A 120,804-nucleotide genomic window follows, 5' to 3' on the forward strand; every position below is an offset into this window, starting at 1 on the left:
TTTAAGAAAAGTTTACAGTGATCTAGAGGTATAAGACAATGGCCGATAAATTGATGTACATTCCAAATGATGACACACAAAATTACCCCTTCTGTAGATTTAAATTAGTGGCTCAAGCGTTTGAACACTCAACTTGATAAACCAACCAATCAAATAATCCCCAAAGTTGTTAAGCCAGCGAAAAAGAAAACTTAATTGTAAAACAGTGGTGACTAGTGTAATAAACAGACCATCTTCCCCTCTCTCCCTCTGTGAAGTTTGTCCTGTTGCTAAAAAATTTCTTAAAGGTGTGAGGTTTAGCCCCGTAATTTAATATTTCTTAAATTTCTGTAATAAATATAAAAATGCAAAGCAGAGGGAGATATGGTTTTTCCATTAATTAGTTTTTTATTTCCCCCAGCACCACAAATTTGAAATTTTAATTTTATTCTTACTATTAGCTGATCTTATTTTGCTAATCCTATTATATAAAGTAGTAAGCTTTTTTCTGTCTGTAGCGAAGGATCTCGCTAACCAATGAAATGATATGGTTCTCCTTTTCAGTGAAGCTTCTTAAATGTCCTAAATTGGTTTTAGGCTATTTTTTGCCTTTCAATATCCCTTTGATTATAGAACTCCTAGATGCTAGGATAGCAGCCACTAGTATAAATGATGTACATCCCAAATGATGACACACAAAACTGTCTCTTCTGTAGATTACTATTAGGGGTTGAAACATTCGGACACTCAATTGAATATACCAAACAAACAATCAAAATCAAAATGTCCCCTCCCTCCCTAAATAATAGTTGGTTTAACAATTTTAGTGCTTCTTATATACTGTTGATCTTAAATTATATTTTGACGGAGGATACCCCAGATCTAGGGACAGAGCCACAAGTAAACATTGCGTTAAAGCAATAAAAAAAAATATTTACGTTCATGTCGTAAATCATAAAGATATTATACTTACGTAAAAGTGAAACATACATGTCAATGTATTTCACAGAAAGTAAAAAATATTTTCTCCTGTAAAACAAAACATAATCAGTACATTAGTTTCTAACCCTGAGACCCTAACTCAAGTGCTAACGTATTATGATTTATAAGATTTGATCCAATATCAAATGCGCTTCTCAGAGTGAAGAACTTTGCATGTAAATGAAATAATTACTTGATGTAAATATAATATTTATATGTGTATATGATGATGATGGTTTGTCAATGTTTACATTCCATTTATAACACAAGTTTACTCTTCTAATTGCCCTTAATTACAATACGATGATAACAACACCAATTATCAGACAGGGAGAGGGCAGTGGACTAAATTATACTAAAGCTATCTTATTTATTAATTGGAGAGTATTAATTGGTTTGTACAAAATAGCAGGTCCAAACTTCTTTGCTAGCAATATTTCTAACATTCAAACGTAGGCTGTCTGGTCGGTACTTTTTCTAAGCAGGGGGATCTTAATGGATAAGAAAATGATCCATAAATTGATTTATATTATGTATCTCAAACAAAATGAACCAATTCCGTAAAAAGATATTATTGGAAATGTTTGGACACTGCTAATTTGTATGACCCAATCAAGATTGAAGTATCGTCCTAAAGGTATTTAACACACCATTGAGAGAACATGATTATAAAATTTTTGTGAACAGTATAATCCTTAGTTATTAGATTGCTATTATAAACCAGCGGATAAATTTTAACAAGGGTCTTATACTTTTCAATGGCTTAAATAGGCATTTACAGAAAAAAGTTTAATTTAAAATGCAACAAATACTGCAGGAAAGTCAAAGATTATCCTTCGATTAGTCCACAGAAGTAAAGAAATAATGTTAAGTTTGAGATTTCACCAATGGAGACTTGACGGAAATTAAAATTTACTAAAAACCAAATCACTTTCTTACATGATTCTGGTGTTTTACCTCAAAGTGCATATCGAGCACTGAAACTCCCACCCCCTTTATTTATAAAATAAATTTTAAAAAGAATAGTATATGAAGGGGGAGTTATGCCTAACCCCTATATGTTCAGTGCTCTAACCCTGCGGGGCTAACCTGAACTAACAATGACCCGATCAACAGTAATTTAATAAACAAATCTACCTCCAAACTTTATTTTTAGTTAAAAAATAAAAATGGAGAATTCTTTGCTCTACAGGACACTTTCAGGGAAAACGTCTCTAAAAAAAGTGTACAAAACTATAATAATAACAAGGAAGACAGTGTGCGTTTATTGCAGCGTCACTAAACAAAAACACCCACACACAACAACATACAGACTAGAGTATTTCAGTTGGATAGCCAAAGTCAAATAAAAAAAAAATAATATTTAATAATGAATGCAGATTATACGTGGATATTAAAACAGGTAAAAATAGTCGTTAATTTAGCTTACTATCATGGAGCTCATTTATTGGTCAGTTTGTTCATCATGTGGAAGGGGAGGGAATGAGGTATATAAGGTGGAATGGTGGTATCGTTATTTTAGCCTGCTTATTAGAGAACACGAAAATCTGATGCAATAAGTAATAATGATGTAATAAGTATATATCCATTTATTTAATCATTTTATAAAGTAAGTAATAATTTATTTGGTAACCTTTTCCATACAATTTTAGTTTTTTTTCTTCTTTTTTATGTATTTGTTTGCGCACATAAATTAAAATACTTTAGGATGGGAGATCTTCTGTTCTTTAAAATCTCAAAAATAACAAAACTTTATTTAATGGGCAGGTTATAGGTTATTATTTCAAATATGGGCGAGGCTTTTTAAAAATCATAGTCTAGAAAAAAAATGAATAATAACAGCATTCACAAGGGAAGCTCAACAAATGTAAATTGAAATTCGAAACAAATATTTCCAAAAATCATGGCAAAAGGAATTATCCAAATTATGTACTAGTTATCCGTAACAGACAAACGGAAGCACAGACCAAACCTAATCATGGAAAAACTGTTTAAAAAAATTGTTACATTCTTCAGTGGAAAAAAATAATGATTTCCTAAGTAACTTTACAAAGTGACCTAAAAGTCAGCCATGTGACATCATAAAAATGAGGGATTATCCATCTCTTTTTTAGGGATTTTCTTTCCCACTTCTCCTCTCATCTCCCTCATTTTTATGAGGTCACATGGCTGATTTTTTAGACACTTTGTAAAGTTAAATTACCTAATATTAATTTTCTCGAGAGGTTTCGTGATTTTCCTTCCAACATTTTTGGGATTAGTGCTTCTCCAAATTGCCATTAAAATTTTTTTACCGTGCATAGTTTAACATCTCAGCAAAGATATGAGACGTGAGAAAATATTTTTTACCTTAATTTTTTTACTCAACTTGGTTGGGAGCTTTCTTAAAGTATTAAAATAATATTTTTGTATTTATTACAATTACAGTATATAGCTTACTAGAATTTAAAACAGTACTTTTTTTCAAGGATCTTGGTTTCCGTTTATCTTGGATAGCTAAATCATTATTAAACTTTAAACAATTTTTTATAAAATCTCATATTTCCAAAGTTAAACGTCTATAGTCAATATAGAATTTCAAATGTTGCGCCGCTAATAAAAAAATCTAATGCAATCATTTTTAAACTAAAAGTATGCTAATTTTTTGTTAATTTGTATGCTTTTAGCAATTGGGATTATTGTCATCCTTGTTTTATTAGAAAGAGGTCACGGAACGAGTCAATTAAAATTAAAACACTATTCTTTCTGTTATCTATGACGATTATTAATTCATTGAAATATTTCTTTTTAAAAAAATATTGATTTATTAGAAAAAAATGAATAATGATTTTCAACATGTATTTGAATGTATTTATTAGAAGCAATCCACAAGGTTTTCTTGAGAATTGGAATATCATATTTGAATTGAAATATTTGTACGAAGCTACTCCTCAACTAAATTCCAACATAAAAAATTGTCCATATGGTATTCAGTACTTTTTTGATTAAAAGACCTAATTTATGATCAGATTTCAATGAGTTAACGCATAGTTTTAAATTAGATTGACATCAAATACATGTATAACAAAGTAGCTACTCCATAATTCATATGAACATTGTTAGAGAAAAAAAACTATAGGTTAAATAACTGTATATCCCCATCCCAAGGACATTGTGCCGACTCTCAATTGGGTCTTTGAATAACAACCAATAGTGTCGAAAATATTAACAAGTAGCAGAAAACAATTTGCTAGCAGACGAAAAAGGTCCTTGGAAAAGGGGGCAGGTAGTTATATGTATATACATCTATACTATAGATCTGTTTGTCCATAATTGATTTGTTAATTTTTGTAGTTCTATTTATTTGATATTATAATAGTGATGGATTACGCATATTTTTATAAGCTCGGCAGCCTTTAGCTGCCCGGCTGACGATTCATTCAATAATAAGGTTTTGGCTGGGGATGGCTCGGACTGTCAGCAGTCGAGGGTAATTATGGTTGGCTACGGCTGAGGGTGGCTGATTCTTCCTCCAAGCGGCGTCGCCAAGCGTTCTCGAATCCGCTCAGTTAGTTGCGGCTGCTACTTTAGTTTAGTCTAAGCTGATTTGAATGAGTATTACAGCGGATGAAGCTGAGTGAGGCTTCGGGTGGCTGTGGCTGAAGCTATTTAGGTGGCCAAGTAAGCCGCATTGCTGGCAGTGAAGCAAATAGGTTGGCATACGCAGCAGCCATGCTGAGTGGAAGGCTTATTATTTGTCTTACGAAACTACGTGAGGCTTCTGTGGTGAGACTGTGGTTTGGGCTGACGAGCCCTGATATTTTTCTTCATAATCCTACCATCCATTAATATTTGACTAAAAATAAAACTATTCTACTCCATACATCCTGGTTTCGTTAAAATGAAAGATAAGACTTTTACTTGACGATGACAGGCAATCAGTAGACTAAAAATATGTGTAGGTTTATAAGTTTAAGGGTATAAACTTCAGAAATACTGCTTCTAAAGCTTAATCAATATTTATGTAGTACATATAAGTAAAAAAATTCATTTGTACAAAATATGCACTGTACAAAACCTAGTCGTGAACTAACCCACCATCTTACTTGCCGTCATTAGTCACTCATTTTCACACTAATTTACGTCTGTAGCTTGGGTTAATAATGAAGAGGGCTTCCGGATTAGAGATTATAGGTATATAAAGGTGTTAATGTTTATCACTGGGTACAGTTACAAATTGATATACTTTTTAATCACAACAAACAATAGTAGACATGATAGTTACAAAGGCTATATTAGCTTTACAGGTAATGATTTGTTTAAAACATGGATGACAACGAATAAGTAGCAGAGTATGAAATATTAATAAAAGTAACTAGATAGCTACTACATGGAGTCTATAATATCGTTGACTTTCTATAATACAACAAAAAAGCATTTATCTTATTAAATACTAAAATTAAATTAAATTTCTTTCAGGTCATTGTGATCATTCAATCTCAACAATCCCACTCCTTCAAGCTTCATTATAGAGGTATGTGTTAGTTAGGTTTTAAAACAAGAAAAAAAAATTTTTAATGCCAAAAGTCATATTTTTAAAACTTAGACTTCAGTGATATACAAAATAATCTTACATAATTAATAAATTTTAATTTCTTATATGGCACTAATTTTAATTTAATATTTTTCGATATTCTAGGTCATGGAAACCTAGACACTTTGGGAAGTGGAAACATATTGAGAAGTCTAGACACAAGAGGTTATGGAAACCTAGACACTCTAGGAAGTGGAAATATATTAAGGAGTCTAGACACAAGAGGTCATGGAAACCTAGACACTCTGGGAGGAGGAAATATATTGAGAAGTCTAGACACAAGAGGTCATGGAAACCTTGACACTCTAGGAGGTGGAAATATATTGAGAAGTCTTGACACAAGAGGTCATGGAAACTTGGACACTTTGGGAGGAGGAAATATATTGAGAAATTTAGACACAAGAGGTCATGGAAACCTAGACACTCTTGGAGGAGGAAATATATTGAGGAGTCTAGACACAAGAGGTCATGGAAACTTAGACACTCTGGGAGGAGGAAATATATTTAGAAGTCTTGACACAAGAGGTCATGGAAACCTTGACACTCTAGGAGGTGGAAATATATTGAGAAGTCTAGACACAAGAGGTCATGGAAACCTAGACACTCTGGGAGGAGGAAATATATTGAGGAGTCTTGACACAAGAGGTCATGGAAACCTAGACACTCTGGGAGGAGGAAATATATTAAGAAGTCTAGACACAAGAGGTCATGGAAACCTAGACACTCTAGGAGGTGGAAATATATTAAGGAGTCTAGACACAAGAGGTCATGGAAACCTAGACACTCTGGGAGGAGGAAATATATTGAGAAGTCTAGACACAAGAGGTCATGGAAACCTAGACACTCTGGGAGGAGGAAATATATTGAGAAGTCTTGACACAAGAGGTCATGGAAACCTAGACACTCTGGGAGGAGGAAATATATTGAGAAGTCTTGACACAAGAGGTCATGGAAACCTAGACACTCTGGGAGGAGGAAACATATTGAGAAGTCTTGACACAAGAGGTCATGGAAACCTAGACACTCTGGGAGGAGGAAATATTTTGAGAAGCCTGTGAAATGATAGAACAGACATTCCTTAAAGATTTGGTCAAGTTTTGGCGTCGTAGTTAATTTAATTTAAAAGAGGCTGTGATCTTTTTTTTAATTTTAGAAATATATATATTTTTAAATCACAATTGGTTTATATTATATGTAAAACTAGGAGGGACACATCCTTAAAAGCAAAGCTCAAATCAGAAAATAAACTGTGAATTGATAAACTAATTAATTGTAAAGGGACTTTTAATGATGATTAAAAATGCATTTACTAGAGTTGGGCCGGAAATCCGGTGTGGCCGGATATTCGGCCATTTTCAAAATCCGGCCGGATACCGGATATTGAAACTATCCGGCCGGATATCCGGCTCTATATTTTTTTATACTTTACACCAAAATCTCAGCTTTTTAAAATCTTAAATGGCTATAATTTTCTTATTATTGAAGCTAGAAGAACATTTTTTCTGAATAAGTTTAACTTTATGTAAATTTATATAAGATATCTGAAGAAATTTTTTTTTACTACTTTAATATCTGGTAATTTGGCCGGTTATCCGGCCGGATATCCGGTAATTTGGCCGGATAACCGGATATTTGCCGGATATCCGGCGTTGGCCTGATATTCGGCCTGTTACCGGATATCCGGCATTTGAAATCAGCCGGATATCCGGTATCCGGTATCCGGCCCAACCCTAGCATTTACTTTAAGGCACAACTCGTATTATTGCAGAAAAGATCCACGATTAAAAATATTTACTTTTATTAGAAACTTTTTTTATTGTTTGCTGAACTTGATTAATTTTGACAGCAGAAAATTTTGAAAAGATTTTCTTAATCAGCTAATGTGCTTTATATCATTACAAAATGTAATTCAAAGTTTGATGTAATAAAAATAAGTTTTAAGCATTTAATATAAGTTTTTTGTACAATTTTATAGTATAAAAAAGTATGCATAATGAGATTTAAAAACATAATTAGATTGTTATCGTTGCAGTACTAATAGGGAATGGTTCATAGAGCACGAAAGAAGTTAACGGCTGATATTCAACTGCTGCCATCCAAATAATGTTTATTCAAAAAGACAGCTGCTGTCAGTTAGCAACAATAGCAACCGTACAATAATATATCTAAACAACGTGCAAATATAGGAGGAGCAAATAAGTACACAGAAGCAGACGCTGCCCTTACCTTTTATTTAAATATTTTTATTGCTTTGCTGACTTAAACTAGCGATGCGAACCTGATTTCAAATATCTATAGTAACAGCCGAGCAGCTTTAGGATATTCCGTATTCGAGCCTTTATTTTAACAGCTTTTTACACCGTAATAGGGAAAATTGGAAGAAAAATAACGGATGTTAAGTTTACATGCTGAAATCATAATGGATATTATTGTTATGAGAGGAACTAGAAAGTTTGAAAGTTTGCTCTGAGTTATCTGACATTTTGTCAAGTTTATACATTTTTAATTAATAATAAATTATAAAGTAGTAAGTTGTGTGTATGTGTGTGTGTATATGTTTGTGTATGTCCGTTAAAATATCGTAAACGGCTAAACCGATTGTCCAACACTTTTACGGAAAGTAGGTTTTTGTTCTTCAGAGAAGGCGAAAGTAGGTAAAATTTGATGTTAATATAACAACTCCAAAAAACAAAACAAACAAATAATTGTTGGGGATAAATGGAATTTTTTCTTTGGGAAAATTCCCTGGAGGCTTTGGGGGAAGTTATGCATATGAAAGAAAGACTTCTGCTCCATTCACTGGAAAACTGAATAAAACAACTATATTTTGGCATAATTACAAATTTTTACTTGAAACTTATATTTTTCATTACATTAAATAAGTAAAAACATTTTCGCATTAAAAAGAAACAGTAAAGTATAAAGTAGTAACAATAAATAAAACTATTAAAAAGTAAAATAAATGACAACCTTGCAGATTTTGAAATTATTAGTTTGACATGCCACATTTATAGAGTAGCTGCTATACTAAATATAATCATTATATAAAAAGCAATGGAATGTATTATCTAAAATGAGCCATTATGAAAAATTACCATTTCTAAGTTATTTAAATTATGCCATTTTCTAGATGCTACTTTTGGCTACTAACAGGGAAATCCAAATATTTTTGTGAAAAAAAAACCAAAAAATTTTGTTACTTATTAAATTAAATGTAAAACATTACAAATTGAATAAAATAAATGAAATTTAAATTTAATTTTCTAATGTATATTGTTCATTTTTCAAATTTTTAAACCATCCTAAGTAACGAGCTGACATTTTAGTAAAAACCATTTGAAGTCCAGAATTATCCACCACCTCCGTAGGACGTCCAACTTTTTTTTTTATTTTTTGGCGAAATAAAAATCTTTGCCCCCCCCACCAAATCTTTTTTACGAGAGTTAAGATTTACCTGGTGCGAAGCTCCGGAAAAATATCTTTTTTTTTTTGGATGGGGAAGGGAAGGGTTGTTGCCCTTTTTCTACTTTCCCCTTCAGGAGTCCTTGGCCTTCCTCTTTTTTTTATTTTGAAAATCTTGTGTATAGCCTTTGAGGGATCACATACCCTCCGAGGTCTTAATATTCAAAAGATCTCAATCTTACAAAACTTTCATGAATTAACCAAACCAAACATATAAAAAAACAAATGTTTTCCTCAAGAGAACTTCAGGAGGGGGGTTATTTTGGTGTATTACTTATAATTAGTGGGATATTCCTGACATTTGTAATGTTATCTATTGGATATATCAGTGTGCTGCCTACATCCTTCCTTTCTTTCTTTCTATTTATCAATGCATGCTCAGTGCACCTCACTTTATACAATTGTACACAGTTATTATGAATTATTATGGCCAGATGGATCAAAATTTGAACATCTTTCTTTGCATCAAACAGTTTTGTTCTTAATTAGGTGCTAAAATATTCTATTTGCTGTAGGCTAATTTTTATCGTTTATAAAGTTTTTCAATAGGCATTCTATGATCAAGATCAAAACATTGGTAACGCATTTTCCAGTAATGGTCCGAATCAGTTTAATTTTCGCTGAATTAAAACCATTTTAGAGTCATGTAATTTCAATTATCACAAATTATTAGGTAAAATCGGGAAATGAATCCTTATTTTTTTTATAGCCTTAACCGTTAGCCCCTCAGGGCCAACAGAACAATTAATTTTTTGATTTTGTCAATTTAATATCCGCAGAAAACTTTTATGTAACTATTTGATAGATAGTTAATCTTATCCTAACAATCTGCCGAAAAAAACATCAAATGCTTTGTTTATTTCAAACCTACTTATTTAACTAAATTTTTTTTATAAAATTACCAATGTCATTTCTGTACTGCAATTGATTTCAAAAAAGATTTCGGTGTTTTATTACCTGTAAAAGCCCACTTTTGAGTTATTTTAATAAGTTAATATCCATATTTTTTGTTTGTTTAGTTATAACTTTTATTTTAATATTCATGCTTTCTAAAATTTATATTTCAACATAGTTGTATATTTTTATTGGAAACTAATTGATTTTTTTCTTCAGAATTTTATAACATTTCAAAATGTAAATCTAATTCTTTTTAAATACATCAAAATTAATCTGGATGTAATGACGCAACAGAAAAGCTTGTCCCCAGCCTACAACAAGATACAGCGACGGCACGGCGGCAGCCTGTCAAGTGCACACAGTCTCTCCAGTTCTCACAGCCTCAAGCTGCCGACCATCACAGAGGTCAGGGCTAACGGGCACATCCATGACAGGCACCTGTTGAAGCCTGATCACAGTGCTAGGTCCCTGGCGCTCAGATATTCACGGAATAGTTTGTCTCCACTGTTGTCTTCTCACTCCAGCTTTTCAGCCAACTATAAAGGGTTGAACGGAAGGTAAATATGTTTGGATAACCTAAAATTGTCTTAGCAATTATCAAAATCAAGCATATTCTACAGTGCTTCATAAGTTCTTATTCTTCAGTCTGTCAGTGTCTGTAACGTTGTTTTGAGAAGAAGAGAAATTTGGGGCATCGCCACATTGGGGTTCAGGGTTTATTTCCCTTTTTTAGATACGGGGTAGGACATTTTTTCAGGTGTGTTGGTGTTTTAACTCAGGAAACTAGCTTAAACAATTACATGACCAGAAGATATATTCCCTTTAAAAAAAAACAGAGTTCAATTGGTCCGGAGAGATGACGTACAGACAGACGGACAAACATTTTTATTTACTTTGTATAATAGATAGATAAACGTATAAATTCCTAAAAAAACAGTTCTTCAGATATGCTTTGTATTAGCAAAAGTCAATGATTTTTAAATCAAATTTAACTTTTCTATTTTTGGATAATTATTGTGTATTGATTTAGGTTTTTGACCAAATCCCAGTCGAAAACAGCAGATCTCTTGCGGATAAAATCTCCAGACTTCAACAATATTTCTCCGAGGATAGACAACCGCTGGTCAAGAAGTGCAAGGTCTTTTTCCTCTTCACCAAATGACAATCATCAGAATGATATTATTGGGATACACAAGCATAAATCATACCCTGTCCTGGATCCAATAAGATCATCCTTGTCAAATGATTATTCCAATCCTGCAGGAACCAAAACATTTGTATTGGACCGAAAGCCAGTGTCAATAGCACACAAGAACAGCATGGAAAGGTCGTCATCCCTGTACAGTTTAAGCCCCTACAGACCTTACAACGATGATGGTAGTATTGCAACAATTGATAGAAAAGAAACTTATGATAATTTGGAGAAAAATAAGGTAACTTGTTTTAACAAATAAATCACAGGGGAAAAAAGTATTAAGATTTTTTGTCTGAAGCTAAATGAAGTATCATGTTTGTTATGGTGAGTTACAAGGTTTGTTTGTAGTTAAGTTTCATAAGGGGGGAGGGAGTTGGCTTTTATCCATTTGAAAGTTAAAAACCTTTCGGGTCGCAGTACTAGTTATCTGTAAGGAACTAAAAGGTCTTAATTGAAGTAAAAGAATCATTAAGCTAATTGCTCATTAACTTAAGGCAACATATTAAGAGAACCGATTATTGGACTATAAAACCAATTTTATGAGGTCCTAATTTTCATCTTTAGCAGCTATATCTTAGGTAGATATTGAGTTGAAGCCTATAGCTAAGATTTTTTTTTATGAATGGTAGGGTTATGAGTAGTTACAATTTTAAAAGGTACACAAGGAAATGCCAATAAACGACCTTTTCTAAGTCTTATCTTCGACATTTCTATTTGGTAGCTGATAAATAATAGTTTAAGATTCTTAATGAACAATGTGTTGAGATTCTGTGTTTTGGCTTCTCACGTATTTGCATTTACATATACTTCTTTGTGCTTCCCAATATTTGTGTACATATTGATTCTATATCCAATACTCATGTACAATATGTGTAGAGTGTAATTTTAGGCAAATTCTACCATATTTACACCCCTCAAACAAACCCAAACCCATATTAGCACTATTTCATGTTATTTATATCTTGAAGGGAAGGTAAGAAAACTCTCCCAAGTCAAATAGTCCCAAGATGAGGTAATAATGCGCGTTTTGAGCATAAAATATGTTCGGGATCGATTATGGATATTTTATTTTTATATTGCAGTCTTTTGATTGTTTTAGGCTATTTTTCAGCCATATTTAAACCCTATATGCAAGGGGTGTAACCGCTTGTGTATTATATAGGCTTTAATGAAAAGCACAGAAATGTAAAACTGAATGACATGAGTGGGAAACTGGCATCCAAAGATAATTTATTGGTGTATTGTTTAGTTGCAGTAATATGCATAAAGGGCGATTTCCTTCAAAGAGCTTATCGAGCACTGAAATCCCCCTCCTTATTTTTAACATAAATTGAAAATGAGGGGTTGGCAGATTTTTTTCCTTAGTCAAACATTCGGGGCTACCAAGTACCCAATATATATTAACCTTATTTTAGATTTATTTTAAAATAAACAGGAGGGTTTACTGTGCTCGATAAGGCTTTTAGGGAAATAGCCGAATAAACAAAGACCAGACACAAATATAAATAATAAGATTGATATGAGTTATATTTTATACTTTTGGCTTCGTTCATAGTCTCAAGGAGATAATACCCATATTGGTTAAACATCTCCATTTTCAAAAAGAATAAATTTAAATTTATTTCTTCAGGGTCTTTTCACAAGGCGGTTTTCTTACCTAAAAATCCTAACCAACACTAAGATTTTTTCAAAATTTTAATGTATCGGTCTAGATGTTTACTAGATTTTATTGGACACACTCCAAGCCACTAATAGACTTGAAGATTTAGAATTACTACAAAACTAAACACGTTTGAATGTATTTCTTACTTATATATTTGTGTTTCTTAAAAAATATAAAACGCCTAGAAAAACAAATCAAAGCATTTATTTTTGAATTTAAAGGAAATTAAACCTTTTTTCATTCCGTTCTTATTTCAGTTAGGCTATTTTAGAAAAGGAGAACACACAGACACTTTTAAATTTACTAAAAATCATAAATATTTAGGAATGTGGACAAGATGAAAATGCAGACAGAGTCAGCCTTTCAACAACATTGTCATTTGTTCAACTTTGGAATGAAATCAAGTTTATCCTTCGTAAGTCAGCTATTCAACAAACACAGAATAATAATAATGACACTGCAACCAACCATGACAAGAAGGATGATAAAGAAGGTATAACAGAGACAGAAATACCAAATGACATTGAGGTAGACAAGCAGATTGATAACCCAGACGAAGACATAAATAATGAGACTTCGGCTGATGGAAATTCAAATGAAGAAACAATAACACCTGAAGCTGATGAAGCGGATGAAACCACAGATGCTACTACAGATAACACTGGTGATCATAAGTCTTCTGAAACAGAAATAGATGAAGAAAAATTACAAGAAAACCAAAAAGACATTAATGAATCTAGACAGACTAAACAATTCAACCTAGAGAAAAATCAAGAAATTGAATCTAATGGTGATCAAGAAAATGACACAATAACAAATCAAACTGTAAATAACACGACAGGATCCATGAAGGGTGAATTTGATAGTTGGGAAGATGACCTACAGAAAGATGGAGAAGCGGAAAAATATCCACATCCTATTTTTGTCATTGAGGACAGCATAGACTCATCTGTTGTAATAACAGAGCAGCCAAACTCCTTGTCAACATTATCCCCAAAAAAATCCGTCTCCATTGACCCTGACCTGGACACCGACCTGTCGCTGGAGATGGACTCTCTGGCCTCTCTGTCCACAATGTCGTTGAGTCCAAACAAGTGGAGCTGGAGAGGGGAGGATTTGAGAGCACATTATGTCAACTATCCCGATGATACCAGGCCCTCTTTCAAATTACCAAGACGAGCTACAAGCAGAAAGTCGACATTGGTTCCAATCAAACTTGAAAGGATGTCGCTGACGTGTTGCTAAAAGTACAAATATAAGTTTGAAATTCTTAGGTAGATTCCAATATTTGATAGTTGGATACCCTTCTTCTCCCTTTTACTTCTTGAATTTTACTCAAATGTGGCCAGGGGTACCTATGACCTGCGTCGCCATAAAGAACATACTTAACTTAACCTAACACAAAAAGAAGAATAGTAAGAAAGAAATTAAGAACAGAGGTGAGGAGAATATAAGTTTTAAGCAATCAACTTTATAAATAAGGGATTAATATAAATAAGGGATAAGCAACGTTTATATTTAAATGGTCATAGAAAAAATACAATCTAAATTAATGATATGATAATGTATAATACAAAGTAGTTTTTTTTTTGTAGCGAAGGATCTCGCTAACTGCTAAACTGATCGGGAAGGTTTACAACTATTTTCTTGGGGGGTGGGACCCAAAAAAAAATAAAAATGTTTCTTTTTAAAACTAAAATTAAAATAGTGGGGTCGATAACCCCCCCCCCCCAAAAAAAAAAAAATTTCTCCCCCCCCCAAATTTAAAAAAAAATTCTTTAAATCTAAAATACGAAAAATTGGTTTGATCAAACCTCTTGGGGCAAAGCCCCTAGAGGCTAGGGGCGAAGCCGCTAGTTCTATTTTATAAAGTAATGAGCGTTTTTTGTCTGTAGCGAAGGATCTCTCTAGCAGCTAAACCAGTTAAGCTTCTTATTGGTCCAGGAAAGTTTCATTACTATTTTTGGATAGGTATCCACCACCCTTCGAAGAGAAGTCATCCCTACTTTTCTTTTTAAAACTAGAATTGAGAATGGAAGGTCAACTTATCCCCACCCTACTCTAGTGCCCTAGAGGCCTCAAGGGAGGTAGCCTCTAGTTATATATAAGAGGATTATTGGATTATTATTTTAGACACACAAAGATAACATATTATGTTGCTATACAACCCTTAATCCCCAAATGCATGCTTTTTTTTATTCAGTAACTTTTTCACCAGTTTAAATTGATTAAATAATAATAATTTTACTTATTACATATAATTTTTGAGTTTGAAGCAAAATATATTTCTAGTTGGAAATGTCATTCACTGACATATTAGAAATTGTAATTTCTATAACTTCAAATGTCATTTCATATGTTTCTTCAATGTTTTTTTTTTTTAATGGAAAGGATCAATTCAAAGCATTTTTATTTCAGTTCTAGACGCCTATTATCAAATATTATGAAATTTTGTTCAATATTTAACAAAAACTCCACAATCGCGCTATTAGGCCGACACAAAAGCCTTTTTGTTGGGTTAAAAAACTGTTTAGATAGAGGTTTATAGGTTTATATAATCAATTCTTTGTCGAAGCAAAATAATGTACTTTTTAAGAAAATTTTCTTTCATTACATTTAAAATACATTTATTTCCCTAGAACAGTTATCACTCTTCATAACTTAATATAAAAATTCTCGATTTTTATACCAAATAAGACACATTTCAAGTTGCCTATATCACAATAAAAATTTCTTTAAAAAAAACTGTTTTTTAGCCTCGGGGGGACCTATTCTATACACGATTTTTCAGCATGACTGAGAACCGGTCTTAATCCAGTGGATATTTGTTGGTTTCGAAGCCACACTAGAAAAAACATTTAATTTTTTTAAAAAAAAGTTTCAATTTATAAAACAGGATGCAGCAATTGAAATAGAATTATTGTTTTGTTCACAATTTATTATCAAAAATATAAAGTTTATAATTGAAATTTTAAGTTGTAATCTTTTTCATTTATCTTATCTCTAAGATCCTACAATTTATTTCTCAAGAGAAATTTATTACTCTTCAAGAATTTAAGATAAACATTCTATTTAAAAATATTTATTCTTTTTCTACAGGGTTTGGACAATGAAAAACAACTGCCTATCCCTGGAATCCCTGTTAAACAAACAAATACGTAATGAAAAGAAATATAACGTTTTGTAATAATCTTATTTAAATTAATATTGTATTTTTGATGTCTATACATATTATAGTTTATATCAAAATATATTTATCTAAAACAATATACTTATTTATCTATATATTGTATGTTTAAAACTATAGAGAAAAAAGCCTTTGTTTAATATTCTTTATTTGATTGTTAAGATAACATGAATTTTATGATTGAAATATATATTATTATCACAGAACATTCATGACAAAATGATTATCTATACATATGTTTTTGGAAAGCGTACTCAATGAAACTGGCAAGAAATATATATCAGCCATGTATTAGTAAAATTAAGCTTGGTATCCTTGTATATAGGAAGATACATCTTATCTGAAGAAAAACTATTTTGCACCGGTCAAACATATAAGTGATTGTCTTTAATTAGAATTACATCCATTCATATATTTAAGAATATATTTTTTTTCTTCAAATTAAACATATCATTCTCAAATGAACGTTTATAAAGTTTAAGATTATCTTTTTCCTTCATAAATATATCAACATATTTTGAAAAGAAACTTCTTTAATATTTTTGCATTGATTATATATTGTAAAACTTCTTGAATTATAATAGAGATTAAATATTAAAAATGGAAGAAATATAAAAAATGCATATAATGTACAGTAATAATAAGATTAATAGTTGTAAAAAAAAAATTTTCTGTAATAAACAACTAAAATTAGGGCGCGACAGCCACTACTAAAATGTAATATTGTCAATAAAAACATAAGTTTAGAAACATTGAAAAAAGATCCTAAGCTGCGAGTGGGAAAAGGTTGACTTTTGTTTAGGCTATAATAAAGAATTTTTTTTGAAATAGACTAAATCGCTTCTTCTGAAAAATTTGAGCTTAAGTTGTTAATTTACTTTAATTAAAAAAAAATTGATCTTTCCTGATATGAGCAAAGCATTTGATAACATCTTCTTTTAAAATTCATTTTCAAATAAGAGCTAAATGGTTAATTTAGAGAAACTGGGTTTAAATCTTAAAGAAACAATAAAAGATATAGTAAATTATCGTAGTGACTTGGTGGGAGCTAGGCCTTAACAGACCTTGACTATAGATAGAATAGATGTGCTATAATTTACAAGAACGTCAGCCAAAAAAGAATGAGATCAATTTTGAATTTTTATGTGTAAATATTACTACTTTATGATCTAATAAAACTTTTTTTTTATTATTAGGTAATAGGTATTTCAGTTTAATTTTGATTATATTTATTAACTTTTATATTTATAAATTTGGACGTAAATTGGCTCTCAATTCACAAATAAGGAACTTTGCTTTCACAGTATAAAAAACTATAATGGTACATAATTTAACTAAATTTGAAAATTAATATTAAAATCACTGTCTAAGTAATAGGGAACTCATAGAACGATAATAGTAAAATCATCAAAATTAACAATTAATATTAGCATTGAGCAGTAATAAAAATCCAATTTTGAAAAACAAAGAAAAACTATTTTTACTGAGCAATGAGCATACAAAAAATTAAGCTAAATAAAAAACCTTTTTTTTTAGGTATTTATGGTGAAGCTACTCTATAAACAGTTACAAATATTTGGCCAAATCCTATAAAAATTTTTAGGTTAGTCTAGAAGTTAGGGTTTATAAATTCCTTTTATCTATGAAAGGATAAGTAAACCCTAACTTCTAGTCTAGACTATCAACTCTTTTATGATTTGGTCCACTATTTGTTTTGCAATAAACAAATTTGAATAAAAGATAATTAATTAAACTTTTATACAGAATACATATGGATGGAGTAAATTATTTTGTTTTTAATATATATAGTTGTATACATATAATATTAACTTCTTTGTTAAGTGTTATAACCAATATACATATTTATGATTTATTATGCATTATGCCCTTGATTATTGAGTTGAAACAGATCTTCTTGGTGAATTTTGATTATAATTGCATGGAAGACTAAGTGGCAGGTTTTCACCATCTAGAAGTGTTTCTGGCATAGCCTCGCCCAAAGTCTCAGGTAGCAGCAGAGCGGTCAAACCTGGGTAAAGATAATCATTAGAATTGGTTCTATCCTAAAAAAATTGCCAAGTTAGCATAGAACAAACACCTTGAATATATAGAAAGGGGGGGGAGGAGGGGGCGGTTGTAAATAGCAAAAGATTTGTTGTATCAATATCCTCTTTACTTGGTATTAAATTGACTTCTTCCCAATTTTATTGACAAAAAATTCTGTTTTAGTGAATATAGGAGTAAGGAGGGTGAACCAAACAAAAAATGATTCTAAGTAGATCCTCCACTTTTAAATAATAATATGATTCGAATATTTCGTAGTTGGGGGAATTTTTCAAAGGGTGGTAGGGTTGCGATAGATACTCTATACCTTCCCTAAAGCTTTACTGTAAAGGAAAGAACATATGGTTCAATGGTAGGCGAGATTCTTTGCTACAGACAGAAACAGTGATCCTATTATTTTTGTATGAGAATAACATACATCCTTTAATTTTCTCTATCCATGTATGTATAGCAAACGTTTATAGGCTACACTGTTAAAGGTGAACATACTTAATATTTGATATACTCAATTCTATGTATTTTATGTATGTATACATATGTATTTGTGTGCCTAAGTATGTGTAATAATGGTATAAATAATCAATAAACCGGAACTTAATTTATTCCCTATAAGAGATAGGTATACTTATACACAAAAAAATAATATTTTTAATCAATCTTTGCCAAATAACAGAAAAGGCAAAACAAGGATTGTTTTATTCTATCTAAAGGTGAACCTTATTAGTTCAGCGGTTACCGAGATCCTTTGCTACAGGCAGCCACAGAGACATACGAACTTCCTGTTACTTATGGGGATATTATAGTAAGTTTAGTTTGTTTGAAGCAAATGATCTCTGAAATTATATGATTGGTTAAGTTGTGATTTGCAGGAAATCTTAGTATAAGCTAGTAGATAATATATTTTTGCTCATGGATTATCCCAACTATTACTGATGACTATACTACTTAAATAAACAATGTTAACTAACACTATTACAAACACACATACTAAACCAAGGACGATCATGTACATAAGTGCAGAAACAAAAAAATATCACTGCTATTTACAAAAAGTTGTTATATTCAAAAATGATAAAATCGTAGACGATTTTAAAATCGGATGAAAAAAATATTCAAGAATAAAACATTAAGCCTTTTGTTAGGGAACTCGGCACAAATTTCGGACGACTATTTTAAATAGCAGATGAGAAAATTTTATTCTCAATCGGTATTATTCGGTAGGACAATCCAAATATGTCTAAATTAACGAAAAAGGCTATCTGTTCCGGACGGACGGACCCTAATTATATAAAAGCTTCGCCTTTAAAATTTTTTTTATATCTAATGGATAAAGTAAGTTAGCGAGGAGTTGTGCAATTATATATATTAATGTTTTACATCCGCTTTTATTCAGTAAGGAGAAATTAATAGAGTTGCGTCATTTTACTGTTTGGTTTGTGTATAATGTTTGTTTATCAGTTCGGAGGTTGAGACAGGATTTAATTTTTATTTAATAGGACGAGAGGGAGGACATAAACAAAACCTTAACAAAACTTTCTTGAAAGTAATTAACGATCGGTCCAGCTTGGTCATTGTGGATACATACATGAAATTATAAATGGTGTTCTCTAGGGGCACCTCAGGAATTGCGGCGGAGAGAAGGGGGGGGGGGGGGTGAAGGAAGTCGACAATCCAAATTTAATTTTAGTTTAAAAAGAAGATGTCAAAAAAATGGAGCGTTGCATTTTCACTTGGGATGGTTGAGCTATACTACTCTTAAATAATTATAAACCTACTGGACCTGAGAGAAGCTTTAAAAGTGAACCACCCACTTACTATAATATAAGTATACCTGAGAGTAGAGCAGAAATACCAAAAAGACATGGAGAATACTGGCCAAGAAGGAGCAGATAGGGAGCCAACATTGTTCCTGGTTTGTATCATACATCTCAATCATTTTGAAAGACAAAGGTTTAGATTTAAAGAAAAGGTGTGTTCTATAAAAAAAACCTCATCCTACGCTTTCTGTCTAATTGGATATTACACCCTTTTTAATTTTTCTATATGTACACCCCTTTACATACCCCTTCGGCATGCTACAGGTTTCTATGCATGTTTTAGTTACGTTTCTCGATCCCCTAAACTATAAATTAAAAAATATAAAAAAACTAAAATTTTGAAATGTATGATGAGCTCCTTTCCTATTCTGCTGACAACAACACACATGCCCATGCCCACCCCCCTCACCACTGTGGGAAATTGTTCAGCAGAAAACAGGTTCAGGATGGTGTACGAGCAGTTCGCGGCAAATCTACCTGAAAAAATCATCTCATATATTAAGAAAGACGGAGGTATGAGTAAGTGTTTTTATGTCCCTTAAGATCCGATTACGAATAGACTGAGCTGTGTAGAGTGAAAGGAAAGGTATCGCTCTTGTTAACATTCTTCAACCCTGTTCCTATGGATTGCTGGCTTAGCTGGGCACTCCTAAACTTTACCTAACCTAGCCCTACCACCCCCCCCCCCAAAAAAAAAAATCTAGAAAGCTGATTAAAAAAGATCAACAATTTTTGATAGAGTTAAATTCGAAAAAAAAGTAATTACCTATTAGAGAAATGGCAAACTTTGTTTTAGAATATTGATGAGGTATAAGAGGGTGAGTGAAGAGCGCTACCCCCGCCATGATCAGAAACATGGACATGGAGTTCTTCCTGCCGAAAGCTGGGCGCTCCAGAGTACAGATGACATACACATAGCCAGGAAGCTGTACCAGAGAGGTTAGAAAGAAACCAGTGTATTTGTCCTTAATAAAAATTTACATTCAATAAAATTATTTTGTATTAATGTGTTTTTTCTTAATAACGAATCTTTTATATATTTAGGGTCGATCTTTAAATTAATCAAGATTTAATATACTTCTATAAATTACTAAAACAGCAATAAATTCGCCCTTTTCCAAAAATACCCAGTAAAAACGTGTTTTGAGGTTAGCCCAACTAAGTGGTTAGATTTTAACAGTTTTTAGTATAGGTTTATGACTTCATTCGTGATGATAGAATCCTAGGATTTATAAAAATATAAAATTTTGGTGTAAAAAAAAACATTTTTCCTAACAAAATTCTGTAAAAAAAGAGTAATTGTTTTCATATGAAGTGTGACCTCAATTGTGGTTCACAATATAAATTGTTCTCATTCTAGGATATTCAGGGAGGGAGAAGTCACTGACAATTAATTAATAGTTATTTCTCGCATCGTATTATAAACGGCTTTCCGCGGATATAAAATGTACAATTTTAAGATTAAAACCAGTTTTTTAAGCCCCGAGATGCCGAAGGCACGGGCTAAAAAAATTGGTTTTATCCTATATGATTGTACATTTTTATATTCGTAAAAAACTGGTTATAATACAGTGCTAGACATAGTTTTTTTCGTATTGATGAGAACCAATTCCTATTCACCGGATTCGAATGAATACGAGAAATTAAAATTCCTTACCAATTTTTAAATGGAGATTTTTATGTTAGATTGTCCTGTCCCCCATATCCCTGATGATAATGTATATTGGTTGTTTTTACAATAATTACTCCTATGATGTAAGCTTAATCATATTTTTTCAGTCACAACAAAGCTTTTCTACAAGTATTGACGTACCGGCTGGATAAATTTAGTTTCAATGATAAAACTATCATATTCGTTTTAAATTTTGCATGATGATGTTCCCTTAAACAGTATAATAGATAAACTTATTAATATGTCGTATTATTTCTAGAAAGTTATTTGTTTGTTGTAAATATTAAATAATTTTTGGAATAATGATTCATATGTAAATTTTTAAAACAATTGTGTGACAGATTTTAATACTTTTTGTTCCGACTTCTATATTATGTTCAGTTTCCTAAATATTAAAGCATTATTATTGCTCAATTATTAATGATGTTCACTTGCATGTACGGCAATATGATTTGCTTCGCTTCTTTGGATGTTTTCATCATTATTCTGAGCAATTTTGCGATCAATAGCTGCCACTATAAATCTTAAATAAATAAAATTACCATCTGCTCCTCTTAATAATCAATCAATATTTAAGAATTTCAATTTACCAGTTAAGATTTTTTTTCTTTTCTTTTTTTCACATTGAAATCCTTATTACGAGCTTTATTGAACATACATTTGGGGAAAAGGCCCTAGGCACTACAACTTTGTATTGTATGTATACTTACATAATATGTACACTATTATAACTTATTAAGAAGTAAAGACGAAACTTATGTACTTGTCAAATAATGATATTATGATAATGTTTGAGTTAGATATGTGAATGAATCGAAGCTGTTAAAATGGCTATAAGAAAATTAGGTCATACAATACAAATTACCAATGATAGGCCAATACACAGACTAAATTACCAATTTCAGGCCAGCATACATATTAATTAACCAATGGTAGGCCTTCATGGCATTTTTTATAGGCTTTATATAATATATAAATCCCTTTATATTACATGGGAACATCTATATTTATAGATTAAGCAACATTATTAATTCCATAGAATTAAAATTGAGTCATTTCATTTGTGTATCAATTTAAAAAGGTGAAGCTTGTTGATTAAATGAATAGAGTTAACATAGAGTCATACTTTCTAAATCAGCAAATAGAAAAAAAGTGTAGGTACTATCCGACTATATTATCGGTTAGAAAGTGTACAGATTTTATTATGAAAATAAATAAAGGTGTTTGTCTGCTAGAATTTCTGGTTTCGTCGTATTATTATAGTAGATTTTGAAAGGTTATTTTAGATTAGGTTAGGTTAGGTAAGGTAAATATTAATGATTAATCATTGCCCCACTGGATTAGAAAATTGACCCCGCAGGGTTAGAAGTCGGAGAAAAGCTGCTGCTAAAATACTTCGTATCCCGCTACTTCGTTTTCTTTCAATGATATGAAATTCTTTTTTTAGTTTGACGTATTTTGAGGCCATTTTGAATATCTATATTTGATATATCTATTAATAAATGATCAATTACTGATATTATATTCCGAAAACACAATACTCCATATCTGTATCTAACTATATATATTACCTCTGATAACTCTGATTGATCTAATAGAAGAACATAATAAAGGCTAGCGCATGTCACCCAACACAACCACAGAATTAGAGTTTTCCATCTCAACCATGGATATCTATATAGAAAAGGGATAGAGAGATTTATTGAGATCTACTCAAAAAATAATAAAAAATCATATCTTATTGTATTTTAAAATATTTTCGATGACATGAAGATTCAGAGTCTGCTTTTGTACAGTAAACATTTTGAACGCGTGTTTTTTTCTAGAGGTTTACAAATATTTTTTAACAAGGATTATATACTAAATTGTACATAAAAAATTTAAACCAACCTTTTATTTATTTTTACACATTAAATATAAATACATATATAAATCCTATAACATATAATTATAGAGTTACTATGCTGCTTTACCCAGGGATCTAAAGGGATAAGACAATATCCAATATATATTGGTTTAAATCCCCAATAATGATACACAAAACTACCCCTTATGTAGATTACAATTAATAGTAAAAAACCTTTAGACACCCAACTTAATAACCAACAATTTAAAATTCAACAGAAGTCCCCAAAGTTGTCAAGCCAACAAATAAGACAACGTTATTTTAAAACTTTGGGGACTAGGGAAATAAATAAACAGACACATGTCCCCTCCCTCCCCGTGCTTCACCTGAAAAGATCTATAACTGTGTATGTTTTCTGTGTATCATGTTCGTAGGATTCCATCTTTATTGTCTGCTCCATTCCTTTTATCAGGTCCTCAGATATCTCAACCTAAAATATTTCATTTGAGTTTTAAATAAATCTATGAAGTTAATGAGATCCTAATGGACAAACAAAAAAAACTTTCTACCCCTCACAACAGTATAGAAAAATGATAAGAAAAATAATCTTCTGTATTATTTTTTCTATGGTAAAATTTCCTTGGTTAAAGACAACCCCTGAAAAACATGATATATACCTTATTTCGTTTGCAGGCTCGTTTGATTAATAATCTTGCTTCAGCATTACGACCTCTTGCCACTAACCATCGTACTAAAATAAATTTATAGGTATTCATACTCATAGTTTAATTTAGATATTTAGCTTATATTCCTACTTTTTGTTGAAACTTAATCCGATAGTATTTTATCGAACAAGGAAATAAAAGAAAATTATCTGTATAGTTCTTCTAAACCCAATAAAAATAAATATTCGATTATATTACAAAACAATAAAAATTACTAAACAGGAAAATCTGATTCATAATTCATTTTGTACTTTAGTAGCAATGTAATGTGTTGGTAAACAAGGATGACAATATCAAGAAGTAGCGAATCTGCAAAGCTCTTAAATGTCAAAGTAAGAACAGCCAAACGAAATTTAATGAAACTTGACTATCCACCAGTATGCCAGGAATACATTGGGAGGAGCTGTGTAAACAAACTTGTACCTGACTCAGGAGCTATCCACCAGTATGCCAGGAATACATTGGGAGGAGCTGTGTAAACAAACTTGTACCTGACTTAGGAGCTATCCACCAGTATGCCAGGAATACAATGGGAGGTGCTGATTAATCAACTTTGTACCTGACTCAGGAGCTATCCACCAGTATACAATGGGAGGAGCTGAGTAAACAAACTTGTATCTGACTCAGGAGCTATCCACAAGTATGCAGGAATACAATGGGAGGAGCTGAGTAAACAAACTAGTACCTGACTCAGGAGCTATCCACCAGTAAGCCAGGAATACAATGGGAGGAGCTGAGTAAACAAACTTGTACCTGACTCAGGAGCTATCCACCAGTATGCCAGGAATACAATGGGAGGTGCTGATTAATCAACTTTGTACCTGACTCAGGAGCTATCCACCAGTATACAATGGGAGGAGCTGAGTAAACAAACTTGTACCTGACTCAGGAGCTATCCACAAGTATGCAGGAATACAATGGGAGGAGCTAAGTAAACAAACTAGTAACTGACTCAAGAGCTATCTACCAGTAAGCCAGGAATACAATGGGAGGAGCTGAGTAAACAAACTTGTACCTGACTCAGGAGCTATCCACCAGTATGCCAGAAATACTATGGCAGGAGCTAAGTAAACAAACTTGTACCTGACTCAGGAGCTAACCACCAGTATGCCAGTAATACAATGGGAGGAGCTGAGTAAACAAACTTGTACCTGACTCAGGAGCTATCCACCAGTATGCCAGGAATACAATGGGAGGAGCTGAGTAAACAAACCTGTACCTGACTCAGGAGCTATCCACCAGTATGACAGGAATACAATGGGAGGAGCGGAGTAAACAAACCTGTACCTGACTCAGGAGCTATCCACCAGTATGACAGGAATACAATGGGAGGAGCTGAGTAAACAAACTTGTACCTGACTCAGGAGCTATCCACCAGTATGCCAGGAATACAATGGGAGGAGCTGAGTAAACAAACTTGTACCTGACTCAGGAGCTATCCACAAGTATGCAGGAATACAATGGGAGGAGCTGAGTAAACAAACTAGTACCTGACTCAGGAGCTATCCACAAGTATGCAGGAATACAATGGGAGGAGCTGAGTAAACAAACCTGTACCTGACTCAGGAGCTATCCACCAGTATGCCAGGAATACAATAGGAGGAGCAAAGTAAACAAACTTGTACCTGACTCAGGAGCTATCCACCAGTATACAATGGGAGGAGCTGAGTAAACAAACTTGTACCTGACTCAGGAGCTATCCACCAGTATGCCAGGAATACTATGGCAGGAGCTGAGTAAACAAACTTGTACCTGACTCAGGAGCTATCCACCAGTATGCCAGAAATACTATGGCAGGAGCTGAGTAAACAAACTGCAGAATTCGCCAATTATTTTGAATCAAATACGCCAATGTAACACAGCATAATAGACCTAAAATTAAATATTGTTTTTTAATATCTGTGCCCAGTAAGATCTTGTAAACAGAAGAACTGAAAAAATTTTCAGAAAAGCTTTTTGACCCAGGGATGATTTTAGGTTATTTAGCTTATTTGATAAATACTCTTAAACAGTAACATGAAGAAAACGAGTGTAAGGGGTGTCAACATACCCCTTTAATTGAAATTCATCCTGAATGGCTTTACACCCCCCCCCCCCTTCTGGTGAATTGCTGTGCACGCCACTGCTTTATAAGTATTTGGATCCTTTTTAAAATAGAGGATATGATTTCTATTATCAATTTAGTTTTAAGTACAATAAATTTACTTATATTTGATACTAGAGTTGGCTCGATATAATTATCTCCCTATTGGCTAGTTTTCTATATGCATATCTATTTCTCAATAAATCTATTTTCCTCACCCGGCATTACTATCTAAAAGAAAGTAAATATTTAATAATTTAAATGATTTTAAAAAGATTTTTTAAATTATATTTTTTTCTTTACATTACCATCACCAAAGGGTTAATAATGATGATTACAATTTTAGTTTAATATTTGAACACACAAAATGTCGCCACAATCGAATTCTTTTAAAACAGAGTTTTCTTAAATTTATTATATTATAAGTTAAAATTTTCTTTTTTATTATTAGAAATTAAATACATCAATATAAGGTAAATAGCAACATGAAATTAAAAAAAGGAATTTATTTTTAATAAAGTAAAATAATGGGTCTTATCGTTCTGGGCAATGAGAGTTTATTATGGATTATTGGAGCACTATGAGTTTTAAACAAATATTCCTTGGAAAATTTGAGCTCGTTTATAGACATTTATTTCCTATACAGATCTAACATGGATCTTGAAGCAAATAAGCAGGCCGTTTTGTACATGTTAAAAATTGGAAGATTTCATTAAATAAAAGTTATCGCAAATATACTTAGTAAATAATAGCAAATGAAAATAATTATATTTTTACTTTGAATATACTTGGTAAATATGCTTAAACAAACATAACATGTTAAAACAAATAATTCTTTAACCAAAAGCAATATAAAATAAAAGAAAAGTTTTGATATTATTTTGAATAAAGGGTAATTTTGCAGTAAATGGTTGTTCGCTGTTCTTTCATTATTATTGCAGGTGTTTATAGTACAGGAGTGGTGTGGCAACAACATAACCATTGATTTTCTTTGTAGGAATATTTGGTTACAGGGATACAGTAATAAGGAAATGTACGCAACTTCAAATAGAACAATGTTACCACTTAAATATAGCTTCTTAAAGTTTATTGAATATTTGGATAAAATTATCAACTTTTGAAAAGAAAATAAGGGTGTTTCTCCTGTGCCTTTTTGTCAAATGCTTAGTTTATATCACAAATTTTAGAATCCATATTATCCAGTTTGTAGTAGTTTCTCTAGAAATCATATTTGGTCAAAAACTAATTTAAAACATAAATTATGCAAAAGGTTTTTTCTTAGAGATTCTTTTACTCCACCCCCCTGGCAATTTTTTTACTTTTGGGGTAAAATTTATAAGGGTAAGGAGAGAAAACATTATAATTGATAATTCTTAATTTTACTTTTTCTTCCTTGCTATGTAAATTTTGTTTTTTTGTTGCCACTGCCAGCAACTTATTTGAGGTGCAAAACGCTTACAAAATTCTCTTTTATTTCACGCAAAAATGGAGAGCAAATAAATCAAGTGAGAAGATTTATTTTTGCTGTTCATGTATTTTTACTAAACTCTAACTTTATGTAATTGTATCCAATTCTAAATAACACATGTTATACAATATCTGACCCAAAATAAAACAAACATAAATCAGATATTAGCCCAAACATAGGGAAGCTATGAATAAAAGACGCAAACTGAAAATATCAACCCAATCATACCAAACATAACCAAAAACTAAAAAACCAGTAAATTGCATAACATCATAATAAATCTAGACATGTTAGGATTGTTCTCTAGATTTTAACTTCTGCATTAAGATTATTCTAATAATGAGAAACAATCATAAAAAGAATGAGGGATTCTTTGTACGACTAGGCATTATTTTATAAGAGTAAAATTTAAAGAGTAAGTTTTTGGGGACATTTCGTATTTTAAAAATGATGTAACACATTACATTAAATAAATACGTTTGATTTTACTCAACGAAAAAGTTCGTTCCCAGTCCTTTTATAAAAGACATTATTAATGCAAAGACAAAAAGTTTTTGCAAATTTAGAAATTAGAAATTTATAATTTTCTAGATTGTACTTCTTAGTATCTTACTCATTACTTTCAACAAGAAATAAAATTGTTCAAGAAAAATTATAAAAAAAGTGCGTAAAAAAGTTTTTTTTTTGTCAGATGGTATAAATTGGGTATTAAACTTAAGTTTGCCTTTTTTGCTTCTCCAAGCGAATTTTTTTTTGTTCATTTAGAGGAATGTTAGTCATTGGCAATACAATCAATTAAAAGCAGTAATTCAAGCAAGAGGCTCTCTTATGTATCTTATTCTATAGGTTATGTCTATAATATATCTATATAAAGATATGAACCTATTTTATGTTTAAAAGTGACCTTCATATATTTGAAATTTAGATGCTCTTTACCTGTAGTTTCAAAGAACCAACAGAGAATGCCAGCCAGGGTGCGTTTACTTGGACCTACAAGCTCCATGCCCATAACAAAACATGATGCCTCAATACCAGCTATAGAGAAGCCGGTCAGGGTACGTGCGCTTACAAAACTAAAAATTAAAAAGTTTTCGTAAATTTAACTATTTTAGAATGAAAACTACTCAGATATTCTCGTCTGTTGGTCAACACACATTGAGATAGTAAACAAGAAAAATGGCAGCTGAAAAGTGTCATAAATTAGATTTAGATTAGATTGAATGGTGAACCCAAACTCAGAAGTTTAAACCAAAGATGCATACCAAACTTTGTCAAATACTTTGTTTATATCAATAAATGTTTAAATCATAACATTTTATTTAGAGCACTTATATATTTTTTAAATAATGCAAACTTGTAGAGAATCTATCAATTGACGGTCAACTGGCATTACCTGACAAATTCTGGAGACAGTGCAGCTAAAACCCCGCCACCAGCCATCAACAAGTTTGCAAAGAAGAATGTCGGCTTCCTTCCAAATTTATCTGTCAGAGTACCAAACAGTAATCCTCCTATAATAAACAAGGAAGTTATGTCTTTGAATATTATATGCTTTACTTGAAATATTTGAAACTTGCAATAAATGTTAAACAATAAATAGTTAGTAAAGAGCGATATATTATTACTTGGAGGTGTAATCAAATGTTCATATACTCTGATAAAGTGATGATCTCAGCTTAATTGACAACAATTTTCCCCTGTCAATATATCCATATATATCCTACGTCTATTTTAATTCTGGCAGCCTAAATAGCCAAGTTTATGGTGCAGGTTGTGAACTTGCCAAGTTATAATATTTTATTATCAACAGTTTGAATCAAGATTACCTACAAGATACCCAGCCATGGGGGCAGCTCCTACTGTTGCTTTCATTCCCTCTCTCTCACATACAAGACTCCAGTCTCTGCTCACTGAATCACCTTTCTAAACATTTTTATGATAAGTTTTTAAAAGCGAACTTTTCTATATATGGTTACAATGTATTTGGTGCATTATTTGCCAAATGTACCACTTTTCTGCACTACCTCTCCGATTTTGTTACTACTCTATATTTTGGTCCGTTGGGTCATTCAAGGATGCTGGATGGCCAAAAAAAAGTTTCAGAGTCCCTGGATGTCTAGATATCTAGCTATCTATGAAGGTAGGTAACAAAAATGTAAAAAACACCCATTTTTTCACAATTTTAAAAATTATTTTTTTCATCAATCTTACATCCAATCTACACATTTTATACACCGAAATGATCGTTTATTCATGTAAAAAGCGCACATAATGCTATTTTGGCCAAAACTCTAATTTTACAGGGTGTCCAACAAAAAGTGTATTTTGGATATCTAGCGTAATACCCAAAATACCTGTCCGAAAAAAATCATTTTTTTTGGCTTAAATCCTGTGTTTTATCTGTGTGCATATGTGGTATATAACGGTTTGGACCACCCGGGACTATAAGGTTGTCAAATTTCACTTTGGGACACCCTGTAAATGTGATTTTTGCGTCTGTAGAGCTAAAACTTGGTCCAAATTGGCTATTTTTTTCAAATTACTCTAATATGTGTCTTAGTATGTTTGGCCATAGTGTTTTCTGACCAGATCAATAATTTCATATTTTTGGACACCCTGTATTTTCAAAAAAGAGAGAAAATTTTTTTTTGTTTTTTTTAAATTTTTTTTTCTTTTTTTAAGTTACTTAAAACTGTCATATAGATACAGATTTTGACTAATAACATTAATATTTGCCTATTTTACAAATTTTTACACTTTTGGGACACCCTGTGCATGTTTTTGAAAAATGATGGTTTTTGCCCATTTTTTGGGGGAAGGAGTCGTTTTAGGGCCATAGACTATTTCTTTATTTTTGTAGAACTTTTTAAGACACATCATTAGTTATTTATGCAAAAACCGCAAAAACCGAACCGTTTTGCGGTTTTCTCCGCCAAAGGCAGAATTTTTTACGTTTTTTGCCGTTCCCGAGGTTCTAATGGACATTTGTGGTAAGAAGACGTTGATTTAACTGTGAAATACTTTTATTTAGGCATTTTAATTTACTAAATTTCATATGAAGAAAATTTTTTTGTATATCCAACCGATTTTTGTCAAAAGGAATTTCAAATGCACATGATTTATGTTTCTTTTATCACTTATGTTATAGCAATTATTTATGTTACATTCACTTCATTTTCTTGCTTTAACAATTGAAATCCATCTCGACGAAAAACGGTTAGCTGCACAAAAAATTTTACTTTATATGTAATTTAGTAAATTAAATTACCTAAATAAAAGTATTTTAGAGGGATCTTGATAAATCAACGTTTTCTTACCACAAATGCCCATTACAACCTCCGGAACGGCAAAAACGTAAAAAAATTCTGCCTTTGGCGGTGAATAACGGCAAAACGGTTCGGTTTTTGCGGTTTTTGCATAACTACTAATGATGTGTCTTGAAAAGTTCTAACAAAATGAAGAAATAGTCTATGGCCCTAAAACGACTCCTTCCCCCCAAAAATGGGCAAAACCATCATTTTTTAAAAACATGCACAGGGTGTCCCAAAAGTGTAAAAATTTGTAAATTAGGCAAATATTATTGTTATTAGTCAAAATCTGTATCTATATGACAGTTTTAAGTAACTTAAAAATAGAAAAAAAATTTTAAAAAAACAAAAAAAATTTTCTCTTTTTTTGAAAATACAGGGTGTCCAAAAAATCTGAAAATATTGATCTGGTCAGAAAACACTATGGCCAAACATACTAAGACACATATTAGAGTAATTTGAAAAAAATAGCCAATTTGGACCAAGTTTTAGCTCTACAGACGCAAAAATCACATTTACAGGGTGTCCCAAAGTGAAATTTGACAACCTTATAGTCCCGGGTGGTCCAAACCGTTATATACCACATATGCACACAGATAAAACACAGGATTTAAGCCAAAAAAAATGATTTTTTTCGGACAGGTATTTTGGGTATTACGCTAGATATCCAAAATACACTTTTTGTTGGACACCCTGTAAAATTAGAGTTTTGGCCAAAATAGCATTATGTGCGCTTTTTACATGAATAAACGATCATTTCGGTGTATAAAATGTGTAGATTGGATGTAAGATTGATGAAAAAAATAATTTTTAAAATTGTGAAAAAATGGGTGTTTTTTACATTTTTGTTACCTACCTTCATAGATAGCTAGATATCTAGACATCCAGGGACTCTGAAACTTTTTTTTGGCCATCCAGCATCCTTGAATGACCCAACGGACCAAAATATAGAGTAGTAACAAAATCGGAGAGGAAGTGCAGAAAAGTGGTACATTTGGCAAATAATGCACCATTTCCATACGTCTGATCTTAAGATATAACTCTTGAGCCTGTTGAAATCATCGTATCTACTATAATTCAACCATTAGGGCTCCTGTGAGGTAAAAGGTATAATTTAGCAATCGAAGAGACATATCAAACATTTCCATCTCTTAGATAATTAGAATGTTGACATCAAATTTGTCAAAATACGATAGAATAATTTTTTTGATCTTAGATCAATTAGAAAAAAAGTTGGAATGTAATTATAAAATAAATTCTTAAAATTTTATTACGTCCACTTTAAATTTTTGTTTAGAAATTTGGACTAAATTTTTATTTATCTACACACCTTACCACTTTAGTGGAATGAGTAAAAATAGATCCTGTATTTTATGTTTATGTAATAAACTTTACCTCTAAATAAATATATCCATCTACACAAGATTCAGTTACATTTGTGTCCAAATTCATACGGGTACAACCCTCCACTCTCCAGCTGGTATCATCATAACTCTTCAGTGTAGAAATATTGAAAGCTGCCAGATATTCATGGGGCGGGTCAGGGGGGTCTCCAGGCACTCGACACCTGTGATCTGGAGTAAAGCCCACAAAGACCCAACCCATCAACTGCATAGAGGTTAGAATATAGGGTAGAGAGAAGAGAACGTAATTAATCTTCTGCTCAAGCCCAAATTCACCTAATTCCACTAGAATATCGTCAAATATGACTCGTTTTATGATTGTATTTTTAGCACAGGCTGTTGTTTGGCCATCATCGTCGCCCCCTCCCCCCTCATCCTCCCCGAGAGTCAGGGATTCAGTTTCTGAGAGTAAATCTGGTTCTGGGGTGGCCAAGAGGGGGCTGTCTATCACATAGTCGGATGATTTGGCTTCGTCTTGTTCTTGTTGGTCTGAGTCAGATTTGCGTAGGTTCTCTATCATTTTGCTATCATCCAGTGACATGCTAGAAACAATAATAGCATTAATGCAAAACCAAGAGGTTTGTTTCTTTACCTATTGTATATCTTGTATATTTGAAATTGTATTTACATCAGACGCCTGACTTTAGGATTATTATAAAGGATATTTGGTATTACTGAGAAAAGAGGGATTTCACATCAGAGACGTCCAAGGAGGGGTATATACCTCAACCAACCAATTTTGGGAAATAAATTGGTTTAACCCCAACCCCCTAAGACTTCTGAAACCTCTAATTCAACCCCTACCCCCTCCCCAACTTAAAACCCTAAAAAAGCTTTTATGGCCTTGTTTAGAAATATTCTTTTTGATTTGAAAAGTAAAAAATTTGCTAGATTCTAGATATGACGAAGAGATTAAACGCTTAAACGCTAATTATTCCATAACTGTACATACAATTTATTTGGAACACAACAATTATTTGATAAATACCTTAAGCAATAATAATATTTTTAAAAAGATAAAGCCTGTATTTATATAATTGTATAAACCACCCTGTTAAAACTGTTGGGATTATGCATATATGCTATTTAAATGAAAGCAGTCATTGCTGACATAAAATAGAAATAACGGTATTCTAATACCCTAGAAATACTTTTTGCGGTCATGTAAAATTTAGTATACATTTGTAATTGATTTTCAAATTAACACCCTTCAACCATACAAAAGGAAAAAATGTCCTTAATATTAGTTAGCTTTCCAATAATACAAGAAAACAAATTAATTCTTATAACCTGACTGCAATTATATTAATGTTATTGAACTTACTCAAAATAAGGATGACAAAATACATGAAAGCAAAGCTCTTAAAATCAGACTAACTAATGATCAATGCTTTTAAATTGTATAATCTTTAATAAAAAAATTTGTGCACGTTTATTCTAAAACGGCTTAAAAACAGGATTAATAATATAGGCATACTTATATTTTAAGACTTTATCATAGAGATGCTTCGCTAATAAGATTTGGCTTTCGACCTAGGAATCAATATTACAGTAAGGCTTCGAAAACGATTATTATCCATTGGATTAGCACCGGTTGTCAGCAATATTGAAAAATTATTACAGACAATTTTCCACGAATATTAAAAAAAAATATCATAAAGTAAATGACAGTTTTGTTAGTCCAGGCCTTTTAAACTTATAATTTTTATTTTAATATACGCGAAAAGCTGTCTAAAATACGATGCTGGAAATAAATGTCCTAAAATAATAGATAATAGTATGAGTTTAGGTCTAGGGTAATCCCATTTGGGTGAAATTACAATCAGTACATAAATTATGTTTTTAGTGTGGAAATATCAATATTATGTAATAAGAGAAGTTTAATATTTTCAATCTTCTAACTTGAAATAATTTTGCTGATTCAATGCATTGTTGTTTTTAACTCTGTTGTTTTAAATAGAAGCTACTCTATAGGCCTTGTTCGAGAAAGATTGTATGACTAAACACGCACACGCTAAAATGTATATTAGATCTTTTCATGAAAATACACTTTTTCGAATTTTAGTCTTCTGCTAACCTAAAAAGTTACTTTAGGAGCCTAGAAATACATGTACAAAATTTCAGCTCTCTATCTCTACTGGCGACCTAGCGCCAGGCATGTAAAATATCAACAGATAACGGTAGCACGGCGGTTTTAACAATATCTCAGCAATGTGCAGGTTTTAAGCTCTTCTGCATATTTCAATTTAAACACATAAGGGCAAAGATATATTATCCCAAAAATCTTTTGTCAAAGTCTACTCTACACCTAGCGCCAGTCAGTTTTCTAAAATCATGCATTTTATACCTGTGAAAATAGAAATCGCCAGCGCTAGGTGTAGAGTAGACTTTGACAAAAGATTTTTGGGATATTATATCTTTGGCCTTATGTGTTTAAATTGAAATATGCAGAACACCTAAATTCATCTTCCAAGCCATTCTCTAGGCATTTTATTTTTTTTTATGAAATAACGGGATTTTAAAACTGCCCTTTGAAAAGGCCTAAAAAATATCTTTTTTTGTCACTTTTTTCACTGCTCATAGTTACAACTTATTAAGATATTATGCCCAGTTAAAAAAAATCGGCGCCTCCAGCACCAAAACCGGCAAAAACTGGCAGTTAAACTTCTGTGCCCCTACTTGCCCCCCTCTTCGGTAAACAGTAGTTATCTCAAGAAGTAAAAGAGATTTCAACACACAGAAAGAAAGCTTTTTAAAAAAAACTGAACTAAGTAACTATTACACATTTAATTTTGGGACTTTCCTTCTAGGGACTTGTGGAGCAAAAGACCCACCAAAACACTAATAATATTAATTCTGAGCTTATTTTTTAAAGATATCAACCGGATTTTTTTTTGAAATCTTTTGATCCCATAATTGAACTCAGTAACATTTACAGATTTCATTTTGGGAATTTCCTTCTAGGGTCTTGTTTGGCAAAAGACCCCCAAAAACTAAAAATATGAGTTCTGGACTTATTTTTAAAGATATCAACCTAATTTTTTTTGGGAAAACTTTTTTCACATAACCAAACTCAGCAACCTATACAGATTTCATTTTGGGACTTTCCTTCCAGGTGCTAGTGGAGCAAAAGACCCCCCAAAACACAAAAAATATGAGTTCTGAGCTTATTTTTAAAGATATCAACCTGATTTTTTTAAAGAAAATTTTTTAAATAAAACTGAACTCAGTAATGATTACACATTTCATTTTGGGACTTTTCTTTGAGGGGATTGTGGAGCAAAAGACCCCCCAAAACACAAAAAATATGAGTTCTGAGCTGATATTTAAAGATATCAAACTGATTTTTTTAAAGAAAACTTTTTTAACATAACCAAATTCAGCAGGGGCGTCCAAGCTTTTTTTTTACCCCCCCCTGAAATCTGTTGGTAAACAAAATTTGCCCCCAGGGTAAAGTTTTTTTTGGGGGGGTAATTTAAATTTTATTAAATATTGATATTTTTTTTGTTAGAGATTTTTTATTTTGGGGGGGTATTCAAAATTTTTTTTCCAAACAAGCCTCTAGAAGGAAAATCCCAAAATGAAATCTGTAAATGTTACTGAGTTCAATTATGGGAACAAAAGATTTCAAAAAAAAATCAGGTTGATATCTTTAAAAATAAGCTCAGAACTCATATTTTTAGTTTTGGGGGTCTTTTGCCCAACTAGCCCCTAGAAGGAAAGTCCTAAAATGAAATCTGTAAACATTACTGAGTTTCATAGACGTCCAAGAGGGGGGGTAAAGTGGGGCTTACCCCCCCCCCAAACGAATTTGGGGGTACTGCACCCCCCCCCCCCCCCCCCAAAAAAAAAAAGCTTGGACGCCCCTGCTGAGTTCGGTTATGTTAAAAAAGTTTTCTTTAAAAAAATCAGTTTGATATCTTTAAATATCAGCTCAGAACTCCTTAACTTAAAGTTTCCTATAAAAAAATCAGATTGATATCTTTAAATATCAGCTCAGAACTCATACTTTTTGTGTTTTGGGGGGTCTTTTGCTCCACAAGCCCCTCAAAGGAAAGTCCCAAAATGAAATGTGTAATCATTACTGAGTTCAGTTTTATTTTAAAAATTTGGGGGTAAATTTTGGGAAGGTATACAAAATTTGCCCTGGCCAACAGGTTTCAGGGGGGGGAATTATCCCCACCCCCCAAGCAAATTTTACCCCCCCCCCAAAAAAAAAAAAGCTTGGACGCCCCTGCTGAGTTTGGTTATGTTAAAAAAGTTTTCTTTAAAAAAATCAGTTTGATATCTTTAAATATCAGCTCAGAACTCATATTTTTTGTGTTTTAGGGGGTTATTTGCTCCATAAGCCCCTCAAAAAAAAGTCCCAAAATGAAATGTGTAATCATTACTGAGTTCAGTTTTATTTAAAAAATTTTCTTTAAAAAAATCAGGTTGATATCTTTAAAAATAAGCTCAGAACTCATATTTTTTGTGTTTTGGGGGGTCTTTTGCTCCACTAGCACCTGGAAGGAAAGTCCCAAAATGAAATCTGTATAGGTTGCTGAGTTTGGTTATGTAAAAAAAGTTTTCTCAAAAATAATTAGGTTGATATCTTTAAAAATAAGTCCAGAACTCACAATTTTATTTTTGGGGGTCTTTTGCCAAACAAGCCCCTAGAAGGAAATTCCCAAAATGAAATCTGTAAATGTTACTGAGTTCAATTTTGGTAACAAAAGATTTCAAAAAAAAATCAGGTTGATATCTTTAAAAAAAAGCTCAGAACTCATATTATTAGTGTTTTGGTGGGTCTTTTGCTCCACAAGCGCCTAGAAGGAAAGTCCCAAAATTAAATGTGTAATGGTAAAGCTTTCTTTCTCTGTGTTGATATCTCTTTTACTTCTTGAGATAACTTCTGTTTACCGAAGAGGGGGGCAAGTAGGGGCACAGAAGTTTAACTGCCAGTTTTTGCCGGTTTTGGTGCTGGAGGCGCCGATTTTTTTTTAATGGGCATAATATCTTAATAAGTTGTAACTATAAGCAGTGAAAAAAGTGACAAAAAAAGATATTTTTTAGGCCTTTTCAAAGGGCAGTTTTGAAATACCGTTATTTCATAAAAAAAATTAAAATGCCTAGAGAATGGCTTGGAAGATGAATTTAGGTGTTCTGCATATTTCAATTTAAACACATAAGGCCAAAGATATAATATCCCAAAAATCTTTTGTCAAAGTCTACTCTACACCTAGCGCTGGCGATTTCTATTTTCACAGGTATAAAATGCATGATTTTAGAAAACTGACTGGCGCTAGGTGTAGAGAAGACTTTGACAAAAGATTTTTGGGATAATATATCTTTGCCCTTATGTGTTTAAATTGAAATATGCAGAAGAGCTTAAAACCTGCACATTGCTGAGATATTGTTAAAACCGCCGTGCTACCGTTATCTGTTGATATTTTACATGCCTGGCGCTAGGTCGCCAGTAGAGATAGAGAGCTGAAATTTTGTACATGTATTTCTAGGCTCCTAAAGTAAATTTTTAGGTTAGCAGAAGACTAAAATTCGAAAAAGAGTATTTTCATGAAAAGATCTAATGTATATAATTAAGCTTACGAATTATATTATTCACTAATAGTATTCTTCTTTACATGTTTAGGCTAAGAAAACTGGCATTTATTGGTAATGAGATCGAATGATCTCTATAACTAAATCAATTGTCCAATTGTTCAAAATTGACCATGACTTCTTAGAAATTAAAAAAAGATTTTTAACAATATATGTAGCTCTTCAAAGTTATTCATTAATATAGTAAGAATAGTAAGGGTCATATTTTATGGCTTGATATAGACTATAATAAGTATACATCTTAACAAGGAAGACAACATCTTTTACAGCGAAGCTGTAAAACGTAAAGGCAAATGAACGTTAAAACTTGTAAAACATATTAAATTTAAAAAACAGAATCTAAATTTATGAGTAAAAAAATGTATGTAAATTTGTGGCAAAATTGTTTCAATTCAGGATACTGTTCAAGGACATACATATTTAGGACTTTTTACAGAGATGCTTTCATTGTAACAATATCTTTTTATGTAAAATAAATAATTATTACAAAAATCAAATAAACATAGTTATAATATATATTTAAAAATTGTTGTCAAAAATGTTATAATCAACATATTTTATACAGACTTTCTGGTACCATACTCTAAGAGTTATTTAGAGACGTTACAGTAAAGCTGTATATTATAAAGTATGGCCAAAAAACATACAATTTGACATATAATCATGTTCTCTGTAATATTAATAAATTTCATTTGTTTAAGATTATTATAAAAAAATATAATAATTACCTGGAGTACTACAAATATTGAAATAACAACATTAAAAAGTTGGAATGAGTTGACTGAAACTGAATTCAGTGCTTACACTAACATCATACTACAGATTAAAAATGTGCAGTTTTCTATTCATATACTTTTTTTTATGTCATATCAATTTTGCTTATTTCATGTAAAATATCGTCAAATCAATTTCATGAATAATCCGGATTTTTGGAAATTAGTAATATTTGCGTTTTTCTTTTCTTTTGTAAAAATAGATTTTTTTATTATTAAAAATAATATTTTTTTGTTTAAAATTTGGTCAACTGTGGTTAGTGTAAGGAAAGCTAGCAGAAGAAAGTTATTTTTCCCGAGTATAGTGCAATGTACTTTACTTTCATTAATACAGTGTTTTACACATTAGATATTTGATAGAGTAATCAAATACTGGTTTTTATATTTAAACTCTCGGCTACGCTGTAAGTCATTAAAGGAGTATAAAATTTCAGAGGAAAAATAGCCATGAACCTGGCCAGAACTCTGAAATTATGTAATCAATCGATGCAGTCATCATCGAAATTTTAATGGACAAAAAAAATCGCGCTATTTCCTATTACAGGATAAACGAAGATTTTTTTACCATTAAAGTTGCACATCTGATATTATAAGCAATATTATGTACTATTTCTAACGTCTTTATTTTGCCGCGGTAAAAGGCTCGACCTAACACAGAAAACTTTATATGATTTTGTCTGTTATACGTACTTTTTATTTTGTCTGCTTGATTTAAAATCTCGCGGTAAAGCACTGGTAAATGTAATCTTAGACTCTCTCTTATCTTAAATGTGGTTCTTTTATTTTATTTATCACAAAACTAATTTGTAAGATTAGAATATTTTTCTGTATAAAATTCTATTAATTGTATGTGTATTGTGTATAATGTATATGTGCTAAACTACCGGATAATATGTGTTTTCCAGCATCGGGGTAACGTTTGATGGCTTCTTTATTTAAGACTTATGCATATTGGGACGTATATATGTAATGTTTTAATAAGCTCTGTTACTTTTTAATTACTTTGTATGTCAGTGCGTAACGCTATTGAAAAAATATAATTTTCTTGTCTGCTAATTAAGATTTTTTTTGTGAAGATATCCCTTTCACAAGAGCATACAGTATACAAATTACTTGGCCTGTTAGGCCTTAGGTCATTGTTAATATTTTTTTTACACTTCGTTACTTATGGAAGTTGTTATTCTTGTCCATACACTAATTATTTTTATCCTTATATAAATAGTCTTAATTTTTAAATTTGCTTATAATAACTTATTTACCAGTTTTATATAGTTTTTCTTATGCGTAATTAACCCTTAACGGTCGGGAGGGGGGGGGGGGGGCGTTGAACGCCCCCCCATCCGGTTTTTTCTATCTCATTTTCTGTGTGTGAAAGATAAAGAGCCCAAACTGCTTGACTTTTTAAGTATAGGTATGACACATAACTGAGAGTTGGAATTTTTTGAATATCTCCATCCTGGCGGGCACAGGATGCCAGCAAACCTGGCAGGGTCATCCAGGTAAAGAGCAAAAATATTTTTTTGACTAAAACAAAGCATTTTATCATACCAAAATACTAAAAAATCCCCTAGTAGTACATCCTTATATGAAATACAGGTGTTCAAGTCACTTTCATGTTCCAGGTATGATCCTGCAGGTCCTGATTCTCCAGGTCTCCAGATATCTTTAAAAGGCTGCTGTGGCCGCAATTTTTGACTTAGATACTTCAAATTTTAAACTTAAGCTTTTCTTACATGTCTACATAACGTATTAAAATTTCATGAAGATCCGCCGTTTTCCCGCCGACCGCCGACTGCGGCGGCTGGCAGCTGCCAAGTACAGCTGCGGCCGCTGAAATTTATATTTTGATATTTCTAATGTAAAATTTACATAAAAATAACATTTTCTGGGAAAATTTTTTTTTTCTAGCTTCAAAAATAAGAAAATTTCAGCCGTTTGAAATTTTAAATAAAAAAAGACCTAAAAACAAAGGTTGTTAAATAAAAGGGTGAAGGAAGCGAAAATTGACTTAGACATATAAAAGGTCGGAAATTCATTATCAAACAAGGGACTTGCACAAAAAAATTTAGCCCTCTAGCTCTAATAGGAACTGAGATAATTAGGGGGGGCGTTGAACGCCCCCCCCCCCCCCGACCGATTAAGGTGCGGCAAGGGGCCCGACTGTAAAGGGTTAAACAAAGATGACAATATCCATAAGTTCAAAAGTATCATGGATGGAAATACAAAAAAAGAGATTTAAAGAGCAGATATTAAGGGTTCATTAAACAATAATATATTAATAGGAATAACGAAGCCGTTGACATTTGTATTTATATATTTTTGTAGAATGAATGACAGACCGGCGGACTAAGTTAATTACACACTAGATGCTTATTGTGATATCATAAAAAAAGTGCAGCCGTCTATCATAGACGAGAAAGTAACATTTTACCCATACATACTGGCTTACTGACGGGCATACTGACGGACGGAAATAGGTACAAAAAATTATAGAGTAGCTTTGCCACTTCAAACATATTTATAATGTTAAAATGAGTCTGGAATCAACAATTACGAAATTTCCTAAAACAAGTTACATCTTTAAAGATTATAAACTATTATACATTTATATTTATTTTATTAATGTAAGCATTTTAAGCAGCGGGGCTACTTTAGAGCTTAACATGTCTGACCTTTAGTTTGTCATAAATTCTACGGATAAATATAAGATTTATTCAGCTGCTATTTAAGATAGACGGCAAATATTTTTTGTTAAGATTCGTCTGGACTCTTATGTTCTTCGGTTTGTCCATAACGCTTTAAAGATTGTTTTTTAATGTACTAAGACTAAAAAAAATTGTTTCTAATTTTATTTGATTAACAATGATTTTACATTTTGTCTTTTTAAATAATGACACATATAAAACTTGCAAAATAAAATATATAAAATAAGATTCGATAATAAACAAATCAGTCCAAAAATATACATTTTGAATTTGTATTATAACGTTATTTAACTTCTCTTACTTTTATTTTATTTTAAAAGATATACTTACAGAATATTTTTTTATGAATTAGATCAAACTAATTGTTTGTGATATGTAAAGACAATGTTCAATAATAAAAAAAAATCAAATATTAGATATAAAATAAAAACTACATAGTAGAAAATGATAATTATTGAAATATATAAAAAAAACAATCATTATATGAAAGACTTTTATAATTAGAATATTTTTAAAAAATTAAAAGGTTGGGAAGTTGGAACATTGAGCAGTTTATTACACTAGCCCCCAAAGTTTTATAATGACATTTTCTTGTTAGTCGAAATAACTATGGAGACTTTAATTGAATTTTTGATTGGTTAGTTCATTAAGTTCAGTGTCCAAACGTTACAACAACTAATTTTAATCTACAAAAGGGATAATTTTGTATATAATCTTTGGGAATGTACATCAATTTATCGGCCAATGTCTTATCCCTTTAGATCCCTGAGTAGAACTATAGCGTGCATCGAAATTTTATTACAAAACTCTCACACAGTGCCTTCGAAGGTGCTTTGACTTTAGTGTCAGAACCTAAATTACAGCGGTTTTTGAGAAAATTAGATTTAAAAATTATAAGTTAAATTTTCACCCACTAGGAGTTACCGCATAATCATGACAAGAAAAGCAAAGATTATTTATTTAAAATTTGGAACAACTTTGCTTTTATAAAGTCAGTCATGAAACCTCTCTATATATGATTTATTTAAGGCTGAATTTCCGTGACCTTAGCAAAGCAATTAATAAAATGGCCAACAATTAACTCACTTCAAACTTTTATGAAGAATTTTATAAAAGCAAAGTTGTTCAATAAATTTAATAATAATTTTAAATAAATAATCTTTGCTTTTCTTGACATGATTATGCGTTAACTCCTAGTGGGTGAATATTGAACTTGAAATTTTCAAATCTAATTTCTCAAAAACCGCTGCATTTTAGATTTTATTGAAAAGTGAAATGAAGTTACCTAACCTAGGGTAATGAAATGCACTATGTCCCAATTTAGGTTCTGACACAAAAGTCAAAGCACCTTCATTTGCACTGTGCTTAAATATATCTAGCTGCAAAGCTACTCTACAACTCACTCCTGTGCGTATTGCAGCCTGTCCTGCTATTATCAATAGTTAATCAGGATCTGATTTGAACGCCTGTGTTAAACATTAACCATCCTACCCATTTATACTAGGAGGCGTTAGGGGAGTGTAAAGGGGTGTCAATAAGTACCATTACATTAAAATAAACGCCTTCCTTCTAATTTTTTTCACCCTTAAGGTTAACACTCCTCATCAAAACCACTACATATATATCTGTTAAATTTTAAGTTGATAAAATAAATACTTATAACGTTATAGTATTAAAACATTTTTTGGAATTATAGATTGCTGTCCTTTATTACCACCAACGTTAGGGAATTTCTTCTCTCATATAACTTATATTGGACATAATTATCCTTGTATAAATGCAAATCAATCACAGATTTAGTTTAACTAACGCAATCAACAACAAAAAAATATAAGGAGGTATTGTGGTGGGTTTCTTTTATTCATCTACTTCATTTAATTATCAATAAAATTACCTCTCTATAATTCTAAAAAACTTGATCTTTTGATTAAGCCAAATAACCTTTAAAATCAAAAAAATGTCTATTTCTAAAAAATCAAAATAAAACCAATTAAATCATTTTTAAATAATCTCCTTTTTTAATTGTTTGATAATTACAATGTTACTACTACTAATCTAAATAAGATAGCTACTATAACAAGAGAATTTACAAAATACAGAGAACTTCAAAAAGTTAAAAAAAATCCACCAAACCTCCTTCAGCTTATATCTAATTAAATACCCTGCTTTTTTGTATACTTTATATTTTTCGTCTAGCAGACTTGTACTTGATTATGAGGATTCTCAATGGCTGTGGGTAGGGGATTGATGTGTTCATTTGTATGATATGTTCGTCTAGGTTGACTATTTGGAATTTTAGACTTGATTTTTTCTGTGTACAGGCTGATGGTGTTCATAACTGGCTCTGGCACATGCTTCTCCTAAAAAGAAATGGAATATCTCTAAAAACAAGGATGTCAACATCAACAAAAGCAGAGGTTTAAAATCAGACTGTGGGAAAAACGAAAATTAACACTTGTAGGGTGTCAGAAATAAATTCATATGCAATGTACATTTGTTTACAGTATACTGTTTAAGCACATACTTATTTAATAATTAATCATAGCGATGCTTTTCCTACCTTGTTGTTCTAAGAATCATTTTTCCAAAAATCAAATGTTTAAGAGAATTATATCATACGGAAATTGTTGTCAGAAAAGTTTAAAAAAACAGCATGTTTTAAATGGATGTACGGATTTTTTGGTGACGTTTATAAAGTTGCTACACTTTCAGATTTTTTATCATACCCAACTGTCATAGGAATCATAATGTTAAGATTGAAATCGAAAGGACAATCCTAACTTTTGCAAAGCTAAGCTTTTAAAATCAATGGTGTGGTGTAAACCTAAGATGTATTACTAAGTGTATCCTTCCTTATTCCAATCATAGAATAAGGAGGAATAGAAATGAAAACCTCAAATATTTTAGGGAATATTGAAGAAAAGTTGCGCTTGCGCAATAAAAACATAATATGAAACTTGAATGGTACACATGTCAAGTTGGGACAAAACTGAAATAATATCTTTTTAATGAAAATATATCGAAAAGTATTAGATTTTTCCTCTAACTTTATGTCTCTATTGCATAGAAATTAAATTTATGTTTATCTAATATTGTTTACATTTCACCACTGTCAATGTACTTTATGACTCGATTACGAAATGTAAACGTAACTTGCGTATAACTCAACAATTAATAAAATAATTTATGATAATAATTGAAATTAAAATACTTAAAAATATATAATTGGATATAAACATCTTTTACTCTCAGACCTTGAAAGAATTAAAAATCAGCTGCTAAGGATTTTTTGTAAACAAATTCATGCGCAACCCTAATACAAATGCCGTGATCATTATTTCTTAACCAAATATTTTTAAAGTCATTTTTTTTACTAAATTCATGTTGAAATGAATTTTTGTTTAAAGTTTTGCTCATACTATAAGGTTTTAATCCATTGTGAATAGGACAAATATGGCTGGACGATTGGCTGTATGGCTTTTAGTATACTATTAAAAAAGGCATTTATTTTTCATATCATTTCTCGATAATATCTGAAATCATGTGATTTTACTACAAGCCTTGTAGCCATTTAGGGCTTTCAAAAGTTCCAATTTTATTTCAGGCTAGCCAGGCAGAATCTTCTACCTGGATTCTATTTTATACTTTATCTTCTTTGATTCCAATACAGTTTTAAATTAACAAAATATTTACTTTTGTAGGCATTGTTAAGCTTTAAGATACACTCTAGAATAATCATTATTTAATTTATTTTTAAGCCTTATAGGAACAAACTATTTGGTTGACTTGTATAGAAGCTGAGTTTATCATCCTTCAACTAAAAATTCACCTGAAACAGAACGAAGATGGGAACAAAGAGAAACCAGAACTGGTGAATAAGATGTGTAAACCATCTAAAATATTACATAAAAATATAAAAAAAAGTCTGTACGTCCATTAAGACAAGGAAACCCGCGTTCTTATTAGAGGTTAACCTCACCCCCCTCCCCTCCAGTTTTGAATGAAATTTACATTAGGTAATTACCCCACATAGAAAATATTTAATTGTAAATTTGTTCTGGAGGAAACCCTTGATCTTCAGATGATAAGAGTTAATCCATTCTTTTAATTTTAATTATTGTTAGTAAACTATTAAATAAACCTACACTACACTATGTAGGGAGTGGGCCTGATTAACATATTTATAGATTAAAAAGTTAAACTTACTGAAGATTACAAATGACTTTGGATGAATGTTTGCCGTGGTCACATCCATACAAAGCACAATAATAGTTTGACATTATCACAAGGCTGTACGGACTAAAATATACAAAATTAATAATAAAAATGAAATATCTCTGAAAAGGCAATTGCTTGTCAGCTATTTATAGTTGACTTTTCATATGGATTAATAAATAAGAAAATAAAACAAAAACACGTACACTTTTTAACCAATGATTTGATCAAATTGTTACACTGTGTTCCTATTGGTTAAATTAAAGGTTTGATCATCTAGACTCTTTATATTCATTCTTCATTATCTGTATGAATTATATAATTTGACGCTAAAATAAACTGGCCACTTTGTCAAAAGATATTCAGTAATATTCTAGTAATTTGATAAAAGGCGGCGATTGGTTAATTTTAAGGGCGATGTAAAAATCTGCAATTTAAAGTTGTAATAAAACAGACATTCTATAAAATATGTTAGGTGTCAACACTTACACGTGCACTATCGATTAACCAACCAAAAGCATATGCAGCCAAGAAACTACTTACACATTCATTGCAAAGTAAGAAATAGCCAGGTACAGAGCTATAGTCATTCTTGACTTCCTGTTGGGTTCAGTGACACCCGCCCGGAGTTGCATCAGCGAGGCAGAGAACAGGTACATGACAGCCTCGTAGGCGGCCAGACCAATGACGGGGATCAAGTAGGGTGTCCATGCTCTTTCAACTAGCTCCATAGGCAACAACTGAAATAATTATTTGGTTGTAATTCTAAATTAATGTATAGAAGAAATTAAGTGGAAAATTGCAAGTGGATAACCTGCAAAAACAGCCTTCAACGATTAGCTGCTCTATACCTTGCCTTCTCAGTATGTCTGTGTCGATTATATAGACCCAGTACCCCCTATCCATTCATCCTAGCTGCCACATAAAAAATCAAGAAAAATCCAGGTATATTTTGAGAGCTAAAATAACGGTGACATGGTGGTAAACTTGATTTTAATCTTCCTAATTTTTAATTTCTAGCAACTGTGCTATTTAGTTTGTTTTGATATATATTATGGTGTTCGATACACGAGGGTGCCAGGGGAGGGGGGGGGGGGCTCATCCCCCCTCCCTACTCTGAATAGCGTTAAAATTCTAAACAAATCTAGAGCCTTGATATTTCTGAATGAAATTGTACCTGTGTAATATTCAGGGTTGTTGTCCAAACACACAGATCACGAGTTGCCTCAATTTTTTTACCATACGCTGGGTCAAATTTTGAAAATAATTTTGACAACGGCAAGTGTACTGGATACACGTCCACGAAACTGAAAAAAATTCTTATGTCAGGTTTTATGGGGTTATGAGAGGCCCCGCAAGGTTAGACATTTAAACTAATTCCACTCTCCTAATTTTTAAATTATTTTAAAATAAGGAAAGGGTTAGGTTTGTCAAGGCTCTAAACGCACTTTTTGTGAATATATTTAAAACAGATGCTTGGGTTTTTACCGTTTTTCTATTTGTTTTAAGTTTTATAATAAGTGTCTTATTCTTTGGCTTAACAACTTTGGGGACTTTTATTAAATTTTAATTGATTTGTTCATTAAGTTGCGTGTCCCAACGCTTCAACCACTGATTGTAATCTAAAGAAGGGGTAATTTTGTTTCATTGGGGATGTATATTAATTTATTAGCCATTGTCTTATTTATCTTTTTAGATCCCAGCGTTTTACAGCTTTCATGCTTTCCCTGCAACTGTGTGAAAGCCTATTTCTTAGTCACGCATAAAAAGCGGCACATTTTATTTGTTTAACAATAAAAATGTAAATAATATTTTTAAAAATAAAAAAAAACTCACAGAGCTGGTCCAAACCCAAAGACACATTCGACGGCCAGAAGCAGAACAACCAACCATCCGGTGTGATCTTTTATCTTTCTATCCACACTCTCAAATCCGTGACGGATACCAAGGTGAGCGTACACATGTGTGAGAATAACAAGCAACGTGATTGTGTGACGGGTGCCGTACTCAGTGTAGAACATCAGCTTGCAACCAGTCTAGAAAAAGGCGCGTCAACTGCATGTAAGGATGTGAGCCTCAGGTAAATCAACCTTTTAAGTTTTACAGTTTTTAAAGTCCCCAAATGGGTTTAAAATTGAGGCTTAGACATGGCTGATGTGCGGCTCCCATGACCTGCTTTTAATAATATTACAAATCATGCCAATTAGTTAAATAATAGAGCTCAAAAATACAATGTGATGGAAAATACATGTACCGTATTGATTCATAAAATTTATCCCCGAAAAATAAAATTTTTCAATCCGTAGAAGAAAATATAGTACATAAAATTTTGCAATCCTTCAAAATATATTTGTTAGAACCAAATAAAACTGCTTTATGTACTATGTCAAGAATTTTTAAAAATCCTATTTAAATTGTTGAGGAACTAGGCGGAAGTGCCTATTTATATTTTGCTCATTAAATACCAGATTTAACTGACATATACAAATAATATTCACAGATAAATCAGTAAGTTAGCAGGATGTCTGTGTGTCTGTCTGTAACGAAGTTTCTTGCCAACCGCTGAACCGATATGTTTCTCCTTACCAATGTATCTTCTCATAGGTCCTGGAAAATTTTATATCTATTTTCAGGGTATCACCACCCTATAATATAAGATATATTGCCCCTAAGAAAATTGGCCCCCCTAAAAACATTTTTAAAACTTTTTTTTCTGTAAGTCGATTCCAGGAACATTTCACCAGGAACTGCACCAGATATTTAAATAACAGATGCTTATTCCATAGCATATAGCTATGTATTTGAAAGTAGAGGAAAGTGCAGAAACAATTAAACTTAAAGTGCTCAACAAGGTAATTAAAAGAAAAAAATAACAGCAGCCTTTGCTGAGTGAATAGCATGTGCCAGCGGGACCAAACTATTGTATACCTGTGTATATTTATAAGCTCCATGTGCTGAGTGAATAGCATGTGCCAGCATGGGACCAAACTATTGTATACCTGTGTATATTTATAAGCTCCATGTGCTGAGTGAATAGCATGTGCCAGCATGGGACCAAACTGTTGTATACCTGTGTATATTTATAAGCTCCATGTGCTGAGTGGATAGCATGTGCCAGCATGGGACCAAACTATTGTATACCTGTGTATATTTATATGCTCCATGTGCTGTGTGAATAGCATGTGCCAGCATGGGACCAAACTATTGTATACCTGTGTATATTTATAGGCTCCATGTGCTGAGTGAATAGCATGTGCCAGCATGGGACCAAACTATTGTATACCTGTGTATATTTATAAGCTCCATGTGCTGAGTGAATAGCTTGTGCCAGCATGGGACCAAACTATTGTATACCTGTGTATATTTATAAGTACCATGTGCTGAGTGAATAGCATGTGCCAACATGGGACCAAACTGGACGACAGTACATATCCCCAGGAGGAATAACAGGATCTCAACACCATTCACGTTCTTCCGTTTCTTACTCAATATCTAAAGAAGTAGATAAAAAACTTTAAATTTAGTAGCTTATAGTTGTTGAATTAGAGTAAAACAAAATAGGGAAAAGGAGTTAAATAACTGTATGTCATCCACCCCGAGGACCCTGTACCGACTTTCAAATCAACCAATAGCGTCGGAGATATTAAAACAGCAAAGTCACTACAAACGAGCAGAAATCAATTTGCCAGCAGATGAAAAAGTCCCTAACAGGTGGATCTAAGTAATTGTCTAGGTATACATGTCTTTATTTATAGATTTATTGTTATAGAAGAGCTTTGCATAAAATAATTGTAATTTTTAATTTGCGTTTTAATACCATTCAATTTACTTTTTACAAACATAACGTGAATTGTAATCTGATTTTTTAACTAGTCTAAATAGTAATTGATGGCACTTTAAGATAATTTATTTTCGGTGGGAGTTTAATGTAAATTTTTGGTATTCCCCAAACAGGATTTATGAAAAAGATCCCGCGCGGCATTGCGCATTAATATTTGTATAAGATTCAGGTATATCTACCAGAAAAATATCTCAAGAACAATCTCTCACTAAATTTACACTTTTTATACATAATAGAAAAGTCTAACTTTTTATACTTCATAAAAATTTTCATTAATGTACAAGATCCAACTCCCTCCCCCCTAGTCAACTGAAAATATCATAGAATAATTGATTATCTCAACTCAGAGACATTTTTACTGCGATCCTGTCGCACTATTATTATATTCCACTGTTACATACAATCACCCTTTGATTGCAAAACCTTTTCCTCAATTTCCGAATTATATATTTTTATTTTATTTTTGCTCTTCTTCTATTCCAGACATATTGGAATCTTTAAATCATTGCGTCTAAAACTCTGATAAAACCCAATTTATAAAATTGTATTTTATCACGTGTTAAATAAACAAGTGTTTGTTAGTTCATAAAAAAAAATAAATAGAGGATAATAAAAAATACAAACAGAAGTTAAAAAGACAGATTTTTTTGTGTTTATATTATTTAGATAAATCTATAATACAAAGTAGAACGATGTCTGTCTGTGCCGAAGGATTTCGCTAACCGCTGAACCGATTGGGTTCTCCTTAACAGGATAGCTTCCCATAGGTCCCGGAAAGGTATATAACTATTTTGAAGGGGGGGTTACCACCACCCTCCCAAGAGAAATCACAAAAATCGAATTTTAAAAAATATTTTTCTCGAGACTTCAACGCAACATAGAAAAAACCTGACAAAATTTGTTACCATGTATAATATCGTTTGAAATAAAAAAACATTTAAAGTGCCACTAGAGGCCTCTAGGGGCGTATCCGCTAGTTCTAAATAAAGTTACATTTTCTTTGCTTCTTTTCAAGATACACGGCTGAAATTTCATGTCCATATTTCCATTATTATAGAGCGTATTTCCACATATCTTTTGTGTTTAAGGTCCGATTGATTGATTAAAATTTGTGAGCTCGACTTATTTAATTGTTCAAATTCCTCTTATAGATAAAAATTTTGATATTTACCTGTATAAAAAGTAGGACCCAAAAAATAATAGCAACCGCCATAATCAGACAGAAAACGACAAAATATTGTTTTGAATAGCAGGGGTCATCTGGTTCACTTGGGTCTTCTTGACTTGTAATATTCTACAAGGTTTATATTTTAGTTTTACATATTAACAAGAATAACAGCATCCATAAAAAGCACAAAAATCATGGAAAGAACATTGGGACAATATATCGGTCTGTCGATAATGCTCTTCTTTATACAGATATACTTATAGATTTTGTGTAAAGATTCGCATGGCCACTAAGCATCATTACTTATTATGACCATCTTTCTGCTATGTACCCTTTTTAGCAAATATAATATGCTTTGTTGTTCTACTTTATACATTCATGAGCTTCGCTACTTATGGATGTTGTAATCATTTTTCTTATTCCTTTTGAAACAAGTAGCGGCTACGCCCATAGAGGCCTCTAGGGGCACTTAAGGTTGGAGGGGACGTTAGTGGACTCTGCTTCTTAATTTCAATCTTAAAAAGAAAAAGTAAAATAAAATTCTTGGATTATTTTCAAGGGCCGATTTCTCTTTAGAATGTGGTGTTACCCTCCCACTGTAAAGGAGACCCATATCCATTCAGCAGTTTACGAGATCCTTCGCCACAGACAATAAAAAAACTTTGTATAATAGGATATTTCTGGCGCTGATGATAAGCTTCTTATTGTTTTCAAGACTAAAATTTCCTTAATAGGATCTTCTTTATATTCATCTTTAATGTCGTCAGTTAACTTCTCTTTCTCATTTATTTCATCTGTTAAACCTAAATTTGACATTTTATCTAAAATTATAAAAGATGTTAAAATAAAATTCTAGCATCTAGGGTATCTTTGTTCGTAGGGGGAGGAGGGTGCGGAAATCAACCATCCCGAGTATTATATTTCAAAATTAAAGTTGCGTTAAGCTTTTTTAAAATGAAGAAATCAATCGGTTCAGTGAGAGCAAAATCTTAACGAACAAACAAAAACCATACTACTTTCGGAGACTATTGGCACTGTCAACTGATAAATTTTTTAGTTATTCATCGAATTACACAATCTAAACTTTGATTGAAATATACTTATTTACTTTTAAATTCGGCGCCAATTTGATGTGACAAAATTAATGGGATCATTAAAAAATTATTCTGCAGAAATGGATTTATAATTACTTGGATCTTACACCAAATTGTCATTTGTCATGAAACTTGTGGCTGGATAAAATAACGATACTCCCTATCCACCCCCTTTACACCATGCCCTTTCCTTTAACTATGAAACAATGGGCATCAACAAAGGAACTTTAACACTGTTTGTTTGTTTTAATTTAACTACCGTTTGAGATTATTTTGAGAATATTATATAATATTGTTAGTTTTCTTAAATATTTAATCATTAAACTTAAATTATTTGCTATGTAAGCAGCAACACTGTTGCTTTATAACTGAGATGTATAATTGAAAATACAATAATATACTGAAGCTATAAAGTATTGCATATAAAAATTTTAAAAAACCAGCCACACCTCATTTTCTTTAGATCTAGATATACATACAACATACACAATTATATAATGTTTATGTATTTATTGTAGGGAGTTCTTTTTCTTATTTATTACCGCATTTAATCACAAGGCTTCGATTATTTTTTTTTATAAACTAGATGCTATTGCTTCTCCAATAGCATCTAGGGATTCACAATACATTCTACAAAATAGCAAAAAACTAATCCAAGACTTAGATTTAGAAATAAAATATCCTAAAACCAACCCAGAAGTTCCCTAATTGGTTCTTGATCTTGATTGGATCTTGATTACTGTTAAAAAGGACGAGGATTTTTTACGTTACCGAAACGTACATCAAAACAAGGATGACAACAGCAATAATATCGAAGCTCTAAATTTAAAGGGTAGGCAAAACGTACACTAATACATGTAGAGTGTCAGAACTTAATAAGCAGAATTTTAATTCCTAACTCTAAGTCTAAACAAAATTGTATCTAAATATGATGAAAATTACTTAAATACAGGATACTTTTTAAGGACTTTCTTCCTTAACAGTTAGGGAGTTGAATCTATTTTTATAGAAGCAGAAATATAATCTATGATTATGGTTTGGACCCTCTAAAACTGTAATCTACCTTTCCACTTTCCCCTCTCTTGGTGAAGATATCTTCAACGCCGATACGATTTTTGAAATGTAAGATTCTACTTTCCCCTCTCTTGGTGAAGATATCTTCAACGCCGATACGATTTTTGAAATGTAAGATTCCACTTTCTCCTCTCTTGGTGAAGATATCTTCAACGCCGATACGATTTTTGAAATTTAAGATTCCACTTTTGCCTCTCTTGGTGAAGATATCTTTAACAAGAGAGAAAAAAGTGGAATCTTATATTTCAAAAATCGTATCGGCGTTGAAGATATCTTCACCAAGAGAGGGGAAAGTGGAAGGGTAGATTACAGTTTTAGAGGGTCCAAACCATAATCATAGATTATATTTCTGCATAAAAATGGATTCAACTCCCTAACTGCTTAATGACTTGAATATGAGATGCATCGCATATAATCTTGTTGTTCTAGAAATCAAAAGTCAAAACAAATGGATAATTTTATCATTAAAAAATTTGTTGTCAAAAAAATGGACTTTCTGGTAACGATCATAGAGTTGCTACGCTTCATAAATTGTACCTAACCGTTGTAGGAATCGTCATGCAAAGTTTAAAATCGATACGACAATTTCAACATGTCTTAATTAATGGGAAAAAGCTAACCGTTACCTACCCTTATTATAGAAAGGCTTCGTTTTTGACAATAGACATAATCAATCCTAATTTTGTTCAACTGCGTATGAAAAACACTTTCGATTTGCTCCGATTTAAAGTTACTTTTGTAATTCCAATTTTCAAAACTGATATAAAATTTCAATGGTTAATGTCAACTACATGGCTTTAAATAAAAGTTCTCATGGGTAACAATAAAATGACATAATTTTTTTCAAATCACATAATTATCAATTATCTATGGTATTAGATAAATAAAAGTGGCCATGGTTGACATATAATCCACACACGAAAATATGAATACATACTTGTGGTGGTAGTATAATTACTACGCATGAACTAATCGGCAGTTTGACATGACTTTCTTTCATTTTGGATTTTACACTCTTATAAATTTCTAAATATGTGATTCACGCAACAAACGCGAAAATAACTTGTATATACTACGTTTTAATACTGACAGCAAAGCTACTTCATATTTTGATAATTTACGCCCGTACGTTTGAATATCTGTGTCATTTTTATTTATAAAATAATATGCATAACGCCACCATAAAATAGTTCTGATCTAGGACACACTAGGACGTGCAAAAAATATTGTTCGTTTAAATAGATTTTTTTATTTTGGATTGGTGGCCGTGGGATTGTAAGAGTGTTCTGTCCTTTACTCATAAAAGGTCAATAAAATGTCATATTAAATAGAAAGTTTTCCTGAAAAGCAAAACAAAATTATAAAAACATATTATAAAGGCATTTTATTGGGCAATTTCAATTTTTGATAATATGTTAGTTAGTTCATTTTTAACATTTTGATTTAAAGGATTTTATTGCATACTTACTTACGGGATGTGGTTGTCTTATTGTTATGATATTCTAAATGGTGATTACTAGGTCAATTAGGCATCTCTATAATCCTGTATTAAAGTTTTTTTTTCTGTTTAGCGACATATTTACATACTAGCAACTAAAATTTTTTTTGTGGGGGTGGGTTCATCTTTTAATGGGCGATTTCTCTTGGAAGGTTGGGAGTACCATACCCCAAAATAGTTATAAACCTTCTCAAGACCGGTGAGAAGCTTTAAAGGAAAACCTTATCAGTTCAGTGGTTAGCGAGATCCTTCAGTAACACACACAAACAAACAGAATCAGATCCAGTTACTTTATTAGAAGGATTATGTTTTTTAATATTAAAAGTGATGTCACTGGTCGTTTATCTGTCTTAAATGATATACTTCGCTTTTATGAATGTTGTCATCCTTGTTTTGAATCTTAAAAGTCACATCCTGTCACTCTGATACAAATATCGTAACTACAAAATCTTATCTAAACCATTATAGTGCAGTGCTTTCTTTTTAATTTAAGGGATTTTATATAAAATATATGTATATAGAATACTGAAATGTATTTTAAATTTAAATCTGAAATATAATTTAAAGGTTTTTATTAATCAGAGTTTTTACTTATTATATGAATTTGCCCTGAAAAGTAAAATCAACAAGACTTAGGGGTTTTAAACATATTTTTAAATTTTTTTCAATCTTGCTTTACTACATTAGTTATTTTTGAACGAGCCTTATATCGTCTATGGCATTAAGTAGTACAAATTTTTTGTCCAATATGCTTTGAACTAATGTAGTTCTTCATTTAGGTAAGTTTACATTAATCCGGGAAAGGTTTTATGCTTTAATAAAAATTTAGAAAGATGCTCTACATGCTAGTGGTACAACCTCAATTACATCAATATTTGCTAACCCTCTACCCCCTAAATGTACAATAAATATAACAGACAGTCACACATCCTTACGCCATTTAAAATATAATATTTAAAAACTGAGCCTTCCGAAAATTAGTCGTATAATTTTTGCGCTTCCTTTTTTGCACACCGGTTCATTTTTTTGCCATGTCCTTTTTTCTCCTCCTTTCTCGTCTTGAACAATTAGATCTCTCTCCACCTCTCTGTCTCTCTCTTTCTCTGTCTCTTATTGTCTCTCTCTGTCTCTCTCTGTCTCTCTCTCTCTATCTCTCTCTGTCTCTCTATCTCTATCTCTCTCTGTCTCTCTCTCTCTCATTGTTATACAAGAGTTACGTAATAAAAGATCAATGTTGAAGATGGTACATAAGGGTACTGGGCGAAACAAGATTAAAAAACCAAGCATCGTTGAATGGACCATGATAGCCAGATCACAAAAAATATTTTGTACAAATTTATCTATAAAACTGAATAAAAGTTTTCTAAATTCAAAGAAGGGTTATTAACAAAAGATTTTATTTAAGTTTTAGATTTTTTTACATGATTTTGGAGGATTTTTTACAAAAACAATTTTGGTCAACTGACTACCATCGATACTTTTTTTTTAAAGAATCCACCTCTGATTCTAATCAATTTCAATTATGTAATATTTGGGTATGTTATTTTTGATTTCGGGATGTCAGTGCCCCAAAAAATGTTTCCTCTATTTAAACAAGACCTACAAGTTTTAAAATATTTGGGATAGTAATGGGGGAAGATTAATTTGTCTTAAATTCATTTATTTCTGAGATATCTTGAAATACCGGCTTTCCAAGGCAACTTTTACACAAATTAATTGCATTAAAATATTCTATGTTCCAGTGCACTATCCCTATATTTTCTGGCTTGATGAGAAGATGGGCTGTAATGCAATTAGAAAATGGAGGGAAGATTTTTTTTGAGAGTGGGGGAGGGGTGTGTGTTACAGATGAGAATTGTCAGGGATATAGGGATAGGGCAATACAATTTATCTCTTAGCCCGCTCAAGCTAAGAGGGAAAAAACTCTTTTATAATTAACTAAAATAATTTTGCTTTGAATTCTGCTCATTTTGAAATTTATTGTCTGCTAATGTTTGTGTTGATTATTTGAATAGTGTAATATATGTATGCTAGAAATTCAACTATATCGCGGCATTCTGTGATAGTACCTAAAGTCAAACAAATAGCCAAAATAAGAAATGTTTCCGTTGGTTCTAGTAAACAAAGTCCAAGTCATCTCAAAGAATTAATTTTTGATCCATTTTGTCCCATCAATATATCTCTGGAATTTCACAGTTTCTTTAAAATCTGCAAATACTTTTTGCACAAATGCGCGTATGAAAAAATTGTAAAAACTATAAAAATTGAAAATCTATTTGGAATTTAATAGAATATTTTTGATCATTTAAATATACATAAATTTTTATTACTCTGAATGATAGTAATGTAAATGTATTTGCGAGTTTGATTGCGCACCCGCTACAACCATTCTTGTTTTTCATCTTTTTAATTATATTGTGTTTGGCTTTCTGTGAACCATTACTTCCTCATAAATATTGTTTTTTATATTAACATTGCATCTACAAATACTTATAATTTTACTGTAAAAGGTAAAAAAAGCTTTACTACTTTAATTTCACATTTAAACTGTTATTCGGCTCGTTGATGGTTCGCTATTCTTAGAATAAGAGGTGTGCAGAAGGGGGTAAAATAACATCTTGTTGTTATTTTACCCCTCTTGCAAAACCTGTGTAATTGTACGCCACTGCTTGGATCTAATTCTTAATTCTTTTTAATTTACTTATTTATTAATTAAAACCTATTAGCACTAAATCTATATTTAAACTAATTAAAATGTTCGACAAACTTTATGATTACTAAACTAGAAAAGACAAACAAATATTTCCTAACTTCATAATAGAATTATTGAAATTATGAATAAGGAAAATAATAAATCAAAAATATATTCATCTTTCAAAACCCTAGGAAAGAGATCCTATAACAAGACTCATTTCATAAAAATTATTTGTCAATCCTCTTACATGATACAATGGGAGTTTTACTATTTAATATTACGTGGATCTTTCACAAGATTATTATGTAAGCTCTAATAAAGTGAAAATCGTATCTAGTCAAAATAAAATTTCATCCCATTTACCCCATCCCCTTTTCCGCCTACTGGATAAATGAACTGACCAATAAATTATATCCGTATAATTAGCAACTTAAATTGACGACAATTTTTCCCCTGTCTTAATATCCACGAATATTGAGCATCAATTGTTTCACTTCAAATTAATCAAGATTGTCCATAAAGCTAAAAAAAATTTGATTTATTTTTATTTTAGATGAAAACTTTAGAAATACCTGTTCAATTTTTAGTGGGCATTTTACATCTATCTTATCAGAGGGGTGTCAACGTTGTCGTTTCATTCAGCGCACCCTTTGGATAAATCCTATTCACGGTCCAGCTTGAAAGTAAGATTTTTAAATATTTAAAAAAACAAATTCTGAACTCAATTTACAATAGATAATAAATATGTACTACAATTTAAAAACAGAACCAAAGTTCCAAATAAGGTAACTTTATATTACAAATTCTAATATTTAGTAAATTACAAAAAGTTTTGTTAATATTTTTTGTTTATATCTGGATTGGCTGTAATGATTGTTCTGGAGTCCATGCTAGATTTGTACAACCCTAAAAATAAAAAAAATATATATGAATAAACAAGACCCAGAACGGTCATAAGACATATAATTGCAATATCTCAGAGACAATGTGGGAAATTTGGGGATAATTTTAAAAAAGTGATGTTATGATATAAAGCGGAGATTTTTGCCCGACCCCTGAGGTGAAAAAAAAAACAATAAAGAAAATTAAAGAAGTTATCTGACATATGTACTAAGAAACTTTGATAGCCTTGACTCCAATAGCGATTCATGTGTAACGCATTACAGACAGACCTACAGTGTGAGGGAACCGTAGCTTTATAGAGCACATTTTGCGTATTGAGTACTGCATATTTTGTATGTTCAATAAGATCTTTATAACGATTGTACTAAAGTTATTGTGGAAAGCTTATACTTGGAATTTGATTTATCCTACAAAAAGGAAATACAAAGTCTTCAGGGACGTTGAGCTTGAAGTATCAAGCTTAAAACTGCCAATTTAAATTTATTTAGCTTTGTTGTTCAAATCAAATGGACATTGTTATCCTTGTGTTAAGAATGACCTGTGGCATACTACGTCTACTAGAGGAGCTTCTACAAAATTTAAAACTCTTCTTAATCTCTCCGCTCAGATTTGTCTCGGAGGAACTCTTCTTGGAGTAAGATCTCTTTGGTCTCATCTTCTTCGTGTTCTTACACCCGGAGGAGGGGGGCTTACATTTCAGATGGAGGGTAGGGATTGAATCTGTAGATACTTTGCTTAGATTATCTTTGGCATGGAAAGTTGGATTAATTGATAAATTTTTATTTCCTAAACAAAAAAAACAATGTATTAAGAAGGGAGTGAGGGGGCATTGTACTGTAAATTATGTTGGTATCCAAAGTTTTAAAATGCAGTTGAAATCTTATTCGTTGACTTTAAACTTTGGGTACTGTTTCAAATTTTGATTGGTTGGTTCAAACTAGTTGTGACCAAACTTTTAATCAATAATATAATCTTCTGAAGGGCTAAATATAGTTATCATCATTGGGGATGTACATCAGTTTATAGAACTTTGTCTTAGTTAGTTCCTTTTCAACAACACCATGCACAGTAAGAAATACTGTTGGTCAAAGATCGTGCAATCTAAAGGGATGTTTGTACCTTTTAGTACGAGAGCAAGAGGCTATTCGTTATAAATGTATGTACGAATAGTAAAAAAAAAAAAAAATAAGCTACCTGTATATTTTGAAATATTATGTCTAATTTGAACTGATGGAACACATTCATTATCATCTGGAGGATCATCATAATCATGCTCCAGGCTCTCACTCCCACCTTCAACTACTCCTGTAGTAGAAACAGAATCTGTAATGAAAGTAGGTTTATCAATCGTAGAAAAGAGGTTTACATTATCTACAGCAATTTAGAAGATTAGTTAGGACATTTATATACAAATAAGGTTTGAAATTGTTTTTTAGCTGTGTTTAGTGCCCTAGGAAAAAAGATGTCACACCTTTTGGCCTATCTATTCTATTGACGTCATAATAGAGGAAAAGAGAAAGAGAAGGGGGAAATGAACCCCCCTAGAAAAGGGGTGGGGTATAGGGTATTTCTTGACGTCCATAGAAGAGGTAAGCCAAAATCAGTGACACCTATCCCCATTTGCTAGAAAACATTAAGCAGCTATATTGTTTTAATTTAGAATTTACAAAAGTTAAAAATAAGAGGATGGGTTTTTTTTAGTCCAATCATCGGTTTAATTAACTATATAAGTTTCTATACGTTATATTGTAAGTTTTTATTTTGAGGCATTTTGAGGCATTTAGAAAAAGGCGAGCATACTTTCTTGCTATTTCATTCAATATAGTTCAAATATCTACTGTCTTTTTTTACTGATTCTGTTCCTGTGATAGTTTCAACAGCTGTGACAGTCTCAACACTTGCTGTCTCGTCTACAGTTTCATGCATGCCTCTCTCATCAACATTCATAATACTTTCTCTAAAAATTAAAATAATGGATACAGATAAAACAACTATTATTATATTATACAGAGTGAGGGAACCTAAGGTAAAGAATACCTGGTATAAATATAATTAACAGCTGGTATAGATACAGATACTATCAACTATTATTATATTATACAGAGTGAGGAAACCTAAGGTAAAGAATACCTGGTATAAATATAATTAACAGCTGGTATAGATACAGATACTATCAGCTGTCCATGCACAATTGTCCAAACTCGGATTCTAAAAAAGAAAATGTTTTTCTATATTTGGGTCGTACCGTCCGTCATACAATAAGGAAATGATCTTCTCTTAATTTAAACATGTTAGAATCATTGTATCGATTTAAAACTAAACCTACCTTGCTTGTGAAGCTCTTAAGAATTCTTCATTGTATGTTGAAGTAAACTCGTGGTGATAAACAATATCCTAAATACAGCTTTTTTATACGATTGTGCTACAAAATCTCAAGAACAGCCAGATTAATAATTTTGCTTTAAAGAACACAGTAATAGTGTAGTGTCTGACTAATTATGACGTAACAAAAAATAATTAGCCAATGAGAGGCCGTTATTGACCAATGGTAAAATTTATAGTGGCCTCTCATTGGCTAATTTTTTTTGTTACGTCATAATCAGTCAGACACTATTACTGTGTTCTTTATCATTACTTGCGACTTTCCCCTAGCCTTAAAGATGTATATTATTGCCTAATCTCATTTAATTTATCTGAGTCTTGTTCTCTCCATATATAAAATTATTTGTATTTTATATTGAACCTGATCTGATTTAAGTTTGATATTGTCTGGGTCTTTTTTACTCCAAGTTTGTTTCATATAAATTATTTCTTCTTTGGTGATTACTGAAAATAACACACTATCATTATATTATTTGTTTACTAGCGGCAAACCCCTAGATTCCTTTAGGGGCACTTGAGGGAGGAGAGATGAGGATAATGTAAAACGGATCAGCTTATCCAAAGTTAGGATAAAAGTATTCTAATTTTGGTATTATATCATTTGATGATAGAATTTACTTTAAGGTGATTTTGCATTAAAAAGAAAGATAAAACTAAGTATTAAATTAACTAGGCGCAAAATTACTATCCCTTTAAGAGATCTTTGGAAACAGATATATTTTTCCACCATATCAATGTCAATGTTATTTCATAATCAACGAAGAAACCAGCGATAACAATTTTGCATATTTTGTTGCAAAATAGGTACGGACAAACAAAACCATATCCTAGTCTGTGTTGCTGCGCTTATAATTGATGACTCTAACCTGAGGATAAAGTAATTTCTCCAGGTATTTCCAGCTCTATTCCATAACAGACATTAAGAGTGGCTGGTGGCATATATCCTGAAATATATATAAAAAAAAATAAAAGAATCCTTCAGGCTTTAGGCACGGAAGAACAGCCTTTTCCCTTAAAGTGCCTAGCCTCCCTTTAAAAAAAAAATTATTCAAATTGGGGGAGGGGTACTACTTTCTTTTCCGGGACCATACTCCTCCGGGGCCTAAACCTTCGATCCCTGAAACCTGATATCATGTAACCAATATAACCTAACCAAGGTGAAAAAATTTCTATTTATTTGTTTAAAAATTAGAGGGTGGGGGGGGGGGGCGGTTCTGTGTTCGGAAGCCAGAAGAACATGATTATAAAACTAAGGTTTCAGGTTCACAAATTATCTGTTTACCCAAAACAAGTGGATCCTTCCAGAATACATGCAGACTGTTGGCCACTGGACAAGATGGTCCTTGTTGACTATGATCAATAGTGACCCCTGTAACCTCCCAGCTCATGGCTATATCTGGTTCCAGTACTGCAAGCACCCGCAGGGATGGGCCTGGTCCCTTTCAATAAAAAATATGAAAGTAAATTAATATTCAAAATGCCAATTTAGAGTAATGTAATATTATATTTACTTAAATTAAAAAGTCAATTGAATAATTAGCTTTTATTTTAATTTCTTGTACAAATTCTGGTTATTTTAAATTCATTGTATTCTACCTGTAAAGAAGCAAGTAGATCAAAGAGCAGCTTAGCATCCCTGGAAGCAGTGTATGGGTTGAGAGCAGGGAGTAAGGGGTGCACATCTTTGTGGTTGGGGGGCACAGGAACTGCTCGACCTCGTGTTATATCAGTCTATATATTTTTTTTTTATAAATTACACATTTTTTGAGACAGTTATTTGGTTGATAATTACACTCAGACCCAAACTTTTATAATATTTCATTGAGGGATTAAAATGATGGGTACTATTAACAAATCTTGCTTTGCTTACACAAAACTTCCGAGATCAAATTTTTTCACTACTAATTTTAATTTACAAGAGGGTTAATTTTATTTAAAGTAATTTAGGATGCACATCCATTTATAGCCAATTGTCTTATCCCTGACAATCAACTCTTTGGTTACGTTATGATGTTCAATGTGAGTTTTGGTTCACGTGCTCTATAAAGCAGCCTTATCAACTCGCTAAAACCAGAAATCACATAACAAAGTATCTAAAAGATCAATAATGTTTTCGTATACTATAATTGAATTTAAGGTTTTTAAACAAAGCAATTCATAAGTTTTACAAACCTTTGTCGTGTTTAATGCGCAAAAGACTAGCTTAGCAATTTTTAAAAGACCCCCTGTGAGTTATTTTACCCAAAGGGATAATGAGATAAATTAAACTTTAAATTAATTTTCTTTTAATTTGCAATATACTCAAGTCAGAATTTTCCATGAACAAATCATTGGGGAAACAAAATATGATTAAAATTCTATCATACTAATAATTTTTGTCTTTCTAAGGGATTTTGGTGTCTAAAGATGAAAGAACAAGTAGTTTATTTTTTTTATTTCTAGTTGTTTTTTATTTGTAGATGAAGACGCAGGTAGCTGTATTGAAGAATCAAAATTGCTTTTGAAATTATTAAGGACGATTCCCCTGATTTATGCGCGTTTTCTTTGTATATTTATAAAACTGTTTTCTTGATAACTTTGATTTTTTGTGTTTGGCTATTTATGGATGTCAGCATCCTTGTTTAAAACTGATTAACCTGTTTTAGATAACTGGAGTATCTACTCATTAATCTTGTAAACTGGACACTACGACGGATAAACGTCCAATAAATTCCCATTGTGGCACAACCAAACTTGATAAAATATTTAGTATTAGCATTGAAAGCGAAGCTTTAGACTCTTTATTTTCTGAAGAATAATAGTCTAATTAACAGAGATTCAAAAAAAATTCAGATTCAATACACTTCTTGTATAATAGAATTACCAGAAAATGGCAAAAAAAAATCACGGGCCATTTGATGACGCGTTGAAGCTGTTTATAGTGCCTATATGTATAAAAATGACGTAATATAATACAAATGATCAATAATAGGCCAATAAACAGACTAAATTACCAATGGAAGGCCAGTATACATTTTTTATTCAACAATGGTAGGCCGTCATTTTTAATAGGCACTATAAAAGGCTTTGAAGGCACGCAAAACTATTCTTTAAGTTAGTTACCTGTATTAGGATTAATATAAAAGCTAACACTTTAGAAAATATAACAACGCTGGTTCCCGCGCCATTTTCTGAAAACAAAATTAACAATGTTTTATCTTTAAATCCTTTTAATTAACTTTAACTATAAATAATGTTTAAAACACCAAATGATTGTCAAACTTTTATGTGTAAGGTCTCTGTAATCATAATCAAAGCTATACCTAGCATTTATGACATTTTAAAAATATCTGATAAACTGTAGCAGCAAATTAGTATTATCTAAACAGACGTCGACGTTATCAGACGTAAGGAAATGTTATAGCGTCCTTACTTAAATATTAGTTTTAATTCACTATCAATTATTATCAAGGCTCGACAGCTCCAGCCTCCGTCACCATCATGCGTTGCGGTTTCATAATTCTCACTATTAGTTGCGCTGCTTTCTTAGGCAATAATTGCAAGTAAAGTTCAAATCGACCACCCTCAGCCGCAACCTGTAATAGCCATCAGCCACCTAAAGCTACCCTCAGCTTAAGTATATTCTGCCGCGGCAGCGCGGCTGTCGACCCCTTATTACTATACCTGCCAAAGAAGAAATGGATAACCCAATCAGAATGACTGCTATCGTTATTCGTTGTAACTAAAATAATACCAAAGTTTTTAAGTATATGTATACGTTTTTTTATGGGCTTAATCCAGACTTTTTGTTCGATATACTATTGTTAATGAATCATTTAATGGATGAGTTATGTCTATTACTATAGCCTAAAACCTCTCACCCCCTTCTTAAAACTATAGGTGACTATAAAATTCAAGTACAAACATGGGAAAAGTTAGATAATTCCAAATGTTCCGTTGTCGCCGTTGTTCTTATATTATTGTAAAGTTACCAGTTTTATGAATCAAATGCTTTGTTAATATCTAGAAAATTACAGAGAAGTTAAAGAGAACATTTATAAAATTGATTGTTTAATTTTTAAAGAAAGGTGGTGTCATAAATCCTTTAATTTATACGGATGGTTTTTATCCCACAAATATATATATATCTTAATATCATATGACAAAATCATGTTTTAAATGTTACAAATGAAAGATAAAAATAATACCTGAAAATAACAGTAAACGGTGAATAGGATGATTGTTGGTTTTATTCGATGACATGCATTACAGAATATTAAATATCCATCCATTTCACATAATCTAAGCAGTATATATAAAATAAGGATAAAAACATCAATCAAAGTAAAGCTCAGCAAAGAGACTGACAGACGTACACTACAGTGTGAAGCACTTTTTTTTCTTCAAAACCTGTACAAAATTCGGGTATAGTCCTTTTCGTTGCAGCGCCTTGATATTTAACAATATTTAATTTAGTTCTGTGGAATATTAACATCGAATTTTGGGGTATAGTTCCTTTTGTGGCAACGCCTCTTAAGGGGCGTTACGTCGTATTTTCACAGTACCTTTTCCCCTATTTCTAGCCCCTGTGGGGGCTCTAACCGTGCGGGACAATCGCCTAACCTTAGATAACCTATTAAAAGCTGCTGTGAAAATATACGACGAAACGCCTCTTAAGAGGCGTTGCCACAAAAGGGACTATACCCAAAAATTCGATGTAAATATTCCACCGACCTAAATTAGATTTTCTAGTTGTTAAATATCGACATACCTCTTCTTTAAAAACTTATAACATAAAAAAATTATTACATACCTCGTGATATCTGTAATATATTCATGGATATGTTTAATTCTACTCGCAAAAGCATTCTCTTTAAAAATCCTAAGAATAATAGGTATAATATTTGGATTTGCTTCAAAATGCAACATCAAATTTAATAGTGGCTAGTGTCTTGACAGCTTGATATATATCATTGAAATTATTACCCATACAGAATACAGTCTAGAATCGAACCTGAAAATCCTACTATTTAAAGTAGTGTGAGGTATTTTGTTCGTCAGTTATGATCCCGCTAAAAATTGAACCGATCTATTATCCATTTATGGAAGCTACATATTGCATAATTTTAAGCTATTTTCAGGTGGGGATAGGACACATCCCCTCACGTAAAAAGTGCACCCCTTCCCCCCAACAACAACTTTCATTAATATTATTTACATTATTTGAAATTTTTCTTTAAAATTTCTTTTACTTTTTTTTAAATTTTCCTGTATAGGCGACGCACTAATACATATTATTTTACCTGGCTGTTAATAAATGAGTTGATATTGAGATTAAACAACACATTATCAGCACAACGCACACTATTCTATAAACATATGTTTGATAATCATCTATATTTGAAATTCATTTGATTTAATTTTTATCAATTTAAATATTTTTATGTTTCATGTTAATAGAACAAAATATAGTAATATAGTAATATTTCAATAGAACAATGAAAGATACATAATACATAAAGAAAGTCACTTATTTTACAACAAAATATATTCTAAATACTTAGAAGGCTGAATGGCGTATTTTTTTAATAGAGGGATTGGTTCGGTACAACAAGCAATTGAGGGAATTGCATTTGCTAACACAATAAAAAGTAGAGAAGCTATGCTAGTTATTTATGATTATCAAACTTCCTTGAAATGTTATTTGAACTCGAGATCGCCTCATGGATTGATAACTCTTTGGCTAGTAAGAAATCTTCTATCTTCTAAAAAGTTATTCTAAAAATTATTTTTGCAAGGAAATTTGAATTTATTTTTATTGCCTAATTAATTGTAATCCACGTAGAGGTCGCAGGTTTATTCCTTTGGGTGGCTATGATTAAATCTTTTAAAAAAAACATAATTGAAAAATTAAAGGAAATATCCTTAAAATAAAGAAAATGTTTAAATTTCAGTCTTGCTTTTACACAGATAAAAAAGAAAAGAAAAAAACGGTCTATATATTATTTTTTCCCCCATTCTCTATAAACTTGACCTGTTAATGTTTTGCATGAATTGTTGGAAAGTTTTAATCAGAAATATAAGTCCAACAATTTTAGTCTCCTAATGCAACGGAGTAATTTAAAAAGTAGCAGAGCTTCTAAGAAATCTTAAAAAGAAATAATTTTACCTTCTTATCTTGAAAAAGCTGATTAACTAAATAATTTTCTGAAAAATTAAAACTCTCACTAGTGCTTAATTCCTGTTCACTATTAAAACTTTGTTCAGAAGAGCTTTTCACTTGAAGATTTGAACCCGTGTCCTCCGGGACTGTGTTGGAATCAAGCCTTATGCCAGGATTAGCTCCGCTGTCATCTTGAAGAATGTTATTCAGAGCATTGTTGTCATCAGTAGAGGGATTGTTGAAATGTGGATTGCTTGAGAAATTTCTTTGAAGGTGCGATGAAGGTGACTTGTTTACATATTCTAAAGCTATCAGCCAAATTATACCTACAAACATTTTTGTTTTAAATCATTTTGAATTAGCTTCATAAGAAATCAAATAGTGCAGCTACTCTATAACAAGGGTCAGGCTCTACGTCCTTAATTCGTTAAGAAAATTGTTCATTGAAGTTTCTTTTACACTTTTATAATATTTTCCTTGTCCTAGTAGGGTTTAACTTATGTATGAGGCCTCAGTTGAATATGCTCTGAACACTTATAAGTAATCAATGAAATATTGGCCTCAAAGTTTAGAAACCTACATAAAAATGACCAAAAACTAAAGTAAACCAAACTGGCAATTCAAACAATAGATTTATATTAAGTCTTACTGTTAGCTGTAAGAAGATATGTAGTAGAAAGATGTGCATAGTCCCACCACTGTCCAACCCAACCAAAATCACCAACCATTTTTCTCTTGATTCTAATCAAAAACAAGAAAGATAATGAATGTGTGCTTGTCGATATGGGCTATGTCAGAGAACAGATACCTGACCAGGAAATAGAAAAATGAAAGACACATAGATGCACTTTTCTTCATATACTAAGTTTCATTACTCGAAAATGACCAAATTATGAGACCTTAGACTTTATGTAATATGATGTTAAAAAAAGTATTATATGGTATAAGGAAGGAAAAAAGGGTGTTTTTTATATCAAAGTAGTACAGACCTACAGAAAGAAAAAAAATAATGACAAGTAAAGGCTCCACAAAAAATACGGACAATCAAACATTGACAAACATGTTAATAAGAAAGCAACAGAATATCATTTTGAAATCTGATCAAAACTTTGTTGTCAATTTATGTCGATAAATATAACTTAAAAATACATGTTTTTGAATCAAATCGACATACTAATATTTTCCGGTAAAAAATTTTTTAAAACGTCTTTAAAACAGCATACCAAATATTTTTAGTAAAGATTATAGAATTACATTGCTTTTAAAATTTTAAATATAATAATTATAACACATCCTAATTGCGCCCGTGCAGACGGACGCACCCTATATGTATTAGAAAAGCTTTGCTTTAATGACGGATTGTTTGACTTTGAAATATGTTCGATACTACATATTTGATACATGCAACTGATTTGACAGAAATAAAACGGACATTTATTTTCATTTGTTGCCCAATAATAAAAAGCTTTTACAATGAATTAGAAAATAACAATTAATATTTCAAAAAAATAGGTTTATTAGAATTGTGAATTCTTTACTGAGGAAAACAGTAGAACTATTTTCATAGCTGGAACAAAATAAAATACTTTTAGCATTTTTTCATATTTTGCACTTTTCTAAAATAGGATGAAACTTAATATCACAAAATGAGAAAATTATGCTTGAGCATTTTTTGTTAATATTTGTAGTAAGATGATTTAATTAAAACTGTGGGGCAACATTGGCACCTAGAGCATCGTAGTGTATGTGTGTGTGTGAACAAGAGCTAGAGTGAATGCAAACCCATATTGTATATCATATTGGTGTAAACTGATATACTCATAAATTGCACAATCAAATTTTGCGTGTTTATTTTGACTTATTATTTTATTAGTCATTCTGCTTTGCTATACACGGTTGGCTTTTTATTAAATGAATAAGTTAGGGTACAATGTTTGGCACTTTCGATATAAGTAAATGATAATAAAAACCAATAGAATGCGATAATAACTTCAGAAAAATCGAAGAAAATAGTTTTCATACTTAATTAACGTTTTTAAGTTTTTCTTCAAAAAGTTTAGATAAGATGTCTTTAAAAGTCGTCTATGATTTTGTCAGGGATAAAAATGTAACTTTAAAATAAGAATTACAACATATTTTTTCAATTAGTACAAAGTAAAATTTTGAACATTTTATTGATCAGTATATTTTTTAAAATGTGAAGTAGAAACCTGAATATTTTATCATGAAAATTGTGTTATGATTTGATTGTCTGCTAGATTACAAGAAAAAAGATACTGACAGTACTTGTTGGTTCTTTAAAAAAAATTAGGTAGATTACTTTCAGAACCCCTCTTTTTGCAACATTATTTCAATAGAACAGAGCCGTAGTCTTAGTGTACTCAATATCTAGACAGCCAACCATTGTTTTAGAATTGTTCAATTTTTTTAACTTCTGATAAAAACAGAATTAATGGTATTTTTGTAAATATTATACCTCCAAGAAATGGCTATACTTCCCAATCATATGTTGTGTGATATTTAAGAGGAATTATTTTGATATAATGTCATTAAAATATTCGTTGAAAAAAGTGCTATTCTAGCTTATACTTTACATTTTAATGTGTATGATAATTCAAATAAAAGATAATGAAGATTTATATTATATTTAATTGTTATAATTATAAAGAAAAACCTGGAAACAGTAAAAAACTGACTTTATTTTATTGACGTAGGGAAAATTTTGTCAAATATTTTAATAAAAAAACAATATAAAACAAAATAAATTATTTTTAATATAGTCACAAAAAGGCTTAATGAGTTTAGGAAATATTTCATTCACTAATCATGTCATTTAAACTCTATTACACAGAATACAGTGTAAAAAGATGTTCTTGTTTTAATTTTAAGTAATTTCAAATGCATTTTAATACCTTTTAATGATTTATTTTTTGAAACATCTTTTTATAAAATGTTATTGATTTTTGAACTTATATGTTAAAATGTTTTTAAATTTTGTTAACATTTTGTTTTAAATGTAGAAAATTGGTAATTCTAAACATTCAAAAAATGATTTTATTAAATTTTCATCACTTAAATTGCATGTTTGATGAAATTTTCAACTGATAATTCAAGAAAAATCGTTTAAGTTTTATTATATTTTACTTTGAAATGTTAAAAAAATATAATTATTGTCAAAAATGTGGAAGTTATACTTTCCTCAAAAAAAGACCTAAAACATGCAAATTAACACGTGTAATGAGATTTTTTTTCTTTCAGGTTTAATTTTAAGTAATTATTGATATTTTTTGTAAAAAGGATTTTATATAAAAAGTTTTAAAACTCGAGTTATGAGGTGGTTCTAAAAAAGGTTGCGAATTTATGCAATTTTCTTGCAAAAAAAATTTTCTAGGATTTTAAAAATAGCAAAGGGTGTTATTAGACGTACTTACAGATACAATTGCTAAGTCATTTTGGCCAAACACTAAAATAAAGTTTTTACATCTGAGGGTCCAACCGTGTATAATATGGCGTAATGTTGAACCTACATGGTATTTCAAATTAGCTCAGTGTCGAAAAGTGTGACGTCATAAAAATATGTTTACAATAAAGAGTGAGAGGAGAAGTGGGAAAAGAAACCATTAAAAGAGAGATGGTTATAAACATATTTTTATGACGTCACATATAATACTTTCCGCATTTCCATTAACTCACAAAATTTGAATTGAAAGTTTAGCCAGTAAAAATAATTTTCTTTTTTGCTCTTTATATATTTAATTTAAAATTAGCAAACAGCATAGGAAAGATGAAGAATTTACTCACAAGTAAACTGTATCATGATCGGCAACAAATGTTATGATAAGTATGTAATGTAGCACAAATATACAGGGTGAGTCAGAAAAAACTGAGTTTTCCGATTTTCTGATACAACCAGTAGGAATATGAAAAAAACAATTATAGGTTCTTGTTCTCTATAAAAATATAAATTAAACTTAGAAAAGTTGTTTTTGAATATCTCCGAAAACAACGGCGCTTTTTAGAGCATAAAGATTTCAAAAAGTGTGTGTGATGACTTTTTCGGCCATTATTTTGTACTTTTTAGGTAGATTTATAAATAATAAAAAATGTTTACCATTCTAAAAAGATAAACAAACATATTTTTAGATTAATAAAATTTGTATTCAACAGATTGTAAATATTTAACATCTTAAGATTCCAATTTATTTAAATTAAATTATCATATTATAAATCAAACGTTTTGTTGCAATCTATTGTTAAGATTTAATACTCCATGACCAGAAAACCAGCTCATGACCGGAAATATTTCATCTTGTTACCTAAATTCTTACCCCCTCCCCCTGAATTTCCTCAATATTTGGTGCAAGACTGGATTTAATCTCCAAAATCTCCGCCCCCTTTTGACAAATTATACTTGTGTGTTTTAATCCATCATAATAACTTCATTTAAATAGGGTAGGGTTTCTAAAAGGCATTTTCATTTTAAAAATTCAAACCTTTATAACTTTTTTATCTTAAGAGATTTTTTTGTCAAATAAAAAGGTTTTTTTTCTTTTTACTATAAGCTACGTTATTATAGAAGATTCTTTTAAACCACATGCATCACAATCAAGAAATATGAAAAAAGGACAAATTGAAGTATTCTAAAAATTCTTTTGTGAGGAGCCAAAAAGCATTTCACCTTTAAAACTCATTAAAGTACTTTTCTTAGACATTTTTCTATATAAATATTGAAATTTTAAGATTTTTTTATACAAAATAGATGAGTTATTTTAATTTTTCTTGATCAACATTTTTCACACAAGGCATTATTTGACACCATACACCTATCATAGAGGCCACATTTTTAGAGATAATGAAAAACACCTTTTACAAGTTTGATGTGCTTTTGTACAGAGAACAAGGATATATAATTGTTTTTTCTGTATTCCTTCTGGTTGTTTATGAAAATCGAAAAACTCAGTTTTTTCTGACTCACCCTGTAGAGTAGCGAAATTTGAGATTGTCCCTATATAGAAAACATGTATTTTAGCTGAAAGTATCAGTTTTACAAATCCTTATCAAGCATAACAGGGCTGGTATCAGATTTTACACAGGAGAATATCATGAGTAGCGCAGCTACACTATAATAAGGACATGTCCAAACGTTCGTCAACCTATGACATTATTCAGTTAGGGAGTTGAATCCATTTTTATAGAAACAGAAATATAATCTATGATTATGGTTTGGACCCTCTAAAACTGTAATCTACCTTTCCACTTTCCCCTCTCTTGGTGAAGATATCTTCAACGCCGATACGATTTTTGAAATGTAATATTCTACTTTCCCTTCTCTTGGTGAAGATATCTTCAACGCCGATACGTTTTTTGAAATATAAGATTCCACTTTCCCCTCTCTTGGTGAAGATATAAGGGTAGATTACAGTTTTAGAGGGTCCAAACCATAATCATAGAAATTATATTTCTGCTTCAATAAAAATGGATTCAACTCCCTAACTGTTATTCAAATTAAGCTAAACTTATTGCAAACCATACGTATTTAGTATTTACACATACTCTAAGAAACTTGGCACAACAGTATCTCTTTCTGTCTCTCCAATTTTTGTATTCCCTTCTATCCTCTACAGGTTTAATTATCATACATATATACATTTGGTAACGCAGTTGCTCTCTCTCTCTCCTTTTATCTCGTAATCATAAAAACAACTTTGTAATTATTATTCCATCAAAAACATTGAATTTTTAAAATAAACTTGCGACTGCGGTCCTAGCATATATGAGCTTAGTATTCGAAGGAGTAAGAACAGTAGGAAAAAAAAACAAAAATAAATAAAGACAAATCAAATGGCCAAAAACTATCCAGAGACCTATAAGAAGCTTCCATGAAATGAAATCGGATCAAAATCTTAATCTTCAGACAAAGAAATATAGGATACCTCGACGATACTTATGGAATAATTATCCTGGAATATATGGATAATACAAGACAAATAAATTGGGGAAATACGAAAAATATTAGAAAAAACACTTTATTCTATTAACGTATTATTTAAAAATTTAGGTGTGCCTGAAAATTTAATTATCTTCCAATATCTTAACCTTTTTATCCATGGAGTTTTACCCCTTTTATATTACAAATTAAAAATCTTTTAAAGGGCCTTCTTAGATTAAAATATGTATCATAAAGACAGAGCAAATCAACTTTTGTAAAATACAGGAATAAATATAATATACGTGGATATTATCACATGGAAAAATTGTCGTCTATTTAGGTTTCTAACATCGAACTCATTTATTGGTAAGTTAGCTCAAGCAGTAGAAGGAGAAGGGATTTGGGAAAAGGGGGGATAGGGGTTATCGTTATTTTAGCCCGCTGTGGGTTTCACTTTATTAGACAATTTTGTGTAACATTCAAGTAATAATATATCCATTGATACTGGTTATGATATTTTGCAATAAAAAAGTGATTTGTTTTTCAATTTTATGTCTTTTTAATTATTCTACTTATTCTTTAAAAAAAAACTTCAGCGATCCTATAAAGAATGCATACCAAACGACAGACCAACAAATGGTTTTTATATTCTTAAAAATCGTTGTTTCGTGGATTTTAATAATCATTTTGATTTAATTTAATTAAATTTCTGAGAGATTTCTTAGAAAAAGAATAGTACATTTTAACGTTAAAATTTCTCACTAATGATTAATTTTAAATCATTAGGTATTACTTTTGAGAATTAATACAGAATATCTATAATACAAAGTAGAACGATGTCTGTCTGTCCGTCTGTCTGTCTGTCTGTCCCTTAAGATCTCGGTAACCACTGAACCGATCGGATTCTACTCTTCAGGGTATCTACCTATTGGTCCTGTGGTGGTTTTAAGCTATTTTCTTGGGGGGTGGAACACCCCCCAACCCCCCCCAAAAACCAAAAAATCCCCCCCCATTTTTTTTTTTTTTTTTTTTTTTTTTTTTTTTTTTTTTTTTGAAGGAGATTACCAAGGTCCTTTCGATTTTCGCCATAATTTTTTTTATCACCTCTTGGGGCAAAGCCCCTAGAGGCTAGGGGCGAAGCCGCTAGTGTATCTATAATACAAAGTAGCTTGATTTCTGTCCGTCTGTCTGTCCCTTAAGATCTCGGTAACCACTGAACCGATTGGATTCTACTCTTCAGGGTATATACCTTTTGGTCCTGTGGTGGTTTTAAGCTATTTTCTAGGGGGTGGGACACCCCCAACCCCCCAAAAAACAATAAAAATCCCCCCCATTTTTTTTGTAAGAAATATCCTTGGTCCTTTGTAGAAGATTTCCTTTGTGGAATATATTTTTGTACAAATTTCACCTTACACTTTTTTTACCATCTCTTGGGGCACAGCCCCTAGAGGCTAGGGGCGAAGCCGCTAGTTTATCAAATAGTAATAGTCAGTTGTTCGCAGATAGTAAATAACTTTAAGCTACATTATTAATTCATGTTTTGTTGGCCCCGACTGGCCAAAGGTCTTAGAAGTAAAACAAGAATCAAACCCATCACCTCCATTAAAAAGAGTAGATGCTTTAATGTAAACGTTACTGACAGAACAACAAAAATTAAAGAGCAGCTTCGCACCAAAAACTTGAAAATAATTTGAAATTACTTTATTTCACTTTGCATCAACATTATAAACATTTTAAACAACATTTCTCACAACTTTTAAAACAAATTTCAAGAAGTTTAAATATTTAATCAATTAATTAGCGTAAAAGTATTTTACATAAAAGACTTAAAAACTTTGAATGAGTTTATAAATTAGATATAAATAATATATAATATAATCATTTAAAACAAAAACTTTTGACTACGGAAAAAATTCACAAAGATTCTCTTATTAACTTTTGATAGTACTTTTTATTTTGTTTCAAATGAATTTTAAAATGAATCATTGAATTTGGTTGGAATTTCATTAAAATCAGAAAATTAAATTCTATTTAGGGATTAAAACGTGAACAGTTAAAAAAGGGAAATAATTTAGTTTAAAACAAAAAAATAAGAGCTTTATTGTGATTTGTGGAGACTTTAATAAATAAAAGTATAATACACTCTTCAAGTACTAAGTTCTATGTTAGGTAACTATAGACTATCAAGAATGTGAAAAAAAACATCAATTCTATGATGTTACATCTTTACAAGCAAATACATATTATATTATCAACAAGAGGTAAATAAATAACTTTACATAATGTGTTTTTTTTATACAAAATGCAACAAATATATAAAATTATTAATAGTTTAAATAAATAAAAATCCTGACTTGAATGCCATCTGCTAGAAAATATTGGCGATAAAAATAAAAAATAAAACTATTTTTACAATATACTGATTGATTTCATATTGGCGGGTAACAGTTTATGTGATGGTTAGATTTAGGCTTCTCTTATTAATTAATTAAGCTTATGTATAGTTATTATTCATTTAGGCTTTATCTCTTTCTCAAAAAATACAAAATACAGCGTTTAATTTAGCAAAAAAAATTGCCCATAATTTGTTATTTTATTCTGTATGGTGTGTTAATAATTACCAGCCAAAGCTTAGCATCCGTAAAATTAAAATAAAAACTAACTCAGTCTGAACTCACACACACACAGAGACACACACACACACATAATCCACTTCTATCCAGCACTTTCAAAGAGAAAAAGAAAACAATAAGTGTTGCAGGTTCGGAGCCCGGGCTTAGAAGTGTTCATCCCATCCTGAGACATCATCTGGTGGAGGTCCCTCTGAGTCCATGGGGTACTCGTCAAAGTTGCTGGTATCCAGGTGTGACTGGATGCTGGGCATGATGGGAGGGGACAAGGTTCTCTGGCGCAAACCTGCAAAAAAAAAATTTTCCATAAAATTAGAATAAAAATAAACCAGCTGTAAAGTAACAAAGGAATAAATTTTTTTTTATTTGATTTCATTACAGACAATTTACATAGATATAAAATAAATCAAATTACACTCCCTCCCAAAATAACATTAAGAAAAATTAGGTGCCATCAACTCAGGTTAACAGAGTTTCCACCACAAGTTCTGTATGTAAGGGAAAGGTATAGTCACACGTTAAAAATCAATGGTAAGCAAATCCTATTTAGTTTTATGTTTATAAAACTACAAAATAGTAATCAGTAAAAAATTGTATTTTTCTTATTTATAATCCTATTAATTTCTTTATGTATCACTAAAAATAGTTCTCACCTTCCCAGTTGAATCCTTCGAACCATCTGTGCTTCTGAATATCTCTAATACCTCCCTTCTGGTAACCCAGTCTCTCAGCGCTGTTATCTCTGAAAATATAAGAAATAGATTTGACAACTGCATACTAAAATACTAGTACTTTAAAATATTAAGTTTTAAAAACTAAAAAGTAGTTTTCCTTTGCCAACGCCGTTCAGTTCCTCGTAATCCTAGAATAGTTATCGCATGACAATATAAACAACTTTCCGCGCATTAATTCCAAAGTTTTGTGATTTTTATTTCATTACTAGTAAAAATTGTCTACAAAACGATACAATCATTGATATATCATAATGACTCAATTTAGATCTAATCCAGTGGATACTAATAGGTTTCAAAGCCATACTTTAGCCAATTCACAAAAATATTACATGTAATGAAAATGGAGTTTTAAATGCTTCCTTGACATATCATAACATAATATCGAAGATGAAAAATGACCCTTTAATATTTCTGATCCCTTTTTAGCAAAATCTGAAGAACAGGCACCTGTTTTAGACCATAGCATTCCAACTTATCCAAGCAAAAGGTATAAAAACTAGTCAAGTAAAAGGTGGTAGGGAGGGAGGAGACATTAGGCTGTTTATTACACTAGTTCTCAAAGTTTTATAATAACATTTTCTCATTCCTTTGCTTATCAACTTTGGGGACTAATCAAATTTGGTTGATTGGTTCATCAATTTATCGGCCATTGTTTGTCTTATCCTTTGAGATCTTTGAAAAGTTGGTTATACCTGCAGAGTTTCTTGATGAGTTCCTTAGCTCTGCTTGTGATGTTACGAGGGAAGTCTATGGCATCAATACCCTAAAACAAGAAAAATATTAAAATTTTAAAACTGCATCACCTAATTACGTCCTAATTGCGTCCCTAGTATCTAGGGGCTATCATTTGAAGAGCTAGGAAAGGACTAAAATAGTCTAAAACCATCAAGACTTTAATCTGGAAATAACATAGCCTAAAACCATCTCGGGACATATTTGAAGCTTCCCTTAAATAGTACTCAATTGGTACAGTAGTTATCGAAATCTTAAGCTATAGACAAAAAAAACCTTACTACTTTTTATAATAGGATATGAGACAATCACTAAGAATATCAAACAAATAATCCTTATTAGAATTAGAAATAACATAATAGTAACTATTTTGTAAAACATATCCTTATTATTTTCAACAAACCAACTGATATCAATATTTTTTTACTTCTGCTAAACAACAGCATCAATTTACATAAAATAAGACTATTCAATATTCTATAAATTTTTGTTTTTAATTAACTCTTAGTATGAATCTACACAATAGAAAAATGAAGGATTTTATAAAAAGATTAAAGTTATGATTCTATAAGTTATGATTCTATAATACAGTGTGTTTTTTTTATGAGCACTTTTTTGAAAGCAATTTTACCCCACTTATAGTTATCAGAATTTAATGATTAATGGCTTATTTTCTTCGTTTTTTAAGGGAAATTATGAAACAACAAAAAAAATTACAGTTTTTGTTGAAAAAGTACAGTAAAGTTGAAAATTAAGAACTTAGGTGTCAACATCTAAAAATGGTTTTAGCGCATTTTTCTTATGCTCAAATAATCAACCTTTTGCAAGAATGGCTGCTAAACACTTCAAAGTTGAGATATACAGCTAAAATGTATACAGATACTATTAGGGACATTTACTAGAACATATCAAAGTTTGAAGGTCATATCTCAACCAGGGAGGGAGTACTGTCCCCCCAAAGTCGACTACAGAAAATCCATTTTTTTAAGAAAAATGCGCTAAAACCATTTTTATATGTTGACACCTAAGTTTTTAATTTTCAACTTTACTGTACTTTTTCAACAAAAACTGTAATTTTTTTTTGTTGTTTCATAATTTCCCTTAAAAAACGAAGAAAATAAGCCATTAATCATTAAATTCTGATAACTATAAGTGGGGTAAAATTGCTTACAAAAAAGTGCTCATAAAAAAAAACACACTGTATAAGGTAAATATTAAGTTTTTTTATCTAAACTATAAGCTAGGGGCTAAGAAACTAGTTATTTCAATTGATTTTATTCATTATTTAATTTCTTTGTTTCTACTTGTAAAGATTATCATTACATTTCATCCTTTATTTTCTTTATGGCTCTTTCTCTCAAACACATTTCTTAATTAGCAAACCCCCTCATTTTCAATTCTTGAAAATACTTATTTTGAGCTTTTAGCCCCTTGTAACTTTTACTTAATCTCACATAACCTAAAATAAGCATCAAAAAGTTCGTATAGGTGCAATATTTTTCAAAATAAAAATTACCTTAAGAATAATATTATAAGTTTTCATGGGGTCGGTGCCGGTGAATGGGGGTGTGCCAGTGAGAAGTTCAAACATGAGGACTCCGAGAGACCAGTAGTCAGCAGAGATGTCGTGACCCTTGTTCAGGATAACCTCTGGAGCTACGTACTCAGGGGTACCACAGAAGGTCCAGGTCTTGCGTCCAACCTAAATAGTTTTAGAATTATTATTTCATTCTTAAATAGATTATTGTTATAATAGAAATGATAAAACAAGGACATAAATTGCAAATTGGATAACAAATAATGTTATGTAGTTTATAATTGTAATGGTATGTATCAAAAAACATCATCGTCAAAAATGCCCTTGTTAAAAACATCATCGGTAAAAACGCCCTTGTTAAAAAATTCATCGTCAAAACGCCATCAGGAAAGACACGGTGAGACAGGTTGAGATAAAAGACGGCCTTACAGAAATCATCTGACCTATATAAAGATATCTTGTAAATACAGAAGTATGGCTAATGGCTATGTAAAATTAGCAAATAAGTGTGATGACATCTAACTGATATAGCAACTGAGAAAATTATTTATTTTGTGAACTTTTAATCTAAATTTAATTGTTTTCAATTTAAAAAAAAATTTAATTGCTCTTTGAATTGTATTCAATGTTATAGCATTTCCAAGAAATTATTGTTCAACAAAAATAATTTTGAAATAAATTGAACAGAAAAAAATGATTAATCTTTAGTCTTTAAGTAATGTTTTAGACTATTCTTCTGATTAATAAGTTTTATGAATTATATTTTTGTGTACAGAGACAGCCTCATTCCAATTATCTATAACGCGCATCTGGTGAATTAAAAACTGTTTAGTTATGTGTTATTCTCGCCAGGAATCACCAACTATAAAAGTTCAAGAATAAGTAGAAGAATTGAATTTTACACTAGAAAAGTGATCAAAAAAATATTTTAGAAGTACTGATTTATTTTCATTGAAATATCCTTGTAACCATTCTAATCTTAAAACAACAAATATTTTGTACCAACCTGAAGTTTCTTAGCAAATCCAAAGTCTACAAGCTTGACATATCCCTGAGCGTCCAGAAGCAAGTTCTCTGGCTTCAGGTCTCTGTAGATGATACCTCTGCTGTGCAGATAGTCGAATGCCTCGACTACGCAGCTAGTGTAGAATCTGCTGGTAGAGTCGTCAAAGTTTCCGCGATCCCTACAAAACGATGAATTATTTATAAAAAGAATTAAGTGGTTAAAAAAATTAAATAGTTCTCAGAATCTAAATGTTTCTGAGAATATATTCTTATTATCATGAGGTATATTTGTTTAGGTTTCTAATACAAAGGTTTTGTGATTTATTTATATATCATACCTATCATATATTGTTTACTATCAAGTTACTGCAAAATAGAATAGTACATTCCAAAGTACTCTACCTATAATTAACCTATCATTTCTCCGCCTATCTATACCTGAGAATAGTCCATAGTTCTCCACCCAGGCAATATTAGCCTACTATATCTCCGCCTATCAATACCTGAGAATAGTCCATAGTTGTCCACCCAGGCAAGATTAACCTATCATGTCTCCGCCTATTTATACCTGAGAATAGCTAATAGTTTTCCACCCAGGCAAGATTAACCTATCATGTCTCCGCCTATCTATACCTGAGAATAGTCCATAGTTCTCCACCCAGGCAAGACTCCATCAGCATGTACAGGTACTTACGGTCCTAAATTAAAATAAATTAGATCTAAATCATGATTGTCTGGGAATTACAGTAATTTACTTATTCCTTCCTACTTTTTTCATGAAACTGCTAAGTCTGGAAGTAAAATAAAATTAAGAATTCTGAATAAGCTAAATAAATATATTTAAATCTAAATGTATTTTTTCCTATGCATTATCTTTGTGTTGCTGTAGTACAAAATGGTTGATCACACGCCTTATTCTCATGAATATTTGGTGGATATACATTTCTTGTACTAAGATGTACACTATGATAAATCAGCAGCTTTTTTTAAAATTAAAATTTTCTTTTAAATACGGTCTAATTTTATAATATTTATTAAAATTAAAACCAAAATATAACCCCACTGAAAATCATAAATCTAATGTTCAGGCCCATTTACAAAAAGATTGTTACAAATTCAAAAAGATTACACAAATGAATAGAGCTTGTCTAAGTTGATCAAGTATTATGTCGTGCATCTCAGCTACATCTCAGAACAAAATACCAAGAGGTTGGAAACAAATGCTTATGATTAGTGGGGTGTACAGGGTTATGCCAGGGGGGGGGGGGAGGGGGTGCGCAGCGCACCTGAAAAATTACAAATGTGTATTTTTAGTGTTAGGTGGTTGATTAATACACATCACTAGTTGTCCACCAACTCAATTAAAAGTGAAAAAAAGTGTCCCAGAATTGGTTAATTAACGCGAAGCGCACAAATTCATTTTAACCCCCTACTTAAATTTGAATGGTGTGTGGCTTTTTTACCTTGTCACCTTCCATTGCTGTAATCAGGAGGTGTATCAAGTGGTTGTATATTTATATAATTGTCCTTGTTTCATTACGTTTTCAAGTTTTTTTCGGCAATTCTAAAAAGCCACTCTACTAATTCTTTTACTTTATTGAAAAAAGGTCTTGTAAGCTTTTGTCTTATTGTAAAAAAAACATATAATTATTTGTACATTTAGTATTTTAAGAATATTACCCCGTGACAAGGCGTGCCCTAAGTGTGCAAAAAAATATACTTTTTGACACTTTTTTCTGCACTGATGTTCCCACAAAAAGGCTAAATTTTGACCAAATTATAGCTATACCTATTTCATAAGTAAATATTTGTAAATTATTTAAAATGTTTCGGTTGTATAAAAATTGGTCAAAATTTTTTTTAAAAATATATAATCATAATGTTGAAATTCACGAAACCTTACTTGAAGTAAGAAAACAAACTTTCTTTTCATTAGAATATGAAGTAAATATAAATATTTAATCTAACGCTTTTAAATATCATCGTTTTAATTATGAAAATAAAATGTTTAAAAATTACCTTGAATGTTTTGAAAAGTTTGACTATGAACGGGGAATCTGATTCTTCCATAATTTCCTGAAAAAAGATGAAATTTAAATTCTTTTAAAATATATATAAATAGTTCTGCGCATCTAGGTCTCTGTATTCCAAGATTGAAAAAAGGGCCTTAAACCATCCCGAGACTTTAAAACTAAAAATAAATTAGCCTAAAACCTTCATGGAATCTATGTGATTGTGGATGTATCAGAATTAGTGGCATTCGCAAAATGGAGAGCTTTCCTGGAATTAATAAGATTGTAACGTAAATAAATTAATTTTCATAAAGAATATTTATACTAGTTGCAGATAGATAAAATAATTCTGATACTGCTTTTATTATATAAACCGCTTTTGAATTGTTCTAAAATTCTAAAAAAATGTTTTACTCTTAAAAATATTTCTTTTTGTGAACAACACCCCTAGTATGCTAATTCAATTTTTCATGAATATTCATAGACATTTTTACAGGCAATTTACAATTTATATTTTCTTTATCAAAGTATGTTTTTACTTGTCACAAGTTGAAACATTAATTGCGTTCAACTTCGTTGAACTAAGACTTAAAATATATAGCTATGGCTATATTTTGGAGATATTTATTGCATGGTATACTCAAGTTTGTATAATTACATTTATGGTTTCGACCGCAGTAAATAAAGAACCCTCCAAAATTGTTATCTGTTAATGTAATTAGAACTCTTTAAATAAATGCACCTTTTATGCTTTAAGTTCGCCCACACAAATACATTATAATGTTGAGTATGTGTGTATAGGATGTCTGTCTATCTAACTGTTGGTTAATTTATATTCCAGCATGGCTTAGAAACCGATTAATATCTGCTGGATAAGAACCGGTTCTCAGTCATACTGAAAAATCATGTAAAGCACCGTATTACATACAATTTTTCACAAATATTTAAATAAAAATGATAAAATTAATTAGGGTCCAACCTTTGGGACTAAAAAAACTGGTTTTAAGTCTAATTTTTTTCATTTTCTTATCCACGGAAAGCTGTCTATAATAAATAACTATGACTTCTGGTTTAGTTTTGATTTAGGACATCAAGTAGTAAAGGAAAATCGCAGTATTCCAATTTTCCATCTTAATCTTGTACAAGGCGAAAGATTTAATCGTGCTGTAGGTAGATCCTGAACATCTATTGTAAGGAAAATTAATTCTTAGTTCAAGAACTAATTGCGTTTTACTCAAAACTATTTTTTGACCCCCGAAAACCCTACTTCACACTCATATATTTTTTTGAGCATATTTATAGACCCCGTTTGTGGTCGTGGTTCATATACGATGTGAGTAAAATCACCGAAATATTCTCATTTTAACAACTAGTATTTTTTTAAATTATACTTTTCAAATAACAAAACATATTTGTAAACAGCTGAATCACTGCTAAACGGCTGCTCAGCTATCCCCTTATTTTATTGACAAAATACCCCTTAATTATTTTAACCATGCAAATTGGTATAAAAATGTGACAAACAAAATTTAAAATTACAGTGACATTTGAACATGCAACAAAAACAAAAATAAATACATTCAAAGATGCATCACATCAAAAAAAGAACCATAAAATTCTTAATATTAACAATCAAGTGTAAGAAAAGCTGACATTTTTACCTAGTGCCTGGTAAAGGACGAGAACATTTACCCTTTTTTGAATAAAATAATAAGATTGGGGGGGGGGGGGGTGAGGTAAGGTTAGGATATTTAATACAGGGTAGCCACACCGTGCTTGAGCTCCGTGCTTGAGCTCTCGCATAAAAATAAGACCCTTCTTATTCCAAGCTTATCATTTATCTTAAAAATAAGGGGAGTTATGTGCTTGCTAGGGACTTTGATGAAAAAAAACAGAAATTTTTAGGTGTAGAGTAGCTATACACCGCATAAACTAGGTTTGTGGGGTAAATAATTTATTCAGAAAAAATGATGCATTTCAAATGGAAAGGTGAATCTCGGTGTGCAATGTCATGCATACTGTATAGGGGCGTGCCGTAGGAGGAATATGTAAGGGGGGTGGGTGCTGGGGACTCGCCATACCCCTAAGGCCAAAATAATCTACTCCTTAAAAACATTAGACTTATAAAAAAAAATAACGGGTTTGCCATTAACTTCTAGGGAAATGAAATAGTCTAAGACCATCACAGGACTAAAATCTAAAGATGAAATAAACTAAAACCATTTTAGGACCTTTATAAAGCTTCCCTAAAATGGAGATTAAGTCATTGGTTAGTGATGGTTAAACAGACAAATAACAAAAATTTACCACTAAAATTAGGAAAATCTGTTAAAGATTAGTTTACTAAATACACGTCTATTGGATGCATATGAGGAAAAAAACATGCGACATGGAAAAAAAAGAGAAATTAAAATTTGCATACAGATGGAATTATACGGGGTTAACATGCGTGATGCTCCTCCAGGGGAAAACAAGAGCAAGGGGTAGGCAAACAATTTTGCATTTTAGCCATGGAGAATGGGATAAAAGAGGGGCAAGCGAGGCAATAAGAAGTATCTGGAATTGTCATTGAGTAAATAAATAAAGAATAAATAAAATGTTAAAGTATTTAATGGAAGGTAGAAAATAGATAATGTATATTTTAATGTCTATTTACATAACTTATACAATCATATAAATATTAAAGCTATTAAGCATTTTCCTCCTTCTTTGATATTTGTTTATAAAATTTATGAAAAACAATAACATCTTAAAACGTGAAACATTGGTAAATTCCTCTAAATCGACGTGTGGACCCCCAAACCCCACCTCTGATTCTACTTAGGTATTCAATTTTTTTAATGAATTTCTAGCCTTTAAGGAGAAGTCTAACATTAAAGAAACCTATCACTGCGGTCCTTTCTTATCCTGATATAAGCCAAAAAAATACATTTCTTCATAAAAACGTCCACTTTCAGTTGAGGTGAAATTGTGGAGAAATATTAAAAATATTTATCCTTTTCCCATAAATGTTGTGAGGCCCAAATATTTCAACATTGCATTGAAAAAATGCTTGGGAAAGCAAAAATATCTCTTTTAAACTAAAATGTAGGTCAGTGAAGTAAAAGAATGTAAAAGTATGTTTCTGTGGCCTAAAAACATTATTTTACTTTTTGTCACCTAATAAATTTCTTTATGTTGGTTCCACAAAAATTAAAATATAATTAGTTAATGTATTATTGTAAAAAAAAGTTGCAAAATTTGCACATTGAATGCAGAAGATCAATGTATTTTGTCTGAACAATCATTTATTGGCTGGCAGTGGCGAAGCATTATTTTTTTTTACAAAAGCTCCTTTCTTTAAACAGAATGGAAAGCAAAAGAAAAATCTAAAACTATTGCAAGCATGAAACATACAATTAAACTTTAAGTAAGTCAATTATCATGTATGTCAAATTAAGTAGGTAGATAATTTAGAAAAGGTAAAAACTTGAGAAATAATTGTCTAAAAGCAATATTTGTGTCATGACCTCATCAGAAAAAGATTTTTCCTATCGTCAAGTCAAAGCAATTGAGAAATGTTACTTTCATCTTTCTATGTAGACACTTGATTTCTACAAAATTTTGTATCCAGGTAGACTTATAGATTTATATATTTTAAATTTGATATTTCAATAGCAACAACTTTTCCTGCAGTCAAAACAAACAATTGTTTTTAATTGTATTAAAGTACTTAATTTGGTATTTTACCTAATGTTGCATCTGCAACACAAATGAACTTTTTGTTAAAAAAAAAATAAAAAACCTCATGCTTATTTTAGGTTAGGTTAAGCAGGGATTAGTCTAGCCCCGCAGTAAAATTACCACGTACTTACAACCTTTTCAAGAATTGAAAAAAAAGGAAGAAGGTGTTCAAAGAATAGGTGTGAGTAAAACACCATTTTTTTTCTGGAGGACAACGATAGCAAACAAAATTTGTTTAACTTTAATAATTATCATTTGCGAATAAAAGAAAACTTGTAGGCAATGAATATCAATAGGTGAAATATCCCTCCATGACTTTATTCATAAACTTGTAAGGTGGAAAATACAGATGGCCATCAAAATAGATATCAGTAGTAAATTCTTTCCTTCAATTATATAGATAACACATATTTACATACTTTTATCTATTGGGTTGGAGAGATCATAAACAGGCATGAGAATTCTAAACTTTTAAACATTTATTAGATATGACCTTAAGGAAAATAGAATATTTAATTATTGTATCGTAATTATAGGTAGCTTTCTGCTGATATTAAAAAAAAGTATGCGATTTATGGAATCTTTGTTAGACCCGAAGTCCCGGGCTAACAAAACTGGACTGGTTATGGTTTTATTTAAATATTAGTGGAAAATTTCTGTAATAGAATTCTAAACATGATTTTTCAGTATGGCTGAGGACTGGTTCTAATCCAGCGGATATTAATCGGAGTCGAAGCCATACTTGAATAGGATTATCATATAAATGAAACAAAAGTCTTGTGTGAAATCTAGTTACTTAAATTATTTTGAAACATTTCACAGCGTGTGTGACTCGAAATAAAGTATTACCAAACTTTACCAATAAACTGTAAAGAAATATGATAAATATACAAGCAAAATAACAAGTTAACGTTGAGATTCAATTCCTTCTCGTTCCTTCTTAAGCATAAAATGAATTTGAAAATTTTTAACATAAACTTTAATATCCTTATCAGGATGTTGATTTTATATGTCGTCTTTATGACAGGTGAGGATGTCTTCAATATATTTCTTAAATTATGTATATAAAAAAATATTGTACGGTAATATCAAATTAAATTAAAAATAATTTATTTTTTATGTTTTTTTTGTACCAGAATCATCCCTGCAATGAAAGAAGAAAAAAATTTGTTTTGTTTTACATAGCAATAAAGGTACTAAGAAAGAGAGGGAATGTCTGATTGAGCCAATAGGAGAATCGCATCGGAATTTACATTGGATCTCATTGGTTGAAATTATGTACACATTTTCCTACGAAGGCATGTTTTTTTTCATTTCATACATACATAAAAGTCAGCTGTTAACAGTATATTTTCTTAGTAGAAAGCTTTGCGGAATCAGAATTAATTGCCCAAAAATTTCGTTTACAATTTGAAAGCTTGAAACAAAGTTGGATTCTTAAAAAAAAAGTTAGGCTGGCAACTCGCTGGTGAGGCAAAATTATTTTTGTGAAAAATCCTACAAAATCGAATAAAAAAATTTACAAAAATGAAATAAAATCTTAAGAGGGTTATTAACATATGATTTTGTTTAATTTTTGTAGATTTTTAATGTGCTTTTGGATGATTTTTCACAAAAATAATTTTGCCTCACTATCGAATAGCGAGTCTATCATTTTTTAAGAATCCACATCAGCTTGAGTCGAAAGTAAACAATACTTTTGTCTGCTAGGAATGTTCTCTCTTAGATTTGACGAAAAAAGGGTTCAGAATATTCTTCTACTCTTCTATTTCTATTTACATAGCAGACTAAATGTATTATGATAACATACAACGTCTCTTTGTGAGTTCATATTTATAACTTTGATTTTTATAAATGAATTAATGAAAAAATATTTGTTTGAAATTTGACTAAATGTCATATTGTATAATTTACTTAACCCTTAACAGTCGGGCCCCTTGCCGCATCTTTATCGGTCGGGGGTGAGGGGGTGGTGTTCAACGCCCCCTCCCCTATTATCTGAGTCACTATTAGAGCTAGAGGTCTTAAAATTTCTGTGTATGTCCCCTGTTTGATAATAAATTTCCGACTATAAGTGAGTCAAAGTAAATTTTTGCTTTCTTCATCCTTTTATTTAACAACCTTTGTTTTTAGGTCCTTTTTTACTTAAATATTACTAACGGCTGCCTTTATTTTATTTTTTATTAATATTTTTATTAACTATTAATATTTTATAATAGAAATCTAAAAATATATCAGCGGCCACAGCTGTATTTGGCAACTGCCGCAGTCGGCGGTCGGCTGGAAAACGGCGGTGGATCTTTGTGACATGCTTCAAAAGACATATTACATATTCTCTCCTCTCATTTGTATTTGTTAAGAAAACTTAACATCTGCTCTCACTTTGTGCATTTGACCATTACAAGATTTTTTTGTGCTTTGCTACTAATGGTTGTTGTCATAAATGTTTTATTTTGACAATGATCAAAGTATAACCCAATAAATTTTAGCATGTTAGTTTGTTCTGAAATTTTTGTAAGGGGGTACTTTCATGAATAAAAATATATCACAAATACAGTTTGTCAAAAATATTAATAAGAAGAATGTTCCTAAAAAATAATACTAAACTTTTTGTTCTGATCCCACAATATAAAAGTTTCAAGTTAGTGTGAAACTGCATTTTGATACTCCGTGCATCATTTTACCTGTCGCTTAACATTTTTTTAATTTGAATCCCAAAATAAAGCTTGGGCGTCTTTGATTTTTATCCTTATGTAACAGTAACATGATGTCTATTTATCTATTTGTCTCAAAGGATCTCGCTAACTGCTAGACAGATATGGTTTTTCTTTACATTAAAGCTTTATATATGTCCTGGCCATGTTTATAACTATTTTGGGAAAGGGTACCTCCACAATATAAAAATTGCTCCTAACAAAAAATAACCCTCTAAAATTTTTGAAAAACTATGATCTTAAGTGTAGTTGCGACTCTCCACCCTCCCCCCCCCTCCCTCCCCTTCCTATCCTCAAGTGTCCCTAGAGGATTTAAGGGTACGTAGCCGCTAGTCCTTATATGGAAATAACGGGATGTATGTATATCTGTCTCTAGCAAAGGAACTCGCTATCCGCTGAACAGATGTGGTCCTTGTTTTTTTTGTAAAACTTAAATTAAAAAATAGAGGGGATTAAATTCTAGTGCCCCTAATGATTGCTGGGGGCGTAGCGTTTTTAGCATGGCAAGCATCGTTTTAGAATTAAAAAGAAAATAAATGTTTCAGATAATAACAACCCAACAAATGATGTCTATAGCAATTTGATCAGCTGATTGGTTTTGATACTAGATGTTTTTTTAAGTAGCGCAGCTACTCTAAATATAGGGAATAAATCTAATTTTGCTTAGAATTTACTTTTAGGTGTTTTAAACGTTGTAAATTGAAGATTTTATTTTGATAATTAACATTTTACAACAATACCCTCTATAAACTGTGAGGAAGTTTGATAAAATTACGTTTATTTTGCAAGCTTTTTTGAAAATACTTCATTATTTTTATAATTCTGACAAAATAGAATTTCTGTTTAAGTAAATAACATGGCCACAAAAAGGTTTAAGTAGTTATTGAAATATTTTATTACCATTCTTGCTAATTAAATAGTCGTTAACTATGTTTAATTTGCATTTTTTTTAAAGACAAGAAAAATATCCTACTTAAATGCTACTTTTATGAAGTTATCTTAAACCTTTTCCAAAAGTTTGTTTTATAAAAATATTTTATTTTTCATTGATATTATTGATTATATAGGTTAAAAATATCAAAAGTATTTTTTAAAGGCTATAGATTAATTTTGATTAATTCCGATTTTTAATTTTTTAAATTTTTTTCAAATCTGAAAGAATATGCCTGTCCTTTTTTAGAATAGATTATATAAAAAAACGAAATTAAACATATTCAGGCTATCAAAAAGCTGAAAATATTTTTTTTTTTTATTAAATCGCTAATTTTTAAAATCATTAGATTTTAAGCTTATTTTGCATGGAAACACACTTTTTCAGTCGTTTCTTCTCAACAATGGATCTTAAATGATTATTACTGAAAACTTTTATGAAAATGTTATTAACCAAAACTCCAAATAAAGGAAATAATTGCCGTTTGCGAAAATGTGTGCAAAAAGTTGCCAATATCTCGTTAGAAGGGACTTAATGGATTTTAATTTTTACTGCTTACGACTTAGTGGACTATAAACTATTAGAAAAGTATCACTTCAAGGTGGAATTTTGAGGGTCAACTTTTTTTCTTTTAAAATTCGCAGTGATTTGGGCGGCTGTTCTTAATCTCACTTTTAAAGTTGACTTTTAAACGTTTTAATATAGACAAAATATACTTTATTTTAGCGTGGAAAACAAGTAAAATACAAAAAGTATCCATGCTTTCTACTGATATTAGATCACTAAAAAGCTAAAGTTTCATAATAAAACATGATTATTTAATCAATATGTACATTTTGGTATGGTTGTAAATAAACATATCTAAAGGAATTATTTATAGTGTTTAGTGCAAAAGAAACAAGTTTTCGAATACCCCAAAATAATTATCTACAATGGGGATGTATGTCAATTTATCGTTAATTGTCTTACCCCTTTAGATAAAAATTGCAAGCTTCTAAATTACACTGGCACCCAAGGTTTTATAATCAACCCACGTTATCTTATTCGTTGGTTCATGAAACTTTAGGTGCAATTATTAAATTTTGATTACGAACTAGTTGTTCCAACTAGTACTGTCCAAACTTTTGAGATAATGACAATTACCTGCACAAGGGGCAATTTTGTATATCATCATTGGGGATGTATAAATATATTTATTTTTTTTCTTATCCATTTTGATCCCTGTTAAACTTGCAAGTTTCTAGTTACATACCTTTTCACTCATAATGTGTTGTTGCTGTCTAGTTTCCACAATCTGATTCTTCTTCATTTGTTTCAGAGCGTAGCTTCTCTTCTTCGCATCTCCAGCAATCATAACCAACTCAACTCTGAAATAAAAACAAAAGTTTTAAATTTTTTATAAAAATATCCCATTATTTCTTTTCTATAAAAGGATATACATGTAGAGTAAATTAAGGTATTACTATTTTATAATTCTATGAACCAACACTTTTTATGAAATGACAACAATCCTAGAAGGAGAGGACTTCTATAAGTACAGCAGGCAAAGGTACGGTTGTATATTTTGCAGTTCATTAATAAAAGTAAGGATTGAAACTACATGTACATGTTGTACATCTAAAAGTTAATTATGCAGACAATAAAACATCTGACTACTTTATACATTTGTCAAACATACATTTCATTTTTTTAGACTGAAAGAATAAAATATTGCATTTTATGAAATCATTATGAAATTATTTAAAATAAATTGCTGTTTTACCTTCCAAATCCACCAACACCAAGAGTGGCAATTATTCTTAAATCTGAAAGCTTTAGGGTCTTATACTCCTCGTTGATACTAAACAAAAAATATCATATTATGGAAAGTGGTAAGGTTTTTGAGTTGTCCTATAAGATTTACTTATCACTAAACCCTTCCATAAGTCAAGGTATGGTTTTAGACTATTTCATATAATATAGAAGCTCTTTTAAAAGTGTCAAAACCTTTTTCTCAAATTATATTAATGAACCTCTAAAAATAACTTAATACTGCAAATAAAAAAGCAACCTTTGATATTTAGTCCAACAAAAAGAGAGGACACACAGTTTGAAAGACAGACTGGTATCCTATTACTCTGATTGGTTGGACTGATAAACACTTACATTTGTTTTCTTGCTGGCAGGTCAATATATCTCTTCTTGATCTCATCCAAGTTGGAAATCAAATGGTTGAACGAATCTCTGAAAAAATATTAAAATTGACATTTGAAATTATATATATTAACAAGACATATTGAGTCATTTTTGTTTTACTAAAAAAAATTACTTCTAGTCAAATTAAAATACATCCATCATAAACAAGATTAATGACATGTACAAAGAATGTTCGAACAATAATGTCTTTGTGTAAAAAAAATTTTGGACATTTTCAAAGAATTTTAAACGTTGAATACATTTTAGATTATTCATAATTAAGCTACAAAGTACAGTAAAATAACACAATTTTTCTAATTTGTTAATTTTTTTTCGGCGTTGTGGAGCCGGAGCCGGGAGCCGTGGAGCCGCCATATTTTGCTGGAGCCGGAGCTGGAGCCGTAATTTTCGTAAAAAAAAGGCTCCGGCTCCGGACTAGCTAAATAAAGAGATTTTTTTATTAATTATAATTTGGTAACTCTGTTTTTTCATTTGCAAATGCCCCTTTTAAGTTTTTTCAAGTCCATTTTTATCAAAAGTTGAACTTTTAAAACCGTCAAAAGTCAAAAAAAATGTGTCGAGTTATTCTTGATTTTAGGTCGGAGCCGGAGCCGCACCAAAATCAAACGGCTCCACAACGCTAATTTTTTTCTTAAAAATCGAAAATCTATTTATGTTCAGCATTATTGTCTATACTCTTAGGCTAGTAAAAGAAATATTATAAGGTTTTGCCAATATTAGTTCGGAGTTATTTTTTGCCGAGAAAGTTTTCTTTCAATTTCATTAATAAATTGCATTTATCAACTTGAGTATTAAATAGAACTTAAAGAATTGTAGAACTCATCTAAAATAAATTTTTTTGCTTAAAATGATACCTATCAATGACCAAGCACTCAACGCCGGAGGCATCATCCGCCACAATGTTGGCTGTCCTCACTTCCTCCCCGCTCAGGGCCTTTTCTCCGAAGAAGTCTCCCTTGTGGAGGTATCTGATGAACTTGTCCTCGGCACTACCGCCCTCCTTCATAGTTACCTTCACCTATCAAAGTTTAGAATACTTAGTTGACTTTTTCTTTATATTACAACTTTATAAATAGGCCTACCATTTTTCATGAAGTATCTATTTGTTTTAAAACGAAGCGTTAGTTAAGTTGAAAAATCATTGGTAAATTATGCACTTAAAAAACAATAAAGTCACCAAATAAACGGCTAATAACTTAAATATGCTTAAATATTCTGTCATTACTAAGAAGAAAAAACAATGTTTGCGATACTTGGAATTATTCACGGGTGTTGTTTGGTATGAATTCACTTACCCTTCCTTTACTGATGATAAAGAATGTATCTCCACTCGCTCCCTGGCGGATAATGTATTCTCCCTCCTAAAAATAAAGAAAATAATTAAAATTTTATAATTAAGGAGAATTTTTTTCTTTTTGAAAATTTTAAAAATATTAGATTAATAAGAATGGCATTAAATGCACATTTTTCTGTGAGGAAAATGTATCTTTTTTTCTTTCTAAAAATAAAACATATTGAAAAGTGACTGAGAAAGAAAGGAAGCTAAACAAAATAGGTAGGGTAAAGAAAACTATTTTGTTTAAAGACCATCCACAAACACATTCTTTGACTTTCAATGCTGTGTTATTTTTCATTGCATTGGTAATGATAATCACAACATAACACCTGTCCTTATTTTTAATTACCTTGTAAGCAGTCTCCTCCATAACATCAGCAATTTTGATGAGTGTGTCCTCCTGGAGATTGGCGAATGAGGGCACAGACTTGAGGAAGGAGGTGTACTCTGACTGTCTGATCATGGCTGACCTCATCATGATTGTCTGGAAGCACTGGCGCTCAATGGCCCACAGCTTGCAGTCAGTGGCAGCTAAAACAACAATGATTCATTACAAAATATATGCTTATAATTATAGAACACGTCTAGCTTAACATGCCATGTATTATTATGTATAAAAGTGTATACCTTTTTCATATTTTTGATATTTTTACTCTATCATCTAGCCGTCGAGTTCATTTTATTTGGTTGAAATAAAAATATAATTTCTGACAACTTAATTTTTTTCTTTAAAGCTATGTAAATGTTTATGATGTGTAGACTCAGCATATGTCGCAACCTTATGCTAATCAGTCAACAAGAGCTGCAGCCGAGTATTACAACAAATGCTCAGTCACTGAGCTATGTATATATTTTTTTAACCCTAAACCTTTCCAAAACTGAAAATCTATATGATTCAATATTTAGGTTTCAATATACTTGAAGTTATTTAGTAAAATTTATTCGTTTTAAGAAACATTTATCTGAGCTAAAAATATTAAAGAAAAGTATAGCATGTCAAATTTAGTTTAAAATACAAAATTCTTTATCTTTGGATTAGGTTAAAATATTTATATATTATTGTGACCTATTTTATGCTTGTAATAAAAACAGTTTAAGGGTGGCGATTCTGAAAATTTTATGAGGACGATTAAGTTCAAAATTTCAATTATAAATATAAAAAGTCAGAAATGAAATCGTTTTCTTTAGGAATGCTGGGTTACAATACAATACATGTTGCATCCTCCCCCCCCTCCCCCCCCCCTATTTATTACTACTGGATACGCCACTAGAGGGGGGAGGGGGGGTTTGGAGTGATTTCTCTACGGAGGGTGGAGGCACACTTATCAGAGAATCATCACAAAAAGCATTCAATCTGTTTTAGCGAGGTTAAGTAACAAAAAGGCAAATATTTATCCTGCCCTTTTCATAAAATAAATTTTAGAATAATCCCCAGCCTTGTGCTTAACAAAATAAAATAATTTTTCTTATCTTTACGATGTTACTAATCAAAGCTTGTCAGAAAATAATCCATCTTTCAATTAATTTTTTAAAGAAAAAGTAGCGAAGCACTAGAAATCATAGATTGACAAAATAACAAAGTGAGTTATAAATCATATATGTTCAGTGATTTTAAGAAAGAGAGAAAGCAAAAAAATATATTTATATTGTAATGGTTAATCATAAAACCATATCAAAAATATACATTTAAGTCATAAGGCCTGACCGACAGTGTGACAGTAAAAGTAAATTATATACTGGATACTCGTTCGTAGTGCAGAAAATCTTTAAAAATTTTTTAGCTGTCTATCTTGAATAACGGCTGTTGAATTAACGTTTCCCCCATTGCGTTTCTTACAGACGGACGGACGGACGAACATTTCAAATTATACCTTCGCTTCTAAAACTTTTAAAATAGCGGCTCTAGTTGAATAATACTTGTTCTGTTTGTGCTAAATTTTTTCGCAGCTGTTTATACATAATTACAAAATAGATTTACAGATAAGATTATAATTTATGTTGAAATAATGTTTTGATAATCCGAATTTATAGTGTAATTTCTAATTTAAATTACAAATTAATTTCTATCATAAATCTTTTTAACAATTTGACGATTAAACAATAAAAAGCAATAAATAATTTATGAAGTTTTTCATAAAAGTAAAATCTTGTGTAGGTATTTAATTTAAGAATCAAGAAGTTTAAATTATACCTGACATTTTTGTGACATTTACAAGAAAAACTCATGCTTTTTACTCACCTTTAATAGTAGCAGTTCTCTGGCAGTTGTACAGAATAGCCAGCTCACCGAAGAGCTTTCCACTGGGCATGACAGATAGGAACTTGCCCTCCCTGGAGACCTCTACCTTGCCCTCCTCCATGACGTACACGATGCTGCCGATGTCACCCTCCTTGATGATTGTTGAGCCCTTGGCGTACTCCATGGGGTACATCACATCCACAATTTCCTAAATAACATATTTCCCGTGATGGAGGGGACATTGAACTGTAAATTACACTAGAAACCAAAATTTTATAACCATGTTATCTTATTAGTTGGCTTAAAAACTTTGGGTAATTTTGTTTGTCAACATTGGGGATGTATACCAATTCATTGAATATTGTCTTGAGATCCCTGCATATTTCAATAAAAACAACTAAAATACGATTTAAGCAAAGCATTTGATTAATAGTTTATTTAGTAATCTAGGAAAATGTCACCTTAAAATCTAATTATAATTGCATTTTCTTAAAGATATGCCTTAATTGTTATCTACAGAGTTATGATACAATATATTCTTTGTTTTAACTTTAAAATTAGAATTAAAATTGTAAATTTACCTTTATCTGTCCTTCTTCTAATTTCTTCATGAAGTCATTATCCATAATTGCTTGTCTAATTAATTCCATTGAGGCTGAGGACTTCTTGTAGGACTGATACTTCTTGTCTGTCAATTCCTATACATAATATTATTAGTTAAACGTCCATTTTGGTCGGATGTACAAATATAGGTTTAAGAGAGGATGCGCTAAAAATTGTATACAGGCATTTTTTTCATTTAAAAGAGCTCTTTGTATAGCCAATCTGTTCATTTCTAATCATTTCGTTTCATTCTTCGTAATAATTGTTTTAGAAATAACCTTTTAAATAAGAGAATTATAAATGCTTCTAGACCAGCTTTGCTAAAAAAAACTTTAATAAATATAAAAAAAGTAATGACTAATATAGAATTTTAAAATACATGTATATTTTCATTGCAAAAAAAAGTAAAAAGTACAAAACTCATCAAAAATAAATTATGACTTTAAGCTTGATTAGATTTTGCTTCGCGCCTAACGCTGTTAAATGAAGTGTTAAGGCGCGTTTACTACCTCTTTTTCTAAAGATTTTTGTAAGGCTATTTATAACTTTAAAGATCTTTTAATAAGCCTTAATATAAAACTATAATATCTTTTAATAAGTTTTGAAAATTCGTGGTAATTTTTATGATAAATGCTTCTCTACAATGAAACCCTTGCTGTCTTTTGTGATGGTCCACGTGGTCTTATATTTGTTTTATCAATTTCATTATCTACTCCCATTTTTCTTTTCTCATTACACCTTTTCACCTTATATTTAAGTTCAAGAGGCGATAAATAAATTCAAAACATAAATTCAAAGCATACTTTTTATTGTATATCATTTTTCTTGTATTAAAACAAATACCTCCAAGGCTTTAGTTTTACCTGAAGAGTTTTAAGGTGGGGGATGGGAGCTGAGATACCAACACCTCTAGCTCTACCAGTCATTGTTGATTTCATTCCAGATCCAGCAGGCTAAAATATTAAATCATTAATCAGTATTTCTTGTTTTATTAAAAGCGAAGCTTTTCTATAATTAGGGTCGGTCCGTACGTCTGTCCGTCCGAGATAGATAGCTTTTATTCCTTAATTTAGGCATGTTAGAATTGTCCTATCGATTTCAAACTTTGCATGATGATTTCTGTAGTAGTTAGGTACGATTTAGAAAGCGTGGCAACTCTATAATCATCACCTAAATGTCCGTACGTCCATTTTAAACATGTTGATTTTTCTACTTTTTAAAAGCGAAGCTTTTCTATAATTAGGGTCGGTCCGTCCGTACGTCCGTCCGTCCGAGATAGATAGCTTTTATTCGTTAATTTAGGCATGTTAGAATTGTCCTATAGATTTCAAACTTTGCATGATTATTCCTGTAGTAGTTAGGTACGATTTAGAAAGCGTAGCAACTCTATAATCATTACCAGAATGTCCGTACGTCCATTTTAAACATGTTGAATTTTCTAATTTTTTAACAGCAAATTTTTATGTGATCTAATTATCCGTTTGATCTGATTTTTGGTATATTGCTTCCTGGGACAACAAAGAACAATATTTTAAGCGAAGCAACTCTATAATCAAATCCTAAAAATATAAGTATGTCCATAAACTCAATAAACATTATCCTGTATCAAGAAGTTTTTCAACAAATTTACTTACAATTTTGCTTCGACTTTTATACTTTTATATTCTGATAATTCAGTTTAGACACTATACAAGTGTTAATGTCCGTTTGTCCTAACGTTTCAGTGCTTCGCTTTTATGGATGTTGTCATCCTTGTTTAACAATAAATTTTTTGTATGATCTAATTATCCATTTGATCTGATTTTTAGTATATTGATTCCTGGGACAACAAAGTATAATGTAATAAGCGAAGCAACTCTATAATCAAGTCCCAAAAATGTAAGTATGTCCATAAACATTTCCTGAATCAAGCAGTTTTTCAACAAATTTACTAAACAATTTTGCATTGACTCTTTTACATTTATATTATGATTATTCAGTTCTTACACTATACAAGTGTTAATGTCCGTTTGTCCTACCGTTTCAGTGCTTCGCTTTTATGGATGTTGTCATCCTTGTTTATTACTATCTACTTTTAAAAATCCTAATAAAAAACTTTCAAAATACTTGTTTTCAAAAATATTTTAAATCTTCTTCATTTTATAGTATTTCAATAAAACTTGGATAGCAAAAGAAGTTTAAACCCAATATAACCTAACCTAACCAAACCTGAAGTATAAACAAACTAATTAAAAAAATAGCTCCCTTATTTTAATTTTTTTCAAATAATGAAGGTGTTCTGTGGTTGACTTGGCACTCTAAAGGGAAACCGCTAAATAAACTTAACAAAACATTTTAAAGGTTTTTTTTTAATTACAAGAAAAACAAGGATAAGAGGATTACCTGTAGAGACTGAATTGATTGATATTTGTCCAGTTGAGATCTCAATGACATATTCTCCAACTAAAACATAAAATTATTCAATTAATTTTATCAAAGAAAAATCTAAACACATAGAAATAATATTTTGTTATTCGTTTAAATAAGACTTTATATTATCTACTAAACTAGGAGGTTTTAATTGACATTTGATTTTAATAAATACATTGGCTGCAATTCCATAACTTACATTTTGTTATGTAAACTAAACTTAGCTAACCAGTGCAGTGCAGGGAGAAAGGGGTTATTAAACACTTTAAATCTTGATTTGGTTGGATTGAAAACTTTGAACATTTTCATCTAATCTTGAATGGGATGTACAAAGTAACAGTGTCTACATTTTTTCACAAATAATTAATCTAATGAGGGGGAATGTTTTATTTGTCATGATTGGACGGTACATCAATTTATCGTCCTTTGTATCATCCCGTAAGATCCCTGCTAATAGGTATTACTGTAGGAAATCTTTTTTAAAAATGAATGCTATTCTTATAATGACAATATTTTTATGTTGCATTAATAAAAGGGAAAGGACCACTGCATATTCCGACTGAGTCTGGTTAAATGCAGTTACTACAAAAAGTGTACATTCAATTTATGTGACCAAAAAAAACAACCTATTTTGGTATTCGGCAAGAATCTAGAGGGATATGACAATGGGCGATAAATAGGAGTACCCTACTGATTATATCAACAAAATTAATCTTTTATAGACTAAAGTCCCAAAAATTTTAAGCAAACAAAGGAGAACTTTTTTTCTATAAAACGTCGTTGATAAAATCAAAAGGAAACTAGAGTAATTACTACCCTCCAATAATAAAAACTGAAATGTTGCATCACTGAAAAGGCTAACCTAATTTCTTAAACCTATCTATTCATTTTCCAGTTAGATCATATTTAAACTTACAGGCAGATTCACATACTACCACTTTTAAAGTATAACTATAGGCTATTACATTTTTACGCTTTGTTATCCGACCTGTAGGACCCCATGGAGTAAATTTGTCAGTAAATTTGTCAATTTCCTTAAAAGATATGATTATCTATTATGAAGGTTTGACTTATCCTAGTAAACATGTTTATCTAACTTTTTATAAAGGGATGTTTTCACTTGCCCAACTGAAACATATCTTTCACACATGAAATGGATAATAAATTGTTTACATAACATATGAATATATTTTGATTATTTCTATTTCAATGTTTTGATCAATCTTAAGATATCTGCAAAGTCAAACTCTGAAATAAATGAAATTATATAACATTTTAAGATCGAATATGTTTTACAATTAAAATAAGAAGAATATTGCTATTGTTTAATAACAATCAAATTAATATTCAATCTTTATGTCTTATATAGGTATCAAAAATCTGAAAAGAATCGAAAATGAGAAATGTAATTATTTAAAGCAAATTATATCAAAATTTAATTCTTTTTTGTTGAGAATTTTGTGTTTAAAATCTTTGAATGTTTAATTTTGACCACGTACTTTTTGAATAGCAACCAATATGTTTTAATACAGGGTGCGCCACATAAATCCGGACTTTTTCTTATTTTTAAAAAATGAACATAAAATTGTCAATTTTAAAGATTTTATTGAATTTTAAAAACTGGGAAGCCAACTAGGTATATGACTATTAGATTATTCAATAAAATCGCCACCAGCCTCAATCACCGCCTCTACCCGCCCCCTGAACCGCCCCCAGACCCTGGTCACCATGTCCCTGACCAAGCTGGCGAAGTTCTCCTTCATAGTGACAATGAGGGAGGTCTTTGTGGTATGGGCGCGTCTATTGGTTCGTGCTTTAATGGCGCTCCAGGCCCAAAAGTCAATTGGATGAAGATCGAGGCTGCTGGGAGGCCATATCTCATTAGGGACGTGAGTAACTGCAGGATCCAAATTCACCCATCTTTCAAGCTACCCTTCGACACGGCGGCTCTCATTTGGGCCACAATTAAGCTAGAACAACGTTTAATACCTTTTTTGAAATGGCATGAAGATTAAGCTAGGGTTATCATCGCAACACATAGTCTAAAACGAGTTTTAAGATTACAAATGGGCCCATGTAGTCGAGAACCGAGAAATTTCACGAATTTTCACGTTTTTTGACGTTTTTGACACCTCAAAATCTGACACGTTTCACTTTAATGGAGTACTACGGCCAAGCCATTTCAGATAGAGAGCTCTAGTCTTTTCTAGTGTCTTACTTATGTATCTAACAGTATCCCCAGCAAGTTGTATAACTCTACCTCACCTACAGATGGGCTGAGGTCACATTTAGTGGGCCCTAGTCGAGAATCCAGGGTGAACTATCAGCGCATTTCGATTCTGCCATGTTGAACATAAGCACTGCCAGCTCGGAAAGTACGTCCTCCATCGTCCAAAAATTTTCATGGGCAAAAAGGTAATTACCCATGCTTTTTATAGTGTGGTAAAACGTCATGATTAGTCAAGTAGTTTTGGTGCTATGGCCGTTTGAAAAAAAGTCCGGGTTTATGTGGCGCACCCTGTATATCAGCAACTGTACAACCATTATAGAATACGCAGTCAATATACTATCAGTTAGACTGGCTCAAATATCTTTTTTTTCACTTATAGGTTGGTTAATTGCAATTTTAAAAAAGCAAAATATTGATATTTTACAATTTGTGAGATAACTTTTAAATGATTTTAAAAAGAAAGTGAATATATCTTGAATTATTTCATATAGTAGACATTTAAAAAAGTGATTTTTAGTATTTTACATACTGCGCCACTTTATTTTGAGCCCGCAATCAAGAAAACAAATCTTATTTTGTACTAAAGTCCAAGTTACCATTTACAGGCTTCTACAACAAGCTATTTTTCAAAGTGACATACGAAGGATCTCTCACAAAACAGAAAATTTAAATAATACCAAATTAGCGTGTTTTTTTTACTAGAATGAAAATAAATTACTTATAGAAATCTGAATTTTCACTATTGATTTAAAGGTTTAATAATCTAAGCTCACAGATTACTGCAATGAGCTGTTTTGTTTGACTATGAATTTATGGAATGATTACCTAAAAAAAGGTTTAAAGGTATATCTCTCTACATTTCAGGGATCTTAATGGATAAGGCAAATAAGGATAACTTGATCTCTATCCCCAATGATTATTATTACAAAATATCCTCATCTTTTGGAAACAAACTATTGGATGAAAAGTTAAGTTACAACCAACCAAACAAGATTTATGATATACCATTCCTCCTTGCTAAATTTTGAAAGGTTTACTCTTGCTAAGATTTAAAAATTGTGATTCTGTTTTGTATATACCGTTTTTTTACAAAGCTTTTCTTCATTTTTCTATTTTATAAATTCAAATTTTATTTGTATTTGTTCGTCATTAATGCATCGCATTATAGACAGTTTTCTTAACCCCGAGAGGCCGAAGGTCCGGGCTAACAAACTAGTGTTAATTCTATGATTTTTCATTTGAATATTCTGTAATACAATGCTATACATGATTTTTCAGTATGGCTGAGAACTGGTTCTAATCCAGCGCATGTTATATAATCGGTTTCGAAGCCATACTGGAAAAATATTAAAAATTACATTTTGCTTCATAGTTCTGAATAGTTGATATGATGCTATCTGTTGAAATTATCAAGGAAAATTAAATAAACAATGTTCAAATAATCAGGCTCATAAATTTTAGAACGCACAACGACAAAGTTTCTTTTTGTGTCAATAAACAGTTATTACACGCTGTACCTTAGTTTCTTCAAGATATGTTGTAAATTAAAAAACGTTCAAATGGCATTAAACTTAACCCCATTCATTTAATTTTAAATCGTATTTTTTAAAAATAGATTAAAATGTTAGCTATGCCCAGTTATTTAGTATGAAGCCTACTCTAGACAATGCATGCCCTAAATAATTTCTCATGGCGAAAAAAAAACAGTACTTTTAAATTGGCCTATTTCTCTTTAGATTATATCTTTATCACAAATGGACTGGACACAAATATCTTACATTTGTCTTAGGATTTTTAGTACGATTTTGTTCTAAGTTTAGAGACTGTCCATCCGTCTGCTTTAACAAACGAGTTTATGTTCTTCCGTCTGTTTTAACAAACGAGTTTATGTATGGCTATTGTGTAATGTAGATATCATAAATATCAAAAGCATTGCTACTCTCTAATTCTGTTTGTGCTTAATTCTAAATTATTAAATTAACTTCGCTTGTTGGTTGTTCTTGTTTTGATTGTAAGATTTGACAGATAAATGTAAAAATTCATATAAAAAATTTATGTAACAGTCAGCTGTGTTTTAAATTATTAAAACTCACTTTATTTTAGATGAAAATTGATTAAAATAAAATAAGGAAAATGTTACATTGATTTATGAAAGCAAGATGTAAAGTTATTTAAAGTTAAATTGTCAAACAATAGACTTAAAATATTTAGACCAAACACTTTTTCCCTATATGATGATTGGGAAGTGCAATTTCGTCAGCTGTGAGATCACTGAGCATTATATCCAAATTTATTTGTAGGCCGTTTTATGTTATTTATAACGATATTCGGATATAATAAAAGTTGTTGGAAAAATATGAAGAAGTTAATACATAAAAGCTCTTGTTTAACTCTATTATTTTGTATGGTTACGAGTTGTTAGATAGTTGCCAAAATTCTGCCAAAAATTGATTACATCAACTTTTCTTTTCTCTAAATGCCTTTAAGTTGAGTATTCAAATAAGGCAATATGTATATTTAATAGCTTTATCAATAACATTATTCTACTATTAGATATGTTTATTATAGCAGTGAGCCAAAAATTTTAAAGTATAAGGATGTCTAAATTTTATTCACTTATATCTTTCAAATAGCTCTCAAAAATAGTTTGTTATCGCATAGTATTAAAGACATCTTTCCGCAGAAAGAAAAATGAAAAATTTTAAGCTTAATACCATCTTTTGTTTCTCATTTTATTATTCGTAAAAATATTCTAAATCTTAAACAATTTTAAGTTGCTTGTCAGCCTAGCCCCCTAAAGTAAAGATTAAAGCTTTATTTCATTCTCTAAAGAAAAAAAACACTATTTTGTTTAGGATGTCAAAGCATTTTTTGAGGGAGGGGGTTAGTTTTAGAGGTGAAATTAACTACCTATTCATATTTTTTTGCGGGTTGAATCAAGCCCAAAGAATATGCAATATATATCTAAAATTCACTTAATTTACTAAAAAGTTCTTTAAGCTATTTTAGTGGGGTTCGGAAATAATATTTGAGGGATACTTAGCCTAATTGTTGGGTGGTATTACCTCCAGTTCTCTGATCCTGGCATCTTTCTTGGCCATCATGGCCTTAAGCTCCTCAATGTTGGCACCCATGGTGGCTGTCACTTCCCTTCTACTCGTGTCACACAGATAGTTGCCAATCTTCAACTGAAATAAAAAAAAACAAATTAATATAAAAAATATGCTTCTGAAGTGGGGTTTGGGATATAGCCTAAAACTAGTCCAAGATATATGTATATGAAACTTTACTAAAAAGAACACATTAAAAAAATGGTCTATATAAACAAAGGCTTTAACATAATTTAGACAAGTAAAATTACTTCTGTTTGAATATACCTATTAAAAAATTATTAGTTTATAAAAATATTTAATTTCGATGACTATTTTGATTTACTTGCACTGTAAATTTAAAAATGTCTTTATTATTGCTTCTTAATGACTTTTTTCATTGATTTTTTAATGCTACAATCGTGATTTTTCTATCCAAGTTCCACTCTTGTATTTCCAAACTTATACAAATGCCAAATCATTGGGAAAATTAATGATAAAAAGTGCTGTAAGTAATTTAACTTTTAAAGTATTATTAATCAGGGATCTTGAGGGATAAGACAATGGCCGATAAATTGATGTACATCACCAATGATGATACACAAAATTACACCTTCTGTAGCGTAAAATTAGTGGTTGAAACGTTTAAACACTCAACTTAATAAACAAACCAATTAAAATTCACTAAAGTCCCCAAAGTTGTTAAGCCAACGAATAAGAAAATATTATTATAAAACTTTGGGGACTAGTGTAATAAATAGTCCATGTCCCCTCTCTCTCTGATTATTATTGGTCTATCATCTATTTACTTGTCAAATCTTTTAATTACACATCTTTATTTCAATATTGTAATAGTAAAGTAGTATATATTCAAATTGGAAAATAAAATCCTAAGGGATAAGACAATGGATGGGAATTGATTAACATCCTGATACAGATTAAAATTATTAGTAGAAAAGTTTAGATGCCCCTACAACCAAATCAAGAAATTAAATGAAAGTTTTTAAGTCAACGACTACTTGTTTATAAATCTTTGGGCGTCATCAATATAATTTGCAGAACAAAATCCCCTCCCCCCCTATTATTAATCTAATGATTTAGGGAACTGGATGGCGGGGATGAATACCTGTTTAAATTAGTGACGTCACAACATAGGTAATGTATTACCTATCATAACTATAGGCAAAATATAAATTAATTGCAATAACTCAATTTCTATGTGCTATTATTTTCGCATAATGTAATTTCCACAAGTTTTCATAATCGCCAAATGAAATAAAAGAAGAGAGTGAAGTTATAGGAAGAAGGAACCATTTGTGAAATACATGATATCATTTGACATTGCAATTTCGGGGGAGGGAAAGGACTTGAGCCTATTAACTAAAAAATTTGGGTACTTCTGTTATTAAAATTTGATTGGTTAATAAAATCAATAGCATTGTTTTAACCCTTGAACCAATAATTTTTATCTACAGATAGATAAATTTGTTTATTATTATTAGTAATGTACATCTATTAATTTTCTATTGTTTTTTTCCCTGAAGATCCCAATATTGTATTTGGCGGGAGTGATGACCCACCCTTAATTTTCTGTTTTCACCTCAGGGCATATGTAAAATCTATTTACTTATATACCAATTTACTTCGTAAGTGTCTTATAATTTATTTTCCTTCGCAGATTTGTATCGTTTTATTTTCCAGTGGAATTAAACTGGTTTAAAGCCATAAGGAAAATTCATATATTTTATGATTAAAAAAAAATTCAATTCAACAGAAACGCAAATTAAATTGTATTTTGCAAGAACGGGCATTTGTCCCCTTGTAGCCCCAAAAATATTCTTTAAAATCCAAAAATATTACAGTTCATTTCGTGTTATTTTTATTAATAAAAGCTATTTAAAATCAATCAAAAACGTTTACCTAGTCACATAGTGAAAGAAAATGTACAACTTTTAGTTAAAAATCTTTGTTATGTTTTAGAAGAAAAAACTACTTTTAACTGAAAAAAAAATTATATAAGATAAAAAGAAATATTAGTCAAGCATGAAAACTAGAGCAAAGTCTGTAATATTTTTAAGAAACTGAAATTTAATATTCTCTTAAAGCATTTTTTAAAACTACGTCGTTATTAGTTGATTAAAAATAGAATTAAAAATGAAGTACATTACATATGTATATAAAACTTCAGCAGGTAACTTGATTTTTAAAGACATTTAAAGCCGATCAGCACCGATGTCAAAAATGATAAATTTTCGTAGAAACTTTAACGATGAATTACTAGTTTTTTTTGTTAAATAATGGAATGATATATATAGTATAATGATCTAATTATTTTATTTCAATCTCAATCTGCTAAACTGTTTCAATGTGACGAGAAAAAAAAGTAATCAACTGCCGAACCCCATAAAGTATATTTGATAACCAATTGGAACTGTTTTAAACCCATTGAGTTTAATCCAAATTTGGTATTATCAATCTAATTTAATGATCAACACTGAGAGAGAAGGAGGTATAAAGATTCTATCAGTGTATAAATTTAAGAAACATCAAAGTAATGTCCGTTCGTCTGTCCAAATGACGAGGTACAAATTTAGTTTTTGTGTTAGAGAAAATTTCGTTTTTAGATTACATTCTCTAAGAAGAACCAGTAACTTCTTTCTTAAAAATATTTACACCCCCCACCCCCTCCCCTTTGAAGAGAACCACTAGTATAACATATAGTGGCTTCGCCAACAGACTTTAAGGACTTTGGTGTCCTATTATGTAAACATGTTGGGTTTCATAACAAATTTTAAATCTCTTCAACTGAACAGAGACTGACGGACGGACAGTACCATATTGATAAACTTTTCATTTAGTTACATATTAATCTAATAATTTTTTAAAAATGATATTGTGAAGAAAAATATTAGGGCTCTACAGCCGCGATTAAGCCTCAAATTTAAACTCGTTTGGATTCTTTGGGTCAGGTTTAAACTTCCAGCTGATTTTTGGAATTGTAAAAGCTAAATTGATTTCCTTGTCGTTTACAGGCTGCTGACGAGCCCTGATAAATATTATTTCATAAAATGATTGTATATGTATGTATAAAATGTATTTATATGTGACTTTATTGTGCATTCATTATGGACAGGGGAGAAGAAACCAGATTTTAACAATAAGGACAATGTCGTCCTTAAGTAGCGCAGCAACATGAATTTGTTTAAAATTTAAAAAAAACTAGATACTATTCATTTTACTAAACGTTGGTTCCCGGAAAACGGCCAGTTTTTCATACAAACCTTTGTAATAGTTTAAAGGCTTTTAAAGTTAATCTGGAAGAAAAAAAAACCTAAGACCCAAAACCAATATTTAACACGAGGAAAAAAAACTTCCTTGACCCTGGCATATTATGAAATGAATTGTGGTTTAATCCTGGGCTTGGGTGTGTATATATTTACGGGTGCATGTGTGTGCGTGTGTGTGTGCATATGTGTGTGTAAGTAAGTATAGATAGTAATCATTGCGCCCACATGAAAAATCTAAAAAAAAGCTGAATCAGAGAACAAGGACAGAACAATAGACAATGCGCTCAAACAAAACCATATTTTAACCAACATCTGTAAAAATAAATTGTATAGTTTGTCAATCACAACATACTTAAAATAAAATTTTTACAGGTTTTATATTAATTTTTAAAAGTCGTTAAATGCTTTGAATTGTATAGTATTTTATATTATGAAAATAATTTGCTAGCAGTGGCGTGCACATGGTAAGGAAAGGCCTCCCCAATTTTAATGTTAAGGAGGTTGTTGAAACCCCCCTTCCGCACGCGTAAGTCAGGAAGTATGTGCAATGTTATATATAAAATATGCTGTACAAAATTTCAAAATTCGAGAAATGATGTAAGGCTTGAATGAATGAATTATAAGAAAATTAGAATATCTAATCAACTGTTTGGAAATTGGTATTCAAATATCTTGGCATCCTAACAAATTCAAAATAAAAATCTGATAGGAAGATACAAGAAATTTAGATCAAATTGATAAATTTATTTCACATAGTGTAAACCTGTAAGTTTAAATTACGTTTGTTTAAGATGACCAGTTGATACATATAACAAAGTGGTAGGAAATAATTTGTCTGATGTTTTCGTCGACTTAAAGTCAACTTTTTTATAATAATGACCATATTTTGTTGATATAATGCGTGCAAGCATGTTTAACAGGGGGTGTGTGCAGGGATCTTAAGGGATAAGCCATATAAATTAATGTACATCCCAAATGATGACAACATTACCCCTTCTGTAGATTAAAACAATTGGTTAAAACGTTTGGACACTACTAGTTTAGAACTAACCAATCAAAATTCAATAAAAGTATTGAAAGTTTTAAATCAAAACCTTGCTATAAAACTTGGGTATCACAGTACTTTAAGGTCCAATAACCCCTCCCTCTCCCTGTGTGTGCGAGTCTCCAACATTTGGTGTTAATCTAAGTGGGTGTAGGCTGAGAATATTTATACAGAGGAAGTCAGGAGCTAATATACTTTCAAACAAAGCAGTTGAAAATATTTTCATAATAGCAGGAAACATTGATTTTTCTCAGTTTCTCAGATAAATAGAATTTATTAGTATAGAAGCTCTTTGGAGTGCATATAAAAAAATGACGCAATACAATAGAAATTACAAATCATAGGCCAATACAGAAACTAAATTATCAATGGCAGGCCAGTAAACATTTTAATTGACAAATGGTAGGCCAGTATGACGTCATTTTTTATAGGCACTAAAAAAACTTTATTGGTATAGGAAGCAAAAGATATCAATAGGTATGTTTCTTATATTACAAAGGGGTAACATAGAAATTTTACACAATTCAGCCACTGTTTTGTAAAATAAATTGTATTAAAACCAAGGTAAATTTTGTGGACATTCCCAACTACTTATACAAACCTATATATTCGCTGTAATAAAGGAAGGTTTATCATATATATAATTAAAGTTAATTTTGAGGATAATCTTCAATAACTATACTAACATTTTTTTATTGCTACTTTGCAGGAAAGCTAATTTTAAAACTAAGTTGATATTGTTGGACAACCTGAACTAATAATACCACCTTGTTTATTTACTGATTAAAATCAATGTTGGGGTCTTGATATTTGACTAAATTTAACCATTTTGTGTCAGCTGAATTAAAATTTATCAATGCAACATCTAAATTATTTTAATAGTTTTATTTTGTCCCAGAAAATATAACAGAAAATATTTTTTTTGTTGCAAAAAAATATTTTTACATAAAATTAAAACTAAATCTTTTAAACGTTAAATTTAAAACCAAATTGATATAGATTGTGAACATTTAATTTTGCTTTGCCTTTTATCCAGCTTTAAATTTTTAATAGAACCAGAAAAAAATAGGAATAGCATTCTATTTAAGATGAGTAATACACATTATTGTATAAAAAATTATACATGTGACGTCATAAAAATGAGGGAGATAAGAGGAGAAGTGGGAAAGAGACCCCTAAAAAAGAGATAGATAATCCCTTATTTTTATGATGTCACAGTGCTGATTTTTTGAGACACTTTGTCCAGCTACAAAAACTGTTTAAAAGTTTCTAGTCATGGCAATATTGTTGGGATTAATTGTAAAAAAAAACGCCCTTAACTCGCTAACCAAATAATTGTTTATTTTAGTTTCATTTTTAAATGCTAAGCTGTTATACATTTATAGTTTGTCCGTCCGTTCGTCAGGAAGGTTGAATCAGAAATTAAGGCATGTTGGAATTAATCCATCGATTTCAAATCTTGAAAGCGTAGCAACTTAATAATCATATAAAATATTAATTAAAAAAAAAACTATGTTTATTTTTGAATCCTACAACGATAAGGCATAAAAACGATTTAGCATTAGCAAATGCTTAATAATTTTAATATGAATGCGTTGCTACTCTAATATATACTTGTAAAAGTTTACTGATGTGGCTGTTATCATACTTGTTAAATTAAAATAACAAAGAACAAAATTGTTTTTAAAAATCTTTGAAATCTTTCTGGCTACATAAAATCTACCAATATCTAGTTATTTTTACTCTAAAGAAAGAATCATTATGAAATCTTATTATAGCACCAAATTACTATCAAATGATATCTTTTATTATCAGATTTAATTATTTAGTTCATTAAACACAAAATGATTAGATACGACAGAGTCTAGTGCAGTGCTTGCTGTCAATAAAGTAATTTTTATTAACAATGGGAGACTAAATTTTAGATAACCTAATATAAATGAATCTATTTCTAAATGAATCCAAATTCGAATTAATTGACATTATTAACTTTTATTGTGTCAAGTCGAAGATTTTATAATTCAAAATATACTATCTAGCCTTTTTTGTCTGTAGCAAAGGATCTCGCTAATCACTGAACTGAATTGGTTCATCTTTACAGTGAAGCTTCTTATAGGTCTAGGGTAGGTTTATAACTATTTGGTGAGAGTAATCAACCCTAGATAATTGTACAGGAAGAATTTTTTGTTCTTCATTACACTATCCCTGACAGTTTTGAATAATTGTAAACACAGAGCTAATTAATATTAATTAAACAAAGAATGATCTGTAAAACAGCAGATTTTTATAATAGAAAATACATTCCAACTTCAGTGATGTTGATGTTGTTGTTCTGAAGTTGTTTGAAGGGATATACGGATAAGTAAATCGAAGAAATAATCAATAATTCTAGTTCTTTTTACTACCCCTCAGAGCTTTAAAATAAATCCTATATATTATGCAATCTTATGTTATTACGTCCTTGGCATAGCAGCAGTATATACAATTGTAAATCGTCTTCTATAGTAAAACTTAGTATTATTTTTTTTTGTTAATTTAAGTCCTTATCCATTAAACCCATGGTTAAACCAGGCAAACAAATCATTTTTCCACTTCGTTGCAGATCATACACACACACACACACACATGCTTACACAAACACTCCCACACACACACTCACACACATACACATTCACACAGGGATATTCATTTAAACATCAAATGCAAGAATAATATCAATTAATGCTAAAGTACTTCCAAGGATATTATTTAATATCGTTTTATTTATCATGAATGCTAGCTTTAAAAACTTCCATTTGCAAAGAATCAGTAGACGAGCTGAACTACATATATGAACAACCCATAGACTCCAAATATTGCGACTGCCAGCTGTTAAAATGTCACGAATCGCAGCTGGGCTGTGGCTTTTAAAACTTCCAACCATTTGCAGATGCAGTTGAATCCCTCCGCGAGCATTGTTTAAAAGCTAACAATATTTCAAAAATTGTAAAGCAGATTTGCTCTATAAAAATTAAAAAATAAGTAATCTAGATGATGAAAGTGGTCTCATCATATGGTTAGCATACTTCTGGCATTAATTATATAGCATATGCAAAAAGGTTTATTTTCTATAAAGAGGAGGGTTATTAATGTAGAGATCTCGTAATCCAGGTATCGAGGAAACTTAACACTGTATAACCTCTTGAGGACGGGATACACAATTTTTGTGCATCTTCCTAATAAAGTGCATGATTAGGCGGCGAAGCGTTACACATTATCAAATCTTTGATTACACGAACTTTGTCTAGATGTCCTCACCGTCCATTGTAATGAGATGCAGCTATTTGGGGCCAAGACTTTCCCCATACTCTTTCTATCTATGCCGAGATTCGAGCCCATCACCCATCCGATAACGAGTGGAAGCCCCACGTGTTATTGCTATGACAAATAACTAGGTATATTCAATTATCCCCACATACTAAATAATTAGCAATTAAAGTAATGTAATTAGAAAATTTATAGAAAAGCTGTTTATACACCTTTCAAATAAATTGAATATTTTTACAATAAATTATAAATTAAGGGTGTTTCAAAACATTTATTTTTTTTATTTCTTAAGATCAAAAAAAGGTATCATGAGATATATCTTTTTCAACACTGCAGGTTCCTATATGCAAGTACTTTATAATGTTGACAAAATTGTTGAGATATTTATAAACAAAGGCAGGTTTTATTTAATTTAGGACATTTAAAAGTTGTATATATGTGGCTTGATAACATTCACAATAAATATAATTAGACTCGACTAGTACACATTTTATTAGTCGAACCCTCGCCATTTTTATTTAAGTTAAAATGATATGTAACCTTTCATGGACCTATAAGAAGCTTCACTGAAAAGGAAAAACATATCGGTTCAGCGGTTGTCGAGATCTTTCACTACAGACTAAAAGTACCTTACTACTTTACATAATAGGATTGATCTAGTGTGCCTTAATGAACATAAACTGAAATTGACAGCCATTATAAAAATCTTCAGAAAGCATTAAAAAGTAAGTCCAATTAATCCATCTGTTTTGGTGATCTTATGCTTTAAACAAAAGCCCGACTAAAATATGATTCTTATTTTGTTAAAAAATTGTAATCTAAAATTTTTTTTTTAATGCAACTAATTTTTGTCTTTGAAAACAAAAACTTGTTTTTTTTCAATTTATCGGTCTAAAGACAGTTAATTCGTAGTTTCTTAGACCAGGCAATCAGCGCCTTGAGCAAGTATATCAACAAACTTTAAAAAAGGTAAATATTCTTATCTTTCCCTATTTAATTTTCTCTCCTTCCCTATCTGGGGCTAATTTCAATTAATCCCTAACTAAACAAACAGCTGGAAAATTTTCAAATACAACCTTGCATATACATATTTAGTATAAAACACAACCCTCCTTAAAAATTAAATCAAATTACAGATACACATTTTATAAACTTTATTCTAGCTTCAAAATAAGCTCTTAAGAAGGACATTTTATCCTGTTAAGATCTATTAAATTTTTCTTATTCTTTACCTCCCCCTCAGTCTACGTAAAAGATTAAAAATGCAAAGACATAATTTATTTTTATTTTTTAACATTTTAGTGAAACAATTGTATTCCATTAAAAAAATGAGAAAGAATAAGTTGTGTTTCTATCTATAGTTATAACATTTTATATAGCCTAGTTTCAAGCTAAATTTATTAAGGTGACGTGTATACTCAAAATCATAGCCTAGTTTCAAGATAAGCTAAAATTTGCTAAGGAGGAGCGTGAACACAAAGACATAGCCTAGTTTCAAGATAAGCTAAATTTATTAAGGAGACGTGTATACTCAATCACATAGCCTATTTTTGAGATAAGATACAATTTGCTAAGGAGGGGTGTGAACACAAAGACATAGCATAGTTTCAACTTAAAGATAAGCTCAAATTTGTTAAGGAGAGTTGTGTACACAAACACATTGCCTAGTTTCAAGATAAGCTAAAATTTGTTTAAGAGGGGTGTGTACACAAAGACATAGCCTAGTATCAAGATAGGCTAAAATTTGCTAAAGAGAGGTGTGTACACAAACAAATCGCCTAGTCTCAAGATAAGCTAAAATTTGTTAAGGCGAGGTGTGTACACAAACACATCGTCTAGTTTCAAGATAAGCTAAAATTTATGGACCACCTTCAAATTATTTTAACTACTTGATATTGGGACACATTTTAGTTTTATTGTCGTATTTCCTTGTTTTATATTACATCTTATAAATTAACTGTATTATACCTAGAGATTAAAGAAAATTATTAGGTAATTTTATTTAAATATTTAAGTAGTAAGTACATTACCTAAATATTGTTTAAAAGAAGATTAAAATTCGATCATTTATTCGAGGATAGAGGGCACACTGGACTGTAAATTACACGGATATCCAAGGTTTTTAAACCCGACCTATCTTATTTGTTTGCTCAAAAAACTTTGGGTACTTCTATTGAATTTTATTAATTGGTTCCAAACTAGTGGAGTCGAAACTCTCCGATGATTTTAATCTACATAAGGAGTAATTTTGTTGTATATTAAAGTTGCATATTAACTTATCATCCATTGTCTTATCTCGTAAGGCTGCCAAACTCATAGACATATTAAAGTTATTAAAAATTGAATATGGACTAATAATAAAAAATGTTGGGAACTGTTATTTAAGGACACATCGTGACTATAACTTGACTTAATATAATACACGGCTACCTACTCCTAATCCTATGCTATCGTAAATTATTATTCAATTGTCATACTTTAGTTAAAATATTGTACTGGGTTTCTTTAATAAGATTATAATTTTTAGGTATTATTTTAATTTATGTGATAGAGTGTACCGACTGATCTCGGTAACTGCAGGACATATTTGGTTCTCTTTGATTTCCCAGAAAGGTTTAAACTTTTTCCCATGAATATTTGGGGAAAATTGGAAGAAAGTGAAATTTGTATGCCTGGTTCATATGACACTTATACATGAATTTGTTGGCATAACTTAAGAATACTCAAACTTTAAAGTAGGAGGTTGTCCGTCTCTCCGTTTGTTTATGTTGCAAATGGTTTTTTTTCTAAATGGCTTTAAATGTGTTATTAATCCTATTGTATATGGTGAAGTACAGATTTGGGCGTTCTCATCTTAGAAACATTTTTTAAAATTTTTATACATTTTATTTTAGCACACTACAAGTTGAACTTTAATGGAGAACATTAAAATCTGGTGTAAGATCCAAGTAATAATATATCCATTTATTGCTTTTATGAGTTGCACCAATTTATCTAAACAGAAATGACAATATGTGAGTATAATTACTATGTTTACCTATATGAATGAAAACTAAAATTATTGGTTTGATAAAGAAATAATTATAGTTGATAACTTGAGAAGCTGCAACTTATTGCTGCCCCTTATCCCCCACCTCCCTTTCAACCAAAATTATCTAGGAATGGGCGAAACGGCGGTGCTTCAAAATATCAAATATTTTTTTTATATTATAATGTAATATTCATTCAAATAATAGACCAAGAATTGGATTTTATGTCGTTTTTTTTTGAAATAAAAAAAAACTTGAGTGCAAGAGTTTGGTTGTAGGATCTTACAGTTAAAGATTCACTTTTTATGGGCAAATTCATTCCTCTAACCAAAAACTGCCTATAATGAGCAGACCTTTTATTTCTAAGTTCCTTTTGAAAAATTTAGTATTTTTAAAATTTGTAACCCCTATGTTAGGATGTTATAACAATTATGTAGAACAAAGACTATGAATAATCGGATGTGTAATAGATAGATAGAATATATATGGGCCTACATTAAAAAATGGATAGATACAATAGAGATAGGCCTACACAGAATAATAGATGAATACAATAGATATAGGCTTTCACAGAATAATAGATAGATACAATAGAGATAGGCCTACATTGAATAATAGATAGATAAAATAGAGTAGGCCTACATAGAATAATAGATATATACAATAGAGATAGGCCTTCACAGAATAATAGATAGATACAATAGAGATAGACCTACACAGAATAATAGATAGATACAATAGAGATATGCCAACACAGAATATTAGATAGATAGATACTATAAAGATAGGCCTACACAGAAAAATAGATAGACACAATAGAGATAGACCTACACAGAATAATAGATAGATACAATAGAGATAGGCCTACACATAATAATAGATAGATACAATAGAGATAGGCCTACACAGAATAATAGATAGATACAATAGAGATAGGCCTACACAGAATAATAGATAGATACAATAAAGATAGGCCTACACAGAATAATAGATAGATACAATAGAGATAGGTCTACACAGAATAATATATAGATACAATAGAGATAGGCCTACACAGAATAAGAAACAGAAGCAGCCAAAATACAACATTAGGGTTTTAAAATTATGACACTAAAATAATTTATCCTAAACTGTAAATAATATACAATAAGATGTAAAAAAAACTTCATGCCCTTTAAAATTAGTTTTAAATTAAAAACAAATGTCAGCCGCTGTACGTGTTATTGATTGATTAATCGTTTCTATTTTGGATTTGACAGCGTAGCTTCTCTACAAGTAATTATGAGATTTGTCAATATATTCAATCCTAAAAGGCTTTAAATACTTATTTAGAATATTACATTTCGTATAATATAGACCATTTATTTTAATAATTTTTAAAATCAACAATCAGAACTTTAAATTTATAGATTATACATTTAAATGTATTTTGCTTTTAAAAATGAATGTCTTTAAATTTTAATTTTTTAACAATAAATTTTTTAAAAATTCTTTTGAATATGTAATTTTAATTAGTTCTGAAAAGGATAAAAAATTTTACTTACTTCATATGACAATAACTTTAAGTTATAAGAAGATATATTATTTAGTTCCTAATATTATAAAATTTAGTTGAAAGTATTCAGAACCCATTAATGAATGATTTATTATAGATTCTCGAAGAATTAGTATTACTCATGATTAAAATTGGAAGAATTTTAATGAATTTTAAATATAGGATTTTATCAACATTTAGTTTCAATTTTATAATTTTATACCTCAGCAATACAACAAAAATTTATGATAGATGTTTATTAAAATAAATGATAGAATAACATGGAGGGGACATTGGGCTGTTTATTTATACAATAGTCCCCAAAGTTTGCTTTTTATTTAGCTTAACAACTTTGGGAACTTTTATTAAATTTTGATTAATTGGAACTTGGTTATTAAGTTTGGATTCCAAACTAATTACAATCTACTGAGGGGGTAATTTTGGGCAACATCATTGGGGATGTATATCAATTCATCATCCATTGTCTTATCCCCTAAGATTCTTTCATATAATAGTTGGTTTGCGACACAGTTTAAGGCCTTATATTGGTTGTCTTATCCCCTTAGATCCCTGTTGAATTAGGACTATTTTTCGGTAGGAATTGTAATTTAATGACATATTTGACCATAAGGGTTCTATGCTTTAAGTTTTCAAAATCCGTCGATAAATAAGAAATATTTTTAAAAGATTAGGTTTCTCAGTTTAATTTGTGAATTAAACTTATATGCATGATTTAAAATTACATGCTAATGTTTATTTTATTTTACTTACATATATGTCAAGGGTATCATGTACGTACAAAATACATATGTACTTGTTCTAACTCTTTTAAACTGTATCTATTTCATTTGTAACTTTTTTTGCGTCAAAAAAATAAATGTAGGTCAAATGTTAATGTTTAAAAAATTAAAAAATCTCACCTTCTAATAAAAGTACTGACGGTATATACTGTCTCTCCCCCTAGCGCAGGGAGAACTTTATAATATATCTAATATGATATTTCCCTTTCTCTCAACAACAATTATCACTCACATGCTTAATAAAAGCCAATTTCAATGGCTTTTTTTACTTTTTTTTATATATCTGTAAAGGTTTTATTAATAGTTTCACTAAAAACTTGATTATAATATATATTATATGTGTGTGAAGGTGGTAGGTGCGTGTGTATGGCTAGTAGTAGTGGTGTTAGTTAAGTTGATCACTCTCTCTGCCTAACTGCAAAACAGGTTTACACTTTATCTTATTCTTTCTCTCACCCCCTCTCTCCTCTCTCTTTTATATGTGTGTATATGTATTTATATATATATATATGTGTGTGTGTGTGTGTAAATAGGAGGCCTGTATGACTATACGATGCCCTTCTCGTTGCCCCCACCCCCATTTCTTGACCCCTTCTCTTTCTCTGTCTCTCTCTCCAACCTTCACCCTGTTGACTTTATATGTTCTACCCTTAGCTCACTCTCTCCCACATTATCTCTATAATTCTCTCTCCCTCTGTGTCGTAAATGGCCTATGCATAGGTGTGCTTAGCTTTCATCCGTCCTCTTTTTTTTCAAAATTAAGTCTACCTTCTCACCCCAGCTTCACCTTGCATCCCCCCGTTCATATAGAACATCCTATATGTACAATTTATTTGACTCTTAAAGTTTTAAGGCTAAAGCTCTAAACAAATAAATCTACATTTATCTGTTTAATTTTCATTAATTCACTGCTTAGATGCCATGAAATATATTTTTCTATTAAAGTTTCTGGAATGTCCCAGAGAAATATGGGCTTTGTATTGTGTTGGTTGCATATATAGAAAGGAATGCAGTCGGGAACCTTTTTGTAAAGAAGCTGGTGTCCGTTTCATACTGCAAAAATTTGTTATATTCTTAGCAGCGAAGCTATTCTATAATTTAAGTTTGTCTTTACGTCCGCCTGTCGCTCCGTAGTTGCTCTCTATATCTAGCTCTATTTCTTTCTTTCTCTCTCTCTCTCCCTCTCTCTATCTCTCTCTCTCTCTCTTTCTCTCTATCTCTCTATATCTATCTATCTCTGTCTCTCTTTCTCACTCAAACACATTCAATCTTGTGATTTCATTGGAGTCGTCTTAATTTTTTGTTGAATTGCAGCCACACCAAAGAAGTTGACGAAAATACGGCGGCGGCGGTTGGATGTTGTTGTTAATATTGGCAGGTAGATAAACCACCTGATCTCACCCCCGCCCCTCTCTAATCCACAGTCAACAACCCCCAAAAAACATCCCTCTATTTTTTTTCTATAAAGCTGTTGTTGTTGTGGTGGGTAGTTTGTATGGAGGGGAATATGGTTTCAAGCTTGTAGGGGGGGGGGAGGGCAGGGGGGGTTGTTAAGCGTAAGGGATGTAAATACGTTAAGGCAATAATATATATACGCGCTGGCTTAATGTTCTTCAAAAACAACTAATTTTGTTAGTAGACTTTTTTGTGTATTCGCTGTTTTGTTATTTCAGAGGAGTATTAAAGACATAAGATAAGTATATAGTAAAAAATTAATTAAATTTTATCTATTTTTAGTTAAATTGTGTTGGAACGTGTAAACACCGAAGCTAATATATATATCTTATGTTGTTGTTAAAGATATTTATATATTAATATATATTTTGTTGATGTGGACACATAGTTATTAGGATTATAATTCATCATCATTTTAGATTCCAAACTTTCAATATCTTTCAATTTTTACATTTTTTGCATTTTTGTCTGCTTTAAGGGTTATTTTTTCAGTATACTATTGTACTAATATGTTTCAGTTAGAATCCTCTGGAATAATTAGTCCATGTTTTTTTCATGGAAGCTTCTTATCCCTCAGAGGTTTTGAGTTATTTAGTTAACCCTACCCCTTTCCTTATGAAAAATATCTCCAAAATCCCCTCTCCCACAAATTAATAATCTATTTGTCATATTTAAAGCAAGATTCTAATATATAGGTGCTACCTTAATTTAAAAACGGCCCTAGAGGCTACGGAAAAAATGTAACAAATAAAAATGAAAATTCACGAAGAAGTTAAAAAACAAAGAATGAAAAAAAAAGGCTATATGTATGTATATAAAAAGGGTTTGGTACTTGACATTTTACTAACAAGTATTTAGTTATAGAAAAAGGTTTCTGTAATTTGTGAAAAAAGATTACAATAAAGATAAAGTACAATTGACGATAAATTAATGTAAACCCCTACTTATGATAAACAAAACAAGCCCTTATATTGTTTTAAACTATTAGTGGAAACGTTTGGAGACAGCTAGTTCATACTAAATAATTATAATTTTTTTTTTATAAATCTGCATATATTAAAGCCAATGAATAAGAGACCGTGTTTATAAATCTTATATATAAACTGCAAAAAGTCTTAAAAACTATTTTTTTATCCTTAACCCAGCTTAACAGTTTAACACGTGACGTTGTTGTCATTTTATTTTTTGGGTAAAAAAAGTCCAACCATGACTGCTGGGATAAAAAATTGGAGAAGGGTAAGCATTGATACAAATGGTGAGTCAAAAAAAAGGTGGTGGTGGATTGTTGTTCAACAGTACTGTTGCTCATATGGAGGTGGTAGTGTTGCTGTTGTCACAGGCGGTTGTGCTGTCTTGTGTCTGCTTTTTTAATTCATCTTTCTGTTTAGTTGTCGTGGTTGTTGGGGGAGGGGGAGTTGTATGTGTGTGTGTGAGAGAGAGAGAGAGAGAAAGATAAAGATAGGAGGAAAAGAAAAAAATCAACTGACACATGAAAGAAAAAGGTCGATATTGAAAATTAATTTTTATAATATACACTCTGAATATTAAATTATTTTTTCAAAATAAAATATTATATAAGATATTTTTCCTAACTTTTGTAAAGTGAATTTATGAAAAAACTCTGTATTAATTTCACTGTGGTTTTGGGTAGGTTTCACAAAGATAAAAAACAACAACTGCCAAATGTTAGAAAAATACAGCAAGCATAAATGTTTCATATGAAAGCACTATTAGTTTATTAACAAATCTGTTCAACAATTACAGTTTGAATTGTCCTTAAGACTTCAAACTTTACATGTGATTTTCGTTAAAATCATGACAATAAAACAACTATAGTAATTATTCAACATAAGCGTACTGTTTAAAAAAAAGTTCTAATGATTGCAATTTTATTTTTTGTAAATTGTCTAATTTATTGAGCTTTGCTTTTATGGATGTTATCAACCTTGTTTTTTAATAGGGCAACTTCTAAAAGTAAATTTTCTGTCTGATTCTTAAATGTAATACAACTTTACTTGCCTAATTAAGCTGGTTTTTAGTTGCTATAAACCCGCTCTTAAAAAGTAACTTGGAAATCCCTCTCTTCCTTCCCTGGTTGTGTGTGTGCGTGTGTGTACGTGTGTGACCTCTAGCCAAAAATACCCAAAATTACAATGGATTCCACCAAGTGGACAAATTTAACAAGTTTTTTTTTAAAGCGAAGCTTGCTTTTTTGAATGACTGTTCGTCCTAACCACTTAACGAGTGACGTTTCTTGGAAAATTTATGTTCAACTATATCCATAAAAAATGTTATGGTTCTATATAAGATATTTTAAATGATGATCAAAGTATTTTTCCAATCTAAACCATTACTTAATTAAAAGCAAATTATTTTAATCAAGTAGATTGTATTTTTTAACTGTTTAAATTACCCTTATATGCATGTAGTTATTCTTGTTTGCTTTAAATATACCCCCCCCCCCCCCCCCCACCTAACTCCAATACAACAGAATAAGTATAACCTTAAACATACCATTATGTGGTCTTTCTAAATAGTTAAATATAGATTTTGTATTTTATTCATATTTCATTTGTTCTTTTTATGGAGGGATCGACAGCTGCAACCAAAGCTAGGAGACATACGTTTTTCAGCGACAAAAAAAATCGTAAACTTATATTGTAGAAAGCGATTTTTGTATTTCTAAAGCATTGTATATTATGGAATTATTAAAGAATATTATACTTTTGCTCTATAAAATTTTTAAAGAATATATTTATGACAGAAAAGTGTTCAAAATCGAGATATGCTCTGTTTTCTGAATTTTTCTTTTGTTCTCAAACACGGCATTTCTAAACTTACCATGTATGTAGGTCTGATATTTTTACATAATTTTTACCTGTTTGTATAATAATAACTTATATTAACAGTGATTTAAAGGCTTTATTTAGGTCTAGGAATATTTTCTATTTCTTAGTTTAAAGTAAAGTCTTAGGATTGTTTTAGGCTACATTTCTTCGAAAATACTTATGTCGTCGACACAAATAAGTTGAATGATTTTATTTGAATAATTACATGTCGATATTATTTTAGCCACGAACCTATTTATTTCATGACAAGCAGTCGACACATAAACCATGGTAATTACAAAATGAAATCAGTAAAAATTCTTTAAAATTTACTCTGGTTTTATGTTTTATAAATTATAAATCTAAATATGAATTACTTTACTATTGTACTTAATTGTCCTCCCTCGTTAGCATTAGATTAACTTTCCCTCAGAAAATATCGCCTACAAAGATGTTTAGTAAGATGCACAAACTCAAGGGGGGGCATTGGACTGTAAATTATAATGGTACCCAAAGTTTGATAAACAAGCTCGCTTATTCGATGGATAAGATAATTGGGTAATATCCTCTTAAAAATATTTTTTTCAATCTTGAAAATTTTATACCCCCCTCCCTGACAGAACTATGAACTCTGGCAGCTGCGCTCGGTCCCCTATCCTGCCTAGCCGCAGCGCTTGGCATCCTAGCCTAAAACCTAACCTAACCTAAAATAGTTGTTCTGTTGCGGGGGGGGGGGGGAGGTTATAAAAAAGGAAAACGCCAATAATTGATTGGTTCCTTTATTAAGTATGCATTGTTAGAATCAATCTAGAAATGTCCATATTTTTCAATCAATATTTTTAATTCACAGAAGGGATAATGTTGTTTATCATCATTAGGGACGTACATAAATTTATCATTCATCGTCTTATTCCTTAAGATCCCTGAAACAACTAAAGAGTTGACACCTACATAGGCACATGGTGTTCTGAAAATACAACACTTTTTGATTGATCAAAAATAGATACATCTCATGAACAGTTTCAAGAAATATCATATGAGCAAAAAGATAAAACTT

The 120,804-nt window shown here is 30.9% G+C and overlaps 7 protein-coding genes across 10 annotated transcripts; 2 read left to right on the forward strand and 5 right to left on the reverse strand.

The window, feature by feature from the left end:
• The first annotated feature begins 5,151 nt into the window (after positions 1-5,151).
• Positions 5,152-6,711, forward strand: LOC145317086 (uncharacterized). 2 transcript variants are annotated; one of them, XM_080157987.1, is made up of 4 exons: positions 5,152-5,246; positions 5,419-5,473; positions 5,639-5,698; positions 5,759-6,711. In XM_080157987.1, exons 1-4 carry the CDS (start codon positions 5,214-5,216, stop codon positions 6,589-6,591), a joined length of 981 nt encoding a protein of 326 aa, XP_080014113.1. In that variant the 5' UTR covers positions 5,152-5,213; the 3' UTR covers positions 6,592-6,711. The 2 variants fall into 2 exon arrangements, with proteins under 2 accessions (XP_080014113.1, XP_080014112.1); XM_080157986.1 differs by having other exon boundaries at positions 5,639-6,711.
• A 3,395-nt stretch (positions 6,712-10,106) lies between these two features.
• On the forward strand, positions 10,107-16,145 carry LOC145317089 (uncharacterized). Its single transcript, XM_080157990.1, has 3 exons — positions 10,107-10,449; positions 10,923-11,325; positions 13,075-16,145. Exons 1-3 carry the CDS (start codon positions 10,175-10,177, stop codon positions 13,993-13,995), a joined length of 1,599 nt encoding a protein of 532 aa, XP_080014116.1. The 5' UTR covers positions 10,107-10,174; the 3' UTR covers positions 13,996-16,145.
• Positions 16,069-38,782, reverse strand: LOC145317087 (organic cation transporter protein-like). Of its 2 annotated transcripts, XM_080157989.1 has the most exons (14): positions 38,653-38,782; positions 32,316-32,865; positions 29,439-29,535; positions 29,006-29,123; positions 28,549-28,685; positions 25,876-25,933; positions 25,213-25,274; positions 24,014-24,087; positions 23,723-23,826; positions 23,062-23,164; positions 20,585-20,783; positions 20,179-20,295; positions 19,833-19,907; positions 16,069-17,966 (listed from the first exon to the last, which is right to left on the reverse strand). In XM_080157989.1, the coding sequence occupies exons 2-14, from the start codon at positions 32,862-32,864 to the stop codon at positions 17,830-17,832; spliced, it is 1,830 nt and encodes a 609-aa protein (XP_080014115.1). In that variant the 5' UTR covers position 32,865; positions 38,653-38,782; the 3' UTR covers positions 16,069-17,829. The 2 variants fall into 2 exon arrangements, with proteins under 2 accessions (XP_080014115.1, XP_080014114.1); XM_080157988.1 differs by lacking the exon at positions 25,213-25,274 and having other exon boundaries at positions 25,814-25,933.
• A 3,980-nt stretch (positions 38,783-42,762) lies between these two features.
• LOC145317090 (uncharacterized) lies at positions 42,763-51,507 on the reverse strand. Of its 2 annotated transcripts, XM_080157991.1 has the most exons (9): positions 51,353-51,507; positions 50,630-50,752; positions 48,972-49,109; positions 47,454-47,653; positions 46,795-46,924; positions 46,161-46,357; positions 45,609-45,701; positions 45,232-45,295; positions 42,763-43,762 (listed from the first exon to the last, which is right to left on the reverse strand). In XM_080157991.1, the coding sequence occupies exons 1-9, from the start codon at positions 51,440-51,442 to the stop codon at positions 43,595-43,597; spliced, it is 1,203 nt and encodes a 400-aa protein (XP_080014117.1). In that variant the 5' UTR covers positions 51,443-51,507; the 3' UTR covers positions 42,763-43,594. The 2 variants fall into 2 exon arrangements, with proteins under 2 accessions (XP_080014117.1, XP_080014118.1); XM_080157992.1 differs by lacking the exons at positions 48,972-49,109; positions 50,630-50,752; positions 51,353-51,507 and adding an exon at positions 48,546-48,620.
• A 5,657-nt stretch (positions 51,508-57,164) lies between these two features.
• Positions 57,165-65,621, reverse strand: LOC145318319 (uncharacterized). Its single transcript, XM_080159622.1, has 16 exons — positions 65,555-65,621; positions 65,065-65,133; positions 64,460-64,553; positions 63,936-63,993; positions 63,375-63,442; positions 62,909-63,004; positions 61,869-62,003; positions 61,555-61,711; positions 61,139-61,216; positions 60,634-60,716; positions 60,217-60,284; positions 60,021-60,098; positions 59,751-59,847; positions 59,085-59,193; positions 58,429-58,676; positions 57,165-57,893 (listed from the first exon to the last, which is right to left on the reverse strand). Exons 1-16 carry the CDS (start codon positions 65,596-65,598, stop codon positions 57,837-57,839), a joined length of 1,539 nt encoding a protein of 512 aa, XP_080015748.1. The 5' UTR covers positions 65,599-65,621; the 3' UTR covers positions 57,165-57,836.
• A 299-nt stretch (positions 65,622-65,920) lies between these two features.
• LOC145315466 (uncharacterized) lies at positions 65,921-67,177 on the reverse strand. Its single transcript, XM_080155450.1, has 3 exons — positions 67,064-67,177; positions 66,421-66,740; positions 65,921-66,016 (listed from the first exon to the last, which is right to left on the reverse strand). Exons 1-3 carry the CDS (start codon positions 67,140-67,142, stop codon positions 65,921-65,923), a joined length of 495 nt encoding a protein of 164 aa, XP_080011576.1. The 5' UTR covers positions 67,143-67,177.
• Positions 67,178-74,029: 6,852 nt separating this feature from the next.
• On the reverse strand, positions 74,030-115,938 carry for (cGMP-dependent protein kinase for). The gene is made up of 19 exons (XM_080157994.1): positions 115,585-115,938; positions 102,440-102,562; positions 97,118-97,177; positions 95,599-95,688; positions 94,714-94,830; positions 94,133-94,340; positions 92,243-92,424; positions 91,853-91,918; positions 91,412-91,575; positions 90,507-90,584; positions 90,124-90,201; positions 89,614-89,728; positions 81,001-81,057; positions 79,615-79,679; positions 78,983-79,160; positions 77,956-78,141; positions 76,400-76,470; positions 75,627-75,715; positions 74,030-75,259 (listed from the first exon to the last, which is right to left on the reverse strand). Exons 2-19 carry the CDS (start codon positions 102,506-102,508, stop codon positions 75,120-75,122), a joined length of 2,013 nt encoding a protein of 670 aa, XP_080014120.1. The 5' UTR covers positions 102,509-102,562; positions 115,585-115,938; the 3' UTR covers positions 74,030-75,119.
• Between the last annotated feature and the right edge of the window lie 4,866 nt (positions 115,939-120,804).

Source organism: Acartia tonsa, chromosome 4, assembly GCF_053477335.1.
Source record: "Acartia tonsa isolate MP-2025a chromosome 4, ASM5347733v1, whole genome shotgun sequence".
Lineage (NCBI taxonomy): Eukaryota > Metazoa > Arthropoda > Copepoda > Calanoida > Acartiidae > Acartia > Acartia tonsa.

Coding starts and splice junctions, on each gene's coding strand:
- LOC145317086 (XM_080157986.1), top strand. CDS start 5,214: ATGATAGTTACAAAGGCTATATTAGCTTTACAG. Junction 5,247..5,418: donor AGGCTATATTAGCTTTACAG/GTAATGATTTGT, acceptor AATTTCTTTCAG/GTCATTGTGATCATTCAATC. Junction 5,474..5,638: donor CTTCAAGCTTCATTATAGAG/GTATGTGTTAGT, acceptor TCGATATTCTAG/GTCATGGAAACCTAGACACT.
- LOC145317089 (XM_080157990.1), top strand. CDS start 10,175: ATGACGCAACAGAAAAGCTTGTCCCCAGCCTACAACAAGATACAGCGA. Junction 10,450..10,922: donor TATAAAGGGTTGAACGGAAG/GTAAATATGTTT, acceptor GTATTGATTTAG/GTTTTTGACCAAATCCCAGT. Junction 11,326..13,074: donor ATAATTTGGAGAAAAATAAG/GTAACTTGTTTT, acceptor ATAAATATTTAG/GAATGTGGACAAGATGAAAA.
- LOC145317087 (XM_080157989.1), bottom strand. CDS start 32,864: ATGTCACTGGATGATAGCAAAATGATAGAGAACCTACGCAAATCTGAC. Junction 23,827..24,013: donor GAGCCTGCAAACGAAATAAG/GTATATATCATG, acceptor GAAATATTTTAG/GTTGAGATATCTGAGGACCT. Junction 19,908..20,178: donor TGTTGTCAGCAGAATAGGAA/AGGAGCTCATCA, acceptor ACAAACCAGGAA/CAATGTTGGCTCCCTATCTG.
- LOC145317090 (XM_080157991.1), bottom strand. CDS start 51,442: ATGTCAAATTTAGGTTTAACAGATGAAATAAATGAGAAAGAGAAGTTA. Junction 50,753..51,352: donor ATAAAGAAGATCCTATTAAG/GAAATTTTAGTC, acceptor TAAACCTTGTAG/AATATTACAAGTCAAGAAGA. Junction 43,763..45,231: donor CCATCTTCGTTCTGTTTCAG/GTGAATTTTTAG, acceptor ATTTCTTTTTAG/GAGAAGCATGTGCCAGAGCC.
- LOC145318319 (XM_080159622.1), bottom strand. CDS start 65,598: ATGTGTTGTTTAATCTCAATATCAACTCATTTATTAACAGCCAG. Junction 61,217..61,554: donor GAAGGATCCACTTGTTTTGG/GTAAACAGATAA, acceptor TATATATTTCAG/GATATATGCCACCAGCCACT. Junction 60,717..61,138: donor AGAAATTACTTTATCCTCAG/GTTAGAGTCATC, acceptor TGTTATTTTCAG/TAATCACCAAAGAAGAAATA.
- LOC145315466 (XM_080155450.1), bottom strand. CDS start 67,142: ATGGTTGGTGATTTTGGTTGGGTTGGACAGTGGTGGGACTATGCACAT. Junction 66,741..67,063: donor ATATCTTCTTACAGCTAACA/GTAAGACTTAAT, acceptor AAATGTTTGTAG/GTATAATTTGGCTGATAGCT. Junction 66,017..66,420: donor AGCTTTTTCAAGATAAGAAG/GTAAAATTATTT, acceptor ATAACTTTTTAG/AAGATAGAAGATTTCTTACT.
- for (XM_080157994.1), bottom strand. CDS start 102,508: ATGGGTGCCAACATTGAGGAGCTTAAGGCCATGATGGCCAAGAAAGAT. Junction 94,831..95,598: donor CCCACCTTAAAACTCTTCAG/GTAAAACTAAAG, acceptor TATTATGTATAG/GAATTGACAGACAAGAAGTA. Junction 90,202..90,506: donor CTGCCAGCAAGAAAACAAAT/GTAAGTGTTTAT, acceptor TTTTTTGTTTAG/TATCAACGAGGAGTATAAGA.